This window comes from Haliotis asinina, chromosome 3 (genome assembly GCF_037392515.1).
Source record: "Haliotis asinina isolate JCU_RB_2024 chromosome 3, JCU_Hal_asi_v2, whole genome shotgun sequence".
Lineage (NCBI taxonomy): Eukaryota > Metazoa > Mollusca > Gastropoda > Lepetellida > Haliotidae > Haliotis > Haliotis asinina.
Genome location: NC_090282.1, coordinates 39,530,325 through 39,674,503, shown reverse-complemented (window position 1 = coordinate 39,674,503; position 144,179 = coordinate 39,530,325). Strand labels below are relative to the sequence as shown.

The 144,179-nt window shown below is 39.8% G+C and overlaps 4 protein-coding genes across 4 annotated transcripts in view; 3 read left to right on the top strand and 1 right to left on the bottom strand.

Moving 5' to 3' along the window:
- LOC137276827 (uncharacterized) overlaps nucleotides 1-12,605 on the top strand; it is a 13,479-nt gene extending 874 nt beyond the window's left edge. The window contains exons 2-10 of the mRNA XM_067808474.1: nucleotides 1,402-2,416; nucleotides 3,176-3,482; nucleotides 5,292-5,402; nucleotides 6,571-6,765; nucleotides 6,943-7,212; nucleotides 8,899-9,131; nucleotides 10,349-10,473; nucleotides 11,694-11,754; nucleotides 12,504-12,605. Coding sequence (XP_067664575.1) covers nucleotides 1,436-2,416; nucleotides 3,176-3,482; nucleotides 5,292-5,402; nucleotides 6,571-6,765; nucleotides 6,943-7,212; nucleotides 8,899-9,131; nucleotides 10,349-10,473; nucleotides 11,694-11,754; nucleotides 12,504-12,605 — 2,385 coding nt within the window. The 5' untranslated portion in view covers nucleotides 1,402-1,435. The remainder of the gene's footprint in view (nucleotides 1-1,401; nucleotides 2,417-3,175; nucleotides 3,483-5,291; nucleotides 5,403-6,570; nucleotides 6,766-6,942; nucleotides 7,213-8,898; nucleotides 9,132-10,348; nucleotides 10,474-11,693; nucleotides 11,755-12,503) is intronic.
- A 9,073-nt stretch (nucleotides 12,606-21,678) lies between these two features.
- On the top strand, nucleotides 21,679-33,123 carry LOC137276828 (uncharacterized). The gene is made up of 11 exons (XM_067808475.1): nucleotides 21,679-21,758; nucleotides 23,242-23,495; nucleotides 23,553-24,200; nucleotides 24,952-25,258; nucleotides 26,801-26,911; nucleotides 28,402-28,596; nucleotides 29,655-29,921; nucleotides 30,146-30,369; nucleotides 31,429-31,553; nucleotides 32,146-32,206; nucleotides 32,771-33,123. The coding sequence occupies exons 2-11, from the start codon at nucleotides 23,277-23,279 to the stop codon at nucleotides 32,870-32,872; spliced, it is 2,259 nt and encodes a 752-aa protein (XP_067664576.1). The 5' UTR covers nucleotides 21,679-21,758; nucleotides 23,242-23,276; the 3' UTR covers nucleotides 32,873-33,123.
- Nucleotides 33,124-42,537: 9,414 nt separating this feature from the next.
- LOC137277983 (sigma intracellular receptor 2-like) lies at nucleotides 42,538-58,719 on the bottom strand. The gene is made up of 3 exons (XM_067810007.1): nucleotides 58,359-58,719; nucleotides 46,544-46,694; nucleotides 42,538-44,579 (listed from the first exon to the last, which is right to left on the bottom strand). Exons 1-3 carry the CDS (start codon nucleotides 58,476-58,478, stop codon nucleotides 44,329-44,331), a joined length of 522 nt encoding a protein of 173 aa, XP_067666108.1. The 5' UTR covers nucleotides 58,479-58,719; the 3' UTR covers nucleotides 42,538-44,328.
- A 15,411-nt stretch (nucleotides 58,720-74,130) lies between these two features.
- LOC137277982 (transcription factor HIVEP3-like) lies at nucleotides 74,131-110,682 on the top strand. Its single transcript, XM_067810006.1, has 11 exons — nucleotides 74,131-74,387; nucleotides 92,798-92,854; nucleotides 94,154-94,255; nucleotides 94,879-99,964; nucleotides 100,407-100,544; nucleotides 102,468-102,529; nucleotides 103,509-103,646; nucleotides 104,017-104,201; nucleotides 106,822-108,540; nucleotides 109,165-109,272; nucleotides 110,018-110,682. Exons 1-11 carry the CDS (start codon nucleotides 74,342-74,344, stop codon nucleotides 110,585-110,587), a joined length of 8,211 nt encoding a protein of 2,736 aa, XP_067666107.1. The 5' UTR covers nucleotides 74,131-74,341; the 3' UTR covers nucleotides 110,588-110,682.
- Nucleotides 110,683-144,179: the final 33,497 nt, after the last annotated feature.

The window sequence follows — 144,179 nt, the reverse complement described above, 5'->3', positions numbered from 1 at the left end:
ATGTTGCTTTCTGTTTGTATGTTGTCAGTCACTAGAGGCCGACAGATTTTGCTGAATTTTTGCTTGTTACTTTTAGTCATGTGGGCATCTGATTTTGCATCGAAAGTGTGATTAACCATCACTGGTCATAGATCTGGTTATATTGTAAAAAATATCATGTGTGGTTTTGCAACTGTAGCTGAAAAATATCCATTTTGTATACATTGAAATGGTGTAAACCAAGTTAACAGACTTACCACTACATAAGCATAATAACTGTAATAAGTATGGTGTCCAAGTCAAAATGGCCAAACATCAAAATGGCCACAAAATGGCCAAGTCAAAATGGCCACAGAAAAGCCTAAATGGCCACAAACCACTAGTCAAAATGGCCATACTAAAAAGTTGAAATGGCCACTCAAAATAGTCAAAATGGCCCTACATTTATATTATTCTGTTTTAACACTCGTAGGATTTGTATGTAATCTTGAATGAGATGTGAAAAACAATTTCACTTAATCTTCAATGCAGAGGAAGAAAATACCCGATACTTACAACTACCCTGATTTCACACGTCAGTTATTCGTCAGGGAATATTGGGATCATGTGGCTGTTTATAAGAATGACTTATAAGCAAAGTCTTAGATCAAAACCAGGTAATATCAGTAATATATTTCAGACTGTTTTATTTACTCCTTTATGATGCTGTATTGAGCTCAGTTAATTCATGTTCACATTCCCAATTAGGAGAGATATAATCTGCTACCAGGATACCAGTCAGAGTAGAATTTTGAGAACATGATTTGCCTTCCAGTTTAGTCAGATAGCGACAGGTGCCACTGGCAAATAACCACCCCATTTACCAGAGCTCCAGATAAGATCCAGCTCATGTAGGTACTGGACCCACTGTATTTGTTTTGGGGTGGGCATTGTGAATATTGAGTGGGTATTTCATTTTCGATTACCCACTTCTTTCAAATATGTGGGTATTTCAGTGATATTACTCACCTAGGTATATGTCATTGAGAAAGTTGAAACAGGTATTTGCTGCCTTCTGTCTTACCAAATCAAAACCAACTTGAATATAATGGAAATGATTTCATACAAAATCACTCATCCGATACTGACAGTACAACACAATTGTAGTTGATGTTTTTTTATTATATGAACAATTTTTTTTTATAAATGTATTCTGTATGAATATGTTTTAAACCTTTTCTGTATCTAACATTATAAACTTGTAATTGGTACACAACATTTATTTTTCAATGTGTAATTGAAAATTTTCTATGGGTATTTTTGCCCGGATATCCAGCTTATCTTGGCCTTTGATTTGCCTTTACATAATTGTCTGATTGCATCTATGTCAGACTGATGTCTGATTCTATACTAGTGAAATAAACTCATCTGTTGCATTTGCAGATGATCAGACAAAGGACTCAGAATCTGTTTTGGCATGGGGTGCGGAACTTCCAAAACTTCCATTCATCAGTTCGCAAGGCAAATGTCAACCATTTCCAGCGACAAACAAGTTAATGGAAATGGTAGTTCACAGAGGATCACAGAGCAAGTACCCAGAGAGAAGAGCACAGAGGTGACAAATCAAATATTACATCCTCAAGAGGAAACTTCCCCCGTGGATACTAACATTGATCTGCCCGGAAAGAATTCATCACAATCTGCAAAAAACATGGATCAAAATCAAGAGGCTGTAGGGGTAGTTTTGAATACTCCAGGTCAAAGTGAAAATATTTCAGACCAAAACACAAAAGATGCCAGTCAAGGTCAAAATTCTGTAGATCAAGAGAAGAAAGTTGGAGGTCAAGGTCAAAATGCTGCAGGTCAAGATGCAAGCAGTCAAGGTCAAAGTAGTGCAGGACAAGATGCAAGCAGTCAAGGTCAAGATACAAGCAGTCAAGGTCAAAGCGTTGCAACCAAGATTGCTAAGAAGGAACTGACACTAGAAGTGATAAAAAAACTATATGAACGAATGATTGAAAAAACTAAAGAATCAGTTTCCATGATTATGAACAATGACATATACACTGATGAAAACATTCCAACAGACACTTTCAGATCTCACCTGTTGTTTTTGGGAAGGGTCTACTACTCCATGAAATTAGCATCAAGACAAGATATTGTTCAGTTTAGGCAAGAAGTGGCACAAATATTAGTTGATACAAATTTTATTGATTGCTTGTGCAAGTTTATGTTGTGGGCTTTGGCAGAGGAGAAATTTAAAGACTCTGATGGCAAAATGGTCTTGGCTATATTCAATCCCTTGAAAACAGGCCTCAGTACTGTGCTCAACTTCACGGATGCTGTGCCACCTTTATGTGAGAACATTTGTAAAGTGGATGGTTTTCTGAAAGGTTTTCGCTCAAGTCTGGAAGACATGCATCCCGCCCATCAAGAACGAGATCAAGACCAGGAAATTGTAATTTGAACATCATTTGGTACCATTTGTATTAAATTGGTAATGTTTCTTCATAGTAATAATATACTAATATAATTTTTTATATCAGGATCAAGGTTTCAAAATTACTTTTTATAGGTTCTGTTTTGATAGAGGTAATATTTTGAATACGTGTGTGAGTGAGCTTGGTTTCATGTCACTTTGGGCAATATTTCATCAATTGTATCCATGTGGGGAATTGAACATGGACCTTTGATGAGCAAATGCTTTAACCACATTTTTGCCCCATGAGTTCCCTGAGTATATGACATACAGATCTGTACAGCTTGATGTCATGCCAAGGACTATGTACATATGTTCACACACCCTATAGGAGAGAGCCTATACTTCTGTTAGAGGCTGTCTTTTGCTAACATTTGTTTAGTGTCCTTTTTATGAAGTCCAAGAATGTGTCTGTAAACAGTCTATAAAGGTGGAAGTATATTTGTGCAGCAGGGTGGTGGGCTGGGAATATTTTTAAAAATAATTTTAAAAAATGTTTTTTGTCCTCATAATTTATCACAAACTGTTTAATGGACATGTTGGACTTTGCATAAAGACTGAAAATTGATTCATTCTTCATTTGAGTTACAAAAGCGTTTTTGTTTTGTGGAACTGACTGAAAAGTATTCTGTCAAAAAATGTCCATTAAAGACCGTCTGCCTCCACGCTAATGTTAAGTGACTGGTTCCTTAAATGTGACATTTGTAAGCACATGATCACGAACTTAATTCTTTTCAGACAAACGATGATCGCCTGATAAAAACCATGCTTGGTATTATACATAACATTGGGATGTATGATCCCTGCGTGCCATACCTACAGAGTCACAACTACACCCCAGTGCTTTTATTGTACATGGACTCGAATTTGGACTTGTGCCGCCTGTCGACCATAGCTGCTCTCGCTGACATCCTGGATGAGAAAGAAAGTGACCTGCTACAGTCTCACAAGGAGGGAATCAAATTCCTCATAGAGATTTTTAGAAAATCTTTAAAGAATAAAGAACATAAAGAAAAAGGCTGGTCGTCCAAAGAGCTGGGAAGAAGTAAGGTCTTAAAACTATTCATTTCCTGCTTCAAGCATTGTCCTACATTTAACATCCTGCTTCAAGCATTGTCCTACATTTGATATCCTGCTTCAAGCATTGTCCTACATTTAATATCCTGCTTCAAGCATTGTCCTACATTTGATATCCTGCTTCAAGCATTGTCCTACATTTAATATCCTGCTTCAAGCATTGTCCTACATTTAATATCCTGCTTCAAGCATTGTGCTACATTTGATATCCTGCGTCAAGCATTGTGCTACATTTAATATCCTGCTTCAAGCATTGTGCTACATTTAATATCCTGATTCAAGCATTGTCCTACATTTGATATCCTGCTTCAAGCATTGTCCTACATTTAATATCCTGCTTCAAGCATTGTCCTACATTTAATATCCTGCTTCAAGCATTGTGCTACATTTGATATCCTGCGTCAAGCATTGTGCTACATTTAATATCCTGCTTCAAGCATTGTCCTACATTTAATATCCTGATTCAAGCATTGTCCTACATTTAATACCCTGCTTCAAGCATTGTCCTACATTTAATATCCTGCTTCAAGCATTGTCCTACATTTGATATCCTGCTTCAAGCATTGTCCTACATTTCATATCCTGCTTCAAGCATTGTGCTACATTTAATATCCTGCTTCAAGCATTGTCCTACATTTGATATCCTGCTTCAAGCATTGTCCTACATTGTCCTACACATCTTGCTTCTAGCATTGTCATACATTTAATATCCTGCATTACCTCACACATAAATGTTGATTCCTGATTGGCTAATCGCTCTTCTATTATTTTCAATGTACCTCACATACAAGCATGGTACATTTCAGTGTACCCCATTGCCAGTGGCAACTTATTCGGTACTTCATGGTAGTATTTCTTAATCTTGACTAACAATGAATCACACATGATGCATGGAAATTAGCGATGTTTTGCGAATGCAAATCATTTGAAGGGAGATAACTCTAAACTTGTTTTTCTTGTGTTGTCTGCAAAATCTAGCCATGGCTACAGAAAGGTTTGCCTCGTATTCCAATAAATGAATTTTGACAAAATGTTCAAATGTAGTCCCTGTGAATACGAAGAAGGGGGATTACACCATCATGATTTCATAGAGACAATACCTGCAGGAAAAACAGCAAGATGCAAGATTTGAATCATTTGATTCACATAGGTGGACTGAAGTGTACAATGCGATACCCATGCTTCAAACAGTTCAAAATTAAGATTGAGGTGTTCGGTAAGATAAATACGTTGTTCACTGGTCCCTCGGGGTCCATGGGTTGATGTACCCATGATGTTACGTATGTTTAATTTTGTTCTGCTTTCAGCAAATGTTTCATTATCCAACCTGATGTAAGAACGTCCAAATGTAATTGGTTCACATAACCTCGAACAAATTACCATCTATGCCCTATGCCCGTTATAAACCACCCAAGTCTAGTATAAATCTTTGCAAGTCAGCATTAATCATATATAACCTACCCCATGGAAAAAAACATGGATCCATGGCAGTCCAGGAGCTGCAAACCAGTGGTTTGGATGTTTTAGTCAGTGAAATGTACGACTGAATTTCAGTTTGTTATAATGTTTTTACACACTGAGTTATGTAACATTTGGTAAGACAACTTCATTGCAGCGATATGAATCAGGGTTTCCAGGGTTTTATGTGTCGCTTTTTAAGTTTCATAAAACTAGCCTCCAGGTTTGTGGATTAAACCAAAGAGAGGACACATAAACCCTGTATACCTCTCATCACAATGCTCAACTATTAGATGGCTACAAGTCTTATATATTTTAGCTGTGGGAAGACTGGCCAGGAATGACGCCAACAAGAAAATGCTGGTAGAGGAGGGGGCTCTCCCTCTCTTATTGGAGCTCTTCAAATCAGATGATGAGGAGGAAGAGAGAGGTATGTATTCACAAACTGTTGCATGCTGGCTAGAATGTTGGAAAATACAGTTGTACAAACATAAAGTATGCATTTGACCACTTTCTAAATGACATTGTAATTATAGCTTTCAGCCATGAGAGCTGTGACAATTTACAATTATCAGATGGGCACAAAACATCTGCAGTCTGGACTACCAATTGTCTGACTTCCATTTTTAGTCCAGTTTTTTAAATACCCTGCCCAACCACCCAGGACGGGTTATTTTCAACAGGGGCTGGCAGATTCTCAGTTCACCATTCCAATAATGGTCGGGGTAAAAATTAGACGTGTACTAGTATTAGCACTACTAGATGTAAGTTTTACATTTCACCAGTCCTGTGGTCTGGCTGAAATATTTTTTGAGTTTCATACCCTGGGAAGTCGTAGCGGCTGAGCGTGTTTAAAAGTGGCTGACTTTGAGTGCTGATGGTGCAATCCTTGATGGTGCTCAACCCCAAAAGTACTAGAATCTGTACTTTGTTAAGAAAGTGTATTCCCAAATTTAACGTGATACATTTGACCACTTTCTATATGCTATTGTCTATTCATAGTTACTTTTCTTTACAGCTATTTCAAACCTTTAATTCAATGCATTTTGATGCATGTGTAATTTGTACTGTTAAAACTAAATGGTCCATTTTCGAATTTAGTCCTGGTCTGAGCTTCAACAATTCTTGTGAGGACATTACTGCAATTTTCCATCAAAAGGTGATACCTTTGCCTGTAGTTTGGCCCCACTTGTATAGTCTCTTCTCATTTTGATATTTTATATTTTAACCTAAATTTTCCCTTTATACTTCTCTCAAAGTGTATTTCGCCCCAATGGACACATAATCTTCTCAGAAACAACTGTTCTAAAATGTAACTTCTGATGTATCATCCAGGAAGTTTTTGATGGTTGCTGAAAGAATTCAGTGCATTTATCATAATTGAATTAATTAAGTAATGGAAAGCAAAGATCAATTTGAAACTGACAGTTGGATTCAGAATATAGTTTGTGCAGTTTGAGTGAATGTCAGTAGGCTGTGCAGTCAACATAATTTTAGCTCTACGTGTGAAGCATGCAAGCAGTGGAGCCTGAAACAGACAAACCAGGGACTAATGTTTTCTGTCTGAACTTGTTGATATTCTCCTTTGTACATATCAGAGGCGATCGAGTCCATGTGGGTCCTGGCGTTTGATGAAGACAATAAACAGAAGGTGATGGACGAGCCGGGTCTGATGAAGGCTGTGGTGGACAAATATCATAGTTCTACCGACAAAAACATTCGAAAGCCTTGTCAGGGGTTACTGTGGAACCTTCGTGAGATTCTCCTGCAGTCTGAGGAGTATGCAGACATAGGTGAGATCAATTCCTATAAACAGGTTCCATGCAACAAAAGTTTGGTGTATGCAAAAATTCTTTGATTCCTATAAATTGAATCCATGTGACAGAGCTTTGGTTCATGGAAACATTCTGTCATTTGTTCAGCTTTTGTGAGGTTTGTACCAATCATGGTGTCTTTTCTCTTTAAATTAGGCAAAGAACTCTCAGAATCTTCCTCGAAGAGCAAATCAACTGGAGGTAAGAAGGCCAAAGGTCACCTGATGATCAGCTACCAATGGGCCAATCAGGAGGTGCTGATCCAGGTGAAGGACTGTCTGAAACAAAATGGCTACGACGTGTGGATGGACATTGACAACATGGGAGGCTCCACACTACAAGCAATGGCAGAGGCCATCGAGAATGCATCTGTGGTGTTGATAGCAATGTCACGGAGGTACAAGGACAGCCCCAACTGTAGAGCAGGTGCACTATGTTTTATTGACTAATGTTTCTCTATTTAATTCTGAAATCCGTTAGAAATGCATCACTGGAAAACTTTATCATCCTGATAAATGAAGAAAAAGTACTTCTTCTTACTGACATTGAAACTGTCAATCAAGATGGAAACACAAGGAACAGAAGAAGCAGTCAGTTATCAGTTAGTACCACCATAAATTGTTACAAAAAAATTGATGGGGGCCCAAATGAAATTTTAGGCATGTTCAAAAGCCTCACAATCAATGTCGGTAATATGTTGGCCAAGATTTATGTTGAGTACTGCTACACATCTCCCTCTTGCTTGCACCTATTCCTTGACTGATTAAGAACAATATGATGACCTTGGGCACTTAGAATCGTGGTTTATGTGGGAGTGGTTTATTATGTGTCTTACCAGTTTCTTGTAGGTGCTTTGATAAAGTGACAATTTTATATTTTTGACAATTAAACCTTACGTCCACTTGACATGTAGACAAACAACCTCTTGAAACCAAACAGCTCTTGTCTCTCAACAGCTGATAAACTTGGTTTTGTGATAAGTTAACAAGTTGGTGCTGTTCAAAATTTGGGTGTGAGTTTTGTACACTGCTGACTTATCTGTCAATGTTGTGGAACTGCCATGTTTCACTCGATTTGCAGATTAAAATTGATGTACTGCAAATGGTGGGTCACATGATCACAAAAATAGCAAAAGCTTATTGTAATGCACCACAGTTGTCTGTGATAGTCAAAGTACTTCAAGCACAGTTTGTGTAACCATGGTAACAGACTGTTGTTTGTGAATACAGTGGAAGCTGTCTAAACAGGCACTCGATATGAAGAAATAATCCAGTTGTGACAGTGTGCCTGATTGTAGAGCAGACACAATTACCTACAACTAGAACTGAACCAGTTTTATCACTCTATTGTTGTATCACATGATTCTCCAGCCCTTTGATATTTAAAGCAAGTTCTTTTTGAGATGGTCGCAGAAAACTACAGGAGCCAGTAGAAATAGGATGGCACAAACCGGCAATGAATCGTGACCAAGGTGTCTACCTGCCATGCACATGGACCTAACTCTTGATGAACTTTTTTATGAACCTTTGATACATGTGAAGTCTCCTGTCTGTTCATTCTGAGAAGTAACAGGTCAAGTTTTTAACTGCAGTTATACTGTACCCTTCCCTGCGATTGTTATGCATTTTGGCGTCATGGCACAGTTATGACATCATAGAGCTGATTTCATAGTATCAGAGCTCCAGATAATTTTTCAAGCAACTGAGTATTTACTCCCATGTCTGTTTGTGCATGAGTAATTGCATTTTCATGAGGACTAACGAGCATTTTGTATACTCCCACTAGTAAAAAGAATTGAGTGCTTTTACACAGAGTTTCTTATCCTTATTGGATACTCAACTCTTCTAGATATGTAAATTGGGTACTTCACAGTTGCATAGATTGGTGCTCATGCTGTTGATCACTAGATGGTCTGGTTCAGCCTTATAGCTGGAATATTGCTGAGTTCTGTGTTCAACAACAGACCAAACAGACCATTAGATAGGGTAATGTTTTCAGGTTTGAGATAAGGGTTCTGGCATCCTAATATTGCTACTCATTAAAAGTGGTAGCATTAAATACATTATAGGGTTTGATCACAATATGATTTCTGTTTACTAATGTTTATTACAGAGGCAGAGTATGCGTTTTCACAGAGGAAGTCCATCGTCCCCCTTGTCATGGAACTGGGGTACCGCCCTGATGGCTGGCTGGGGATGATCCTCGGCTCCAAGCTGTTCTTTGACTTCAGCGGCAAATACAGCTTTGATTCCAGGGTAGATGGCCTGAAGAAGGAGGTTGAAAGGAGCCTCACAGATGGAGAACCTGGTTTGGCAGACGATGTTGTGGACGCTGGAGTCATTAAGGTACAATGATGAATATTACCTTGTTCCCAGGGGAACCTGTGATAAACTGTTCTAAGTATCCATGCTCAAATTCTTGTTCCTCACAAAGTAATAAAGGACTTAACATGCATGACTCATGGAGGAAAGGATAATTTTTAGCTGCTGTGTGAGTAAATTTTGAATCTTTGTAAAACCTTCAGGGGGTTGATGTACCATAGGTATAATTTGGGAAGTGCAGTTAACTTGTAGATTATGGGGCAGTTGTACAATCTTAGTGCTAAGATTATCATAATTCTCATAATTAACATAGACTTCCAACAATCATAGTGCTAAGATGATCATAATTCTGATACCTTAACATAGACTTATGACCATCTTAGTGCTAAGATTATCGTAATTCTCATACCTTAACACAGATGTATGACAACCTTAGCGCTAAGATGATCGTAATTCTCATACTTTAACATAGACTCACGACAATCATAGTGCAAAGCCCCGACTAAAATCTGATTTTGTCTTAACTGTCGTAAAACACAAGTATGTTCAGCTAAACATTATATTGTGGGAGGATTGGGGTTAATACATCATAAGGTAAAGAATGAATGTAGCACCATAGGGGAGAGGTCTGTGTTCAGCTGTATTGTAGCATGCAGTAAATATATTGAATATTGACCAGGCAAAACAGTGACTTACATCATGAGCAACACATATTAAATAAGTTCATGGTCTTGTCAGCCATGTCACTGAGCTTGACCACCACAGCCTTGTTAGTGGACATTTTCAGCTAGCATTGCTCAGGGAGCAGTTCTATCACAGAATCCCAAGAGGTACCCTGCACAACATCATATGGATAAATATATGCAAGCTAACAATAAGTTTAATGTTTGAATCTTGAAATTTATTTAAGGAAACATATTTTTTTTCTTTTTGTCAGTGTTTTGTGAACCGAATCCCAATTATCAGCTGTTGGTTTAATTTCTGACCCATGAACATATATTTAACAAAACGTCCACCTCTTATTTCAGACTCTCTCAACACTGGCAGACATATTGTCAGCAATTTTTCAGTTCTGTGAGAAAGTAGACAGTGTTTTATTTGGCAGGGTCTCCTTTATTAAACTGTTGTATTAAAAGTCATCCAAACCTTTATTTTACAGACATTTTGTTGTCTATTAAGTTGCCTGCAGTCTGTATTTGGTACAGACAGTTATTCAATCATTTTGTTCTGTGTTGGTACAGCCAGTGGCAGCTACCAAGACAACTGCTGCCTTCCGCTCTCCAGCAATGAAACCAGCTACGGACTTTGTCAAACAGTGGACAAGTGCTGATGTGGCTAAATGGCTGACTAAGCATGATTTAAAGGGGTAGGTGTCCAGAATATGCAGCATTTCTAGTGGATCTTATGTTTTTGAATTAAAATATCAGGATATATGTTGTTATCACAAAATATCCTGCCCGTGCTGGGATTCCAGCCTTCTGATCCAAAGTTGGATACCTTGCATAAATGACTGAAGTGGTTAATCCCATCCTCATGCTGACAAGGTAAGGATGCCCAGCTACATAGTCCCCTATCAACAGAAGGCACACCCTAGGCTGCATAGCAGGGTGCTGAAACTTATTTTTCTCAGGTTTACCGGTACTCATCCCCATGTGCGGTGCCAATTGTGACTGCTACATAAGTATATGAGACTAATGTACAGTGGAAACTGCGACATATGTCATATTTGGGATTTGACTTTCTTAGTAAAGTACAAATTCTAGTACTTTTTTGGGTTGAGTCTCATCTGGGATTCGAACCCGCACCCTCAAAGTCAGGCACCTAATCGCCCGCACACAAAGTCAGCCATCTAGCCCACTAGCCCGTCTAGACTGCGTAGTTTGTGTACCCTTCTGAGAAGTGTAAATTTGCACTACTCTGAGGGTGCTGGTTCGATTCCCGGATGGGGCTCGACCAACAAAAGTACTAGACTAAGTAAATGAAATCCCAAATATGACATTTGACCCTTTTCTAAATGGCATCGTGTAATCATAGCTTTCGGCCATGGGAGTCGTGCCAATTTACACATATCAGAGGGGTACACAAATTATGCAGTCTAGACTACCAGTTGTCCGACTTTCATTCCATGGAAGTCGCGGTGGCTGAGCGGGCTAGACGGCTGACTTTGTGTGCAGGCGATTAGGTGCCTGACTCTGAGGGTGCTTGTTCGAATCCAAGATGAGACTCAACCAAAAAAAGTACTAGAATTTGTACTTTACTAAGAAAGAGAAATCCCAAATATGACATATGTTGCATTTGACCACTTTCTAAATGGCATCGTGTAATCACAGTGGAAGCTGTCTAAACCGGCACTCATTGGGACTGAAGAAATAATCCGGTTTATACAAGGTGTCGGATGGTAGAGCTGATGATAAATGTACAAGTCATGAATGGGACTTTATCTTTATGCCAGTGTTGACAACTTGCTGGATTGGAAAGATGACAGTTTTGACAGCTTCCACTGTATATCTTCATGGTATTATTGAGTACTCCAGAAATTTACTTTTAGCTTTGGGGAGTATTGAATATCTTTTAACCTTCTTTCAGTGCAAAACTGATGACATTAACAGGCCGAGAAGTTGCATTTCTACAAAGCCTAAGATATGAGGTGAGTGAACGGGATCAAGCTTTGAACAATGTATACATCTACTACCACTACAACCACTACTGCTACAACCACTACCACTGCCACTACCTGTGACTACCACAATCCCCACCACCACCACTACCACCACCACCACCACTACCACTACCACCACCACCACTATCACACCTACAACCACTACCACTACCTGTGACTACCACCACCACTACCACAGTATTACTACTACCACCACCACTACCACCATTACTACCACTACCTGTGATTACCACTACCACTAACTGTGACTACCACTACCTGTGACTACCAATACCAATACCACCACCGCCACCACCACTACTACCACTACCTGTGGCTTCTTCTACCACTATCAGTACCACACCCACTGCTACTAAACTTCTATTACCGCCAGCAGTTTTCCTTTGAAACCTTGGAAGTTACGACGTTGAGAGGGTCTCATGGCAGTTGCAACATCCACTCTACAGTTCTAAGTTGCTTGAATGATTCAAACAGCCATACTTTCTTGTGTCCAAGACCCTCACCATATTAAGATCCATTCTCAATATTTTTTGTCTTGTAAAGCCTTGAAGTTAAACGACAATCTCCGGTGTTTTCATGTTCAAATATAGATAACATGAAGCCCTGAAAGGTAATTAACTTGCGCTTCAAAAATACATAACAAACTGTTTTAAACAATTTTGCACCTAAAATGATTGTATGATAAAGTTGTCATGATGATCAATTTCTGTTATCAGGCACCAGAGTTTTTCTACCACACCGTGGAGACCAAACTTGGCATCACAGATCTCATTGGTCTTGTCAACTTCAAAGAGGCAATGGATGATCTCGTCTCTTGACTCATGAACAAATCACTGGAAATAACTTAAACTGCTATGCCTCACATCTGAGGTGCCTCAAAGACACTTTATGTCAAGTAGTTGAGTCTATAGACCTTGTCCACCTGACTGCTAGTGTACTAATATACACTTGGTTTGAAAGTAGAGTAGATAGACAATGTTTGTTAGCAGTATCATGCATATACTTTGCAAATGGGAGGTTTTATAGAATTTGTCTGACAACATTATTTGTTTACAGACTTTATCAGGAGGATTAGATTATTGAGAGACCCTGGTTGCCCTTTGGATCATTAGTTATGTATCGTTAATGAGTATCCCTGATGAAGAAGAATCATTACTGCTTTTATTGCCTTGTGACAGTTGTTCAGTGTGTCAGACATCATGTATCATATGGTCTTCTCTGAGAGCACAGCTTGTATATTCAGGATTGTAAAAATTGCACTGGAACTGCTGATAAATGGACAGTTAAGGGTAAATGTGCCATGTTGTTTGATACAGTTGTTGGCCATTATTCAGCTGAATCACACTGGTTCATGCTAGTTGTATCATGCTTTAGGATTTGGACATTCTTTGCAGTCACTTCTTTTGCATATAATACTTGGTTAAGGTATTGAAAAACTCAAAATGTTGGCCTCCATGCTAAAGAATATATTGCCATTTCTTGCAAATTTGATGTAAGGAATTAGCATAACAGGTATCCAGATAGGGTAATATGGGGTGGAGTACCCGGGCAAACATTTGGACCCATCCCAGCTCTACCTGTAGGTAATAAGTCCTAAGAGAAACTTGTCCAGTGTATAAACAAGGGAGATATTTCTATGGATATAAAACGTTGTTGTGATGAAGGTGATGTTTCATCATAGATAATAACAATGTTAGTAATTTTCAACGTTACCTTGATATCATATCTGGTGTCAAAGTACTGCATCTGTCGTAAAAAAAGATGTTGCTATTCACAGGATTATCTCCCCTGGTAATCATACTACCTACTGCTCGACACATATTGGATGATCCTGCGCACTAAACACATTTGTGACAAGAGAGGCGGTACAACGAACTGGGCGAGTACACTTGGCTGCTACAGGTAGCTTGACGATTATGCATGTGCAATACATGCTAACCGTGACATGAAATCAACACCGCATATTCCTTCGAATGATAAGACTGCAATTTCAGGCAAAAGATACTGATATTCCACGCTAACCTTTAGTTAAGACGAAGACAAATAGATGATTGGGGCATTGACAAGCATTTTAGATATTCAACAATTTTGTAAAAAAAAAATCCAGGAAAATGCCATTTGCTCCGTGAAATGGATCGGTGGTCCTAAACATATTTGCTCAGTATATTGTGTTGATTCAATTCGTTGGGATTGTACCTGTTCCCAAATCGAGTGTGCTATAACAATTCATGCGTGAAACGCACGGGGAAAATGAACTTCTCAATATTTATCAGACAACCTGTCTCCCTCTTGTTTCAAGTGGATCGTTCTGTGGGCTTCCCAAGTATGCAAATTGGGGTCATTTGTCAGGTCGTGGATCATCTTATATGTGTTTACCAGTATCAAATGCCATTTGTTGAAGATCAGAAAATGGTTTTTAATCAGTCTGACCACTCATCATTTTTATGTAGTTTTAATAGAGAATATATTCATGACACAAAGTTCTTTAAACAGTCATGTGTATTGTACTGATATTTATACAACTTGTATCATAGTTTATATAACAATACAATAATATTCTTGACCTATCAGCTGCACATCATCATCATCATCATCATCATCATCATCATCATCATCATCCCTAATAATCTTCCTATATTGACTCAGTCAACAAATATTGAATAACATGCCAGTTATCAAATCTCAGGTTTTTATTCATGAGTTTACAACATAATCTATGTATATATATGTTAGATATGGGAGATAAACCTCATGTGTCGGCCAATTTTGGGTGTTTTTAAGTATTTGAAACACGGGAATTTATGTGAAAATAATGACAATAGCCAGTGGTTTCAAAAGAAATATTACTGGGCTGCAAATAGTCAGTGATCTCCAGAAAATGGCCAACATGTGATGTTTATCGACATTGTAAACACAAAAGTAAACCCATGGATCTACATGGCTTTTACCGTATGCACTCCTTTATATCCACTTTTTTGTATACCTGGTTCCCATGGTAGCATCTGGAGTTGCTCATTTGTGACATCATTCCGACTCTACGTCACTATATGATTTTAATATCATCATCACTGCTGACGACATAACAGTACCACTATGCATGATATTAGTATGTGTCAATCCACAGTGAATAGTCTTGGAATTTGGGGGACTTTTAGTTTACAATGTTTTGTGATACATTGTGTTTGCTCAAGTGTCATAATTTACAGGGTGGATAATGAGTTGTTGACATTGTTTCCTATAACAGCAGATACGGCTTTTTGAGAAATGGTGGGTGGGGGGTGCACACTTCATTTTCACCTGTTTCACCTGAGATTCAATGTTTATTTATTAAACACTTAGGAAAACAGTGTGGATGTGTACCCTTGCACTCCCGTCTTGAACCACCTATGATGGTAGGTGTTTTACAATATATTTTCTTACCACAAGGAGTCAATAACGTGCATTGGTTTTACAAGAGTAAGGAACTATTTACATCAAGTTCATTCCATGGCACTGTTCTTGTATGCATTGTTAGAAAAAATATATTTGTTTCCAATTTGTAACATTGTTATTGTTCATATCTGTACATAACATGTGTTGTTTCATATGTAGAATAGCTGCTTCTGTGATACCTTCTTTACAACTGTTTTCATATATGTCACATGCAAATGTTATTAATGAAACGGTATGTCTGTGCAGTGATTTGTTTAAAGAGTGTTGGTTTATTTATGAACAATTATTAGTGTCATGGTTTTTGGTACCAATATATAGAATTTGGAGATTGTCTTAAATCACAAAAAACATCTCGCACAGTGACTGTGGGTTAAATTGTCAGTGATGAATATGACACCCCTGCACACCCCTGCGCACAAAAAAGTTGCAGATGTTGGATTTACAAGATTGATAAAAGCAAATGACAATGCCAAGGAGGAAACAGATGAAGAGAAATTAAGGGAAAATGTGACAATTTATTCCATTTCTCTGGAAATGTTTCATCTGTATGGATATATATTACTTTTTCTCAAATGTATTTTCATTGGCTAGTGACATGCTTCGACATGAAAATGGAATATCCCCTACTTTTTTTTAATGGTATATGTTAAGTTACACATTAACTGACACTCTTATCATCCTTAATTATGTGATATATTTTGTCAACATATTCATATAGTGATGGCAGGCTTCATCCATGACTCGAACTCTGCCATGCACTTCTGAACAGTGACAATGGAATGCCATTATCATGACCCAGTGATTGCCCATTTACAGCAACAGTGAATGCACTGATGTGTGATGTTTAATGGTTGAATTCTTGTAAGCATGGCAAGTGTTTATTTAATACATTGCAGTTGTTTAGGATGTACTTGTAGAAGTGATCCTTTGTATACATAGTTACCAGGAGCTGCAGCTATTTTAACTCGGGGACTGGATGGGTCGGATGAAGGGCAATGTGAACCAGTGCCAGAGATAGGGCCCTGGTATACAAAGCTGACAATCCCAGCTTGCAATGGTCCATAGCGATTCAGAGACTTACCAGTTGCAAATAAACCTCATTTGGCACTCAGTTGCATAGACTACTAAGTCATGAGGTTACATATGCAGAAGATACACCTGCTTGGAACATGGTTAATGTGTGGGTTATTTTCTGTATTACTTTGTGCAGGCGCTTAGCAAGCCAAGTTTTTGTGCAAGTCCATAGGCAGCAAACCTTTATATTTAGATGGTATCAAGGACTTGTCCAAACGTTTTATAAACAATCATGTGTAAGCCCCTTTTTTACCTTTTTTCTGTAATGGTAGCTATGCCCCTGTGGTTATGCCGATTGTCGAGGTCATGTTTTTTCTTTATTACATCAACTAATTCCTTCCTCAAATTGTTACAGCAGCAATAATCTGTGTCTATAGTCTCCCAGATAATTTTAGTTTTGAGGAGTACACCAGTACATGCAGTTTGTGTATCTAGACTTCTAGACTGTTAATATATAGAATTAAAAAGAATTAGATGTGATTTGCTTACATACCAGTATGAAATGAAGCTGGGTTGCATATTGTACCCCAAAGGTTGAAATGTACAAATACTGTATGCCCTCCATCGAATTATTCCCAAACCCAGCACAATGAAAAGTGTCTTTTTGACATCTGCCTACAGTCTCCCATTTAATAGCTACGTTTCTTAGCTACATGTGGTATCACTGGGCACTAATCATGCACTGAAAGTAATGTGCTGATTAAAACGTTAATCATTTATCATTTATAAGTATATTTAAAGACAGTTCTGTGTGAGCATGACTCTGATTGTATGAATAAAGTATCCGAAAGGTTGTTGTGTCCTTATTTATTCACGACTTCTAGATTAACAGTCGGCACATGATTAACATTCGTGATGTACTTATATCAGCAAGTGCATATTTTGCATCAAAATTAATAAAGCTAGGTCAATGTACCACATTACCAAGGCCAACATCATTCAAGGTTACCATTTTTCCTGAATATCTCTAATGCTACAACCTATGTCACGAGTGGCCAGGTCGTCTATGGCTTTGCGACATGTGGCAGTATTTGATGATCCTGGTGTCATATCTGGTATTTTGTAATGTTTTTTTTCAAGGAATATAACCAACTCACACACTCACTCCGACCGACAGATGAACGATTACAGGAGCGTTGCAAGCCCAAAAGCCTTTTTATTTTAACAGTACTGAGAACTTTCCCAACCTTTTTAGCAACAAGTATATGTATGCTCTGGCTTTTTATCATAATGGTCACAGGCGGACCGACGAATTTTTTTCAGGGACGGGGGGAGGGGCTGTTGAAATGCCAGTACTGCCAAAACATGTTCTTGTATCGGAATGCATGTGTGTACCGATGTCTGGTATACTACTGTAGCAGAGATGCCAACCTTTACGACTTTTATCGTAGTCGCTACGAATTTTAACGTCAAGCTAAGCAAATACGATTCCACTAGAAATCCTACAAAATTGGAATAAAATTCATGATAATTTGGATATATAGACAAAAACATATATTTCCAACGATGAAATACATTTTCGGAGTTCACGTACCTTCCATTCATCAAATTTAATGGCATATTTTAACTGCAATGATTGCAAGTAACAAATGTAATTTTAGCGAAGCTGATTTCAATACCTTTGCGACTTGACACATTTAGTTCTGGCTCAAATAATTTAACCACGTGACCATAATATCATAATTTTTTCTCAGAATCCATCATGATTGTGTTTATTTAGTTGACTACTAATTTTATGATCAAACCACTAATTTTGAAAGTCGAAACTACTATTTGCAACACTTTGGGCTTGGCATCTCTGTACCACTGCTTGACAAGTATTAGATGAGCCAGCGCAGTGAATGCGTTTGTGACAAGCAGGCGGGGCAAGTAATTTGGACGAATACATTTGGTTGCTACAAGTAAATTGGCGATTAAGCACGTGCAATACATGCTTACCCGCGGCGTGAAATCAATACCGCTACTGTTTAACACGTGTCTCTTAGAGCAGGGATACTCTACAACCTCTATATAGGCTCCCTGCTGAGCGTGATTTACTTCAGCAAAACACCACCACGACACGATTCGCACGATGAAATTGAACTTTTCAGTATTTAGACGACAAACCGTTTCCCTCTTTTTTTCCAAATGGAATGTTCTGGAAGGCGTTCCCATATATGCAAGTTGGGGTCATTGTCAGGTCGTGCCTCATCTAATAAACTTATCAAGCAGAACAAAAGCAGCCCACCCCACGTTTCAAAATATACAATCAAGATATCTCGGATATTTCACCGGATCTGGCTTAGAACTGACATTCAGTAACCCATGTTGTAAGAGACGACTAAAGGGATCGGGTGGCCGGGCTCACTGACTTGGTTGATGCAAATGATCTGATCGATGCTCATGATGCCAATCACTGGATTGTCTGGCTCAGACTCCATTATTTACTGACCGCCGTCATATAGCTGGAATACTGCTGGGTGGGATGTTTAACAGCAAACAAAACAGTTCAAAAACTTTAATTCTGCCCCTGCGACACTTTAAGACCTTGTTAAGAAACACATATCGATAACAAATAGAACATTTGTCACGTTGAAACGTTTGCTCGATAGTTATACGATATGGATGACAGTCACAAATCAGTGAGGTGGGTGTCCAGTAAATTTTATCTATTGTGATACGTTGTGAATACTATGCTATTTTTAACTGAGTACAATGAAGACTGTATAATGGCCCCCTGGCTTGATGTGTAGTGTATTTAACAATGACATTACGTTGCATACTTTTGAATGTGTATCGTGATTAGTGAGGTAGTATGTATAACGAATCTACGTATGATGCTTCTGTTCTTTGAGAGCTGATTGATAACGATAGTTGGAACACATACTATCATCGAATGATGATGTAAAAAGATGATCCTGTGTGTCGAATAATAGAGTCCTTGTTTATTTTGCTCAGATGTTGTGTTGTGTGGGGGGTTGGTATAGTCATACCTCCATGCCAGGCGATCTAATTCCCCGACCTCGCGATTTAATATATTCGTAACGTCGTCCATGCTAACAGGAAGAAATTCAAGTTAAGACAATATATACATTCAACTTTTTCTGCATTGATATTATTTAATTCAGACCATTAGTAGGGTATAACGTTTCATAACACTAAGTACTGCACCCTCAGACCCTCACATCCAGGCGACTCACAGAATGATTCTTCCTTTGCTCCGCCTATACGTATCTACAAACCCAACTCGGAACGTGCAGAGGTAAGGATGGTGAATATGTACATGCTTCATGTGGTTTGACAAAGCGAATGCGCAATCCGTCACCGTCGAGGGAGCAGGTACCGACCAGCTTGCAGCTAGGGTTTGTAATTATATCTTTACGTAAACATTAATCGCTCTGCTTCAGCGCCCTTTAAATTAAATCAGGGATACTCTACAGCCTCTATATAGGCTCCCACAATCTACCAACCAATCAAAAGCCTAAGATCTCCTAAGTTACTTCCTATACTGGGCTAGATTTTCAAAGTTCTCTTAGCGCTAAGATTGACGTAAGTGCCATGCATTAACATTAGCTTACGACTATCTTAGCGCTAAGAGAGCTTCGTAAATCTAGGCCTTGTAACACAGGAGCTACGAGAATAGACTATCAGGTGAAATGTATTTGCAAGTAATAGTGATAGTTTCATAATCTGAGAAAGAATGTTAGGTGTATTAGAGGTGTGTGAAAAATATGACGTAACACCAATGTTTTCTGATCCGCCATTAAAATGCTATACGCCATTGTTTGAGTATTCCTGGTTACTTCCTCAAAACATCTTTCACATACACCTTTAATTCATATGAGGGGAATATACTATCGGGTGAACTGTGTTTGCATGTAATAGTGATAGTTTCATAATCTAAAAAAGAACGTTAGGGTGTATTTTAGGTGTGTGAAAAATGTGACATATCGCCGATCTGTTCTGATCTGCCTTTGAAATACTACACGCCATTGTTTGAGTGTTTCTAGTTATTACTTCAAAAACATCTTTCACATATACCTTTCATTCTTATGAGGGGAATATACTATCAGGTGAAATGTGTTTGCAAGTAATAGTGATAGTTTCATAATCTAAAACAAAATGTTAGGGTGTATTTGAGGTGTGTGAAAAATGTGACATATTGCCGATCAAATCTGATTTGATTCGCCATTGATGCTTGAGGGTTATAGTTCCATAACTTCTTTCTTTTTTGTTGATGTTATTATTTGACAAAACTGGAACGCTTTGTGACAGTTTTGCACTTTATTTTTGAGGGCAGTGTGACAGTGTCAGTTAACATTTTGTTAATGTCCATTCCATTCCCCACATGTAATAAGATATCTGAATTAATTATTAATGTAAACAAAAATGTCTCAAAGTAGATTTTTTTAAAAAACCCAGCTGATGTTAACACGTGTTCTTGTGATGGTTTTGCCTTCTTTAATATGTTTTGGGAGGGAAGGCCGCGGTGTATCATTTTTTCTTTCATTCATTCACATATGCACTGCTTTCTTTGGTTCTTTTTCTTTATTTCTTTCATTCATTCACATAATTCTTGCTCTTAATTCTTACTATAATTCATTCATTCATTGCAAAATTCCGACTGATACAATCAACTGGCTGAAGTTCTGTTAAACACAACTGAATTTGCGCTGCGAACGAGCCAAGTCACTGTGTTCGTTGGAGCATGACGAGGCACACTTTAATTAGTACAAATGGTAAAGAAAGCAAGCGAGTGACCTATCCCTGTTGTAGAGTATCCCTAGTAGATTGTCCAAAGCCGCACTCGGTAATATTCCAGCTTTATGGCGTCGGTTATACCAGTGAGACTATGTACAGATTATCCCAGATTATGCCATACTTGAAAATAATTATCACTACATCACTTGAAACAATACCAGATCAGTGCTATACGGAGTCAATGGTGCATCTAAGGAAAACAGCACATTTGTCAAGAACTATATATTTACCAAGTATTTTACATGAATGTGTTAACAGTCCAGCCACCATAGTGATTCGCGCCCATTATAAACAAAGACAAGTCATGCATGTACAGAAAAAAATCCCCAGTATCTGATGGTCGCTTATCGGACTTTAATAGAAATTGTTTAGTGGTTACTCGTTTAGGCGGCACCCCAAGGCACGTGCCATATTTGTCATAGCTTGCAAGGAGATGAGACAACATCTCACAGTCTAAGTAAACTTCTCAGTGATGGAGTGTAACGAAATACACTGAGACTAAGTTTACCTAGACTGCTACATCTCAGAGCTTGAAACAAAACTGACGTTTCCTCTTTTCAGGCGCATAATAGAGTTACCTCCCTTGGTATACTTCCGTATGGTGGTTTCCATTGTAAACAAAGCTGTTGTCCCGTTAGAGTACAGCTAGACTCGAGAACCATGAAAAGCAAACATATTCAAGATCTCTAAAACGGCTGTAGGAAAGTGAACGTTGGGCTGCTTGTGTAAGCATATCTTAAGTCGGTATACACATACAACCACTGAAGGCTTCAGTTCCGAGATCGATAAGTTGGTGCGCTGCTTTCAACGCGTGCACAAGAACTTGTTTTGGGCGCTTCACTGTTTGAATCCCATACCGGAAAGGTTTGACTGGACGCACTTATAAAATGTCAAGTGAGAAAAATGTAACCATGACATTGGACTAAGTAGCATATGAAAAAGTATTATGTTGTTTATAAATACATCGTTCATAATAAATTACCACAGATGTTATTTAATAGTTACAAACTATTTTATAAGTGTTTCTTATCTCTCATTGTTTTGTCAACTTGTTTCATTGTTCTTTGTCCTACATCTGTCAGACAGGCATGTCTTTCTCAGGGTACAACCATTGTATATAGTTAGCACATGCATATAGCAGTACAACTTCTATTTAGATATACAGTTGCAGTTCTTTCTGGTTAATATTGCAATTAAAGGATTAAATTATGGGGCAAATATAGATGCTTGAATTGGGTCATCAGCTGATTAAATCAATAAACAAAAGTAATTATGAACTGTGTCCTATGTTTTGGATTATTGTTTATTATACATGCACTGATATGTATTAACTAACATGAATGAGAATGGGCCTTGAAGAGGGTTCATATATGTTTATTAAACAGTTACGATGTGCATATCTATGATGCATGAAATACTGATAATCCATGTATGCTCAGAGCATTTTTACAGTACCTGCAATATTTCCTGGTCCATTACGGGGCGGTGGGGTAGCCTAGTGGTTAAAGCGTTTGCTCGTCACGCTGAAGACCCGGGTTCGATTCCCCACATGGGTGCAGTGTGTGAAGCCCATTTTCTGGTGCCCCCCGCTGTGATATCACTGGAATATTGCTAAAAGGAGCGTAAAACCAAACTCACTCACTCCTGGTCCATTACAATATTCTCTGCAACACTGCTTAACTTACATCATTTGTAACAATGTTGACCAGACTTCTAATTATGTTGCAATGTGTACTTGTCTTGATTGTCTTGCACCTCATTAACTGTATGAAGAGAGTTCATATGAAACTTAAACATATTATCAGATCAAAACAATGAGAGATATATTAACCCACCTTCATGACATTGTTTCAGGGACAGATACAGGACAAAGGGATAGGGGGTGGGGATGCACACACCCTTGTAAACTTTAATGTAAACACCAACTGTCTGTAAGGTCTATCACCTGAATATATTAATCATTAGATTTTATTGAAAATGTGTGAAAAAATTTAGGCTTTTTACTTTACAGCTAAAATTTTAAACAAAATGTTGGCATCTCTGTCAACTGTGATTTGCTTGTATCATGAGTGTTCTGTCGGCTACATATGAGATATAATTTGGAAGAAATTGTACAGACATTGTAATTTCTGTAGTATAATAGATTGATAAATGATGCAATATTACTATAGACACTGCTAGAAATGAACCAATTCCTTGATTTTTCAGGGTGGAGCGGTTCATCCTACAGAAAGTCTTTTGGCATGGGATGTGGAATATCAAAGACATCCATTCAACAGTTCAGGTCTGGAAGTGAAATTTCAACTGAAAGCCTTGTGATTATTCGGACCACATCACAAGAAAATAACAAACAACAAGTATCGCCTGAGAAGACCACACATATGGCGGCAAGTGCAGACTCACAGTCACAGACGAAACCTTCCAACATGGACGCTAAGAATGTAGAGCACAGCGAAGAACTTGCTGAAGATGACGGACATGCTCAAGGAAGTGACAGTTCTTCTGATGTTGAGACAGAGGCAGCGAAAGACACCAGACACAAAACAGGAAGTGACAGTTCATCTGATGGTGATGATGTTGATGACGATAATAACCAAGAACAAGACGATGGAGATGAAAATGGTACAGGTCAAGGTCAAGGTGAAGAAGTTCAAGGACAGAAGAAGCCCTGCAAAAAACTAACACCAGAAGAAATAACAGAGCGATATCAGAAAAAGATTGCAAGGACAAGAAAATTAACTTCCAACATTATGGACAATGACTTATATACTGACGACAACATTCCCACTGAAAGTTTTAGATCTAACCTTCTGTCAGCGGGAAAATTATACTATTCATTGCGAGGTGCACCAAAATCAGATATTAACAAGTTAAGGCAGGAGATAGGACAAATATTTATTGATACAAATTTTCTGAATTGTTTGGGCAAGTTTGTGATAACAACACTGACCGAAAAGAAATATAAAAACTTGGAAGGTTCGGTGATTAGTGACTTCTACAATCCTCTGAAGAATGGACTTAAAGCTCTGATCAACTTCACCAATGCTGTGCCACCTGTTTGTGAATGTCTTTGTAAGCTGGATGGCTTTCTGGATGGTTTTCGTTCAAGTCTTGAAGATATGGTTCCAGCTGATGGAGGAAAGTCAGAGGCAAAAGTCCCAAAAATTGTATTTATAATTTGTAATTTATGGTAAAGCACTAGAAATGATAATTTTAGATGAATACTTCATTTATTCATCATTGCCTGTAGTGAATTGGAACAAAATGTAAATCTTGTAACTCAGTATGACAGCTTTGATGATGGCTGAAAATTATATTTGTTGAATGTAAAGTAAATGCAGAGGACCTCATTTTAGTCGTATAGCTAATATTTGTGTGAATGTTTAATCTTTGCAACAGGAAAACTGCCATAGAATGCACAATATACAACTGACAGTGATCTTGACCATTCTGTGTGTGGATGCCATGGTTTTCAGTAACATGAGGATGTATGAATTATTTAAATTGGGATATTGATGCTTTCGTTTTGCTTCCAAATTTCCATTTTTGAGATACAGAAAAAGTTGTGCATGTCAGAATCTTTCACTCACACCAAGAATCTATTGGATTTGATGGGGAATGGCTGAAAATTCACTCATTGACCTCCTTTTGAGGTGTCCCCAGATCTTTCAACAGAAAGTTAGCATGCCACAGAGATGTATCAGATTTAAAGACCTGATTTGATGAGATTGTCATTATGTTACAAAACCTGGTACAAATAAGTCCCATTATTTAACCTGTGAAGATCCAGTGTAAGGATGAATGACCCAATTTTTTCAAACAATTTAAATCTCAGCCCACTGTAAGTTTTGTCATTTTTGTGAATTCCGTGTCATGACAAACTCCTTTGTTCAAAATCATTGATCATTTTGTTTTCAGAAAGGTGAAACTCTCCTAGTGAAGACCATGCTGGGTATCACACATAACATTGGTATGCATGACCCCTGTGTTCCATACCTACAGAGTCACAACTATACTCCAGTCCTTTTGTCATACATGGACTCAAAACTAGGTATGACCAGGATGTCTGCCATAGCTGCTCTTGCAGACATCCTGGATGAGAAGGAGTGTTACCTGCTTCAGGCCCGGAGAGAGGGAATCAAGTTCTTGATAACAATTTTTGAAAGGTCTTTGAAAAAACGCCAACACATCAATAGAGGGTGGTCGTCCAAAGAGTTGGCAAGGAGTAAGTACCTTTATTATTCTTTAGGCATCAAAATCATTGTTAGTGTCTTTGTTGCCTATGCTGCCCTCGTCATCATCAGCACCAGCACCAGCATCAGCATCAGCATCGGGTCTGATTAAATGGCCTAGATGTAGAAAAATAGACTCTATCTGTGTTTTTGTCTGAGAAAATATTGCTCAGGCCTATAGTGCGAATGAAAGTATTGAGAAAATTTCAGTTTGTCTTTATGTTTTTATATTTTTTTACTGGCAAACTGGATATACATGTCTGTGACTTCTGATACAATTATCAGATAATTTTTCTCCATCCCTGACATCTTCTGAAGATTCCCTGTAATTTTCTAAATCTTACAAAATCTTACAGTCCTTTTCTGTTAGCAACTGTTTTCAAAACATTTTCATATAAATGAAGACAATATGGATATCACGTACAGTAAGACGGCTCAGATCTGTTATGGCTGACACGAAGAGGAGGTTCAGATTGGTTAAAGCCATAACTAAGTCAGGTGACATCCATGGGTTGATTCATCTAATCAGTAGTTAAGTATAAACTTCACATAATTTGGTCAAATCCATAATCTGTTGAAACAATACAGCTATCAGCCTAGGTATTTTTGTGTGAGAATTTGTTGAAAGAGATTCCTGGTTAAAAGTAAATCTAAGAAGTTTGGATAGTGTCAAAAATTTACTGAAACACAGCAATGATGTTCATTTCCTGTTGAAGCCGGCCCAATTTTATTTCTTTTTTTACAGATCCACCTATCATTTTTTTCACAGAACAAATAAACATTATTTTTACTTGCTCAAAAAATATAATTCTAATGTTTTTATTGAACAAAATGTAAACTTACACAAAAAAATTTGTTTTAGATTGATTTTTCCCCCATATACACATCATAAATTGCCAAAAGTAAAATATGTTTAGACTTTAATAGGAATATTACTTTTACTGGTTATTTTTTAATATATATTTTCCCCTCCTGCCTTTAGGTTTTCTGAGGACAAAAAATGTGAAAGAGGGAAAAAAATTGATCTGGCCTAAGGCACAAAATCTATGAAGCAGAAATATAATGCATGGACAGTATAGCAATACTCCAGAGTCCATGCGGCTTGGGAACATTGTGACACTGTCAGTCTCTGTGTGATTGTACAGACCCATCACATAACTGAAGCTTGGATCCAGCATTCAAATTACATGCAGCTAGGAGCCCACTACCTAATTGTGAGGCCAGTAATATATTGTTGAAGCTATTCTGACTGGCTGGATGGGTGAAAATCTCAGATAATTTATTCTTATTTAATGCATATGAATATGATAAAGAAATGTGTTTGTTTGATTAATTATTTTTCCAAGGGGCAACAATAACTTTACCATCTTCAATTATCACACATCACACTAATTCTGACCGATGCACATTTTGATATGTATATCTTGCGAGACCGGTGAAGTATGATGTGGGCTAGCAACATATTTACTGAACTATTACCCTCCTGGCCAGTCACTTTTCAAAATTAATTCATACACTGCTTTGATATATTTCAGCTGTGGGAAGACTGGCCAGGAATGATGCCAATAAGAAAATGCTGGTGGAAGAGGGGGCTCTCCCTTTCTTGTTGAAACTCTTCAAATCTCGCAACATTGAGGAACGGAAAGGTATTTATACATGTACTAGTACTTGCAAATGAATGGTGACTATTAATGAATGGTGGATTATCGCCCCTTTGACAATTATGTTAGTGACACAGTATTACACAGTATACTCCCCAACAAAAGTTGAGACTCTCTGAAAGCACATCACTATATGATATGAACATGTACTGTAAACAGCCACATTTTCGCGTCCGTTTAATTTTCACGAACTTTGCCTCAAACTTCATAACGCAAGAATAAAAACACGTGATAATATAGATATATCATACACTCAATTCAGGTAAGTGATCAACACAAAAACAATACAGGTGTCATTGCTCAATCACGTGTCACCACTGGGCTAATCTGGATTAACACGGCTCAGTCATGTTTTATTTTCATTGCTCTAACACCTAATCAAAAAGGATTAATTCTGAAATCAATTACATTACTTTGTTGTTAGATCACTTCGCAAATCTGTTTATTTTATAACAGCTCAATGGTCTTGCACATGCGTGTCGTGTAAAAACATTCAGAGACGCCCCTGTAACAAGATCACCTCGCGAAAATAAGAAAGCATGAAAAGATTTAGTGACCATCACTCGCGAAAATTTAAAGGCGCGGAAATAAGACAGTTTACAGTATATATATACTTACATCGAACATTAATTTGGGGGAATTAACTGCAAACTTTATACAGATGAATTGCACCAGGATCATGCATTAAATTGCTGAAAAGCTTGTGTAAATATCATTCTTGTGAAAATCTGTGTTTTTGTCAAGAATTTTGTCTAAAAATTGATTTTTATCACTGAATTTCACTAGTTTATGTAAGTTATAAGAGCGCAGCAGCGGATTTGTTGATGAGCTATTTTCGATTTCATGTCTATAATTGGCTATATGTACTTTAGTGAGTCTAAACGTTTGATGGGACATGTATGTAGGTATAGATATGGATAGATATGTGTATGTAAACAGTACTGCAGCTGCATCACAGAGTGTTTGTTGATGTTGAGGTACACTGCAAAGTGACAAAGGTCTTCATCGTTCATAGTCATGATAAAGAAGCTGCAGAAACTCACTAATGGCAGATCTTGGATATGAATCGTTTATCCTCAGATACAGACTTAAGCCTGCTTGTCATGAGTTCATATATAGGGACACAAGAATGTGAAATGCTGCACAGTTAGATACCATCCAATACCCAACACAAATAGGATGTAGACAGTAGCTGCAACTATGAAGGATAGTTGGATATTTGGTTTCAGCTTATGACGGTAGTGTCCTTTGTCGGTTTTGAATGGTGAACATCCTGTTGGTCCACAGTCCTAAAAGGTTGTAGCTGATGTTTGTTTGTTTGTCTGAAAACAAGGTGTTTAGCAAATGTTTAGTCTGCACACAAAAACCCAGTGACATCATGACCAGCTGTCTTGTGGAGATGATGATGGCAGCTACTGTCAGATCGCTGGATGCTAAGATAACTGGTTAATATATTTCTCCATGCACCTCATCAGAGGCGATTGAGTCCATGTGGGTCCTTGCGTTTGATGAAGACAACAAACAGAAGATGATGGAAGAGCCGGGTCTGATGGAGGCTGTAGTGGAAGAATACCGCAGCTCTACCGACAAAAACATCAAAAAGCCTTGTCAGGGTTTGCTGTGGAACCTTCGTGAGATTCTCCTGCAGTCTGAGGAATATGCAGACTTAGGTGAGGTGGATTAGTTTTAGATTAGTTCCATAGAACATGAGACAGTTGTGTACATCCTGGTTTGGTGGTTGAGTGGTTGAGTGGTTGAGCGAGTGGTTGAGCAAGTGGTTGAGTGAGTGTGTGGTTCAGCGAGTGGTTGAGTGAGTCGTTGAGCAGGGAGATGGATAGTCAGGCTGGTGGGTGGGCATTAGGATAGCTTGTGTGAGTGAATGTTGCCTGGTTGGTTTCTTGGTTTGGAAACTACTGACAACAGTATTCCAGTCATATCGGCATGTCCACTTACTAGGACTGGGATGGGTCCAAACTTTCTGCCCGGGTACCCCATCCCCTACCACCCTACTGTACCCAGATACCCAGTATGTTTATAATTCCTGACATCAAATTTGTAAGAAATGGCCACACATTCTTCAGTTCAAAGGATAAAATTTTCTGTTTATCAATGTCTTAACCATACATTATATTCAACAGAAGTGACTGTAGTTATGTCTTAATCTTTAAAAACAATACAACTTTTTGATCATGAAAGAATAGCTTACTGCATTGTTTAATCTAGTACTCACATTGATCATAATGTGTCCAGGTATTGACAGTGTATGAAATAGGTCAAATACCCAGACAGACATCAAGGCTCGTAACTTCAAAATGTTATGGGCTCAAAATGGATTTAACCAGACCTGATACCTGGTGAATTTTCTCAGATGCATGAAACATGTTATCTAAAATCTGTACCATTTAGACTGTCTGTCAGAAATCTACTCTGTCTTGGGAGGTCAGATGGGCTTTATTTCATACAGTAGTACTGACATGGGTACCTAGGTCCAACTCATTGCCCACCTGTCCTGGGTTACGCAGCCCAGCCTTATACCACCTACTGTGGCAGGAAAGCCTGAAGTGATGCAGATTTGAGGCATGATGAACCCAACAAGCATGATGCTCACAAACATATTATTGGGAAGTGAAGACCTAAACCCAGGACTATAGGTTTCTTTCATGCCAAAGTATCACAACTCACTCACTAACTTTTTGTTCTTGCATATTTCTTTCTTTTTTTGAATTAGGCAAAGAGCTCTCAGGGTCTTCTACTAAAAGCAAAGAAATTGGTGGGAAGGCCAAAGGTCATGTGATGATCAGCTACCAATGGGCCAATCAGGAGGTGCTGATCAAGGTGAAGGACTGTCTGAAACAAAATGGCTATGACGTGTGGATGGACATTGACAATATGGGAGGCTCCACACTACAAGCTATGGCGGAGGCCATCGAGAATGCATCTGTGGTGTTGATAGCAATGTCCCGGCGGTACAAGGACAGCCCCAATTGTAGAGCAGGTCTGTTGGTCAGTTGTCTGGGACTGTAGTTTGTGGCATATGGCTCAACTTGACCATGAAAACATAGCCCAAGTGATGTCATGTGTATATATACCATTTAGAAAAGTAGTAGATATTGGATTTACAAGATTGGTAAAATGCAAATGATGAAGTGTATCACTTCTAGGTGTCATTCAAAGACCTGAATATTTTTTTTTTCTATTCTACCATACTCTTTATTACAGAGGCAGAGTATGCATTTTCACAGAGGAAGTCCATCGTCCCCCTGGTCATGGAACTGAAGTACCGCCCTGATGGCTGGCTGGGGATGATCCTCGGCTCCAAGCTGTTCTTTGACTTCAGCGGCAAATACAGCTTTGATTCTAAGATAGACGGTCTCAAGAAGGAGCTACAAAGGAGCTTGTTGGATGCGGAACCTGGTTTGTCAGAGGATGCTGGAGTAATGAAGGTACAGAGTTATGTTTGTCAGCAATATTCCTGTCTGGTTTATAAATGAACCTTATCAGAAAAATACAGTGTTTGATATTGCCTTCTGTTGTAAGAATAGGATAACTTGCAAATGATTTGACACAACAGTTTCAGTGTGTTTCATGGAACAAACATAAGGAGCATCCTTTTCAAGAACATCATGTAAAGCAAGTTATTTATGCACATGTAAGGATGTCTGTGGGCAACGTCAAGAAATACTGGTGGGGTAGTCTAGTGGTTAAAGCTTTAACCCACCAGGCTAAAAAACAGGGCTTGATTTCCCACATGGGCACTATTTATGAAGCTCATTTCTGGCGTCTGCCTCTGTGATACTACTGAAATGTTAATCAGTGTAAAACTTGACTCACTCATGTATTCACGCAATTCTCTCTTACTCCATTATGGTCTCTGTGCTTTTAATACCTGTGCTTTAATACCTGTGCTTTAATACTTGTGCTTTAATCAACTATATAAACCTAAAGTTTGCTTCTCACCATATATATTAGGTCATCTCTTTTTTTCCCAGAATAACCGCATTTGAGGTTTTTGTTTTGGAGGGACAGGTTTTACTTTTTGCTAGAAAGACCTCTTCCCAGGTTTTAACTTTCATTAGTAAGTCCACTTCTCAGGTTTCACTTTTCCTAAATCCCTCCCCCTCCGGTTTTACATTGTCTACCAAAACCTCGGAGCCATATTTTCTCCTATGCTTACATCCTTAGACATGAATACATTCAACATCATGTGCAGATGTAAATTGGTGTTCTCATGACTCATGATTTTTGAGTTTTTTCATTCATGTTCAAGGAATTATCTTCCCGAATCCTTTGTCTAATGAAGCAAACATTTGTCTTTTTGTAAGATTTTCATTTTTAACAGTCAAATGATTTTCCATGTGAGTTGTGAAGATTCTCTTCCACCAAGTACACACACATCCACACACTATATATTACTATGGGTAGCATTTTGACAGCCTGCAGATTTTTGGTGAACCCAGTAAACATGTTCATTCACTTGTTCACCTGTTTCCGTGTTGGTACAGCCAGTAGCAGTTTCCAAGACAACCCCTGCCTTCCACTCTCCAGCAGTGAAACCAGATACAGACTTTGTCAAACAGTGGACAAGTGCTGATGTGGCTAAATGGCTGACTAAGCATGATCTAAAGGGGTAGGTGTCTGTCTTGGGTGTTCAGCATGTCATCTCTCTGTATAATGGGCCTCTACTGTATACCACGTCACTCTCCTCATCACTGTATATAATGTCTCTCCACTCTATACAGTGTCTGTCTTGGGTGTTCAGCATGTCGTCTCCTTGCAGGATGTATCTCTACTGTATACAATGTCACTCTCCTCATCACTGTATACACTGTCTCTCCACTCTTCAGTGTTTCATCATCACAGTATACAATGTCTCTCTTCTCTATACACTGTCTCTCCTCTCTATACACTGTCTCTCCTCTCTATACAGTGTTTCATCATCACAGTATACAATGTCTCTCTTCTCTGTACACTGTCTCTCCTCTCTATACAGTGTTTCATCATCGTCTGTCCTCTCTATACAGAGTTTCATCATCACAGTATACAATGTCTCTCTTCTCTGTACACTGTCTCTCCTCTCTATACAGTGTTTCATCATCGTCTCTCCTCTCTATACAGTGTTTCACAGTACACAATGCCTCTCCCCTTTATATCATTTAAGTACAATAACATAATCAAACAAATTTCAGCTATCACAAAAATACCTTACCCTTTTATTATAGGACAAAACTGGAAAAGTTAACAGGCCATGAGGTTGCATTTCTTAGACGGCTGAGAAATGAGGTGAGTGACTGAGTGCATTTAAAGTCATTTGGGGATATATATCACAGAGTAATATAGAATGTATTCAACATGTATCAGTAAATTACGCATCCCAACTGTTTTACAAATGGTTACATGATTAAAGGGAAATAACTTGTGTCCTGCTGTCCACTCATTTAGTCATTAAAATACATGAAGCTTCAGTAAAATCCATAAAGCTTAAATTGTCTGAAGAATGTCTGATAGCCACTGATTTATCAGGGCACTAGTGCAAAAGTGAATGAAAGACCTGAAGGTATAGTAGCACATCAGTTACTAGTCTGGTTTGAAGATTGAAAGAGTAGGATTTGACTTTTTCCTCTGTCCAGATGATGATGTCACTTTGGCTAGCATTTCATCAATATCCGTTATCAATATCTTGTGGCTTGTGTTTTTATGTCTGAATATGGATAACATACATCAGATGGTAAAAGCCAAGAAAGTTAAATAAACTCCCTCCCCAGATATGTTTGTCATGATCTCTTTCATAGACTGATTTTCTGGAGATAGAAAATAGTTCTCATTATGATCAAAATCTGTTATCAGGCACCCGAGTATTTCTACCACACAGTGGAGACCAAACTAGACATCACAGATCTCTTTGGTCTTGCAAACTTCTCAGAGGCAATGGATGATCTCACATCTTGATGCAGTTAAGGAATCATTGGAGCTAATTGATGTCACAATGCCCAAACTGCCAAAAAAGAATATGATACACCCCTGTCCATGACTTCTGGAGTTGGTCAGTATGAACTGTGAACATCTTGCCAATAGGAGTTGTCAGTGCAATCCTTATATGATACACCCCTGTCCACGACTTCTGGAGTTGGTCAGTATGAACTGTGAACATCTTGCCAATAGGAGTTGTCAGTGCAATCCTTATATGTGAATATCTAAATGCACTCTAAACAGTTGTTTCAAAGGCATTTAGAAGTGGGTGGAGTCAAACTAAGTATGCTTTATGGCATATATTATATTATACAAGGTCACAACGTTTTGAGACAGTTCCTAGTCTCTTCTTCAGGTGAAGACTTCTCAAAACGTTGTGACCTTGTATAATAAAGAAGCTGAACCATAAAGCATATTTAGTTTGCATTCTAAACAGCTGTTACATCTACAGTGCTAATGATTTGAGGATTAATTTTATGTTTGATGCCATCTTCAAATTTTTTAGGGTGTAAATGAATATGCACTATTCAGCATGACTGAAACATTTACATGTGTTTTATATACCAGGGATTTCACGATACTTAAGTTTCATGAATTGATACGTATCACAATAACCATGTCACAATTCAATGTGTGTCATAATACCTATTTTCGTGGCCTTATTGTGTAATTTAGTTACATTTTGAATATTAATATTTCATTATTTATAATTGTCCATGAAATAATCAACATTTTGATTCTCAGAGATTAAAAACCTCAAATTTCTCATCTTTTCTTGAAAAATAATCATTTATAGCGCTCATAGCATCAAAACACTTGATACAGTTGCAAAATGTAAAGGATGCATACACAGATTTATAACTGATACTTTCAAAAACTAAATATCACTACTGCTTTGAATGTATCAGTAACTGTATTGTCGCAGAAAGGTACACCTGTTACATACACATATGAAATGAGCTGAGTATTATGATAATGCCAGTTATATTACTAGAGCATCAGTTCAAACCTACTGTCTTCCCTTTGTTCATAATGCTTGCACTCTATTGACTTGTACTGCCAGACTGACCTAGAGGCAACGTCTTCCAAGTGACATCACAGTACATGTTGAGTTGCACTGGCGCTATTTTAACATACATAACCAGGGTGAGAAATAGCTACTGGCCCACTACCCTGTGGCTAGTAAAAATCCAATCAGACCAGGAAATCCCAACAATCCCTGGCCTGACCATCTTCGATATCTCCAGGGTATACGTTCCGTTAAGTCTCCACTATACCCTGGATGCATCTACGGCTCTGCCAGGTAAATTTATTACCTCCCTTGACTGTCTTTTCATCCAGTCAGGTGTTTACGCTGGGAAGTTGAGTGAACCAATCACAACTCACTTTCGTTTTTTGAATTATCTAACCAATTATACTTGGCAACAGAAACAATGCGGAGGTTGTCTGGAAGAGGTAGAAGGTGTTCTTGCATATGTTGTATTAAAGTTTTGGACCTGTCAATTTGTTTGTATGATTTCCCTAAAATCTGAGTCGCACTGTGGGCAAACCTTCGCAGCTGCGACCGCTACCTTTGTTGACACTGGCAAGCTCTGTTATAACGGCAGCCTAGCTGATTGGCTAGTGTGAGAAGGCGGAGCCAGCAAAGGGAGGTAATAAATTTATCTGTAGATGCGTCCAGGGTATAGTGGAGACTTATCGGAGCATATACCCTGGAGATATCGAGGATGTGGCCTGACTGGCTAATGAATTTTCATGAGGTCATTTTTTAAAATATATTACTCGTTCAAACTTTTTAAGTCATAATACACTTTTATTTTACGGTTTGGTAAGGTTTTGCTAAGTTTCTACATTTTAAATTTTGCATGTGTTATTTTGTGGACAAGTAACATTCAGGCATAGCTAGCTCGACTGGTTAGTAAAATTTGGACACTATTTCACACCCAGATATCGATACTAACCATATTCCATGTAGAAAATTAGCAGTGTATCCTAAAAAAGACAGATAGCCCAAGGGGCTGCCAACTTGAATATGTTGCCAGCCCTGTTAGAATGTAACCAGCCTTGTATTAAAAGTAGGAAACTGATGTAAGATGTTAAAATAGCATAATTAATCAATTACTTGTAGAGAGGTAAACTTAAACACGTGGTAAAGCCACTTGTAAAAACATAACTTGGTGGTTTGATTCATTTAGTGTCACTGCCATCTGCATCAGAAAAACAGGCAATGCCAGAATCAGTTTTAGTATCTTTGGCCAGAATGTTTTCTACATGCTCTTCATGTAATGAGCACAGGGGCTTTGTAACTTGCCATGTGAAAAGTAAACATGCGCAACAGATTAACAGATTTAACATGGTCACTGAAAACTTTCTCTTGACCAATCATATTTAGTGTTAGGTGGGTAGCCTGATCTTTGGAAGTTAGATCATAAACTATGCAGACATTGTCTAGTTACCACAATGGTAAATTATTTTCGAAATATTCCCTGTAGTCAATGACATGGTCAAATATGTATCCTTGGAAAATGTATTGGCCCACAGGTCTGGCTATAAAATAAAGCTGTATGCCCGCCATATAATTATAACTAGCAGGCTGCAGGCTGGCGGGAAGATGCTATTTCATACACAGAAATTAGTCACATATTTCTATGGTTACTTGGTGAATTGTTATAAAATGGTGTAGAAAGACCTTGATAGGATTTGAATATGTTATATTTACATTTTTCTATTGTTACTTTGTGATATTGTTATAAAACGGTGTAGAAAGACCTTGATGAGATTTGAATATGTCATATTTACATATTACTGTTGTTACTTGGTGATATTGTTATAAAAAGGGGTAGAAAGACCTTGATGAGATTTGAATATGTCTACCCTCATGTAATGAGAATGACAAGGCAAGCAATCAAAATATGAAAGGATGTGAGGAGAAACAGTGTTTTGTTTTGCGAGACTGTCAGGAGTCAGACTGTTATTATTTATTTATTTTTACTATATCTCTGATATTTATCATCTTCAAACATTTGAACTGACTGCATGGACAGTCTTGCATTTGTGTAAAGTTTATGTATAGAAAGAGCCCTTTTTGGCAAAATAAACAATAAATTAAGAATCCTTTGTGTGTTTTTGTAAGCGTACAAAGTATATATGTACAGGAAGATCCCTTTTTGCATTTAGGCTGAATAAACTTTAAGTGAAGATATCCTTTTCAAGTTTGTAAGTGAAATTTCTATGCTGAAATTAAGTGACTGCCGGTCTCTGCCATCACTGTCACTGACCACATCCCTCTCCCCATCTCCAGGGGTCTGCCACTTGTTATCGTAAGCATATTTAAGTGTTGGTGACATTCAGGAGTGGCAACCATCAAAACAATCTGTCAACTTTATAGTACACATTTTATTAATCATTACAGGCAAGCCATTATGTGTGGTAGGCTTACATGTATGTAACCTTAAATTTGGGCAAACTATTCCCAGAGGAAAGATGTTTACTACTGCTTCCAGGAGCACTATTTTTGCAACCATTTCATAAACAGTTAGTGGTTTGAACCTTCAGATTACCAGATGTCTATGAATTCTGACCTTGACCTCTAACAGATCTTAACCTAATCTATTCTTAAAAGGGCAATGTGAATAGAGAAGGTATCTGACCAGGTTAATGTGAATGGACTTTTACTTTTTGAGAAGGAAAGCAGCTCATTTGTGAGGCTGATCTTTGACCTTTGATGACCTGTAGCCAATGGCACCTTGGCAGGAAAATATCTACTGTCAACATTCACCAGCAGATTATGTTAGGTGCCTTAGAAATATCACAAATGGTCCTGGCAGCTGTCAAATTCCCAGTAAACATTAAAGTTGTCAAATTTGGTGGGAGTGTGAAATGGGATGAAACAGTTACTCTCCACTGGTACTACAAGTTAGCAGGCACGTGATGAGCAGGCACGTGATGGGCAGTCACGTTTTGAGACAAGAGTAAGTGACAGAGTATTGTTTTAGGCGACTTCTAGCACTGTTCCAGCAATATCATGGTGGGGCACCAGAAATGGGCTTTACACATTGGACCCATGTTGGGACACACACAAGCGCACACACACAGACATGTGCACACACACACGCACACACACACATGCGCACACACACCCTTTGATGTTTGGTATCATATTTAATTGCATCAATTTAATGGCACTTTAACATTGCCAATGGTGTACCTGGTTTGGGGGTAAGATGGGTGGGTATGAGTGTGTGACTGGTGGGTATGAGTGTGTGATGGGTGGGTGTAGCTGAAGTGGATTTTCAGATGGATCACACAATGAGTGTTGAGAATGAGTATGTTACACTGCTTTCAGCAATATTTCAGCACAGTATCACACTGGGGGGATACCAAAAATGTGCTTTACACTTTGTACTTATGTGGGGAATAGAACCTGGGTTTTCCGCATCAGGAGTGGATGTTTTAACCAAGAAGTTACCCCACTACCCCCAGTGAGTTGTGGCTGTGAGATATATGGGAGTGAGCTAGGTCTGTTGTTTCACTGAATTTTAATTTTCTTTGGTCTTTTTCTGGTAAGATTATATACATGCTAATTACATATTCTCAAATGAAAAGAGCCCAGATAATCTCTCCCACCATTTCTCAGATACTGACTGATATCTACTGTTAACTAGTGCAGAGATTCTGCTAGTTAGTGCAAGAGGAAAGTTCAATGATCTGATTTGCAGTACAATGGGTGCAGTTTAATTTTCCGGCCTAATCAACTCTTTTGAAGCTTTTTTATGTTGTCTCATCATCGATAATTGCTGCTGAACTGATGATGAAACTTGGGGACTTCAGTCAACCTATCGACCAAGCTTAAGTAAATACATGTGATAAACGTCAATCACAGCAAGAGACTGATATTCTTCCGATCGGTTAATTTTTGCCCAGTGAGCTAAAAAAGTATAAACCAGGTTTTCGCAAAAACAGTAAGCAGTTCATGCTTATTCGTGTTTAAGTATGTGGAAAACACGACTTCAAAATGGCTTGTGTATACTGCAGTAAGGCCTCAATGACTCAATCCGCTACTGACTGGGACTTTTTTATTTTAAGGAAGTGGCAGCCCAGAGTAGAGTTTGAGTTACGGATAGGGAATATATAGCCTGTCTCACTGTCTATGACCCACATTCTGTCCTCACAACAGGGATAGGTTACTCGCGTGCTTTCTTTACCATTTGTACTAATTAACGTGTGCCTCGTCATGATCCAACGCACACAGTCAGTTGGCTCGTTTCCAGCGCAACTTCAACTGTGGTTAACAGAAGTTAGTTTATTGTATCAGTCGAAACTTTACGATGAATGAATGAATGAATGAATGAATGAATGATTTAAAGTATGAATTAAGAGCTAGAATTATGTGAATGAATGAAAGAAAGAAAGAAAAAATGAAAGAAAGTACATGTGTGCATGAATGAAAGAATAAATGGTACACCGCGGCCTTCCCTCCCAAAACATGTTAAGGAACGCGAGACCACATGTGTTAACATCAACTGCTCTTTTTAAAAAAATCTACTTTGAGACATTTTTGTTTACATTAATAATTAATTCATATATCTTATTGCATTATTGCATGTGGGGAACGGACATTAACAAAATGTTAACTGACACAGTCACGCATCCCATAAAAACAGAAAGTGTAAAACAGTTACAAAGCGTTATAAACGCTTTTCCATTTTTGTCAAATAATAAGACCAACAAGAAAGAAAGAAGTTATGGAACTATAACCCCCAAACATCACAAGCATCAATGGCGGATCAGATCAGATCGGCTACATGTCATATTTTTCACACATCTCAAATACACCTTAACATTTATAGAACAGGTAGATTTATGAAACTACTGAAACACTGTTACTTGCAAACACATTTCACCTGATAATATATTCCCCTCATATGAATTCAAAGTGCATGTGAAAGATGTCTTTGAGGAAATAACTAGGAACACTCAAACAAGGGCGTATACAATGGCGGATCAGAACAGATCAGCGATATGTCATATTTTTCACACGGCTCAAATACACCACATTAGTTTTTATATTATGAAATTATCACTATTACTTGCAAACACATTTCACCTGATAGTATATTCCCCTCATAAGAATTAAAGGTGTATGTGAAAGATGTTTTTGAAGAAATAACTAGAAACACTCAAACAACGGCGTGTAGCATTTCAATGGCGGATCAGAACAGATCAGCGGTATGTCATTTTTTCACACACCTCAATTACACCCTAACATTTTTTTAAGTCATAAAACTATCACTATTACTTGCAAATACCTTTCAACTAAAGGTATGTTTTCCTTCTAAAAATTAAACGAAAGTGGGAGAGAGGTTTACATCGGCACAATTTAGTCTATCTTCCTGGTGAATCGAGAATAGAAGCCAGTGAGCTATAACATACCGAAATGAAACTTTACTACAAATCTGCGCTGTACTGATTCGGACACTAATACCAATTATTTGACTTAAACTGAAGTGACAAAATAGTTAACTTATCTTCTACATGTAGGATTTCAGTTGTTTACAACACTCAGCGAATTTAACCTGCTCATACAACCAAGCCTTTCTATCATTCAAAATCTCTACATGAAGGTAATCTACATTTCCCCAGTTCCAAATATCTGAGCTCTCGGGGGTTCCTTTTCGCGCAGCAATCAGTTTGTATCAGAATATACAAAAATATGTATTGCGAGACTCAGCGTTAATTTAGCTGATTTAAAGTGACGAAGAGCAGATATACCAAATGAAAAAGAACCATTTTGGTTACTGAAATGTATTATGAACCCAATGTGAGCTACACTGGTTAGCTCCGTCTGGTAGGCTGAAGGTCATTCCACGACTAAAAATAATACAAACAATGGAGTCACCTTGTTTGTATTTGGTCTCAAATAGAATTGTACTTCCGTTGAAATAAAACCCAACTGTCTGTGCAAATATTTCCTTTATCCTTCCTCTGAATAGTGAATACCACTGCCTGTCCTCTAAACCCTGCTTGTTAACTACTTTGAATTCAGCGATGTGCATCTCTCTGTGTGTATTCCCTCGGAAAAAGTAACGGGGTATTTTGTTTGAGATGAAAATACAGGAACATAAAGAAATGTTTGGTAATAAGTGTAGGTGACAAGAACAATTTCGTAGAAATCAAACTTCCAAACGCAAATTTGTGACAATTTCGAAACTACTCGCCTCTTTCCGTGACGCCGCTCTGCTTGCCGGAATGAAACCAGCAGTTACGAACGATTGGGGCATGAATCACGTGACAGCACGTGCCGGTGGTAGCATGTCGGATTTACCATTCTCACTCTGATTTGCACATTGTTTTCTTAGAACCAAATGCATAAAGGCTTTTAATCGTTAGGGTCATAAGCACCGAACTGCGCAATTGAGATCATGATGTCGAGTCCACCATTTAAGTCAGCAAATCTGACCACGGGATCCCGGTAGTCACCTCTTAAGATAAGCATGAGTAGCTGAAGACCAATTCTAATCAAGATCTTCACGGGCCTAGCAACTAGTCCAACCAAGAACATATTAGTCATACGGTTGTTACTTAGAGTGAGTGAGCTTAGTTTAGCAATACTCCTGCGGGGGACATTAGAAATGGTTTTCACACATTGTACCCACGTGAGAATCGAACTCGGATTCTCAACGTGACGAACGAACAGTTTCACCTCTAGGCTACCCATCGCCCCGACCATGTAGAAGTCGGTGGCGACAGACAACCTTTTTAACAGTACATTTACTCAAACAATCATTTTACATGACTGCTTTAAATAATACAGCAGACTATCAAACAGAAAAATCAGAATCTTTATGATAATATTTTTGTCGCAGAGTACATTTCATGAGAAAACAGATTTGTCGATACAGTCACAGACTTGTCGATACAGTCACAGACTGTAAAAAGTCGCTTTATCAGTGCAATAATCACGTCGGATTTGCCTTTTCATTCCACCACCACACCTCTCAACTGTAAGCAGACATGTGATTTCTCATGGGGTCCAGTTCCAGAACATTGAGGCACTATGGCGTTCTCAACTTGTAGAGGGAAACGACACTGAAATAACCAAACTGGTCGCGTCACGACCTTGCAAGAGCGGATCAACATTAGCTCAATAATTTCTTTTTCACATCCGTAGGGGAAGACTGCAGGCATGATCTGCAGAGAGGGGCGTCTTCTGGCGCCATTTGTAAGCGTTACCTCTATAATGACGCCATTTTCAGACATTCCCATGTGTTTCGAATATTAGATGTAGAGTACATGAATCATTCCAGTCCTTAGGCAGCCTATGAGAACGCATGTTTTACCCGGACGGATGGAATCGTAACATAAACCGTATCTTGTTTCCATAATTTACTGCTTTTCCCGTTTCACTACGCATACCTACCGATTGACCCCAAGCTTTTCAAGCTGGGTTACAGCTGGTAACAGACACATCAAGTCCCCACACTATAATATCATAATGTGGGTACAGTGATCGAAGCCGTGATATTGTCGGAATAATGCTAAATGTGATCTAAATCCACACTCACTCACTCACTCAGTAACATAACGGCCTGACTTTCGTTGTTGGCTATCGGTAGCCTGATTTTAGTTTGGTTTTGTAAATATCCCCTTTTAATGTTCCAAATATAGTTTGATAAATAAATGTGATACATTGCTACTTATTGTACTGCTCTCCGTTACAAGAGAGAGTATGGTTTTACGCCGCTTTTAGCAATATTCCTGCAATATGACGGCGGAGGGCACCAGATATGAGCTTTGATGTGAACACTTATTGTACCCATGTGGTGGACCGAATCTGGATATTCGGCGTGACGAGCGGATGCTTTGACCACTTGAGAAGCCTTTATTTACATGAAAATTCCGTTCCCTCCAGGAAATGTTAACATGTTATTCATAAGAGGAAACTGCATGGCAAATAGCAAGGGTGAGACGAAAGATCACCGAACAATGACGCGTTCGGTAGTTTAAGGCTGCTTGCTTTGTTGGTTAAAGACACACTCAGCTATATTCAAGCTATATGGTGGCGGTCTTTAAACAATCGGGTCTGGACCAGACAGTCCAGTGATCCACATCATGGGCATCGATCTACACAGCTGGGATATGATGACGCGTCAACCAAGTCAGCGAGCCTGACCACCCGATGCCGTTAGTCGCCTCTTACGACCGATATGTGTTTTTGGAGGCCAGTTCTAACTCAGATCGTCAAGGGTTTGAAAATGACAACAAAGAATATTTGTAAAGTAATTCCTTTCAATGAGTTATGACTAATAAGATCAAATAAATCTGGTACAAATAAGTACTATCGGTTTAACGTATTCTAGTCATGTAATAGCATGTCATCTTGCAGACAATTCAACGTGATGCAGATCTTGGACGTTTATCATGCACTCTGGAGAAACCCACGCGCTGGGCAATGGTGCTGATAATACCAAGGATCATAACCGGGCGATCCCGGAATGAAATCTACAACCTTTGGCTTCTAGCGGGTCAAAGAGACACAACTCTGAAGAACGAAATGCGTCGCAACAGAGGGTTTTGCCACCTGTGGTCCCTTAAGACGTATTGTAGGTATAATTCCGGAAGCAGTAACAAGTCAAACTGACAACGCCACTTAATAATACTGTTTAATTCAAAACGTTTTCACACATAACAATAAGACGAGTTTGATAAATATTGCATAAAATATGAAAATACTGCTACACAACGTGAACCTGTTCATGACATGCATATATGTATATGTATCCATACCACCTCATGCAATTATGTCGGTTTTCCAGCATATAATATCTCCTTTCCATCCCAATAGATACCATGTACCAAATCGCCATCATGCTTTCGTCTTGAGCCCTGTCCGAATGACACTCATAAGAAGTTTGAAAATACCTTAACTTTAGGGTTCTCAACTCAAAATTGAAACTGCACTGAAAAAACCCAAAACAACCGGAATATATCATAGAAGATTGATATTTCCTCGAGGACTTCCAGTTGTATATGCCTTCCGCTGAAATGCTCATACCATTTAACCGTAACATGGAAGTCAGGTGTTTTGGACGTATTCAGTTGTTGTGCCGGTAACTGTCGTTCGGGTACCTTTCCGAGGTTTAATGATATGTAAGAAAACATTCTCTCAGTCTCTTTCCTTATTTGAAATCGATGCCCTGATTTTTCGAATGAAAGATCATCCTGACGTGACCTATATAAATATATACAGGCATTTAGTTGGTCGTAAAGAGAAGGTACTGTTATTATGTCACTAAGTTCTATTAACCAGTGGGTGTAATGCATTAACACGCTGTAAAATCAAACATGGCAAATAAGGTCCTGTTACAACCACTGAAAAAACAAACAAACAAAAATACAATCATATACATAACAACGAGGTTCTACATCCGGACAATTCAATAAAACTTCCTGGATTTCAAGATAACGTGGCACAGCGAGCTGCGCGATGCAATGATGCTTTGACCAGTACTTCAGTTTCACTTGAATTAAGACAAAAGCCGCGACTAGACAAGGTTCTAAATCAAAGCTACAAGGATTTAGTGTTCCATGGACGTGCAATGCTTGAAGAACAGTTGCATGTCGCCATATTATTGCTGGGATACTGTCAGAATGACTCCCGTATGAACCGACTCGACAATGAGCTTTAAGCAGTTGCGTGCTGAAGATGTTTCTTGTAAAGAAGCAGGGTATAAAGGACTAGCATTAAACATTTGATTGGTGGATCAATCTCTGGTCCACAACATAGCCTGTTCGTTTCTTTCATGACACCCCCGCTTCCCTCCCCCTCCACTCTAGTCTCACCAACTACATGTAATACGCAGCAATAGCGCAACATCTGTTGTCTGCAACAAATAACTTCCTAAATGATACCATCTTAAAAACATATATTTAAAAATACATCAAAGTATGAAATTAACTCTGTTGTGTTATAATGTGACGGCAACTCCCATTAAGTTCATCTGATCCTTAGATATTATTCATTAAAGCGGTGTAAACCTAAACTCACACATTGCTCTAAACTCACTCTTTTTGTCCATTTGCAGTGATAAATGAGAACAGATTTTACACAGGTCGAATCTCGAACTACTGACTAAGCTGAAGACAAATATTTCTTATACCCGCAAATGTCGAGTTAACAAATATCTTTTGCAGATGTGAATTTTACACACTCAACAAAAAAAACATTAACATTAAAAAAAGACCCAAAACAGTGTGATTTTCTTTTGTAAAAAAGGGCATCACTTTACGCATTGCATCACGACATAAACGACCTCATAATGCGGCTTTGCATGTGTAGTAATTCATCCATCTGTGCCCTTTTGCATCCCGGTCTGCACAACACGTGAATTCAGCGATAACCTCCCTGAAGAATACAACACACACCATTGCCCTTATCATGCAGTCTTCGCCTTGGGTGTATAGGCACTGCTGAATAGTGCATCTAGTAGATTAGTTAGAGGCACAAAAAAGAACAGGCTGTAATTAGTTCCCAACCTAAGCCTTTCACCAAAGTTTCTTGGTGCAAGCAGCTTGGTCTTTGAGAAGTCGTCAAAGAAGACTCCAGCTTCAACTGCCGTCACGAAGGTGATGATCTGGACACAGTACATGATGACTGGGATACGGATCCAGGGACACTTTGACGGACCTGTGGAATACAAGTGATCATTGTGAATACAAGAATCGAGGGTCTGTGAGTGAGTTTAGTTTAGTTTGACTCCGCATCAGCAATATTGTTGCTACAGGCCTGCAGGAGTGGCCCTAAAAAGGGCTTATTCAGTGGTGAGCTTAATGTTGGTTGGTTTGTTGTTTAACATCACACACGCCAATATTCCCACTAAATGGCGGTGGCCTGTACATAATTGAGTCAGGGCCATTGGAGTGATCAAGAGCAAGTGCAATGCTCTACGCAAATGGGAACCAATGACATGTGTCAACCAAGTCAGCGATCCTGACCACCCGATCCCGTTAGTCGCCTCTTACGATAAATACACATTGGTTAATGAAGATCAGTTCTAACCGGGATCTTCACGGTTTATAAGGAAGTGTGTGCCTTTACCTTAAGAGGGCGTGTACGATTATCTTCTTGTGGGATTTGTTTTGTTTGTTTGTCGTTTACTCAGTAGTTCCTCTGCTACATGACGTCTGTCTATAAATACTTGAGTCTCGACAAGACATGATATGATCGATGATATGAGGATCGATCTGCGCAGATGGAATACAATAACAACTAAGAGGGTCTGAACCTCTGATCCCGTCAGTCGCAACAAATACTCATGGACACAAACAAGGAACATGTGAACGCACCAGTATTCCTTTATTTGTTTCCGGATTTCTTCACTGTAGGTGAAATTCTTGAAATAAATAAAGGAACACTTGCACTTTCCTAGTAGTTTCCATGAGTATATATAACTGGGACTGAATGAGTTAGGTCTGACGCAGCTAACTCTTTCCACACAAGCTTTATTGAGGGTAAAGTCACGGATGCAGGCCTCGAACGTTTATCAAACTGAAACTCGCCTGTAAGGGTCTAATACTGACAAATCTAGACACAGTCAGAGCGAATAGTAACCGGCACCCATAATCATAGGTTTCTGTTCATTCGTAACTGATCGTGCCATTCCGGCAAGGCAGGTCACGGAGAGAGGCGAGGAATCACGAATGTTTCTGGTGTACCAAAATGGCGAACTCTTCGATTTTCGATTTTAACGTTTATCAGAGAATTCTTGTGGCAATGGAAATAGTTTTGTCGCTTTTACTCAGGCATGGTAACTTTGATTAAGTGTTCTCCACTCAGGGGTGTGTCTGGTGTATTTTTCTACAGTTTGTGATTGTGGTAGAATCAGGGTGTCTAGGTGATCGAATCTGGACCATTGTTGGCATTAATAGCGACCCATTGCGTCTAGTGGGATGACACACACTTGCACAACCAACAGATTGCAGTGTTTGTACAGTGTTCCTCGTTATCCTCTCAAGAGCTCTTTAGGTCAGTTAATATGCAAACCATATACACGCCACGTGTTGCAAGACGGTGGGTGGCAGACAGACGGTGTCGTGCAGACAGACGGTTTGCCCGCTAAGTGAGCTAACACATGGGATTTGTTGTTACTCCGCCAGATAACATGGAAGGTCCATGTTAAACTGCGGCACAGTATCAAAGTAGGTTAGCTCCAAGACCTCTTCCGTACAAGTGCAATAAGCCACGTGCGCATGCATGCACGTGCATACACACGAAAGCCTTAGTCCTTATTAGCATAGCAGTTCGTGTTTGTAATGACCACAGGATCGGGTGGTCAGACTCGCTGAGTTGGTTGACACATGTCATCGTATCCCAAATGCATAGATCGAGGTTCATGCTGATGATCACTCGATTGTTTGGTCCAGACTCAACTATACATTGCTGAATGCTGCGTACACTCATCCAATACAACAGGAATCTGTGATAAAGAATGTTATACATATTATTACTACCTGAAACGTTTTATGTTCATTCCGAAAATACCTCGTGTTCATCCATGATGTATAGATAGGATAGGTAACCATTGTATGTCAACCAACTCTAGAAACATCTGAGACGATTAAAGAAATAGTATAAATAGTATAAAGAAATACCTTTATAATATGCATAGATGGCAAAGAAGAAGAAAGGGATGTGTGTGATGAATTCCACGATGCAGAAACTGGCGAACCAGGGCATGTTCCGAGCATTCGCCATGTACGGGTCCCTGAAGTGTTGGGTGTACCACTGGAACAGATCAGTCAGCTGAAACACACGGGATTCTTGAAAAGATCAGTTAGCTGAAACAAAGGATTCTTGAACAGACCTGTCAGCTGAAACAAAGGATTCTTGAACCGGCCAGTCAGCTGAAATAGAGGATTCTTGAACAGATCACTCAGCTGAAACAGACAGGATTCTTCAACAGATCTGTCAGCTGAAACAGACAAGATTCTTGAAAAGATCAGTCAGCTGAAACAGAGGATTCTTGAACAGATCTGTGAGCTAATACAGACGACTCTTGAACAGACCCGTCAGCTGAAACAAAGGATTCTTGAAACGGCCGGTCAGCTGAAATAGAGGATTCTTCAACAGATCACTCAGCTGAAACAGACAGGATTCTTCAACAGATCCGTCAGCTGAAACAGAGGATCCTTGAACAGATCAGTCAGCTGTAACAAGAGGATTCTTAAGCAGATCTAACTCACTGAGTATGGTTTTACACCTTTTAGCAACATTCCAGCGATGGCACGGCCGGGGACATCAGAAAAGGGCTTCACACATAGTACCCATGTGGAGACTCGAACCCGGGCCTTAGACACGACGTCACGAACGAACGCCTTAACCACTAGTCTACCAAACCACACCAATTCTTAAACAGATCAGACAGGTGAAACAAACACGACTAGGTGTTTGGGGAGAGAGCTTCAAGGTTCTGACTTCATCACAAAGGCATGTGTTTGCATACGACCTGCAGCGAGTCTCCAGCTCATTAGTCACGGGCTACCATAAACTGCACAGACGATATCCACAACAGCACAATTATTGTTTTTTATCGCAAACCCAGTCTATGCTTATTACAGCAGGAAATAAACATCATTTATGTGTCATCCCAATGTAAGGGATGTATGCCCAATTACAAATGCCAGTGCCAAACTAACTTCCTGGCCCACCGTGCTGAAGGTCGCTCTACATATCTCACAGTCCCAGCAACGGGGAAATTTGGACGGGATGTAATGATATGTTTGCATTCGCTGGCAAAATAATTGGTTATTTAGAAAGGATGTATTGCGCCTGACCTAACCCGCCTAAGATAATTACGGATGTCTCCTCACGACCTAACAATCATCCAATTTTCTGAAACTGGCACATATATTTTGTTCATTATTTTCATCGTTAAGATGATAAAAACTATTGGACACGAAAGAATACTGTTGACCGACTTTCGGCTGTAGTTCTCCGGGTAGTCTGTCTCATAGTCCCTGAACCACATCATTTTCACTACTGCCAAGCCCTTGTTTTAAGGCGAAAGCTCTCAATGAAGCAAGTCACCGGGCTCTCGCATCTGACTTGGGCTCCCTTTCGATTTAAATGGGTTTGTTAGTTACTATCAGAATAATAGATATTCAGAGACAAGATGCCAGTCTATTCTCCAGGGGACGTGCTTGTAAAGTGAACGCCAGATGTGAATGATTAGACAGGGCAAGAGGAAGCAAGATTACTTTTCTATTAATAGCTGTATGTGTGTCAAATTCCAACAGTAAAACACCGCGCAGAGTAAGTCATGTTCTTGGCGTGTTTTAAGTGTCCATCCGGTGATAGACGAAACATCTGGAAAACTTTCCGAAATGGATATAGTCCTTGGCCAAATGTAGAGATATCATGAAAATCAGGTAATATGATACACCCAGCCTTATCACCCATACTGCATATCTTGACCATGTTGAACACCAGTGCTTGTCACCACACATTAGACAATGTGATCAATTCTCAAGCAGTTTGTTTATGAACATGTGGACACTGTTTCAACAGTTAGTTGAACCCAGTTAGTTTTTAGTAACCTAAAACCTCCCGTAGCTAGTTAGTTTTTAGTAACCTAAAACCTCCTGTAGCTAGTTCCACATCCATCAACAAGAATTTTTGGAGGGTGGGAGGTGTCATACTAATTACTGAATAACACGTTTACTGCTGCTGAGAGATCCTAAAAGATAGGGACTTTTCTAACATTTGGCCTAGGACGTATTCTGGGTACGCATTAGACTAACAGCTAGTCTCTGAAATGAACATATTTTACTGAAAAAACGTTCATTGTGAAAAAAAATAATATAATGAAATGGAGCCCTGAGACTTTCTTCAGGAAATCTAGACTTGTCACATTTTCTAGACTTGCGTGGGCTTTCTTGGATATTTATACATCAGGTTCCGTACGACAGACTAGGTAGGCATGTGTAGTACTAGTGCCCACCACGATCCCATCAACTTTAGTAGCTAGGACAGCACGTTATTAGTGGTATAACGGTATATCGCAATATTTTTTTCTGAGAACAGGTATATTGGGTAATGACCATATATGAAGTTTTTTTTTTATTGCCTTCATTGTATAAAATAAAATGTGCTGACTTTTACCCACAACAGATGTTTTCCTTCGTTTTGCAATAACAAATTGCAAGCTGAATTGTGTAAGAAAGAAAATAGAATCCGTGACTGTGTAACTTAATTTTGAGACTGCTGTTGTCATGGCCATAGCATATATGTCTGGGACTTAGAATACAAAAAACAGGATTGGCATACCCAATTAGCGGCACTTACTGTCAAACACTTAAGTTCCCTATAATTCGCAACAGCGGTACCTGAATCGCAATAAAACTGAAATAAAATTATTTGCCAATACAGGGCCCTGTTATTAACACATCCAATGTTTTTTGCCTGGATGACTTTGTTCCAAGGCTGCATTGAATGATAAGTCCATGGGTTTATCAGTAAGTCTTTTCTTATATGCCAGTTTTTGTTGCTGTTTCTTTTGGAGTGTAATCCAGAGCGCCAGATAATTTTTCAAGCATTGTCTGTTTATGTACGAGTTGTTTCATTTTTTTGCGGAGTAACTAACATTTTGTATACTCCCACTAGTTAAAAGAATTGTGTACTTTTACACAGAGTATTTTTTTATCCTTCTTGGGTAAATAATTATACAGATAAATATAAATGCGTCTCAACAGACTAAAACATTTCAGTACTTGTCACATTGCCAAACAGTTGGCAGCCATTTCTCAATACTGAACATGGAATTCATGTCACTGTTAGAGTAGACTCCGGGCAATGGCTATGGCTATAATAGCACATGTATATATAGGCATCGTCTACCATTAGCTAATGCTGTTGTAGAGTTTCGGCGCCACGACGAATCATACACAAGCCAATTTAGTTAACTGAGTAAAGTACACACGGTATTATAGACCTGTTGGGTTTTGAGTGATTCTTATGAGTTTTTTGTGCTCCCAGATTTGTAATAAATTGAGTAAATGTGATATTAAAATAGGTAAATACGCGCCTTATGTGGAGCTCTGAGTAATCTTGGAATGACACTTTAAACTCATAATCGCTTCCGTACGTAGTCCTGTGACAGTCTACCTTTGAAATATGATACAGTGACACGACGACCCTCTGCCTCCTACGTTGCAGTTCATTTGTATGGCGTGAGACTCTCGGACCAATCAACCGCTCCGTCAGGGTGACCCTAGACTAAGAATATATTTTACAGAAAAAGAGCTCATGTTACAAAAGAAAATTAAAATGCAATGAAAAGGAGCCCTGAGAGTTTCTACGTTTTAGACTTACGACATTTTCCAGAATTACGAGGAACATGTGCTTGGACATATTTGTTTCTGAGTCTGTATGGCAGACTAAGGTGACCCAATCGATCACATATGTGTATAGGCATGGAGTGAAATCGTTAATAACTGCATAAGGTCAACCTGTCAGGACCCGTGCGAGAATGGATCGTAGTAGCCCTTAGTTAGCGTAAGAGGTGGCTCGGGGTCTGGGGGACAGATTATAATATAACCATAACCTTTGTCTTATTAAACCAAAGTCACGTAGGGTTCAGACATTATATTGAAATCACATGAATTTAAGGAGTGGACAAAAATACAAATTTTGCGGACTGCTGTAAGGCCATAGATTTTATTGAAACTCCAGAAGAAACAATTCGTCTTAGGAGTTGTATTCGTCCATAGGACGGAATCCTTATACAACTGACACTGGCATAACCCGTAGATACGTGAAGTGGAGAAACAACATTCGAACGGGAATCTGAAATATACAGAGCTCTGACAGGGCGACAATACATAGGACTCTGGCCTATCTTAAAACGGTTTGTTCTATTCAATTCCTGTATTCGTCTCCTGTCTGCTAGCAATTCTGTCTTTCCAAGAGGCAAGTCTAGATAAGCGGACAGTACCCCAGTGCACTATTTATTGATATTTAAAAACATATCATGTAAACAATTGCTTATTTACCTAACAGATCTCTAACAGGTCTCTTCCAGCCCCTAGTATAACGAAAGGTTATATAATGCTAACGCAGTGTAAAGAGAACTTGCAATCAGCATTGACATTTACCACATGGAAACTTGAGAGCACGTCAATTAATGTAGTAACATATTTTTTGGGGGAAATGTTTCAAGCATTCCTAACAAGTGAGAGGTTAAATGGATTCAGAACCAGAGGGAATCTGGACTTGCTTCATTCGGGTCTTTAGAACTGCAGGGAGGGTTTGGCAGCAGGGAAAATAACGGATGTCTTGGATACTCTTAAAAAAGTAGGGGAACCTTAATTTTGAAGTCTGGTAGAAAGAAAACCCATTGAGGAACGTTACAATGACATTTATCTTGTGTATGCGGCAGCATTTCACGTCATCATCACACGCAAACACAATGCATGGGAAGCACGTGCACAATGTGAGAGCCTCCTGCGTGTCCATGGGGTGTCATTATGAATCTTGATGTTTTTTCAGACAGGTCCATAAATCACTATAGACCATTTTTTATGATAATTTTCTTGCATCTGCGCATGGTCAGGGTTGTCAGCGTCAAATCAAACACTACCGACTGAAAATTGTAAACCTGAAATGTTCATGTCATCCTCCAGCCACCTAACAAGGGGGATAACTGAACGAACAGCTTTGATTTGAATGAAATCCATGTGGTGATGCATTCTCAAAACATCCATTATTATTGTATCAACATTGATTCAATCCCATGTATCTCCCAATTTCGACAATCGTACATTGAAAGTTCAGTTCCCCTACTTTTTTAAAGAGCATATGTGTTACAGGGTCTGCCTGGCAGACTGCGTCTATAGAAGTCTGTCTCAACAGTCTCTGAACCATATTATTTATCCTACTGCCTAGCCCTCTCTGCAATTCTAAAGAAAAATATAATTCTTCGTGAAATACAATTGTTAAGTTACTGAGAAGCCGAAGTTAGCAAGTCATGATAATTACTCCACAATAAAATTTAGCACGTCCTATAACAATTCTTCGGATGAAATCCTTAATTGGATGAGCTTTGTGAAAAGAAGCCATGCTTCAAACTGGTCTCAAGTGGCGCTTTGTGGATGAGTGTGTCAGCATGTTTTTACGCGGATTTTACTAATATTCCAGTAACATCACAGCGGGGAACACCAGAAATGGGCTTCACAATTCTACCAATGCATGGAATCAAACTCGAGTCTTCGACATGAGGAACGGTTGCTTTAACCACTAAGCTACCCCACCTCCCCCTTTGTGAAAATCTCTGCATTTTCAATGTAAATTTATAACGACTAAACCAGAGGGAAACAATTCTCGATGAACTGAAACATTGGGGCATAAAATATAGCAGGGATATTATCTTAATAGGTGATTATGTGAAAACACCAGGTATCTGCTGAAAAGGTAAGCATGACCTGCCCTCCATGATACAATACGTTGTTCTTCCCCGTAACGGTAAGTGCAGAGTTATACTGGACACCGTTATGATGAACCTTCTCTTTTCTTGGACATCGACAAGGAGGTGATGATAATCACTTCAGTGAGTGAGTTTAGTTTTACGTTTTACGATTTTCAAGCTGTATGGTGGCGTCCTGTAAATAATCGAGTCTGGACCAGACAATACTGTGATCAATAAACATCGATCGACACAAATGGGATACGATGACATGTGTCAGCCAAGCCCAATACACAAGCATGGAGTGTCATCGTCGAGTCATGGGACATCGTCATGGGAGTTTTCAGTTAAGATGGATAAATCACTGCAAGCCATAATTATTTTATCAAGTTTGACAATCATTTTGCAGCACAGAGTTGTTAGTGTTTGTTTCTAACCGTTTTTTGTTTTTGTTGTTGTTTTTGTTTGTTTGGATATGAAAATCGCACACATGCAAATTTCATCTTTCAAGAGCGACTATTCTACAAACAACTATGTTCACAAGCAAATGCAAGTGGTAATGCACTCTCAATTGTTCATTATTATCATACAAGCATTGATTGATTCCGATATATAATCCAGTATTCTTAATCGTAAATCAACAATGATGTTCCTTACCTTTTCAAGAGTTTATAATGTTATTCGTGTCAAGGTAATGGCTAAGACGTAACGTCGCTCAGTGACGCTACACGTTGTATGAATACAAGGCTAAAGGGAAACGCCCCATGTGTCATACTGAGTCGAGAGATTCGCTCACGTGTTTGCTAACATGCCTCCACCTTTACACACCAGGGAAGCCCAATGACATCATATCGGTAAGACTTCCTGCCTGGTGATCTCACTCCACTACTTAGCAAATCGTCACACCAATGAAATCGAATTGATCTGCATCCTGCATATGACAAATCATATCAACAATATTGCAGCCATGATACCATAATGGCATGGGTCCCGATCCACAATGGGTTCGTAACGTTACGACCTGTCGTAACTCTATAGTGTATCGCAGACTTGGTGTCATGAGCAACACAAGTGACGAACCACAGACATTCCGCTCTCCATCCAGACGCTCGGTCCGCTATACCAGGCAGGACGATTCATCAGTGGGAACTTCTATTATATGCTTTAACAAATAGCTGACACTGTAACACATGCATATAAGTCATACGTGTTCCTTACTGTATGTATATGTGTGCGAGTGCGTGCGTGTGTATGAACTGAACATCTACATGTTACTTGCGTTTATGGAGCAAACTATGACGAGTCGATGATCACATAATAAAAGTATGTGAGTTGGGTCAAAACCTGAATACATATTTATGAATTGTGATCGCATGTAAGCCTTAAGAATTCAGGAAACAATCAATTGTATGAAACTGCAAGTCACTTCCGCATCTTACATGACAGCAGAGAAGTGACTGAAAGTGACAAGAAGAAATGTCAAACAGTGTGTACTACGGATTTTTCTAAAACGTTTCTTTCACAATTCCGAGTGTATTTATTTTATGGACTGTACCTCCTTTACATTGGTTTGCGATAAGTACCACCCTTGTCACACTTGCTTCTGTTTCAGGATGGATGATCTGTTATTTATTACACAATGTCATATAACTCTATATCACTTCTCTAAACTAAACGTTGGAGGTACGTGGAATCTGGGCGTGGTGGAGGGGATGTAGGCTTGTGTATCTCAAATTTGACAGTCATATTTATGGGAATAACTGACATGTATGTCTAAATCTGAAATCCATCATCACTGAGAAGACATCGACCAGCAGAAATACAATTTATGGTAAACGTTATTGTATATCGTAGGTCCTGAAGACGCACTGTAATCTTTTATTTTTATGCCTGAAAAATATCAAAATCTTGGTGGACACGTTATCGGTTCCCATTTGCGCAGAAAAATGTCAGTCATTTCGTGAAATGACTAAGGCGGTCAGCCATTTCAATATACTTCAGACATTTCATGAAAATTCATTTCATCTATATGTGGTGGACAGGAGCTTGTGAGGTGACTGAAATTTGCGGCCATTTCACGAAATGACTGATCTGACAATCTGTTACATATATATGACTTTAATAGAAACCAACAACTCCTTTAGATTGAAAAGGAGCCCCATGTAAGATAGAACATTCAGATCCTGAAGCTAATAAAATTCAGACTTGCTTTATTAACTAAGGTTTTAGCGGTAAAGAAATAGCTTGGCGGAATGGAATATGATGTGGTTCAGGGACGGTGAGACCGGCTGGAATGTTTACTGTCTCCTGACAGGCGGTTTGAATTTTGTTTCCTGCCTTCAAGTAATATCAAGAATTTTTTTAAAAGTTTTATACCACAGTGTGTGTGTGTGTGTGTGTGTGTGTGTGTGTGTGTGTGTGTGTGTGTGTGTGTTTTGTTGTTGTTTTAAAACAACTATCTATCTACTTAAAATAAAATTACAATTACAAGAATTATAATAAACTAAATATCGAACATGAATATCTTGAAGTCAGGATGAAATTTAAACATCAATAAAATCGAAATAACATGATTTAAAATTGAATAGAACTTACATAACGTAACGGTTTCTCATGTACATTCAGGAGAGGTGGGGTAGCCTAATGGTAACAGCTTCAACTCGTCACCCTGAACACCTAGGTTCGATTGTATCGATGAGTACATTATTTAAAGCCCATTTCTGGGGTCTTCCGCTGTGATGATGCTCGAATATTTCAAACTTGGCGTAAGACCACACTCACTAACTCGAATGGCGCGTAATTTGAAGAACTTCAAGAACGATCAAAAGAGCCTTTGGGAAGATTCTGAGTTGCCTGCGTACAATACGAAGAGTCAGTTTCCTTTCTCGCAAGTGTGACGCTACTTCAACAACGGATGAATGCATGTACAGTCAGTGCAATGATGAACATGCTGTGTGGCACTTAAAAACTAATCTTACGGAACCGACTGATCACATGGGACCGACTGATCACATGGAACCGACTGATCTCATGGAACCGACTGATCTCATGGAACCTACTGATCTCATGGAACCGACTGATCACATGGAACCTACTGATCTCATGGAACCGACTGATCTCATGGAACCTACTGATCTCATGGAACCGACTGATCTCATGGAACCTACTGATCTCATGGAACCGACTGATCACATGGAACCGACTGATCTCATGGAACCGACTGATCTCATGGAACCGACTGATCTCATGGAACCGACTGATCTCATGGAACGACTGATCTCATGGAACCGACTGATCTCATGGAACCGACTGATCACATGGAACCGACTGATCTCATGGAACCGACTGATCACATGGAACCTACTGATCTCATGGAACCGACTGATCACATGGAACCGACTGATCTCATGGAACCGACTGATCACATGGAACCGACTGATCACATGGAACCGACTGATCTCATGGAACCGACTGATCTCATGGAACCGACTGATCACATGGAACCGACTGATCACATGGAACCGACTGATCTCATGGAACCTACTGATCTCATGGAACCTACTGATCACATGGAACCGACTGATCACATGGAACCTACTGATCTCATGGAACCGACTGATCTCATGGAACCGACTGATCACATGGAACCGACTGATCTCATGGAACCGACTGATCACATGGAACCGACTGATCACATGGAACCGACTGATCTCATGGAACCGACTGATCACATGGAACCGACTGATCACATGGAACCTACTGATCTCATGGAACCGACTGATCTCATGGAACCGACTGATCACATGGAACCTACTGATCTCATGGAACCGACTGATCACATGGAACCTACTGATCTCATGGAACCTACTGATCTCATGGAACCTACTGATCTCATGGAACCGACTGATCTCATGGAACCGACTTATCTCATGGAACCTACTGATCTCATGGAACCGACTGATCTCATGGAACCGACTGATCTCATGGAACCGACTTATCTCATGGAACCTACTGATCTCATGGAACCGACTGATCTCATGGAACCGACTGATCTCATGGAACCTACTGATCTCATGGAACCGACTGATCTCATGGAACCGACTGATCTCATGGAACCTACTGATCTCATGGAACCGACTGATCTCATGGAACCTACTGATCGATAGCTTACAAGGTTCAGCAGAGATGCAAATGCCGCCATTAATTAATTTGTACATAATGACCCGAGGTATTAATTTGATTAATGTTCCGTAACCCCGGCTTTATTTAAGAAATACAGTTCGTTCTACCACCATGTATAGTGTAATAAAGCACACTTTCGCCCTGAACTATTATATTATAAACATTGCAAACATTACCGCGTCTCTGTAAAGTTTTGAGTCGAACTAAGAGGCATTTTATCCTTCGGAAAACATAAACATAATGTTTCCACCAGTGATGTTAGCTGTTTGATACAACTGCAAACCAAGAAACGGGATGCGACGAAGCAGTTTACTGTGGGAAGCTGTTACGATGCGATGGCAACTGACATCCGTCGTGACGTCGCTTACATTGTGACGTAATGCAAAAAAGTTCGACTACGAGGGGGCAAACTGGAATGGCGCACCGACGTCAACACATTGTGACGTAATGCAAAAAGTGCACATTATCGTCTGATGAAGTATTGTACCGAAGCATCTTAGAAAGATCCGTATTAAAGTCGAGATGAGTAACTGGATCGATGACACGACCATCTGATGAAAGATGTAAACCACCGCATCATCTTAACCGTGTAGATAAATGGTCATGTTGCCGTTCACGTGATTCACTAGACCCAGGCTTGATGGTGTTACAAAACTGCCGGAACATGGCAATGTTTGCCAGCATTAAAGAGAATTATTTCGATGATTAACAAATAAAAATAATAAATTGAAATTGAAAGGAACCCTTGGTAGAACACAGATACAGAAACCTAGACTTGCCTCATTCAGGATTTCAAAATTGCAGGGTCCTGAGACTCACGTCTCACTGAGGTTCTTTCTCAATTTAAATGACTATTTTGTATTTGTTACTATCAAAATTACATTCAGTAACTAAGTGTTAGTCTTACATACACAATTTCAAAAGACTAGGACTAAACACTGCGTTGGACAACCGCTACTTAAACACACTAAAACATATGTGCTAGGATCATCCAAATGTTCAAGCTAAGGCCCCACAACCTCATCAACATCAATACGCGGAGACCTTCGGTAGTGCTCTGGTCTGCCTCGTCGACGAAGCAAAATGTCTAGCCCCCCTCCTGAATCACAATAAAATGTTATCTGTGTCAGTAGGGTGCGAGTCGGCAACATATTCCGCCTCCAGCCATCACTTTGAAACCATCGGATAAACAGCAGATAATCGCCTTATTTATTCTCGCCAAAGGATATGCCCCTGGCATGAGCTCGAGCAACAATCGGGTCAACATATCCCCATCTTGAATAATGGAACCTTTTTGTTAAAGAAAAGAAATACGTGGAGGAGTCGTTCTTTTAAAGCTCGGCACAATTCTTCATTTACATCACCAACATTTACAATCCCATGCCCTTTGGCGTGTTAGTACACCACCTTATTGTATCTTCTTTTTTCCCCTCTAACACCTTCTCGTCTATGCACTGTTACTGACTCCCCGCAGAACCCCAATAAAGTCTGTGACGATCATATTGCAGCTACCACCTTGACCCCAGGCTTCTGGTATTTAAATACCGGGCTGTCATGTTTCAAAGGTGTATGTTTTCGCTGTAACAAGCGTGACCCAATACACCAAACAGTTCATGTTTATCGTTAACATGAGTTAATGTACGGACTAGCCATTTCAAAATACCTGTCTAAACGCTAAAACTCGAGCTCCATTATAATATTGTTAAAGTATTAAAATTCAGTCTCTTAAAATTGACATACAGTCTCCTAAAATTTTAAGTTCAATCTTTAAGTTAGTGTCACACTTTGCTCTACAAACAGTAAAACATGTTTCATTCACTACTTACCGGTTTCGGATAAATGTACGACGGTAGAAGTTGCTGAGTGTCGAAAAATATGGTAGACACTGCCTCAAACACGTAGAACGCGATAAAGAGGGTGTCAAGAGAGCGTCTTAGACCCGCCATTATGCTGCTGGAATGGTAAGTAGATGACAGGAATCAACCGTTTCGGAAGGCGGATATCATCTGAGTGTTCTATCCGTGGCTGTGAACACCGTGACCTCCTACACTGACCTAATCGTTGCTGTGGTATTGTGCACGCAAGCTATGATTGACAGCGGATTTGAGGATGCCCTCGCCTTGAATGTCGCCGGGAGCCTGGTGAATGGCTGGCCTGACCAAAGCTTCAAGTGGTGCGTGTCCTAATATGCAGTGAATGGAGATTTGCTGCCATGTGAGGAGAGATGAACTCTCAGCAGCGCCGCTCGGTGCTGTTTGGTCGGACTGTTTACATACAATAGGCGCCTGTCGAGGAAGCGCTACAGCGCTACGCGGACATAGTAATGCTAGTAGGTGTGATGATATCGGAAATAGTTGCATCAGAGACCATATTTCTTATGTGTATAATATTGTACGGTCATTTTATCATGAGCACACAATCATATTACGGGATTACGGCTGTGGGGGAGGGTGAGTAATTTCCCTCAAAATCTTGTTCAGTGTAAATGACCTCTCACATAGAGCAAACAGGTGAAATGGCGACGGCAAAAATTTCATGTACAAAATCAATGACCCTCCTTTTCCTCGCCTCCCTTCTCGACACAGCTTGGACTGTTTGTAAAATGAAAAGGCTCTGAGTCGACCCGATGGTGTAGTGTATGTAAATCAGTGATATTAATACCACGCCGGATTAACATTTGGTCTTTGAAAAGAACATTTTTGAAGAAACGAAGGTTTCAAGCAAGTAAAGCCACGATACAAGAATATGTATCGAAACGCCGCACTACGTTATTACTTATTATTTATTATCTTATTGGATATTTATATGGCGCACATATCCATGCAACTAGTGCTTGCTCAAGGCGCTGGTATTTGTTTCCCTGGATCATTTGATGTCAGTCTCAGTGTCACATCGTATCATCAGTCTCAACTCCATGGGGAGTATATAACTCTTGCTGCCCTAGGCGCACCGAGGTTATTGTGGCTCTCGTTTCTTATCGAGGTACCCACTTCACAGCTGGATGGACTGAGGCACATAGTCACAGTACTTTGTCCAAATTTGCTGCACGTTGCTATACCGGCAACTAGGTGTTTGCACATATTCATGTGGCCACACCATCAGGTCTTGTACCAACGGATTCGTGTGTTCTTTTAGTACGCAGGGTTGTGTACTGCACACTAGGGGTTGTGACAACACGCAGAAGAGTCACACAAAGCCGACTCGATGGCCTTTAAACCCCGTAACAGGTGGGCTCGATCCCGACACCTCAACCTCACCGGATCACTAGCCTGACGCTTTAGCCAGCTCGTCCACATTGTTGCGCCTGCCGGAATAAAGAAGCTATTCGTCCACGAGTAGAGTAGGGTTATGCGAGTGAGTGAGTGAGTGAGTTTAGTTTTACGTCCCATTCGGCAACATTCCAGCTATATGGCGGCGGTCTGTGAATAATCGAGTTGAGTCAGACAATCCAGTGATCAACAGCATGAGCATCGATCTGCGCAATGGAGAACCGATAACATGTGTCAACCAAGTCAGCGAGCCTGACCACCCGATCCCGTTAGACGCCTCTTGCGACAAGCATGTGTCTTTTATGGCAAGCATGGGTTGTTGAAGGCCTGTTGTACCCCAGAACCTTCTACCCCGGGCGGGTTATGCGAAGGTTGTGAAGAAATTTTGTAAGTAAACGTGTTTGTTTTATGGAATGGCATGGCCTAGACGTGACTAGAATAATATCGTAACATTAACAACGAAAGGGAGTTTAGGGATGCGTGTGGCCGTACATTAGATGATTACTAAACACTCGCGAAAATCATTTGAACAGGAGAATCCCCACACAACCGATGGGGATGATTTTAAGCTATTTCAAGAGACGTTTGTTGAACCCATGGGCCTTTACAACATAAATGAGGGATCACCTGTACCTGAACAAGCAGGGATAGTATAATATCTAGTCTCTGAAGTAAACATATTCAAAAGAAAAATCGTTTCATTAATAATAATAATTAAAAATAGTAAAACAATGAGATCACAGACTTTGTTCGATTCAGAAATTGTGGAAATCTAGACTTGCCACACTTTCTAGACGTGCAGGGGGTTTCTTGGATAGACGTTTTTCATGGTCTGGTGACAGACTAGGATGATTGGTCGGACTGTAGGAAAAGATGAGCAGTGAAACCTTTGAAGATTGTAGCTCACGGGATCGTGAGCAGTAGTGACTGCAGAATGTAATAAAACATAAGGTCATATGTTTGTCCAAATTACCAAAACTGTTCAAAGAAAATTGTACTATACTGAGTCAAAAATGAAACTTCACATTCTTTCTTCAGGGCACTGTAAAAGAACAAGAGATGGTAAGACGGTTAAATTATTATTATTTCATTGCTGAGATCTGTGTGATATACTCGATACACTGACAGTGCCACAAAAAGTTCTATTAGGCTACACCGCCGTTCCAAAACATGGGTATGCAGAATGTCATAAGAATATAAATTCGAAATTTCTCAGTTCAATATAGTGTGTGGCCACCGTGCGCATTCACCACTGCCAAAAACCGTCTCTTCATCGACTGCCTGATCCTTGTGAACACGTGGTTGGGGATTCTGCACCATTGCTCTTGCAAGGCAGCGCCAAGTTCCTGCAAATTCTGAGGTTGGTTCCTACGACCATGAAGCCCTCTCCCAAGAGCATCCCAAACGTGCTGTATTGGATTAAAGTCATGGGACCTCGATGGCCAGGCCATGATGTTGATTCGTTTTGAAGAAAATTTCGTGTCAACATCGCGGTATGCGGCCGAGCGTTATACTGGAACCTGGGCCAAGATCCGCCATGAAAGGAACGAGTTCATGGGTGAGCATCTGGTCGCGGTAAGCAGCAGCTGTGAGGTTCCCACGGATGACCAGAAGTCAGGAACTGTTGTTCCCACAGAAAGCACCCCACACCATGCAACTTCCACCCCCGAATCTATCTGTCGACTTCCTGCACACAACATTGGGCATACCGTTCACGTCGTTGTCTCCAGACTCTATGCCTGCCGACCGCGAATCTGAGGGTAAACCTGGATTCATCGCTAAAGACGACTTGATTCTAGTCTCTCTGGGTCCATCGGAGGTGACGCTGGGCCCACAGCAGACGCTGACGTTGTTGAAACGGCGTCAATATTGACCCACGATATGGACGTCGAGAATGGAGATTGGCAGCCCGCAACCGATTTCGAATGATCTGTGAGGACAGTCGACCTCTAAACATCTCAGTCCTGGTTCGTGTAGCCGGCAGAAATGTGTCACACGTGGACAACCCGACCTTTGGCGATCAGAAGTAGTGCCAGTTTGTTGTAGACGACCTCGCAAGTCATACACAGTGCGACGGTTGCATCCCATTGCTCTTGTGACATCAATAACTGATTTTCCCGCTTGCAATATGCCAACGGCACGTTCACGTTGCACATTTGACAATCATGACATTTAAAGTACCGTTAGAACTGTGGTTTAAAAGTGTTGGATTTTTTCAATTCTTGAGGCCAATGCAAACACGTACAAATGAAGAAAACGTGGGTATCACGTGATCGACTGCGCGTGCAAAACCTGATTTGTCACTAATCATTTGCATTTTTTTTTAAATAACATTTTGTGAAGTTTCTTTTTTGACTCAGTATACTTATGAAGTATTGCCCAATGAAAATGTGACCCAAGTGCCAGAAACATTCGGGTATTTTAGACTTTTAGAAAATTACTCGAATAAAAGGAAACGTTAATGTCAACCTAAAAATATTGTTGAAAATACAAGAAAGGGACTAGTCGCTAGCCACGTACAGTGACACTTCACAGAAAATAGTTAATGAATATAAATATCTTTTCACTTTGTAATAATACAAGAACCTGTATGTAAATCACGCATCAGCTCAAGGAAGATATTATATATAATGCTGTGGTGGTTCTGACGGTATCGACGATGTCGCAGATGTAACAGCAGTCCATGACGCTGGTGACAACCACTGCTTATGTCCACTACATGTTGTGTTGATGTGCAAACCGTTATGTTCTCAAATTGAGATTTTTGGTCAGATAAATAATGGTGGCCGTGTAGTCGGAATATGCTCAGTTTTGTCTCGCAGTCCCTGCGCCTGAGGTATTTCCCCATTGCCTATAGCTTTTCCCACAACGCTAAACCCCCAAGTGAAGACATCATTATAAAGAGAAAATCGTTACATAACAGTACATTTCTCATGAAACTGTAGGAGCAGTGTCCCAACTCCAAAGCAAGTTGATTTGGGCATAATCGAGTCTGTCCTTGCACGTGTATAAGTCAATCAAGAGGACAACATGGACTATATAATGCATGTATTTACCATTAATGCGTATTTACCAAATTAAAAATCTGCAATGGCATGGCAATATGAAATTAAATTGGATGCTGCTATTATTTATGTTCTGTGTGCTTGTTGAAGGAAAGGCTGCTTTGCGGTATTATTTGATTTTCACATGACTTATAAATGCAGTCAAGACGCTAAAGCAGCGCATCACAAATAGACCGTCAGCCTGCATTTAGTAAATATGTTTTTCCATCGATGGTACAGCCGTGAAGATTGCTGTTGGGTTGGCAGCTCTAGTAAACTATTCAGTGAAGTAGTACGAGCCCTGTGTATCCAGTTTTCATCTGAACTGTGTCACAGTCTCTGAAACATTATTCCGCTTCCGCTCAGCCTTTCTGCAATGCTAAAGTTCTGAATTAAGCATGTTAGATTTCTTCAGATAATCTATCTCGATTTCCTTTACAGTTTAAATGGAATGATCTCTTCATGAAAATGATATGCATGTATTCAGGAACTGAGCGTTAGTCTATGACTACCGAGTTCACTAGTCACGGAGAGTTCATAGCAGTCGAAACGGGGCTATTAAATCTAGCAAATGAGTGCACGAGGTCAGTCTGTCACCACCGCTACTGTTGAAGTTTACAATGGACAGATGCCAGCACTCTTTCAGCTGACAATATATACGTAGGTCATGGCGAAGGCCAGTTCAGTGAGTGAGTTTAATTTTACACCGCACACATGCATCAGTACTGGAGCTATACGGCGTAAAGTATTAAGTCCTGTGATCCAGTGATCAATATCATGAGCATCGATCTACGCAACTGGGATAACATGATGACATGATGACATGTGTCGACCAAGTCAGCGACCCTAAGCAACCGATCCTGTTAGTCGCCTCTTACGACCACCACTTCAGTGACTTTGTTGTATAATTTTATGAAAAAAGGTAATCGTCCAGAACAGACAGGCTCTCTGAAGGGGTCATTCCTAGCATTGATTCTGGGTAATGAACTGACTGACAGAATGACGCTATCGCAGCTCTTGGCGAATTCAGACTATCAGGACGTGTTGCAGGACGGGTAAGTTAAGTGAAAACCAGCTCACAGTCTAAGAAAACATAGTCTCAGTATTATTTTTTATACTCCTACGAGTCTAACAAACCCAGGAAGTAGGTCACGTCAGCTCGTACACCAGAATGCTTTTTTATTCCATTTGATACTGGGCAGATAGTAATGGTCGCTAGTTCTGTTCTATCTGGTTCAAAATATAAGTATACACGTTAACAGAACAGGATATACCCTGATTCATGGTTTGTCACACAGACCCTGATACGAACAAACCCAGTGCAGACCATGACACTAGAATATGTGACAAATCTATATCACCAGTTTCAGGGGGGGAAACGACAAAGTCTCTTGTATTATAACTTATTGATATAATTTAAAGTTTAGTTTCTTTCTGTAAAATATTCATTTCGGAAACTATACTAGTAGGGGAACTGTACTTGCAATGTACGATTGTCAAAATTGGGAGATATGTGGGATTGAATCAATCTTGATGCAATAATAATGGATGTTTTGAGAATGCATCACCACATGGATTTCATTCAAATCAAAGCTGTTCGTTCAATTACCCCCCTTGTTAGGGGACTGGAGTATGACATGAAAATTTCAGGTTTACAATTTTCAGTCAGTAGTGTTGACCCTGAAAACCCTGACCATGCACAGATGCAAAAACATTATCTGAAGAATGGTCTACAGTGATTTATGGACCTGTCTGAAAAACGTCAAGATTCATAATGACACCCCGTTGTGCACGTGCTTTCCATGCATTGTGTTTGCGTGTGGTGATAACCTGAAATGATACTGCATACACAAGATAAATGTCATTGTAACTTTCCTCAATGGGTTTTCTTTCTGTCAGACTTCAAAGTTAAGGTTCCCCTACTGTGTCTTGAGGAGTATATATTACTCAACTTCACTCACACACAGAGGATTTACCTTTTTGTTTACTATCACATTTCAGGTTGTTTATCGGCTTCTCCGGATGCTCTCATGCTTGATGGCTGACATCAGAACAAAACAAAACTGACATTTACAACGAAGATTTCGGGGTCGGCATGACAGCAGGTCACAGATACAATCACAGGTCACCGGGATGTTGTGACACTAGACTTCACAACAAAACACGGTACGAAGTGATAGCGCTGTCTCATATGTTTTTCTAGTCAGGTTCACAGTACCTGATCCATATATGGCCAGGTACCCTGTTGCTGTCATGCAGCAATAAATAGTGAGTCGAGTTTTACACCGCACTCAGCAATATTCCACCTATATGGCGGCGGTCTGTAAATAATCGAGTCCGGACCAGACAATCGAGTGATCAGCAGCATGAGCATCGATATGCGCAATTGGGAACCGATGACATGTGTCAACCAAGTCAGCAAACCTGACCACCCACTTCCGTTAGCCGCCTCTTACTGCAAACATGGGTTGCCGAAAGCCTATTCTATCCCGGACCATCACGGGTCAGTAATAATTTCCCAAATGAAGCAAGTCAAGATATCTAAATGAAGGAAGTCAAGATTTCTCAAGTGTGAATCTTCCATCTCGCTGGAGTTCATTTTCAGTTCAAATGAGATTGTTTATGACTGTCCAAATGATATATTTACACAGACTAAGCTTTAGTCTAATGCCTTACTTGTAGTTTTGTAAATATCCATCAAAGACTAGACTAATAGCTATATTCCTAGTCTCTGAAATGAAAATATTTCACAGAACAAAAGTATAAGTATAAACAATAAAATATATTGAAAAGGAGTCGTAAGACTTTCTTCTTTGTGAAAATCTAGACTTGCCACATTTTCTAGACTCGCGGGGACTTTCTTGGATATATTTGCTTCAGGCTCTGTATATCAGACTTAAAAACGCAGAATAGTTTGGAAACTCGAGTCTGATAGTGGTTTGTGTGGTAGCCTCCCTTCAAGGTTGTACTGAAGGCTAATTTTACGCCCATGTATGTATAGTAATTCTATCCTTTAAAGAGGCGGGTCTAGATGAACGGACCTCTAAGGACGCCAGTATAATTAGAGAGATACTTATATCTTAGAGATTGCCATTTAAACTATCAATTATTACCTTGTGCGAGTTTAGCTTCTTGGTCGTGGGGCTGTATTAGTGTGCCTCGACAGACATGTAAGGTATTCTTTTCTTTTCTTGGCCTACATCTGATTTATCAGTAGGCACTAGATACATGAAACCCATCTCTTTCACGCCAGATAATTGAGACAGATTAATCTCATCCATTGACGTTCACTATTTTCATGGCTTGGCTGCACTCTTTTTCTCTCTGAAACCATCTCGGAGCAAATTGCTGGGTTTGGAATTTCTTCAGAAATTTCAACTTTCCTATCAAAATACATCAGCGGTATATGAAAAATGTATTTATACACTTCTTTACTCCCTGAAATTCTGTTTAATTAATGAGGTCCCAAAAGGAGTCACTGCGTAGACGATATAATAATCTATAATATGGTCTCTGGTCACTGTCATCTCTCGGAGAGCGCCACTATTTATGGGTTGAGTAGATCTTTAATGCATGACACATAATGATGTACTCTCCACAGACGTCGCTGTTCGCTGAGGAATGCGATGGGGCAGTAGGATTGTAACATCCTTCTTAAAATGACAAAGAACCCTATACGTTGTTGACCTGTAGTAGAATCACGCGTTCTCCACACTGTGCTCTGTGACTCTATTAACAGGATAGGGAGTGGACGTCTTTAGAAGGTATGTGTGTGCAAGCTAGATACAACAATCACTCGAACCTCCTCTTTATGTTGCTTATTTTGTTTTCTTTGTGAAAATAAGCAATGCTATCAAGAAATCACAGTAGGAATCATGCCAAACTCGCCAAGTTTATACTACCCTGGTTTCTTGGCCAGGATGCACTAGCTGAAAAAACAGTCGCCCCATTGGTACTGCTGAACAATCATCATACTAGCCGGGGTCCCTTTGTCTGATGCGCAGGCGCTTCATTGACGCCCGAGACTAACCCTGAGTCTCTGAATATATACTTTTGATGGTAACAAACAATCTCACATAAACTGAAAAGCCTCAGGGAGAGCAGAGATTCAGAACCTTAGGAAATGTAGACTTGCTTTATTTAGGGATTTATCATTGCGGGGAGGCAGTTCTGTATGGTGCCGTTATTTGCCGTTATTTGGTTAGTCTTTCAGCGGAACCGGAAACGTAGAATTGTGGGTTCGAGTCGTAGTTTCGCCTTGATGATATTTCTAGGTTCGTCAGTACCATGATCATGGGTGTCAACAAACTGGTCACTGTTTAAGATCTGTCTCGTATCCCATGCACTCCAGTATCAAGCTGACACACTGTGACATTACTTAAACGTTGTTCAAAGCTGACCTATACCAACGAGATATATACTAAACGTCAAAAGAAACGTTACCCCCTACCTTTATGAATTACTTAAAAACGAGCCTAACAAAACAGCTTTCAGCTAATCACCCAAACTAAGTCTCAGATGCATTCATATTTAGATGAAATACTTCTTTTTCAAAAGATTTTCAAAAGAGTTAGAATGTCCTGTTTTCGACCATGAATGAATGAAATAATGAATGTTGTTTAACGCCGAATATTGCAGCTATTCGCGGCGAGTTTTCGACCATGCCGAAATAAACCAGTAATAGCGATTTAGAGGTCCTGAAGAACAGTTGATATAAAATTCTGCGTTGAGACAAAGATAAACCATGTAAAAGAATTATTCCTATGAGTTTAGTGTTTTAAAACATTTTCTACTGATTTGCATTTGTAAAAACAAGCAAAACGTGCCTTTATATTGTGAAATGAGTGAGTGAGTGAGTTAAGTTTTACGCCGCACTCGGCAATTACCAGCTATATGGCGGCGGGATGTAGATAATCGAGTCTGGACCTGACAACCCAGTGATCAACAACATGAGCATCTATCTTCGCAATAGGGAACCGATGACATGTGTCAACCAAGTCAGCGAGCCTGATCACCCGATCCCGTTAGTCGCCTCTTACGACAAGCGAAGTCGTCTTTTATGGCAAGCATGGGTTCCTGAAGGCTTATTCTACCCCGGGACCTTCACGGGTCATATTGTGAAATGAGTTAAGGAATATCGGAAAGTTTTGCCTGCAAAGCAACATTTTTCCGTTTTCTGTTTACACATGACAATAGCAGTCGACAAAACGTGGCCATATTCAAGCGGCATTTGTATCAGTTTCACATGTAGAATGCTTCTATAGGGAGCAAAGAGATATTGGAATGCGTGATATGATACACAATTACCAGTCAATATGCCACGATCAACAAAGAAAGAGCCACTGGGGTAGTGCAGGTGGGTCGATATACAATGCTCTTGTCATTGGAAGCCACCATATCACGGTTATGAGACTTATTCAGCTCCACAGACGGACGGGGTCACCGTGGGCAGACCAAGAAGTGGACGGCCACACATCACAACGCCAGCTGAAGATAGGTACCTCCGTCTTTCAAGGTTTCTCTTGGCGCTTAGTGTATTTAGTAACTAATTCATATTAATGCTTGCATTAATATATTCTAAATACGTTATACGTAACCTGTTCAAACAGGATCATTATTCGTTGTTGATCGAGTTGTCTTAATAAATAATAATGTCTGTAATAAACGAGTGTTTGTTGGCTTTTAAATTTTAACAAACACGAAATACCATTCATTGGTATTTGAAACATGTGTCCTACTTGTGAATTGCAGTGTTTGCGTTACATTTTAAACCTAGGTATGTTTAATAAGGTTGGTATTTTTTTTTATTGTTTATTTATTTATTTATTTATTTATTTATTTATTTATTTATTTATTTATTTATTTATTTATTTATTTATTTATTTATTTGCCAAATAAACCTCCGGTGCATACTATTACGACTACTTCACATAGAACCATATTATTCCAGGCAATAGGATGGTGAGGTAGCGGTTAATACCTTCGCCCGTCACTCCGAAGACCAGGGTTTGATTCCCCCAAGTGGAATGGTGTCCTCGACGGCGATGTTGCTGGAATATTGCTAATGAAGCATAAAACCGCACTCACTCACTCTCAAAAGCGGAAAAACCTGTGATGGTTCCGGGGTATAATAGGCATTCAGCAACCCAAGGTTGCCATAAAAGGTGACTTTGCTTGTCGAAAGAGGTGACTAACGGGATCGGGTGGTCAGGCTTGCTGACTTGGTTGACACATGTCATCGGTTCCCAATTGCGCAGATCGATGCTCATGTTGTTGATTACTCGATTGTCTGGTCCAGACTTGATTATTTACAGATCGCCGCCATATAGCTGGTAATTGCCGAGTGCGGCGTAAAACTTAACTCACTCACTCACTCAAAAGCGGAGCCCATACTCATTCAGTCGTTCCCTCACTTAATGTTGAATGAAAATGAAAGTCAAAGGGAGCATTTGTGAATCTTTTATGCCCGTTTCTAAATGTATGTCCTTTTATGATCCGTAGTACACAGAAATGCTCATTGACATTGCCTATACACCAACAGTGTTAAAAAACGGACTGATGGCCGATGGTGAAATGCAGATGTTGCCCTCGGTTGAAAAGATTAAGTGTAATTAACTTCCCCACACCACCCCCTCCAGCACCAACGTCCTTCACATTCACTTGATACTTACTTCGGGATTTTACTTTCTCTTCAGTTACTCACCAACTGTTTCACATTTACGCAGAAACTAGAGGTTATGAATATTCGTACACATCGATAATGAGACAACACGCCAACACCTGGCATGCATGATAGGGAGTGAAAATGTGAATGCTTGTCATATATTAATAGGGAGACAAAACGCGAATGCCTGGCATATATTGTCATGTAGATAAAATGTGAATGTCTGCCATATATTGAGGGACACAAAATGTGAATGCCTGACATATATTGGTAGGCAGATAAAATGTGAATGCCTGCCATGTATTGATTGGGAGACAAAATGTGAATGCCTAGCATATATTGATTGGCAGACAATATGAGAACATCTGGCATATATTGATAAGCAGACAAAATGTGAATACCTGATAGTTATTGATTGGGAGACAATATGGGAAGGATAGGCATATATAGACAGGGAGACAATGTGAGAACGCCAGGCATATACTGATAGGGAGCCAGCATGAGTACCTCTGGCATATACTGACAGGGAGACAATAATAAGACAAAGACGTGGTTGTCCTGGTAACACAACTGAGACATCTTATGTTTGAAATTCTGAACTGTGAGACAGTCAAATATTTGTCAGACCTATATTCTGCAGTAGTCTAAAGTACACCTTCAACTGACCGAGGGCCCTGAAAAAAATGCGTGAACAGTGTTATTGTAATAATGAAGAGAATTTGTTCTTTGCAAAATATTATTACACAAACCTAATGAAACAAAACCATACAGCAGTTGTTATTCATACTGTGAACACAACAGAGGTCAGCGTGACACTGGCTCCGAAACACGTCATCGGCAGTGGATTACGCTACAATGACCTGTCATCTTCATTAGCGTTTAACTGTATTATCGACAAAAAGGACAGCGATAACTTCACGTTACTAGAAAACCCCACCCGAGGCGAAAACGGCGACAGTCGCGGAAGCGTTGCAACCAGAAAAGACAGTCCTTGTTCCAAATGCAGAAATATTACTGAAAAAACGCGGTCTAAGCTCCGATCTGCGACGTGCAACCATATATAATGTATCCCTTTCTTTACTGTAGCGAGGTATCCGACTTAGTGACATGACATGTTTCGCATACAGACGAATGTATAAAACACATTGCGAGTTAAACAAAAACACTTTAAACGAAGAGGCAAAACATTCATTGCTCATTCGCTAACACATAAATGCTACTGAATGTTTCACAAAGCAGATTGAATTGTTTGAGGGGCTCATAAAATCCAAAGACTTCTTCTAAATCGGCAATGCCGTGAAGGTTATGAATGAGTTTAGTTTTACTCCACATCGGGCAATATTCCAGATATATGGAGGTCCGTGAATGTTGTGGTCAATGTCAATGAAAATCCATCAAAATAAACTCGGTCTGTATGTTTAACTTGATAGTCTCGTTGGATGTCGTTGTGCCTCGTTTCGCTGAGGTTGTCCCTCTTCGCTGATTCGTTGTGTATGAGTGACTTGCGTTTTACGCCACACACGGCAACATTCCAGCTATATATGGCGGCGGTCTGTAAATAACTGAGACTGGAACAGGCAATCCAGTGACCCGCATCACTGGATAGAATATTGGACTTCAGTAACTCTTGCTTGTCGTAAGCGGCGACTAACGGGATCGGGTGGTCAGGCTCGCTGACTTGGTTGATACATATCATCGGTTCTCATTTGCGCATATCGATGCTCATGCTGTTGATCACTGGATTATCTGGCCCAAACCCCATTGTGTACAGACCGCCACCATATAGCTGGAATATTGCTGAGTGCGGCGTAAGAATACACTCACTCACTACCCAAGTAAGAGACACACCGATATCACCCTAGTATAATTCGTTAATAGGTGAGAATAAATCAGTACAACTCGTTCCAAAAGTAAGATTGACCTTACAATCTGTACCACTCACAAAAGTCCGTCTGGCTCAAAAGCGGACTGATGAATTGCTATGTAACTCAAAAACATTTAAGCATAACATACTTAATGAAACGTTGATCGTAATCAAAACTTCATACGAACTGTGTGAGGTTTTTGCAGAATTTTGGTCTTAATAATAAAAGGTTTTTTGCAACAAACTATCATTAAAATATCGACGCGGTTCACAGGTGTACGAGAAGCACGTGCACAAGGGCCGAGAAAGTTATACTGTATATTCATTAACCTGTGCTGTCGCCATGCTTTCTCACACACCTGGCTATCCGTTTCTCTGCACTCCTCCCTCGTAACAAATAATGAACAGTGTCAATATTTTTAATGATAGTTTGTTGAGGAACTATTTTTATTTTAGGGAGAATTATTCTGCAAAAACCTCACAGAGTTGGTATGGTGTTCTGATTATGATCAGCGTTTCGATGAGTGTGTTATGTTTATTAGTTAGTTATTAGTTAGACTGCAATCCATCAGTCCGCTTTTCAGCCGAACGGATTGTAACTAGGCAGGAATAATCCTGTACCACGTTTAAAATGCAAGAATAGGACTTGCACCACAAACTAACCAAACAAGAATAAAACCTATTCCACGTATACTAGCAATCCAAGAATAAAACATAAACAAATCACTAACTAGGCAAGAATAAAACGTACCACCTCCTAACCGGCCAAGAATACAAACTGTTCCGATCATTAACTAGGCAAGAATACAATCTGTACCACTCACAAATTAAGCATGAATAAAACCTGTACCACCAGTAATCAGACAATAACAAAACCTGTATAACTAACTAACTAGGCAAGAACAAAACCTGTAAAACCTAGGCATGAATAAAATTTATACCACCTTCTAATCTAGCGACCTCTGAAGGTCCGGGTAGAATAGGCCCCCAGCAACCCATGCTTGCCTTAAATGGTGACTATGCTTGTCGTAAGTGGCGACTAACGGGAGCGAATGGTCAGGCTCGCTGACTTGGTTGACACATGTCAACGGTTCCCAGTTGCACAGATCGAAAAACTGATGCTGTTGATCACTCGATTGTCTGGTCCAGACTTGATTATTTACAGACCGCCGCCACATAGCTGGAATATTGTTGAGTGCGGCCTAAAACTCACTCACTGCTAATCTAGCAGGAATAAACCTGTATATAATAAACCAAGTACTAGCTAGGCTAGAATTACACCTGTGCCACCCACTAACTTCTTAAAACATACGAGAAGTCCCGGGTGAGCCAACAGAGACATGTGATTTGCGAGCAACAGAGTGAGTGAGGGTAAAAGTTGCAACGCTGTTGAATAGTGCTTACGTTTTATTTGCTCTATGTCGGTGCAAATCAGTCACTTGAAGTGATGGAAGGTGACAAGGTGACAAGAACGATGCTACTCACAAGAACGAATCCAGAACACAGCGCTTGCGTCAGAGTGTATCGATTTCTTTCAAATTGCAATTTTGACTAAGTCTCTCAAATATAAAATTAATAAGAAATTCCCACTTCGTATTGACCTATTTTTAGAAGTAATAGTTTCAATGGAATTGATTTTTCCACATAAACGTGTGTTGAGAAAGAGCCTGTGACAATTTCAGATTGGTTTTAGTTAACACAGATAGGGACAAAAACTGCAATGGGGGAGATATGAGGGCACAGTAACCGGGTCATCGCGAGACAAGAGAGCGATGGGTTCAGGGTCAGGGAGATCTACGATCCACAAAGCAGTCGTAGCTCTACGTCATTCGTAAGTTAGCTTCATTTTGGGATTTGCATTACGTTAGGACTGGATGGAAGGGAAAGACCATGGTTCGGGAAGTGAGACACAAACTTTCGGGCTGGGTTGAGCACCGAGACATCATTATTTAATAAAAGACAATTGAAGACAAGGGACACAGCAAAATGTCCATGAAATACAGTGAAAGACTTAGTCTGAGACAGCATCCATGAAACACGGTCTGAGAGACAACATCCATGAGACTAAGTCAGAAACAATATCCATGAACACGATCTGAGTGACAACATCCATGAGACTACGTCTGAGACAACATTCATGAGACAAGGTCTAAGAGACAACATCCATGAAACACAGTCGCAGACAACATCAGTGAAACACGGTCTCAGAGACAACCACGGAAACACAGTCGCAGACAACATGCGTGAGAGATTCCATGAGACACAGTCACGACTTGATGCAAGTGGTAGTATGTAGAGAGAATGTCAACAGAATGTTCCTTTAACAGAGCATAGACAGTTGTTCATGTAAATAGCGAAATATGTGCTTTGTACAGATCTTTTTCGAGTAGAATTACAATTGTTTTAGGCAGCATTCATTTACTCCAGGTTAAACGCATTAGACATAAAAATAGTATTTTATCAAAGGTGCGTAGTTGATATCAGTGGCTGTATTAATATACTGAAAGGTCGAGAATTAGAAGTTTGTATGTTCAGTCAAGTGCATAGTGTGTCTGGTTCCCTAAGCTATTCACGAAATGAGTTTCACTCCTCCGCCAAGTTCATCACATTTCATAAGAGTCAAGCACGCCAAATATGACGCTAAACGTAAACACATCATCGGTTGCCAGTCAAGCGTGACATGAGCAACAGAAAGGTCGCGATGACCACAAAATGCCAAGGTTCTGCTGGGATATCCACCAGCCTCGTTCTCATTTCACAGTGACGTCACACTTCGTCTTTGTCGGGAGAAATTCCCCACATATCGAGAGATTCCCCAGGCTGAAATGGTGTATATTTCACGAAAATCTTGTGTTTAGGACAAGATGTGGTAACGTACGATATTTAGACATTATAACCATGGTAACTACCTGACAGACAAGCTCGGCCAAGGCGGATTTAGCCCTGAGCTGAGTGGAAAATCTCGGGGATGCCACGTAGAAAATCAACAACTCTGTCCGCCTCGCCTCTCAAACGTAAGTAGGCCTAATGTTTTATGATAATTTTTGAAACCGAGCTTGGCAAATAACGTTGCTGTCATGCATGTGTCTATACATCCTTGCTTTTGAATTACATGTCGTCTGATATTACACACGAGGGGTAGGAGGGTTATCTTTTTCACCTCGTTTTGGGGAAACACCTCCAATATTCGACAGGGGTTACCCTTATTAGTTATGCATTCGCCCGCAACATCCGTTGGGTAATTCAGTAAAATGGCTTAACTAACAACTTTGAATCTTAACATGTGTGTAACGTTCGTATGTCTTTGAATGTAAACGTGTGTTCAGTGTCAACGAGGTTTAACTTATGACACATATTCAGCGAAAACATTGCTGTTGCGAGGTGGTAATGGCGTTCTAGATGGAAGAGTCGACATAGCAACGCCGAGGGTGAGCGGGTTTCATGTGGCTCGTGGATCTATAAATAGCAGAGACAAGCATTCCTGCACAGGTTGTCGCGGGGTGTTCCGCCGAGGTCGCAGCACGAAAACAACATATTTATAGACTGCTTAATGGGTAGTGGGTCCGCGTTTCGTACAGTCAGCTTAATGTAGGACGGTGATATCAAACCTGAAAGAAAGACATGAAACACTTACATGTTAATCATGACTTAACATTAATTAGCAGTTTCTAGTGATCAAAAGGGATAATCGCATGCTTTTAAGCCAGGAATGAGATTGAATATAATAACACACAACGCTGAGGGAATCAATACTTGTATGGAAAATAATGTAATAAGGAAGTTTCATGTGAGCTTTAATTTATGAAAAAAAAATATATATGCAGATATGGAAAACGACATAAAGCACTCTCAGCATTTAGGATAGGATATCTAAATTACATGCAAACGAGTGAGTGAGTGAGTGAGTGAGTTTAGTTTTACGTCGCACTTAGCAATATTCCAGCTATATGGCGACGGTCTGTAAATAATCGAGTCTGGACCAGACAATCCAGTGATCAACAACATGAGCATCGATCTGCGCAATGGGGAACCGATGACATGTGTCAACCAAGTCAGCTAGTCTGACCACCCGATCCCGTTAGTCGCCTCTTACGACAAGCATAGTCACCTTTTATGGCAAGCATGGGTTGCTGAAGGCCTATTCTACCCCGGGACCTTCACGGGTCACATGCAAACGAAGCGACATCAAACAATCTCATTTTAACCCTTTAAAGCTATTACGATAAGAGGGATGGCTTGGTTGACACATGTCATCTTATCCCAGTTGATCGATGTTCATGCTGTTGATCAGTGGATTGTCTGGTCCAGACTCTGTTAATTTCCGGACCTCCGCATGTCTACAGCTGGAATATTGCTGAGTGCGGCGTAAAACTACATTCACTCAAGTTGGCAATTACGCCAATTATTTATACTCCAATAATAACACAGCGGAGGCAACCCCGGAATGGGCTTCACTCATGTAACTACTCGGGGAAGCAAACTTGAGACTCTGGCATGGTTCTTTAATGAGCACCAAGGCCGTTTTATTTGCTGTTCAAGGCCGCACTCAGCAATATTCCAGCTGTATGGCTGCTGTCTGTAAATACTCATGTTAAGACCAGACAAAACAGTGGTGGACATCATGAACATCGATATGCGCACTTGGAAAAGGACGTGCCAACCAAGCGAGCCTGTCCACCTGATCCCACTGTTCCCCTCTTACGACAAGTAAGAGGATTGCTGGATCAGTTCTAACCGTATATGCACGAGTGCCCAAGACCGAAATGAAATTTAACTCTACGGTATACTGAAGTCCACACTCTATGCTATTTATCAACTTACTTGCTGACTGAATGTTTGCTGTTACGTAAACCCATCACTCATTGTCCAGATTATGATAGAAATCAAATTATATTGCATCTATTTATGAGCAGAGTGAACGGTTGTCTTGACCAGTTATAAGATTTGAGGATCTTAACAAGACGCATCCAAATATATAGTCAGTATAGCAGCTAGCTTACTTAAACACAAATAAGACCTTTCGAAGAGTGCACGAGCAAGTTTTATATTTTTAGAAATGTCGATTGAATAACATTTGTTGGTGGCGCAGTGCACAGTCATTAGAGCGCTCTCTCGTCACGTTGAAACATCGGGTTCCCTACCACGGGTTCAATTCCTCTCATGGGTACCATGTCTGAAACCTTTGTCGGGTTTCCCTCGTCGTTCCGTTTCTTAAAACGACAGAAGAATATTTTGGCACTCGCAGTTACGCCTATGTTACTCGACCATGCACTAGGTTGTGCCGTTTGAGTATGTTGGTGTGAAATTGGTTGGTTGGTTGTTTAACGCGGCTTGTCAGACAGCCCAGTGATAGACAGCATGATTATCTGTTTACGCATGCATTTGGGATACGAGGACACGTGTGAACCAAGGCAGCGAGCCTGACCACTCGATCCCGTTAGTCGCCTCTTGCACAAATATGGGGTACTGATGGCCATGGCGCTGACCCGGATCTTTATAGGTCGCTGGTGTAAAGGAACAGTCAAACATGCCTTAAACGGTCATTAAACAACAAACAAACAAAATGATAGCTGGCTAATGAGTATCGGGTGGCTGTTGATGGTCTGTCCTGAACGTTATTAGGAGACTGGATTTAGAATTCTTTATCGCGGACAGAGAAACGTACGTCATCAAGTCTAAATACCGTTACATACAATTAAAGTTTCCGGCAGCATATTTACGTAAAAGGAAACATTTGTGCTGTCATTATTTATGATTATTTGAAGATACTCTTCGGCTTGAACACATCAGGATTTACACCTGTAAATCGACATACATCAGCAAAATCATCCGAATGGTTCTCCTGCTTTTGTTTTCTTGCAGCATTGATAAATGGATTGTACGTCCTAGTCTTTAGGTTCATGTCGGAAAGAGGACAACTCATTCGAAATGAATTAGAGGACACGGCTGATGCAGCCGTCTTTGGGACCTCTAAAGCTGTGCAGAGTTATGTCCCTTTGGCTTACAAGGAACCTGTGATAGAGTGTTCAAGTCTGTCCGGTTTTATGTTCATTTGCAGGTTTATCAGAACCATGTCTCTTGTCGTACCCAAAGGGTAAAGGTCTGTGCGCATATGTGCATAACTTCGGGCTTCCCCCTCTGAGTTGACATTTTACATGCAGTGATGTAAGTGGAATAGTGTTCAGAATAGTAATAAACTCAGTCCACACACGTTGTTTTTGTTAGTAATTAATTATTTACAGTTATCCAGTAAATTGAAACAAAGTGAAACATGGACACTTAAATAAGATTGCGTTGATAAAAATCACCTGTATGTCATTCTAACGTTATATAATGTTTTGACAAGACGCATATCCAGCTGTTTGTCAGTGCACTGGAAAAACTACTCATATTTTAACCGTTTATTACATGGGTATTCTTCGTAGGTGAATTTGTTTTCACATCAGTGCCATATTGATAGTACCTAAGTAACTGTGCCTCGCAGGCAGCGATTGACGATTGCGAAATAGTTTGCAACAACTTTGCACCCCTGGTATACGAAATGAACTGGTCCGGCAAACTCCCACCTGGCAAGGACCCAAGTCTTCCAGTAGATTAACGTGACCTAAATTTGCGGGATTTCGATCGATTCCTTTGTCGAAACCGTGTTTGATGAATTTGCACAAACGTTACTGTTTTCAAACCACATATTTGATTAGACCAATGCAAAATTACATTGAATCGATGCGAATTAATGGCCGAATTTCATGAATCATAAAAACTGGGCAGTTGTTATTCATGATGTTTTCGCGGTGATCTCGGGACTGCCGGTTACGAGGTTCGAAAGGACACAGGTAAATGTGTCGTGGAATTAGAGGCGAATACTTTCAAATATTTACCGGCAAAACTACAAAGTGTCACCCTCTTTCACATGAGATTTGCTAATTAACGCACGGAGGAGCCCAACCGATTCGTATGTTTCATCGTTCCATCACAATCCAAGTGCAGTGTCTGCTGTAAATGAGACTGACCCCATTCGAGCGCTGGGAAACTCAAGTTGTGACGTCATTGTTGCCTTGGTAGCGGTGTCACATGGGTGTTTCCCCATAAAATGATTTACACGAGGAAGATGTCTCAAATCAATGGGCTTCAGTGTTAATTAACATATGTCGACTGTTAACACAAGCATAATTCCTAACACAAAGTTATGAAACAGCCTTTTATAAGTGATCTTGAACGTGCAACGATTTTCTTGTGTACAGTACAGTACTGTCAGTAGGCATGTAGTTTCATTCAAGTTAGGCCACAGAGAAACAATATTTTGTTTCCTGACTTTTTTTGAAAAGCCTGGAAATGGAGGAAAGAGATTATTCATTCTTTCTTTAATGAGTAAGACTCATCAACTTAATCTAACAATCTGACCAAATGTTGATGTGACCTTGTACTTTCAAGTTGCCTTATTTTTATATTTTCATAGCAGCATATGTCACAGAGTTACACATGAAGTATAATCTAGATGTGTTTGTAGCACAGTTTTTCTGCAGCAAATGTCAGTACAAGTTTCCAAATTGTTAACAGAAAATTAGTGTTAAGATTCAGCTCTTGTTGTAAAAATCATATTTTGTGAATTTCCCAGAGACTGGTGCGATATAATCTCGCCAATATAATCAGAATAGAACACTATTTGATTCAACAAGATAGGTTTTAAAAATAAATTGAATACAGAAAGAACTAGTTCTTTATTTGCTTGACGATATTTGGGATGCCTAGATAAATCCCTGACAAGGTGCTTATGTCAAAGTCTGGAATTATCTGCTCATCAGTGTCAGTCCCTATCGAAAGTAACAGAATCAAAGCATTTGCTCATCACGCTGAACACCCGAGTTCAGTTCCCCCTAAGTATAATGGTGGACACCCATTGCTAGTGTCCGCTTGTAGTCATGTTAGTAGAAATTTGCTAAAAGTGATGTAAAACCGAACTTACTCAATCACAGACTCACTTGCTCAAATAGACACATTTGTCACAAACCTATATATCAGGTGTCCCCCCAAAAGTGAACCGGTTTTTGACTGATGTTTTCTCTAAACTAAATTTATTAAAAAAATTTCACAGTGAAACCCTAGGGTATCATCAACAAGCAAACAAAATATCTAAGAGATTGCATGCAAATCATGCAAGTATTGTCAAACTCAAAACAGCATGTCCAAAAATGCAACGCCGTAAGGGACTCCCAAAAGGAGATAGTTTGCCAAGGAGTGACAGACAAACTGACCGTGCAGGCATCAAGAGGATAGGATAATTATGTCATGGAAGGAGATACCGGAGGAAGAAATACTTAAAAGTATTTCTGTTTGAAAGAAACATATGGTTTCGTTCAGTTGTGGAGGAAGATGGAGGCCGCATTGAACTTAATGAAATAAGTGAATTTCCCGTTGATATTACTTTTTTTGACATGCTGTTTTGAATTCGACAGTGCTTGCATAATTTGCAGCAAGTCTCTTATGTATTTTGTGGACTCGTTGATGATACCCTACGGTTATTCTGTGAAACTTTTAATAAGTTCGGTTTATCTATCAATGAGAAAATACCAGTCAAAAACCGGTTCACTTTGCGGGGAGCGGGGAACACCAAATATTTACCTTTTTAAAGTAACAACAATTGTAGGAAGGACAACAATTACTTGCAAACAAATCCATTCATCAAGTCTGGCTTCAGATTAAAGGGTGTCAACAAACAGATATGTAGTTGCTGTAATTTTCAATCCATAACATTCCTTTTTCATCTCTGCAGATTTGAATTATAGCCATGTGGGGAAATCATACCGGCCTTCAGCGTGACAAACAAATGGTTTAAACACTAGGCAACACTACGGTCCTATACTCAGAGGTAAAACTAAACTGTCTCTGATTGATTTGTCTAAACATTCTCATTAACTTTGTTGGGAGATAGATAAGGATAGTAAGTTGAACCAGCTGATGTACCAAGTACTGATTTGAGGGACCTAATGATAGTCGCTGGGGCTGCCAGTTAGCCAGTCAAGAGCTTCTTTAAGCATGGCATCAATCATGAATGACACAGTGATATAAAAATCAAATTCTAAATTAGTCTTAATACCTAATTGAAAATGCTGTACCTGCGTGAAGGCAGTATTGATTGGCATTTGCCTCATGATCAGTACAATATAAAGGTTAGAAGTACCTTGGTTACCATGGTTACAGTGTCATGAAAAGAATCACAATCACTTATTGCCTGATATTCTTGTTTTGCAAAAATCACATATGACCAGTTGATGATCTTTGATGTGACTACATATTTCAGTACTACATACTATAATTAGGAAATGTTAACTTTTTTTGTGCCATTATAATCTACCAGCAAGCCAACTTGTCATACCACATTAGGTCATCGTGACTCATGACCTCATACTTGGGCCCTTGTTAACCCTTGCAGTTGGATTTCGAGGCGGACTATGCCCCCAGTAACCCATGTTTGTTTTATTTTTTATTTTAGTCTGCTCTGATTCATAACAACTACTAGTATTTAATGGATCTTTTGGATAATGTAGATATTTTGATGGGTACAGTATGTGTCATGCCCTAGCACCTGAGAGGGATCAGGACTGGGCTAATTGACAAACACAGTACCTTTGAGTTTTGTCCTTCAGACAACTTTGTAATTTTACATTTGTTTAAAGGATTGCCCACTTTTAACAGATTTATTGAGATTCTACACAAAGTGGTTGTGCCACACTAATGGGGAAGAAAACATAATTTTGTTATAAAATGCAGCTTTCATTACAGTTTTCTTTTTTATGAATATTTGAATACTTTATTTCCTTCATGTAAAACTAAACAGAAAGGCCTCGGTTTGTTTATTTTTGCTTTTGTCAGTCAAATTCATATCAGCTGTACAAAGCCACAAGTACTAAGACTTAGCATTTTCAGTGTACAGCAGCTTCTTTTTTCAAAGTATTGGTCAGATAGATATCTGTTGCTGATAAAATCCAAAACATCTGAGCATTAATACCCATAATACACAGATTCGCTGTATTGAGTATGGGGCCCATTGGATGCTGTCTGGCCCACTCCAACATCAAGTAATCTTTTTGAATATGCTTGTTGCATACTGAAAATGTAAATCATACTAAATGACGGTGTACATTTCCTTGAGTATGCTACACATTTATGACAGAAGCAGTGACAAAGGTGTATGATTTATGGCTCAGAGGTCTTTTGTGAGTTTTAATGCTTCTTTTAACAATATTCCATTTGTATCACAGTGTGACATTTTGATGGGGGTGGCCAGCCTGAAGTGACATAGGTCTCCCGTGTTCCGTACTCATTAAAGCCTATGGACGTTGGTATGGTTTTAAGAAATTGAGGTTAAACCTTTGGGCTTGTGGTGCATCCAAGGATGCAGCTTTGTGCCGTAAACTGTGCACCTATGATATCTAGGGCAACCATATCACCTAACTATTGATACTGTACCATTCAGTTAGGGTGTGGTGGGCGAGCTGTCTAAAGTGCCAAGCTAGGGATCCAGCAAGTTTGAGGTGCTGGGATCAAGCCCATCTGGAAGTGAAACTGGGTGTCAAAAACCTTGTAGTCAACTTTGTGTGCAGACTCTCTCATTGTTGTCACAACCCTGTGCACCCTCGAGTCCTTTGATGTATGACCACGTGAATGTGATGGCCACAAGAATATGTGCTCACACCTAGTAGCGGGTACAGCAACTTGTAGTAAAGTTTGGTCAAAGAACTGTGACTACTTGTCCTAGTCCACCCAGCTGTGAATGGGTACCTCATTAGGTACAGAAGCTAAGTTAGTACGGAGGCTGCAAGAGTGACTGCAAGTGTGGGATGATCCCCAGGGAGTTGAGATTGGTAACATGTTGTGCCACTGAGAACGACATCCAGTGATTGAGGGAAAAACGAAGAGGCGCTTTGAGCATGCATGCATCAATGGGTTTCTATTTCATCAACTGTTCATATGTGTTGACAACTGCTGGCTCTGACAGGCTGGTTTTAATCCCCCTTTTTGAGTCTGTTCATGTAGGCAGCAATTGAGATAGTTTTAGTTTTTTCTTATACAGCTTTTACAAGATTATGAAGCAGTAGGCAGCTTTGAATACACAATGGTATGGAGAAGGTGGTCAGATGTAACAGTTCTTATATTTGGGATTACAGTTTCTAGTACAGATTCAAGAACTTTTGTTGGGTTGAGTTCCATCGAACCCACACCCTCCGAGCCAGGCACCTATTCACAAGCACACAAAGTCAGCGGGTTAGGCTGTTCAAGTTTGTTAACAACTGCTTGATACGTCAAAACATTGTAACCTCTTGTGCTGGTTTTAATCACCCCTTGCACAGGCAAAGTGTAGAGCAAATAGACTTGCGCAACAGAGAGAAAATGACCAGTCTTGTTATCTGCAAGCAAAGCAAGCAAAGGGTGGCAACATACTTCTCTTGCTTTGGTTTGAAAAATATGTTTCATGTCAAAATAGGATACAGTCACCATCAAAGGTACATGTCCATTCCTCAGTGGGTTGTATTGACAGATTTCCAATTCACTATTTGATAATTAGTCACGTAAAATATGTTTTATACAGCAATTTTTTATCCCAAATAGAACAACTGTTTCTGTACTAGAAAATGTAATCCCAAATAGAACAACTGTTTCTGTACTAGAAAATGTAATCCCATATAGGCGAAATGAAGCGATAGAAGTATGTTGTCAACTTTGCTTGCTTTGTTTCAATGTTTGCATACAAGAAGACTAGTCATTTTCTCTCTGTTGCTCAATTCTGTTTGTGCTACAGTTTGTCAGTGCCCCTTGTGAACCTGTTCATTTGGGTTGCAAGAGATATACTTTTAGTTTTTCATATACCTTTTTAAATACTATGAAGCAAGAAGCTGTGTATTGTTTATATTTCTGGTTTGTTTTCAAGACTGTTTAAGGACCAGCCTACAGATGAACCCTAACCAACATGACTACTTACAAAATATCAATCAATACTTGAATAATTTGTTAGTGAGATGACCAAAATAATGAAGTAAAGAATGATTTTCTTTGTCAGTCAGGCCCGTTAAGTGTACAAGGGTCAACAACGTACACATTTCAATCTACACAACTGTTGTCAATTACTTTCTGTTTGCCTACAATGGATACAAGAGGGTTCAGCTCAGGAATTAGTCTTGTAATGTTGTATATAGCCCAGGCCATATAACCATTGATTAGGTGACGCTCATGTATATGGCCAGCTCGACAGGTTGTGCTCTGCGTCCTGTTTCAGGAATGACTCATAGTGTAAAAATATACACAGTGATGTCATGAGATGTCGTTGATATCAGTTATAAGGGAAATTGATCATGGTAAGTCCTCTGTGTATCTGTATCTTGTAGCTCTCTGTACAGGATATTTGGCTACGTGTATGGTTTGTACAGAAAATTCATCAATATCATAGCTGTGTCCATGTTTACAGTTCAGTGCAAAGAGGCATACATGATGTGTGGGGTGCTAGTGTTCTGATATTAATGAAAGGATTTGCATGCATCATTAAGTCACAGTGCCTGCGTACTTTTGTAAAAGTATGACACATCTTTAATCGTTGACTTAAATGTATGCATGAAGTGCATCTTAATAGAACTTTTGTCACTCTAAGAGATGGATGTTACAATTTCTTCAGTTTTATATAGGATTTTGTTTGCTGCAGTGAATTCATTTAACTGTAGTTACTGAATCATGTAATTTTTATCCTGATAGAGCAAGTTATTCACATACCCATACTGTGTAAGGAGATGTTATTCATGAGTTTATTAAATTTTTAAGTTGTGGAATTAAATTGTTTACATGATGCAATACATTTAATCACAAGCAAATGGATGCAAAATGTCATGATATTATAGTTTTTGAGATATGCATGTGTGAGATTTCCTTTTCGAGGTGTGTATGAGTAGATAAAATTTTGCCTTTTTGTTTTGAAAAGAAATTGTCATTTTCTGCACTGCCCAAGTTAGATTGTCTTCAGTCAGTTTGGCTGCATGCAGACCCTTGAACAGTAGTTTTGAATAATGGGTCCTTAGGACCCGTGCAGGTTGTTAGAACCAGTTAATGGCATAGAGTGGTCAGGCTTGCTAACTTGGTTAATGCATGTCATCGTATCTTTTGTCATAGATTGAAGTGATGTCAGTCACTGAATTGAGTGATCTAAGCTCAATTACTTACAGACTACTTCTTAGCTTAAATATTGCTAAACTGTGACAGCTAAAACACAAACATAATTCAAACCATGGACACGTGAATTTCCAGGGTTTAGAAGATGCCTTCAGCATCCTATGCTTGCCACAAAAGGCAGCTGTACTTGTCGTAAGAAGCGAACATAGCGGGGTGAGGTGGTCAGACTTGCTGACTTTTATGATACATGTCATCGGTTCCCCATTGCGCAGATCGATGCTTCATGTTGTTGATCACTGGATTGTCTGGTCCAGACTTGATTATTTACAGACTGCCGCCATATAGCTGGAATATTGCTGAGTGCGACGTAAAACTAAAATCACTCACCAGTTCAAACCATGTATCGTGCCAATAGTCATAATAATAGGCAAAAAGGCACCACAAACACTTTGTATTTTATTTTTGGTGTTGGTAGAGTAGGCAGCCACTTATTTCAGGATAAGATGTATTGCAGGATAAGATGTGTTGCAGGATAAGATAGGTTGCCGGATAAGATGTACGGAAGTACTAACTGCTGGTATTTATTAGAATTGTGAACAATTGCACATGTGTTTAGCTGATGGAAAAATAAATGAGGGTTGCGTTCTAAGTGCTGTTAGGAACCTTTTTTTGAGTGCTCTAGAAGGCCAAACTTTATAGCGTTAAAAAGCATCCTGGTCCAACACACAGTTTCCCTGGAATGTAATGAGCAGCAGTCATTTAAAAATTTGGATGTTTAACCCCCTGGATGCCACAGGGACATATATGTCCTTCCTCTACATACGTCACTTGGAAGTCCAATAAAATTCTAAATATACCACGCATATATAAATACTTCACAGTTTTGAATTCTGCGGAAAATTCCCAGTTTCTTGATACCATCCACTATTACCTCAGACCAAGCTAAAGTGCTTAAACTCGCCTTTCAAAATAGGCTTCATCGTAAATGTCGCCATTTTTCAAACTGTACAAAATCGAGATTCACAGCGTTATTAGCAGTATGTTTTGAAATGTGAAAATCGGATAATTACTGGAAGTAATGAATTTCAAAAATAGCATATTAATGATCACTGATATCAAGTTTTCATGTAACCAGGAATGATAATTCTGAAACGTCACCGATGTACCCAGAATCGGTTGGGATGTTTTCGAAAATACACTTACACGAACGCCGAAGTGCGCTTTCCGCCATATTGGATAGTGTTTACAAAATCACGTTTCGAGAAGGCCGGTATTGAGAAGCCTATTATATCATGTATACTTCATAGTTAGCTACGACAAATGTATCACTGAACTCCCCATGCATCTTAGAATCAAATTACAAATGGTCTTTGTCACCAGTACCAACTGTCTAGACAAAACGAAACGAAATATGCTTTGTTTGAAAACGAACGCTGTGCTCGAAAGACAGCGCTTGACTGAAATGTAAACAAAGAAAAATTCCAATTTTACACTGCGTAGCATTTTCGGAAATTTTCCAACATCCAGCTCTCTAATCATTGCTTACAATGGCTCAATACGCTTAGTATATTCAGGGGAAGAGTATCGTGGCAAAAAAATAGCAAATTGAAAATAGAAACAATGAAATAATTTGGTAATTCATAAGAAACTGTCAAACTTTTAGTGCAGCGTGACGCCATGACTGACGCAAAATCACGCAGAACGACAACAGTACTTATAGGCATTTCTGGCTTCTTCCGTCATTTACAATGTAAACGATAAGAACATATAACAATACACAGATAGTCAGAATAATTCTGATTACTTACATCTCACATTTATATACAAAAGATCCCTGAATCAAGCAAAAAGTCGTCGCAAAATCCTGTGTACCCTTCTCAGCGAAGCCGCCATTTTGAAAGAAATCGGTCATCGGTAGTGATGTCACACGTCAACATTGTTGCACATATTAGGCAATTTCTTTGAGGTGAAGGTCGGTTGAACAAGAGTAAACACAATGCCCATACCATTCCGATTGCACTTTTAGTATTGTGATGTATATTTTGCGCATCGTTCAGATATTTTTTCATGAAATTGATTTCAGTATCTACATATATCCATGTTCAACACCATATCATGTGTGGATATAAGGTATCCGTTTTTATTCTTTGAAAGCTTTGGATTGTTTGAATAATATTTACATGGGAAATTGACTCAGTAAGTGTATTACACCACATTTTAAGCCTCTACACAAGTGTTGGAAGATCACACGTAGCCATTACTGCAACATATGCTTTAGTTCCCGTCATGTGCAATATTCAATACGTTGGGACAAATATTGCAGTTTCATATGAACAGGTTAATAAACAGCGATTTACTTCCAACTTATAAGTAAAACGGATAATATTAATGAAAATGATTTGTACATTTTATCAAATGTAGGGCCACACATACTACTATTTAAAGGAATTGTCTTGTTCATTGTGTTGGTTTGTGTCGTTTTTATAGACAAAACTAATGTGAATATTAATTGACCAGGTGCGAGTTTGTCAAAACGTTTCATGATTCATTATCATTGTTTTTCGATAATAAAGTCAATTCAAATGCGATTAAAATATATCTGATGGCAGAATGTCTAACTCAAACTCGGAAATTGTTAAAAATATATAAATCAGGTCAAGTCTTAATTTGGACAAGCCTTACGTCCATTTTCTAATACTTCTTTACTGAAAAAGCGGTCTCTTTGTACTTTTCATTGCATACTTATGAAGGGAATTGATTTCATAATCATGAGAAGAAAAGTCTTTTTCCTAAATGAATACTCAATGAATATTCAGGTGTTGTGAAATTTTCATTTACGTTAAATTGATGCTAGACAGGTGCGCGTGTTGCTCACAATAAGATATGTAGTAAAACCGTGTAATTGTTGATATAATCAGGACACTATTTCAGTGATAAAACCATTCATTTCATATTTTGGCTAAAAAGTGTTGAATTCTGACACAGAAGCCGAGATCTTTTACACATTGAGTAGAAATTAGGTTAGATATATAATAATCAGCAACCAGGGTAGTCTTTTTCCGACGTCACAAAATGCACAAAACATGCCGTGACGTCAACTAAAATGTCGCATTATCTTCAGTTATTTCATTACGTTTGAATATGTGGCTGTTACTCCGTTAATAATGATGGAAAATTAATAAAAATACATATACACAAACAGGAGAATATGGGAATCTAAGAACTAAAATATGTATCGGATAGGGACATCCAAATCGCTATTGCCTGCTTTTTTATGTAGTACACTTGCATCTTTTCTTACAAATTGTGAAACTACCAAAAGGTATCCTCTCACATTGGGAAAATTTGTATTGGAATAGTTTGGTTCACTGTGAACAAAACATAACGAAAATATACTGTCCATATCCACAGCAAATTCTCTCCATGTGATCGGAGTTACATTGACCTAATGTAAACCATAGCTGAGTTATGCCCCCTTACCTTTATACGTGCATGACCTCTCTGTCGACGTTTGACGTCATAGTAGAAAATCGATTTTTGACATTTATTGCAGGTCATTTTTGATTTTGTGAGTAGGACGTTATGCATTGGCACATACATCCATTTCATATACACTTATGTCGTTCAGATATCAAGCTGTATTTTCTTCGCTCACACTTTGGGTAAAGATGCCAAATTAAAAAAATCGTAGCAGAGTGCTTTTATTGGTGTACGATAAAAAACTGAGAAATTTACTGTTTTTGAACACACACAAAAGTTTTGAACAACTTTTAGCAGTGTCTATTTCTCAAACCCCTGAGGTAGTCGCAATTATATTTATACCAACGGATAGGAAATTAAATATTCTACATGTCTGTGCAATTTCATAGCCGTACGCAAATCCAGGACCACGCGAGCGCAAATCTCGCACAACGTTCACTTTTCAAACCTTATGAAAATGTGCGCCTGAAAAAAAACTCGGCATCCAGGGGGTTAAGTGTTCAGTCTTCTGGAAAACGTGAAACAAAATTAGATCCCTTTATTTATTTATCCATAATAGAATGATACAAAACACAATTGATATAAATAATGGCAATTTCAAAGAAAAATGTTTTGTTTAGAGATTTTGAATGGTTTCCCTTAATGTTCCATTTTTCAGCTAATTATGTCTAGAACTCAAGGCTGCTTCATTAATGCACCAGTCAGAATCTGTACTTGTGTTTTATCTTTCCTGTATGTAAAAATTTGTATGAAGTTTTGTCTTGCACACACATTAACAACACCAGTTTGAACAAACATGAGCTAAAAGAGGATGGGGAGACATTATCTTTAGAACAGACAAAATTCTGTTTCTTTGTTCATTACATGAAAAATGGCACTGTGTAATCATTCATAACACAACATGAAGTTTAATCATTGGTCAGATTTCAAAATCCTCATTGCAAATTATTGAAAAAGATAAGTTATTTTTCAATTAAAATACTGAAATTTGACCTTCAATCTTGGAAAGTTTGAAAAATGCTGAGTTATGATTAATTACAGGAAAAAAAATCATTCTAAGAGTATTAAATACTTTAGAAGATGATCATTAAAATAGTTTTCATTTTTAACACTATAGTAAAACTATTTCCCTCCCTCTCAAGTTTTACATTGTCTACCAAAACCTCGGAGGCGTGTTTTCTCCTATACATCGTGAGTAATAAAACTATGCTAGGATTGTATGTTTGTGTATTTGCTGACCTCAAAGTTTGAAAAGACATTGATGATTAGCTGATTACATCATAAGAGATAATAACAGTGAAGACATGCTTTAATGCACTTTCTCAAACAAACCAAGTGTGCCAAAAGGGCATGCTGGTAAGTATTTAGCTGTGTCATTTCAATTTTAGCCATGTCATCTGTACAGTGGCACTAATAATTTTGATCCCTGTATGATGAAGCAGGAAAGCAGTCTAAACTTTCCCTTAAGCCTGGTGGCGGGGTAGCCGAGTGGTTAAAGTGTTCGCTCCTTATCTCAAAGACCCGGGTTCAATTCCCCACATGGGAACTTTGTGTGAAGACCATTTCTGGTGTCCCTTACCTTGTTATTGCTGGATATTGCCGGTGTAAAACCATGCTCAGTAGGGCTGCAACAAATACACTACTTGGCTCCAGCTGTATTTTCAACGTCAGGAGTATGTACTCCTTATTTTTTCAGTACAGGAGTACTGGAAAACCTTGAGAGTACATTTAGAGTATTGAATGAAATTCAAAGGTGTACCAGTAATCTTGTGTGTCAATTCCTATACGCACCACAATGTTGCTACTCTTGTGCAAACAGGTCAATAAACAATAAAACAATACTTTTTCAGATAAATACACATATGTAAATGATTCTAAGACTGTACACCTGTGTGTATCTTCCACGTTTTCTAAAATTATTGCCTACCGTATCTTGCATGTTTTCTATCCGCACATATGCCGATTCAGCCCTTATCGGCAGCCCTGCACTATGTGGCGAATATGATATTTATTACAATATTTTCGTAACAAATACTAATATATAATCATGAATACAATATTGTAGTTAAGTGACTGATGCACAATATGGAACCTCCATGTTGACATGATCATTTGTCAAGGTAATAACCTGTGATTTGACATTACACTCAAATTTGGTAGTAATAGACTATGGGGCTGTTACGATACACTCACATATTCAGTGAATTGAACCGTAGCTCTTCATGAATACAATTTGTAATTCGTGGTCACCATAACTGAATATGAATGAATATATACAATTTTTTTGTCTCAGCATGTTTTACTTGAGCCGTTATGAAAGTGAGATATGCAAGAATGGAATATCTACTAGCATTGCAGCAGTGTAAGTCATGCTGGTTTGTAATGGCTGTATATGGTACTGTGGACCAAATCTATTAGTCTATTTTATACCAATTTTGAGTGTCAGCCATTGCAAGGTAACATTTCTTGCACTACTGCAAGGCTAGTGCATCTTCCATTCTTGCATACCTCGCTTTGTAAAAGGTCTCAAGTAGAACATGCTTCATAAAAAAATGAAAATATTCATTCATATGTGGTGCTGGTGACCACGAATAACAAATTGAATTCCTGAAGGGCTATGGTTCAATTCACCGAATATGCGAGTGTCTTGTAATAGCCGTAAGACTCAGTCAGTTACCTGTGAAAATGTAGCCTTGCATACAGGGCTGCAACAAGTATTGAATTAAATTTTTCCACTCAAGGAGAATTGACACCATGTTGACATGGGGAAGTAAATGTGCATAAACAAACCATTTTGTGTCACCTGATATGTAATTGGGTGTATAGATCATCTGTCACAAATGTTAAGAGCATGGCTTGCAGCTTTTGATGACTTGTAGGTACAACAGACGATCAATACTATGGTGGGACAGACTCGTGTGGAACTGTAACCAGGGGAGACGACTTCCTGTATCCTTGTACAAGGGCACAATGGAACACTACATTCTTGAATGTCATAAGATGTCACATATTTCTGTACCAAAGTTAACCTGCTAAGTTGTTGCGAACAAATAACAGCCTTGTCTTCTGCCTCGTTTCACAAAATATATTTCTGTAATGGATTGTGAGCATGTGAATTTTATAGAAAGGTAAATCGGCAGCTTTCTCTGTTCACTGACAGGGATGGATTGAGAGGGTAGGGGTGGGCATCCCGCCCACCATACACCCCTCCCTCCCCCCCAAAAAATTTCCCTGACGAGCATTCAACATGTAACTTTTGACTTCATGATTTCTATGCACTCCCCCTTCTCCAAAATCCTGGATCCACCTGACGGATGACATTTGGGATGTTTGGTGTAAACTCTCTCACTGTTGATTTAAAAAAAGGAACTGAGTGCTTTTGTGGATGATCATGCTGTCTTATAGTAATTGTCGTTGGAAGTGTAAACACCTAACGTGAATATATTCAAATATGGCAACATATTGTTCACATTATATGGCTACATGTCAGCATTACTCACAGACATTTTGTCATGCTTCATGCTTTCCCTCAGCTTGCATATTTTCATTGTAAACCCATCATTCAAATGTTCAAATATTTATGACAGCGTATTGTTCACAGATATATGGCTTCATGTCAGTATTACTCATAGCTATTTTGCCATTTGATTTGATAATTTATGTTAGGGGACTATGTCACCTTAGTGACAACACTTGTTTTTCAAGTGATGGCATTGTCGTGTTAACAGCATCCTATATATATGCTTCTGTTGATTGAATGAAAGCTAAAACCAAGATTCATTCAGTTTGTCTTCACTTTTAACTAGCAGCAGAGAAAGTTCACCTTCCAAGGTATTGTCAGTGGTGAGAATGTTTTGCTTCTAATTCCTGCCCATTGACTGGCTGCTACTGGTCAGTTATTTCCAAATAAGGAAATGGGAAGTTTTTTCAGAGCATTTGATTGGTCAACCAAATTAGCTTTTTGTCCATTCATGTTTTCACTAATTTGATAAGCATCATGCAAAACACATCAATGGAATACTGTTTCTGAACAGGCTGACAACCTAATGAGAATGTTTTTTGTTGTATTATTGTGCCAAGTTTGTATTGTGGTTTACAGATTTTTATGATAAGTGGAACTGATATGTATATTATAACATTCTGACTTGTTATAGCATGCACTGCACAGATTTACATAGTCTGCAAAGCACTGTTCACATCGTCACACAAATAATGTCAAAGTCAATTCTAACAAAAGAACCATACAGGGTTTTAACATGATGTGAGGAATCCAGCATCTTTGCCAGTATTTTCATCAAAGTTGTCCTCATGCTGTTTTTTATCACTTATATATGATGCAGCATTGATTTCAGTCATTACTAGTTAAAAAGGACTGTAACCATGGTAACAAAAATTGTATATGTATCAGTTAAACATTGTTTCAATCAACAGAATGGTTTTATATGAGATCAAAGAGATCCAGTGTCAGTGTCAGGATGTCAAGAGATCCAGTGCTCTCATTCTGAATAATTTGCTAGCACATGAGGAGCAGTATGGTTTAAATGGAGTTTCTGACATTTAATTAGTTGACTGAGAAGGTCAGGATCATTGATATAGGGCATGATACTGAGTAATCAGCTTTACCAGATATGACATTAAGATGAGTAATACTAGTGGATTGTTTGTCATATAATGAGTATTGAAATGTGCGTTTTATTGATCAGTGTTAAATTTGCCACTATTCAGTGTAACATTGATGATTATTTGTTATAAGAGGATATGTTATGAACTTGCTACTTGTATCTTACTGCAGGTCCCTTAGATGAAGAGTTCACCTTTGAAACACCTGGAAAGAGAAGAAAGAGTACAGGTGAGCATATGGAAACCTATGTCTCTTTATTACTTGCCCATTGAAGATACTGCAGTGTAATATTTTACAGCAATATGACACAAGTGTAATACCGCTTGACCAGTGTCGTCAAAATGGTTCAAAGTTGTGACGTCACAATGCTAATATTGCTATCTCAATTTTACTAGGCCTTGTTTGACTTGCAGAAAGCTGAAAGTCCTGACATTGTAGGCAGTTTGGCCGCAGTTTCTGTCAATTTATGTTGGCGTGTAATAAACAGAATACTAAACTCGCTTCAGTGAAATACCATTTTTATTTAGCTTGTTAAAGACTTAGTATCAAACTCGCCTTTGCTCATTTGATACCAAATCATTAACTTGTTTAATAAAACTGGAATTAGACGGAAGGTCCTTTAGTATCCTCTATATAACAACTTTGTGGCAATTAATATGAGATTAGTGCCTTGACATTTTCAATATCTTGTCTTTGTTGTGTCCCTGTTGTTGGTTGACTTGTTCAGATTTGATGTATTGGGTCCATCACATAGCTGGTGTAGATTTCAGACTGACCCAGACTTCATATGTAGTGTCTACATCACATACATGGTCCAAACTGGTCCACACTTGATATGTACTCTCTACACTGCACAACCAGTCCACACTGGTCCAGACTTGATTAAATCCTTACTAATTTGCATAACTGGTCCAAACAGACCCAGACTTGATATGTACTGTCTGCATCGCATAGCTGGTTCAAACTGGTCTAAACTGGATGATATCCTTACTAATTTGCATAACTGGTCAAACTGACTCAGACTTGATGATGTCCTTATTACTTCACATAACCGGTCCAAATTTGTCCAGATTTGATGATATCCTTACTGCATCACATATCTGGTCCGAACTGGTTGAGGCTTGATGAACTTACGTCATCATGGATATTGTATACATTGATTGCTGTCAGTGTCAGAGCTACAGTTATTGGTCAAAATGGATTGTGCGAGTGAGTGAGGCTTGTTTAATACCATGTTAAACAGTACTCTAGTTAAATGACGTTTCAACTTGGTGCAGGAGGAAAGCAAGAAATGTTATAGTGTGTTCCACTTCTGCTAGTTTGCTAAAGTCCACTCGCATGGATGACAAGCCTACTCACATAATCGGTATAAACTGAGATTTGAATCAATTAAAGGTTACTGGCATAGCCAAGTGATACTACTCTGCACAGCGAAGTCGCCATCAACAACAGATCCCACCCGTGCACCCCCCTCCCATGCCCCCTGAACCTGGGAATGGTGTTATATGTGTTTAATATTTGTCATAGATTCATCTGACTCACAGTCATCTACAAAGAAAGATGGGTTGTCAAGATCTCCAAAATCTCCACGATCACCTCGTGCTGCAGCTAAGCAGAGCCCGGAGACAGGTTGGTTTCCATGTGTTTTTTTTTATATTTAGGGGACACTGAACTTTAAAATCTGACCCGTGAATATGGGGTAGAATAGGTCTTCAGTAACCAATGCTTGTTGTAAGAGGTGACTAACAGGATCAGAGGGTCAGGCTTGCTGGACTTGGTTGAATCATGTCATCATATCCCAGATGTGTGGATCGATGCTTATGTTGTTGATCACTGGATGGTCTGGTCCAGACTTGATTATGTACAGACTGCACACTTATAGCTGGAATATTGCTGAGTGCAATGTTACACAACAAACCAACTACCCATCACCAACATTATCAGGACTGATGACTCATGAGCACATCATCTTGACTGAACCTTAATTAACAAGTGTAATAATGCACTGACTTTGTAACAAAGAAAACCTCATGAAACATGGAAACTTACAAGCAGAAACAGTGCAAGATACTCATTCCATATATGTATCGTCTCATGGATATTACTCAGTATGTTAAAATATGTGTAATGGATATTGTTACACCCTTAATTGTCATGCTGTTTTGTGTTCTTACTCAGAGCATAGAATGTGTTTGCAATATGTTTTGTTCACATGCGTATGCATTTAATAATCACAGTGTTATTTATTGCAGGAGGGAAAGGTTCTGGTACCAAAAAGGGAAAGGGGAAAGGAAGTCAGAGGGATGAGGATGATCTTGATCCATCCAAACCTCAGTCACCTGGATCTTCAGGATCTGAGAAACGCAACTTGTCCTTGGAGGCTCTGTTCCAGGTGACAGACTCAGAGCTGCAGAACATGACGCGACAAGTCCCAGAGGCAGAGGCAGAGGCTGTTGGTGAGAGAGTTATCATTCTCACACCAGAGAACATGGGGAACATACATTACATCATATCTGAAACACCAGAACCTGTACAGAATATGGTTAAAATCCCTGTGTCTGAGAAAGGGATTGAAAAATATCATTTGAAATCTGACTCCCTGGAGGAACAAGGCCTTAAGCTTGTGTACACAAAGCCAGCTTTTAATCAGATTGGTTCAGAGGAAGGAAGTTCCAATTCCAGTTCTGGAGAAGTTAAGATCAGGCCTCTGAAGGAGAAACCTGCAACTGTTCTCGGGGAACAGCAGACGGCGCCATCTGTGGGTCGTAAAAGAAAACATCCTCAGAAACCAGGAAGACATATCTGTTCCTATTGTGGTCGTGGTTGTGCCAAGCCAAGTGTCTTACAGAAACATATCCGTGCTCATACCGGTGAACGTCCATATCCATGTGTCACCTGTGGCTTCTCGTTTAAGACTAAAAGTAACTTGTATAAGCACTGCAAGTCCAGAGCTCATGCTTTAAAGGTTGGCTTAAGCAGTGCTGGTCCTGAGGACAAGCTCAAGGACAAAGAAGAAGGTGATGTGACTGTTTCTGAGGTCATAGAGGATGTGGTTGAAGATGAATCAGAAGACTCAGAAGGGACCGAAACAGATGAAGAAGTTATTGAAGAAAAAGTGGAGGAGCCTACTCTTGTTATGGAGTGTCCAGAAGATAAGGACCTACAGCCATCAGGTTCTGAAGAAATACCTTGGAGGAAACAAGCCATTCTTGCTGACATCCGACAGAAAATAGACAGGAATAAACTTATGGAGTGGAGTAAAAATTTAGAGAAACAGAAGAAACAAGAAAGTGATGCAATGCTTCAAGTGCATAGTCAGTTCCCAGTCAGAATAGCACCAAAGGATTTACCAAACCAATCTGATGGTTCCACAGGGGTGCACATATCAAGTTCAGTGATTGGAATTAAACCACTTGTTGCTACACCAGTTTCAAACCAGACTGACGTGAAACCAAAGCCATCATCCCTTTCATCATCTTCTGTGGTGGCGGATAAAACTACCAGTGATGTTATAAAAGTAGAGAAAGCTCAAATGGATGAGAAACCTGTTGTCAGTGTACAAGAACCAGTGCCTGCTCAACCAAGACACTCAGTAGATCCTTCCCTTGTTCTCTCAGCAGAAATGGTTAGCCTGCCACACCCATGTACAGAACCAGAAGCAGCAACTAAAGCTCTGAGAGATTTGGAGAACCTTAGTGAGAGATTCCAGAATGCTGCCCATGAAGGCATTGCTTTGTCAACAGCTGTTAACAGCTTACCTGATAAGTCAGTGCAGGTGACGATCCATCTGCCAAAGTATCAACAAGGAAAGGTGAAATCTTTCCCCAAACTTCAAAGAGGCAGTACTCTGCCACAGTCAGTGTCACCATCCTCCTCAGGAGGACCATCTGTTGGTAGATCTACATCAGTTGATTCTCGTACACTGACACCAGAGATGCTCAAGGAAAGGATCCAGCAACTTATTCAAGCAAATGCAGCTATTGTAGACATGCCCATGGCTGATCCTCCTCGAGCAAAGTCCAAAGGTCTCACAAGGCAGTACAGTGACTTTCTGATCCATAGCTGGAAACTCAATGAACCAAATACAGCAGTGACAGGTGATACCACTTCAAAGATCCAAATTCCAAGCATTTCATCAGTTCCATTGCAGCCCATTCAAGGTGAGGAGGGTCTTGTGCGACAAGCTTCCATTGAAAAAGGATCAGGAGATGCAGCTAGATTGATACTTGAACAAGCAGAAGAACATTCCAAGAATCGTCAGATTCAAAATCTGAGAGATGCAGTAAGGAGAAACAGTTCATCCTCCTCTGATGGAGATGTGGTCCGAGTTCTGCCATCAACCTCGTCAGGACAGGAGATAAAGATTCAGATCAATCTGGCCAAGATGCAGAGTGAGGCAGCGCTGAAAAGCCAGAAGGAGGAGAAAACAGCTGGAATAAATGCCCAAGAGATTGATCCAACTCTTCTTCAAGGTTCATTAGGGTTATCTAAGCTTGACACGAGTCAGGAAAGTAGTGTGATTAAGGACTTACTTCTTAAAGGAAAGACCTTTATGAATGCAGTAAGTGCTGATCAGAAGTCTACTCTGATGTTGACTCAGGCTGAAAAGGTGAATACAGATGACTATGGACCCTATCTTTGCAAGGATTGTAATGTTTCTTTCAAAAAGGATCAGACCCTTCAAATACACAAGAAACTTTACTGTCCATGCAGCAAGCTTCAAGAAAACACAAGGATGTCAAATCCTTTTGGGGCAGGGGCTTCAGACATAAAAGCAGAGGAATTTGCTGCCATTGGCAAAGAAATCATTTCAAAGTATTTCCCCAAAACAGGCCCTGTGCTAATGAGATCACAGTCAGCACCAGCACCAGACATGATGACAGGAGTTGACTTCAAACATGTAAAAGCAATTCCTGAAGGGTGGTATCCTAGGAAAAAGGGAAGACCCAAAGGCTCTAAAAACCGACCTAAAGACTTACAAATGCTTGCTACAACACAAGCTTCAAAACTGCTAGCACCTGCTAATCAATTAACACCCACAACCCCGCTCATTCCAACATCTCCTAGAGTTCCAGGTACTCCTGTGGTCACCCATAAGCCTCCAAGTATATCAGCGACTTCAAGTGTAGCTACAAGCCAAGCGGCTCCGTTATTACTGGCGAGTCTCCAGGCAGGTCCTCTCATTGTTCCGGGAAGCACTATACTAACCAACCAAACAACTACATCAACCATCAGTTCATTAATGATTGGACAGCCAATGGTGTCAGTTCAAGCAGGTGCATCTTCCATGCATGAGTCATGTTCTAGTAAGACCACATCATCATCGTCGTCATCATCTCAGGCTCAGACTCCCCAGACTCCCCAAACTCCTCAAACCCCCCAGACTCCCGGGACACCTCAGACACCACAAACACCAACATCTACTGATCCTCAAGCTTTGTGGAAGCTGAAGCTGAAGGGCAAGTTGCTGATGAAAAGATCCATGAGTGTTGAGAGAATGCTGTCTCAAGAAAAAGAAGTCACAACACCAACTACTACTGGAACTGTTCCTTTAAAAATCAAAATAAAACAGGGATCTGTGTGCATAGAGCCTGAGCATTCAGTTAGCAAGATTTCCAAACTGTCTGACAGTGAACATACAGGACTCTTCACATGGCAACCTCCAGTGGTCAGCCCAAATGCTCCAAAATCTCTGACAGGTCAAACTCTGCCCAAATTCTTTAACATGCCTAATTTGAAATTGTTAACAGAGGATACTAACAGTGTTTCACATGACGTATTTAGAGTGGAACCAATAGGAGTGATGTCGGCATCGTCTGGTAATGTGATGGTACCTGTAGCTATGCCTCAGCCTTTCTTTGTTAATGCTGAAATCCCAAGTGCAGTGTATGCCCAGTCCTTGGCTAGTGTCAATCTCCTTACTGGGGGTCTAGTTCAGCATGGCAGCATCAACATCCCAGGATTCCACATGACATTACCAGCTGCTCAGCCAAGAAATGTATCCTGTACCCAAACCACTGCTCATCCTAGAACACCAATAGCTTCAACACCAACCATCATCATCTCCTCAGATGAAGTGAAGAGTGATGCTACACCTCCCCATGAGAAAGGCATCAACACATCCACAACTCAACAGCTGAAGGCCAAACTGGAAAAACAGATCTCCATCTCAAAGTCTGGATCTCCATCCCCAGTGAAGACCCCCATCACTGATGTGAAACCTTTCTTGACAAGCCGTCAGCTTTCAGTGCTGACTGTGCCAGAAAGCCCCAAAGTTGGTGGTGGAATTTCACCAACAACACCAACCAAACCCACAACACCAACACTGAGAGAGCTACATTCACCATCATCCAAAGCAGTTCCTCTGTACCTGTATGGCCACTCCTACCCTTCTCTCCGAGGTTCCACTCATGTAACTTTCTGTTGTGTTCAGAAGCTCCAGCCCATATATGTCCCTGTTAGCAAGAATAGGAAGATTTCTATGTATTCCAACTGGAGGGTGGCCAAACATAATCCAAATCCACCAAACCTCTCCTCCAAGATGTTACTGTCTCTCTATAAGTCCCGATACACCAGCAACCCAGTTTACAGTGAGAGCAACTTAGCTCCACCCAATGGGGGCATCCTCACTCACAGTTCATATTGGACGTACAAGAAGAAGAAACAGGATGCCTCCAGTTTGCATGTCAAAGAAAGCCCTGAACCCAAAGGCAACAAATCTGACAACTTAACTGAAATTATCACAAACACAGAGGAACTGAAGGAACCAGTATATCGACTTCAGAATGAGAAGCTGATGGTCAAAAAGGATCACAAGGGTCTGAGAAGGATTCAGGTATGTAAAGGAGGCTTTAAGACAAATGAAGAGTATGTTTATGTCCGGGGTCGAGGGCGAGGCAAGTATGTTTGTGAAATTTGTGGAATACGATGCAAGAAACCAAGCATGTTGAAGAAGCATATTCGCACTCACACGGACTTTAGACCGTATCATTGTCGGCATTGTCGATTTTCATTCAAGACAAAAGGAAATCTGACAAAGCATATGAAATCTAAGGCTCATCAGAAGAAATGTCTGGAGATAGGAGTTGTTCCTGTGCCTATCACTGTGGATGAGTCTCAGATAGACTCGGAGGCCCTGGCTGCACAATCTGCTGTAGCTAAAGAGGCCAGGATACGAGATGCTGCCGATATCAAGACCTATCCTCCTGGTCAGGAGGATGACGACGATGATGATGAGGATGATGATGAGGAAGAAGACATGGAAGACGATGATGATGGTGATGATGAAGTTGATGATTTACAGAATCAGATGGTTGTTGAAGAAGAAATGGAAATCAGGTTGGTAATCACAAGCTAATATTTTGAGACTCTAGAAAATGTTGGAATTTTAACTAAACAGTATTCTGGTTTGCCAAGACAGATTCAGGTATATGGCTGCTTTCCATCTAGCTATTTCATATCCTCAGCCAGTGGTACCACATTTTTACACAGAAAACATCCTATCTGCATGGTTGATGTTTTAACCAGTGTTTCTCCATAATGTTTATCAGTTGTATCTGAGGAAAATACTTTCAGGGATTCAAGGATAGAACAAGTCTCACAATATATATTGTGTATTATATCACTGTGTCATAGACGTACATTCACTAACTCTTTGTTGATAATTGAATGAAACACCATCAGGAAGACATTTTTCCTGCTTCTAATCACCTCCATGATATCTCCAATATCTGTATCTTGGAATAGAAGAGATATAAAATGTACATATGTCTATTTGTAGCACACTCGAAGATAGTTCCGAACAGATCAGAGAAGGAGACAAGGAGTCATCTCCCCCTGTTTTTGTGGCCATTCAGGTATCAGACAGCGACCAACCAGCCCTCATTCAGATAACTCCTGGAGCCATTACTAGCAGCAGGTAGGATGACAGACCATTATCATTCAACTGATGCTTTTTCAATGATGTCTCCATTCAGTGCATCACAAATTTATCCTGACTTCCTATTCCAAAAATTGTCTGCTTATGCTTAGTTTTCTCAGTGTGAATTGATATGTAAGGTAAGCATATTTCCCCCGCTGCAACACAGAACAGGGGACAATGATTTTAGCAGCATCTGTCCATCATTTGGGGATTAGGCAGACATGAGTCAATAAGGGTGACCTTGACCTTATTTTCACGGTCACTACAACTCTTGTTAACTTGATATCTCATGAACTGTTGTACCCGGTGTCTTCAAATTTGGTGACTGCCTACATTGGGGGATTAAGCAGACACCAGTTGATCAGGGTGACCGTGACCTTATTTTCAAGGTCACCATAACTCTTTGACCACTTTTCAAACTCTTGTTAACACGAGGCCTGTGAAGGTACGGGGTAGAATAGGCCTTCAGCAACCCATGCTTGACATGAAAGACAACTGTGCTTGTCGCAAGAGGCGACTAATGGGATCGGGTGGTCAGGCTCGCTGACTTGGTTGACGCATGTCATCGGTTCCCAGTTGCCCAGATCAATGTTCATGTTGTTGATCCCTGGATTGTCTGTTCCAGACTTAATTATTTACAGACCACCGCCATATAGCTGGAATATTGCTGAGTGCGGCGTAAAACTAAACTCACTCACCCACTCACTTGTTAACACGATATCTCATGAACTGTTGTACCCAATGTCTCCAAATTTACTTTGGGGGATTACGCAGACACCAGTTCATATGGGTGATCTTTACCTTGACCTTATTTTCAATGTCACCCCTTCCCTTTGACCACTTTTCAAACTCTTGTTAACCTCATGCACTGTACCCAGTGTCTTCAAATTTGGTGACAGCCTACATTGGGGTATTACACAGACATCAGGTGATTTTGGTGACCTTGATCACATTTTCAATGTGACCACGACACTTCGTTCACTTTTAATGCAACCAATGTTTTCAGTTTTGTCAACAGCCTACATTGGGTGATAATGCAGAGCCCAGTCATTTCATGCATGTTGTGTGTGACCAAAAGGTAGTGAATATGTAATAAATATTACAGTCTTCTTTAGCAGGTGGGGGAAATTGCTACATTAGTGGCAAACACTTGTTGGTTCAGTACCCAGTCTGGGTTTGGTGTTATGAAAGGTCCCTGGGCCCCTGTTCCACAGAATGGTCATAGCTCTGTAACTGTAAGTCTGTGATAAGTATGGCACTTACAAGTAACATGCTGTTGTGGGACAGGGTGCTGTGACCTGTGCTGACTGTAAGAGGTGAGCAGCTGATCCACCTTGATGAATTGGGTGTCCTCGGATCCCGAAGCTATGGATCAGTGCCCTTGTGATGCAACTCAGTTATTTAGGGTCAGATAGTAGCCACTTACTGTAGAAGCTGTCTAAACCGGCACTCATTGGGACTGGAGAAAAATGTGGTTTAGACAAAGTGCTGGATTGTAGAGCTGATGTTAAATGTTCAAGCCATGGATGGGGCTGATATGGTATGCCGGTGTTGACAACTTGCCGGATTGGACAGATCCCGGTTTTGACAGCTTCCACTGTATTAATAAATATTTGATGTCATCTGCTCTGATATTGCTGGAATATTGTTGAAAGCAAGGTAAAACTAAACTGACCCTCTCAGTCATGACCACATACAGTCAAGCTTTGTTAATCTGATCATCATTTTTTGGGACAATTGACTTTTTATCTGACACTTTTGTTGCTAACAAATTGAATAAATGTAACTTAGTCTCATGTATACAGTCCAACATCCTCATTAATCCGACAGTATGCTGTGCAACAGACAATATCGGATTATCAACACTTGACTGTACATGTCTGAGCATGTGTAGTAATGCTGCCTCTCCCTGTGTTTTAGCCTGCCAACAGTGATGAGTCTTGCAAACAACGTCACAGTCCAGACCACCACCTCCTCACAGTGTAAGTCATAGTCACTTATGCATGGTTGCGCAAAGTAAACTTTTTGTTATTTTAAGCTAATTAGAAGAGTGCCAATTTGTTTGTTCATTTGTTTGTTCATTTGTTCGTTCGTTCGTTCATTCATTGTAAAAAGTATTTGCCAAAACATGAACAGGTTTTAGTTACACCCAAGTGGAATTCCAGTATTGATCCGAGCAAGTGTTACAATTTTGGGTCAGTTGGACAGGCACCATGACTAGACTGGTAGTGCCTTGCTATGAATTACTGTACTATCTGGTGCAGACCTGAATATTTAAAATATGTTTAAGGTGACAAGGTGATCAGTGTTGTTTGAAACACATTTCACTTGCCATAGCTAGGGAGTTTCACTCAGGGTTTACACTGACCTTTAAAACCTTGGGTCAAGTTGACCCGCACTTACACTTTTCAAGGGTCCTTACAGGAAGTATGAAGGTCCTGTAAAGTAATGATATGTGTACTGAACCATCAGATCTGAAAACCATTTTGTATACCGGAACTCTATATTCCGTGTCCAGGATTTGGTACAGTGAATGTTATTGTGAAACCTGATACATATCTGCATAGTGGGTGCACAGCCCTGGCACTGTTATTTGGTGAATTATCTTACTCTTAAGAATAATTGAGAATAAATGAGCTTTTTCTTGCTCCTTAGACATCGATCAGCCGGAGGTGTTTTGCGTAATCATTTCTGGAGTTTTCTCAGAATAAATAGCCAGCTACTGCATTGCTTATGTAGCCATGTGCAAAACTCGCTCGCTCACTCACTCACTCACTCACTCACTCACTCACTCACTCACTCACTCACTCACTCACTGAGATTCACACAGAAAATCATGTAAAACTGAAAGTACTGTTCCAAACTATAAGGCTGTAAAATCCTATCTGATGAAAACATGACCAAGAAGCCTTTGTGAAACATGGATTCTTAGTGCAGCCTTATGTTCTGTCTTGCTGACAGTGAAGGAGCTGAGTACTTCGCAAAAGATTGATGCTGAGATTGCACGGAGTCTGCTGGATCTATCGAAGAAGGCTGAAGCAGACAGCAGTGGACTAGATGGGCAGACGTCTGGCATCCTAACTACAGACTCACAGAAAGGTAATCCTCCATCATTGAATCCAGTGAGTTTGATGAATGAATTACTGACTGACTGATGCTTTCAGATGATGAATGAGTGATTCCAGTGAGTTTGATGAATGAATTACTGACTGACTGAGGCTTTCAGATGATGAAGGGTTGTGATTGATATCTTTATTGAGTTGTTTGCCTTTTAAAGTTTTGTCCTGTAGTGTCACAGAACCCAGGATCTTTTCATTGTCCAGTGTCTTCTTTATTTTACTAGTGTCATGTGTATCATGTTTATTTTGTAAAACAAATATGTGTGCTGTGAGGTGCTTCGAAGAATGTTTATATTTATCATAATATTAAAACATTACTGGGACGGTTTTCATATGCTTTCTTGATGTAGGTGTTACAAGATTAAACTCACTTATTGGAGCCTTGATGTCAAGGACAAAGCCTCTGTCTGGTCTCAAACCAGGAGGAGACAACTCTCCACTGACCATAGAGGTTGCTCAAGGGGGAGAAGCTGTCTTGTCAGTCACCAAATCCAGTGTTGTTTCCCTTACTCCGACAACACCGAAAGGAATTGAGGTAAACTGAATTAAAGACATCATGTCACACAAAACTTGCTAATGACATGGGTCAGACTATAGTCCATTTGGCTCCAAAGCGGACTGATGAATGGCTATGTAACTCGAAAACTAATAAACATAACATACTCAGTGAAACGCTGATCATAATCAAAATATCATACCAGCTATGTGAGGTTTTTCCAGAATTTTTGTCCTAATAATAAAAAAGTTGTTTAACAAGCTATCATTCTAAAAATGCTTTATGGTTTAACTTCTTTGTTATAAGTTGTTTCAAAGGCATTTAGAAGTTGGAGGAATCAAACTAAATGTGCTTTATGGTTCAACTTCTTTATTATACAAGGTCACAACGTTTCGAGACAGATTCTAGTCTCTTCTTCAAGTGAGGTGAAGTGTTGTGACCTTGTATAATAAAGAAGTTGAACCATAAAGCACTTTTAGTTTGATTCTTTGTTATAGAAGGTCACAACATTTCAAGACAGTTCCTAGTCTCTCCTTCAGGGGAAGTGAGGGTAAAACTAAAGTGATGTAGTATATGTACACATAACAGTAGACAGATAACAATGGGTAACAAGATATACAGGGTTCTATTAATTGATGTACAGGCATTAGTCTCGAAACTTTGTGACCTTGTATAATAAAGAAGTTGAACCATAAAGCATTTTTAGTTTGATTCCACCAACTTCTAAATGCCTTTGAAACAACTTAAGCTATCATTAAAATATTGACACAGTTCAGCATTTATTACAAGGAAGGAGTACAAAGAAAGGCACAGCCAGGTGTTCGAGAAGCACATGCACAAGTGCCGAGAAAGTTATTTATTGGCTTTCTCACACACCTGGCTGTTGCTTTCTCTGCACTCTTCCTTTGCAACAAATAGTGAACTGTGTCAGTATCTTAATGACAGTTTGTTAAAGAACTTTTTTATTGTTAGGACAAAAATTCTGCAAAAACCTCACAGAGTTGGTATGATGTTGTGATTATGATCAGCATTTCATTAAGTGTATTATGCTTATTAGTTTTCGAGTTACACAGCAGTTCATCAGTCCGCTTTGGAGCCAAACCGACTGTAGCTGCAAGTTTTGATTATGTGTCATTATACCATGATACTGCTGATCATGATATTCCCAGTCACTTGTTTCTCTGGTCCAGATGTGGTTACACATTGATGCAATATGATTGAATTATAGTTGACTGCAGCTTAAAGGCACCATATAACATCACACTTCTCTAACAGTAGACATTTCTCTCAACAACACTATCAACCCTCAAGGAAGCTACAATATAATTTATTAGAAAAGAAATTAGCTATTTAGTTTATAGTATTAAATTTTAAAAAAAGTGAATTAATTAATGCAACATTGCATTAAAGCGGTACTCGCACAATCTGCCTGATAAACAGTATTTCCAGCGAGCCTCATAGAGTTATGCACTGTTTACAACTCCTTTGGAGACAACTGTCCTAGACAAAACATTGGATTGAAACCAGTTCGGGAAAGACTGACAACACCGTACAACATTTTTTTCAATGTACGGAGCAGTTGTTTAGTTTCCATATATGGCAAGTGTGCTCTGTTTGTTTGCTGTTTCCCTTGATGTTTCAGTTGTTAATTTCAGACAAGTCTTAAGGGATAATAAGTTTTTAATGCATCATTAGGAAGCTATATGCCCCAGCATGCATAATACAGACAAAAATATTGTCAAAACAGTGTGACATTATGCCTTTAAAACAGATGACTGCCACCTGCTGACAAGTCACGGTAACATATGTGCAGTGGACCTGTTATGACATCATATCACCTGTCACTGTCAATTACAGGCCTATGGCTGTTTTATCAGAATGTAAACATTTAAGTACATTTGAGGACACAGGTTGTAATGGAATATTATTTCTCATGTAGTTCTATGAAATCTGGAGAGAGATTACATTTTTTGTGCAAATTTTTAATTGTTTCATGTTAAGAAACGCTTTCATTTTTTTTTCTTTTTCTTTGAGAGTGTTTTAACTTCTTCAGTTCAGTATGGTTCTTCCTGTTCGCTTGGTCAGACATGTTTCATTATCTCAGGAAGTATCTGGGAAAACACCCATTTTACTTGAATTGTTTGTTTCAAAACAATCACAGAGAATCTGAGCTAACCACAATTGCTCTTTAAACAAAGGTTATGCTCACTTTCTTCTGATCTGCAACCCATGAAGATCCAGGTTAGAATTGATCTTTAGTAAAACATGCTCTTCGTAAGAGATGTGGTGGTCAGACTCACTGACTTGGTTGACACATGTCATTGATTCCCAGTTGCATAGGTTGATGCTCATACTGTTGATCACTGCATTGTCTGGTCCACACTCAGTTATTTACAGATTGCCACCATATAGCTGTAATATTGCTGAGTATAGCAAACAACTCAACTGACTGACTCTCTCTGATTTGCAATAGTCAACATCATGTGGACAAATAGATCAAAGATCTGTTTTCCCATATTTCTGTCCTTCATGATTATCACACCAAGTACCTTTTACATAAATTGTTTTTTTTTGTATTTATGCACACATATGTTAGCAATTCCATGTGGGAAAAGAATTCCCTTTAGAGTAGTTAATATTGACACTGTCATTGTTCCAGGCAAGCCTTCAAGCTGCAAGAGGCCTACCTTTTCCTGTGACATCGTTTGAGAAGGTTATGCCTTTGAAAATGGACTTTTCGAAGACCTCACCTAAAGACTCTCCCAGGACTCCAAGTATGGATATGAGCATCAAGGCATTGCCAGCCATGCAGATGAATATACCAGTCATCACCAAGCCATCGCTACTGGCCTTTCTCCCTGCATATGCAGCAGTGACTAAAGACATGGCCACAAGGACCAGCACTGGACCAATTGTGGGTCAGTTCATTCGTCAAGAACCAATTGTCCTGCCGAACTACAGCCACTCCTGGGGTTACAAGCTGCCCAAGACAACAGAATCTTTTCAGTTCAGTCATCCCTTCCCTGGTGTTATGATTGGGGAGGGTGCGGTTCCATCAATATCGACTGATCCTGAAGATCAGAAAAATAAGAGTGTTGTCAGTGCTGGGAATGGTAGTGCTTCAATTGCTGATGCATTGAAGATTCCAGTGGTAATTCCTGTGACAGACACCTCAACGGTTCCTATAGTTGTTAGTGAGAGCTCTGATGAGTCAACAAATCAGGACCTCGAGCCAAACAGTTTGGATAAGGTTCCAAAAGTAACTGTATCAGAAGATGATGCAGAAGGTGCATCAGCTTCAGAAGGTGTTGAAAAGCCTGGGGTGACTCTAGTTCCGGTTCAGGAGCTCCTCAGCCCGGTGCTTCATTCCCCATCGGTCATCAAGGAAGGAGCAATCATTCTCTGCCCTCCTGAGACAGGAGGAGCCACTACTCCCCAGCAACAGATTGTGTACTTCATTGGGGACTCACAGGTTCAGGTGCTTGGGATGGAGAAAGAAGGACCTCATGCTTGTGATGTCTGCAACAAATCCTTCCCTCAACAGCATCAACTCACCCTGCATCGGAACATTCATTTCATGGACAAGCCATTCCGGTGTTCTGTTTGTTCCATGTACTTCAAGAACCAGGGTATGTTGGAGAGGCATGAGAAATCAGAAAGTCACATAGCCAAACATGAACTAAGATCACAACAGGAAGCTGCTATTAAGGACGACCCTCGACCATACAAATGCTCATTTTGCAATGTTGCTTTCCGAATCCGAGGACATTTGTCAAAACATCTCCGGTCTAAACTACATGTAACCACCTTAGAGAAGATGGAAATGTTACCAGCGGGAACATTTGATAGACTGGACAAGAGTGGTGAGATTGCTCGAGTGGATACCTCAGACCCTCAGAGTGTGTTGAAAATCCTTCAAGGGAAGGGTGTAGGAGATGGGCCAGATTATCTACATTCACCAAGACCATCCACATCCAAGGATACAGAGGATGAAGATGAGGATGTTGAAGATGAAGGAGAGCTGATGATAGATGAGTCTCTTGTGGAAGAAGGGAATCGAGAACGAAGGGACAGCATGGCTAGCCCTATCAAGGACCACTTTCATCTTAATAAGGTGGCAGACTATGAGAAACATGACCAAGCCTCCAACGAGCGAGTGACTGTTGAAATCAAGCAGGAACCTCTGGACATCTTTGAAATTGGTCAAGGGAATTCAGATGCTCAGCGTTACGGGACAGAAACAGATTCAGAGAAATTTGCAAACGTTGAGTCTGTTAACGTGGTGGCTAAAGATGGACAAACGTCCCCCAGTGTTTCAGAGGCAGCTCACAAGTGTGGTATCTGCAGGCAGAACTTCAGATCACTTGACCAACTGAGGGTAAGTTGTCAATACCTAATAGCTTTAAGCACTTCCAAGCTCACTGACATTTCTTTAGTGCTTCCCTATTCAGGCTTATAATGGAGAGGTAGCAGATATTCTCCAGACAATATATAGTTGGGATTGATAAATTGGATGGCTCATATGACATGCTTGTATTTCATAGTAATTTGACAAAAGTATATCTTCTTCATATCTTGTTCATTGTGAGGATCAAAACTAACAGTTCTTTTGTCAAACTCAGTGTTAATTAATATGTCACCATGACTACATATCTTCCAGCAACTGGGATGCTGTTTCTCTTTTAAGTAGTGAATTCCAGTTCAGGCTTAGATTCAGAGTGTTTTTTCTTCTGTGTATATCTATGTTTGTCCATTTCACACATTTAACAGCTGAATTCTTTAACAGCAAAATATTGTTCTCTAAGAGTTATCTCCCTTAACTGATTAACAGTAAGAATACCTGATCTGTGATTGGATTTTGAAATTGCTGAGTTAAACTGTATGGCAAGGGACAGGATCTCAAATATATATATATTTGTGTCATTACCCTTCTTGTATTTATTCACATTCTCACTCACTCACTCACTCACTCACTGTTGATGTGGTATTGTTTGTGTTACAGTCACATCTAATCACTCATGCTGAGCTTCGCCCCTATGTGTGTGAGTACTGTGATGCTGGCTTCACCAATGCCATGGCCCTGCAGAAACACCTTCAGACTCACAGAATGGTCAGTAGTCATCATATTGGCATCAGGGTCTCATAGTAGTTCTGTGCTATGTAAGTTAGGCACAGGAGATATATCCTGTACATCATGCTTGTTGCAGGAGCCAAATGTGTTGGGATTTTATGTTAGAATAGTTGCCCAGCAACCCTAGGTAATAGGCAACTAATGGCATGGGCAGACAGGCTCAATCTTGCCACAACAGTGTGTTCATGTTAGCAGTCTGTGAATTGCCTGGTCCAGAATGTTATTTTGATGATTATATATAAGCCTCTCTCATCAAGTTGGAATATTCTGGGTGCATGCTCAACCATCATAAGCATCATAAGATGAGGTTTTAGAGTCTCAGATTACCCATTTGGCAACAAGTAGAAGGAGTGTATGGTATAAGGATTTAAATTCTGCATTGGGACATGGAGCAGTGTATAGTATAATGGATTTTAATTCTGTGGTAAGATTTGGTGGAGACTATGGTATATGGATGTTAATTCTGCAGTAAGATTTAGGGGAGAGTATGATATATGGATTTAAATTCTGCAGTAAGAATTTGGGTAGACTGGTATATGGATCTTGATTCTGCATTACGAGTTGGAGGCATCTGTGGAGACACTGATTCTCCTTTTAGCTGACTTGCATCCACAATTCCTTCACTCATATTAAAATAATAGAAATGTTCTGACAACTGTGTGTGTGGGTGAAAGAGAGAGAGAGAGATGCAAACACTTAGTTTGAGCATGTTTTTGTGTTGCAGTTTGAATCCTTCACCCTGTCCCAGTCACGCCCATATATATGTGGGTTATGTGGGGATACTTTCGCAAAGTCAGAGGAATTGAAGACTCATCATGCAACACATTCACGGACAACATTGTTGCGACCATCGCTGCGGGACAGTTTCATCCAGTCCCAGAAGGATACCGCTTCCTCCAATGGATCTCAGATAGATGAAAACAGTGATGCCAATACTTGTGTAGAGGACACAGAGAATCATTCAAAGGGAGATAACTCTGACTCACCTTCACCCAAGGGAAGTAACTCATTCCAGGCAAGTGTTTCTAAAGGTGAGCACTCTGCTGAAGTTGACATGACAGAACAGTCTATTCCTTATAAAATGGAGTTTGAGGTTAAAGGAAATAGTGACTGTGCATCCGACATGGTTATAGACGAAATAAAGGTTCAGAGGAAGCAGATCCAGAGACAGTTTTCAGTGGACGAAAGTGACAAATCCATATCCTCAGACCAGGAAACGAAGGAACAAACGGACTTCTTAAAAGATGATTCTGTTTCTCAAAGTATCTTGTCAGAGAAAAGAGAAAACAGATGATAGCAGTTGTATTATTTGCAGCAAATATTTATCATATCAAAACTGAGATCTAACCAGATACGCGGTATTCATAGAGGAGCAGTAAGTAAACACTTACTGGCAGAGTAAGGAAAGACATACATGGTTTCTGAAATAATCATGATGACTGACACATAGGGTAATATAACTGATTGTGCCATTTTTTGTGTGAGTATTTTCATGTTTGTATTAACAGGATAGATTGACAGAGTGTTTCCAGTGCTTTAGCCAGGCCTTTTGGAAGTTGGCGCTAAAAGTATATACAAATGTTTGTACATATTCACTCATCTTCATTTCCAGTGGTGATGATGATGATGATGATGATGATGATGATGATGATGATGATGATGATCTTGACCCAAAAATTATGAACCAGTCTTTCAAAATATTGAAACACTGTTTTATTTTAAGAGTTTATTTCATTTCTGGTCTTCTGACCATAAAAATGTCATCAGCTATAAATATTCCTATGTGGGTACCATATATGGGTACCATATATATATATTGAGTGTAACATTGTTTCGAGACAAAATTGACAATAAACACTATCATGGGATTTGGAAACTGATTCGCATGACACGGCAGACATAAAATGTGAAGTCATTCTGTGTTACTATCAGTAGGAATACCTTCAAAAAGCAATGTGCCAAAACACATTAATCCTGGCTGAAGCACTGAATTTCAGCTGTCAAAGTTGAAGGATTGAATTATCTTTAGATAAAGTCAAGCATCTTTAAATTTGTAAACACCCTGAAAACAGTTTATCAATAATTTCATTGTTCATTTTTAAAGGGTTAGAATTAGAACTGGTCTTCAGCAACCCCTGCTTGTCGTAAGAGGTGGCTTGCAGGACTTTGTGGTCAGGCTCAATGACTTGGTTGACGCTTGTCATCGTTCCCAATTGAGTAGATGGATGCTCATGCTGTTGAACATTGGATTGTCTGGTGTCAGTTTACAGACAACCGCCATTTACCTTGAATATCGCTGAGTGTGGCATTTACAACAAACCAAACAACCAGAAATAATTTTTTAAATAGATTCTTGATTGCAACTGCATTGACATTACAACTACTGATCACCATTGTTTGCATAGTTCAAACCAGATTTTAATTTTGATTTTGCAAAGGCAAGTATCTACAAATGCTGTGTTTGATTTATATTTTGATATTTTCATGTGTCTAGGAACATGGAACTATTCCAAACATGTGATATTTCTCGGCTGCTGTCCCAAAGGTTGGGCACGAAATCTGACAAGAAATTCAATTACTCTGGCCTAACTGAAATATTCAAACATTCCATGGATATAGCTCTCTTGTTGGTTGGTGCTCAGGCCCAGATATATGTGTGTTTCATATTTCAGCCCATCAAAATCGTCTCAGGGCTCTTTCATTTCATATTTGGAAACGATAATTTTAAGTGTAGCAGAGAAGTGTTGCTATTTTGAAGATAATGACTGTTCATTTAATTAATGCTTGCAGCATAGAAACTGAAAATGCTATGGTGCACCTTGGAAATATTTACAGATTGGGATTAAAGTGTGGGTTTGATGGAAGCAAGAAACACAAACAGATATTTGTTTTTGCCTGATGCATAGTATGACAGAAAAAGGTTCAGTCGTCATTTCTGTACTATTGTTTGGTTTCTGTGTCTGACACAGGGATTAGTCACCGAGGTATTTATCATATTGTGGACTAACCAGCACTCACTAGTGTCATGCTGCATGGATTGGTCAAATGTTCATGTTGTCCACCTCTGCTTCAAGGCTTACTCATTGTGTGAGTGACCGTCAGTTGCAGTGTTTCAGTGGGCATTGTTGGGGAGCCGCTTGGTTAAAACACCATCTTCTGTTGATGAAGATGATGTTATTTCTTCACATAGATGCAGTGTATGGCTCCCATATGGGTGTCCACTGTGACATGGCTGGAATATTGTTGAAAAAATGTCACTGGCCCATTAAGAATGATGTTGCTGTTGATAATGATTCTGTTTAATGTAAGAGGCAACTAAAGGATTTAGGTGGTTAGGCTCGCTGACTTGCTTGTCACATCATCATGTCCCAGTTGCATAGATTAATGCTCATGCTGTTGATCACTGGATTGTCTGTTCCAGACTCAACTATTTACAGACTGCCACCATATAGCTGGAATATTGCTGAGTGTGGCATAAAACTAACTCACTGTTCAGCTGGGCTAATTTCTTTTCTATCATCAATTTTACCTTTTAAACATTTGTCAGAACTGTCTGACACAGACTACATTTGTTTGTAACATATTTAACCTTGCAGTTTCACATGATTATGACTAGATTAATTCACAAAGAGCTCTTAACAGGTAATTTATAAGTGTCTCTCAATACAACTGTATAAATGTATGATGTTTATAATTATGTTTTCGAACTTGGCTGTATCAGTCAGATGTTGAAGATATTTATATCTTTGTGTACAAATTTGTTAAAGGAAGCATGTTGACTCATGAGTCAGATGTACAATTTATCATATTGTTAACGTTCTTGTTTTGTGGGTGAGTGTGGTCGTGAATGAACTCAACAGAGTGTTTATGTATATGTGGTTGAGCTGGTATGTCTGAATTGTCTCAGTGTGGTCTAGAAACATTGTTGGTTTCCATGGTGAGAATTAACTGCAACTTTCCACAGCACAAAGTAGAACCAATTTCATTCTCTCTCTCTCTCTCACTTTCCAGCTTGTCATAGCAGTTTTGAAAATGTGATCTGGAACGACTATGCTGATCAGTTTGATTTGGGAAATGATGTTTCTGTATTTTGATAGCATTCTACTGGATATAGTCACATTAGCAAATAATGGAACACCAAATAGATACAGCGCCAGATACTCCTGGTGATTTTGGCATCAAAGTAAGCAATTTTGTAGAGGGAGGTTGAAACAAAGAGTGTATTAAATACACTGTTCCTGATTTATTCTTGTCCCAAGTATTTGTTTTCTTGTGAAAAAGAAAATCGTATCGTGTGTAGGTGTTCTGGTCCAGAAATGTGGTGTCAGTGAAATTAGGTCATTTAAAATTCTGACCTACATCATAAAACAAGACCAGAAAACGTGAATGAGCCAATCACTCTTAAAACATAGTACGGACACTTCACTCTGAGAATGTCTAGACAAGATGGACAACCAGACTAAAGTGTTCATATTATATTCAGGTCGTGATTTTCTGGTTTATGACATTTAGCATTTGAAAATCCACATGGAGTTTGACATAATAACAGCGATTTGCCAAGAATTTGGAACTAAATGCCCTTGACGCTAAGTTGACAGTCAAAATCAGATTTATTTTCACATTGCAGTGTGTAATTATTGATTAAAGTCTCTATATATATATGTCCCTTTGTCAGTGAAACAGGTGGTCTTTACATCTATAAACTTAATCATAGGTTTAACAGCATATGAAGTGGAAATTGTTTAAAATAGGGAATATCAGCTGATGCAACTGTAAATCAAATGACAACATGATGCAGACTTTGGAGCTGAATCAAGCTCTGAGTAAGTCCAGATAAATCTAAACATATCTGGTGATTTGTCATAAAGAAAAAGGATGGAAATTAAAAAAAAAAAAGACCCAACAACACTCTAATGTTTTTCACATGTCAGTAAATATTTAAGTACCAGTATACTTGACTTGAAGTTTGACTTATTTCTTTAACTGATTTAGTTGTCATTTTAGGTTTTAGGAAGGCAAGGTGATATGTGAGAAAAGCCACATTTTATTCCAGAGATTAGGAATTATGTCCAGAAAAGTTTATTGCTATTTCTGACAACCAGTTCTGTGTCATGCTGAGAACTTTTCATGTTGTGGAACATGGGCTTTTAACCTATAGTTGTGTCTCATTTCCCTTGTATTTCAAATACAACCCCATCCTACCCCACCCCACCCCATCCCCCGTTTTACTTTATCCCAGGATACACAATAGCTCCAGTTATTAGGTGTGTGCTTATATATAATGGTTACAATAGATAGTAGACAACAAATTGATGAGGTGGCATTTTCTCTGGTATAATGCTTTTTTTTCCTTATGAAAGGATGTCTCTTTAATAGCAATGTCAAAATATGGATAGCAAACATTTTGGGACAAATGAAAATTAGGATTATTTAATCCACACCGCCATTTTTTCTAAACTTAAAACTCTAAATAGACACAATAGTCAACGTTGTCATGACAACAGCTCGTCTCACATCTGCATAATGTTAAATTCAGATTCAAATCGAGAATCACTAAATTCATTTTAATTTTGATGTGGCTAAAACAACTTATTGATTACTTTGTTCTTACAACACATGACAAATGGTCGTTTGATTTCGCACTGATTTACGAAGATTTTCGATGCGATGAAATTCGAATGATTTTACAACGTTTCAGATACTGTGAGAGTTATGTCCCTTAGACCAAGCCAGACTTATCTGAAGTCCATGCCGCAGGTTTTATAGGGTAACGTAATTGGTACTTGTATCTATATAATTTACTGTTCTTAGACGTTTTTGGTGACTAAGAGAACATAAGCAATTTGCTTTCGATTAATGTTTTGTTTCAGACGTCAGTAAATCTTGACAGTTGTTGTCTACCAATGGAAATATTGTCACTAGGTTGTTTTTGAACGGGAGTACCATATTTGCCAAATAGATGTAACGATGTAAGGGCAATAGATTTGTTTTGTTATTACAGTCATGGTTTGTTTAACATATACTTTTGTCTCAAATTAAATAACCATTTCAAGTTAAAATAGGGACAGCCACCTGTTTAAACACATCGCCAGACAAGCAATTGTCACTGTTTCTTGGTTAAATAAAATGTGGCATTTTAATGTGGTTATAATTTACATATTTTGTAAAGACAATACCATTTATGTCAAATATCATTACAGAGGAGATGCGCACCTACAGACAAGCATTCCAGTGTCGCATTTTCTTCACCATGTTGTATCTAGATACGTTACAGAAATCATGTTATAATATTGACACGTCACTGTACCTTGACAAGTACCGTACAAGGCAAATATAAGTGCCATTCTGTTTCAGTTGTTTGAGGCTGACTACCCCACGTGATCAGTTGAATTGTAAATATTGTTTCATGTTCCGTGATTTTACCATTGTTGTGAGAAATAAAGTGCTATTGATGAAACGTTATTTCTGTTTTGTTTTGTGTGTTTTGAATTTGTTGATGTCGTTTTTACATGAGAGTGTATCGTGACTCCCCTTCGTGAATATTCCATTTTTTACACAATGGCGAGTTCCAATATTTTGGTACCAGTAGTTGCCAGGTCGTCTATGGCACCGCAATTCTCCTTAAACAATTTTGGACCCCTGACGATCCGGGTTAGAATTGATTGTCAGTAACCCATGCTGACTGATTGACACATGCGATCATATCCCAATTGCGTAAATCCATGTTCATGCTGTTGATCACTTGATTATCTGGCCAGCTATTCTCGAAACGTTCGTAGCCCTACGAACTTCTCAAACCAATTCTTAACACACTGGCTACGATCAAAGTTAAGAATTCTTAGGGCTACGAACGTTTCGAGAATAAGGGCCCTGGTTCGGACAATTATTTACAGATCGCCACCATGTAGCAGGAATATCGTCGAGTGCGGGACACACTCTCGAGCTCACTCTCTTGAAGTATGTGATTCATGATAGAAAATAGAGTTGTCAATACTATTTTCACATTTAGTGACGTGAAGATCCGGGTAAGAATTTATCTTGAGTAGTTCATTCTTATCTTAGAGGCGACTAACAGGATCATAACAGACTTGTTGTCTTATATCATCATATTCCAAATCATGCTTTTGACTACTCGATTGCCTGGTCCAGACTCCATTATATACAGACCGCCACCATATAGTGCGAACTATGAATTGAACATGGTGCTGGTGTGTTTCAACACCCTTGTTTTTCGCTGTTTTTGATAATGTTTCATTTCACTCAGACTCAACGAATATTGAATCAGTTGCTTCACTGCATGTTCCAACATGTCCCGTTAAGCACACAAAAGGTTGGATTTATCTTAGAGAATAGATTACCTCATCACATTTAAGTTTAAGTTTATGACTATCAAATTGTAGGGTGTTCCCATTCTTTTTGTTTGTAGAAAATATTACAGTGCTTTAGCAATGAAATCTAAGGAAAAAAGAATGCCATTATCTAGCCCTCGGACCTCTTGGGTATCCTCAAGAAAAGCAGACCTCCCAAAACTCAAACCCATTAAGACAACACTTGTGGTAGGTCGCACCCGTGATTGGTAGGCCATACCCTTGACTAAGAAAAATGGTATCAGCCATGTACAAGTCTCGACAATGCAGCAAGTGATCCTTTATTTCATCAATACTCTACTTTCATGGATTTCAAGAAAGCTGTTAATAAATTACTTTATCTTCTTTCAAGAAATGATATCCTTGGAAAAATATTTCGTGTTCTTCAACGTTTATATGACGACATAAAGTCTGCTGTAGTTGTCGGAGAAGGCAGAAAACTACCTGATTTTTTTGTTCCGCTGGTTTTACACAGATTTATCAGTGGACCAGTTCATTCGTTAATTAGGGGTGACCGGTTTCACTTGTCCTCTACCTGCAGCTATCGTCCCAGTTGGCAGTAGTCCGGATTTGGAGGCGGAAATTACACAATGCTTTAAATTTATTGTTTCGGCAATTAATGAAAACACGGCAATGAAAATAATTTTAAAAAGATGAAATATTGCCCTGTTAAAGTATTGTATTTACTATTGTCATGGCGATGAGATTCCGTTATGCACAAACAAGAATCGTTCGTTCATCCATGATGCTGAAGGCCCGGATTCGGTTTCCCGCCTAGGAACACTGTGTGAAGCCCATTTCTGGTGTTCCCTGCGGTGACTGCTGGAATATTGTTAACAACGGCGTAAAACTAAACTCACTCGGTGATCCTTTGTGCACGAAGCTCCTGGACAATAGGTTTGAATCCCAGATTGACATGAGTATGTTTCTAGGTTTGTCACCGCCATAAACATGCTGGTGGATTTGGTTAAAATAATATATAAGACATGCATCACTTCTGTCTTTCTCTTCTCATCATGCTGTTACACAATGATGTAGCCGAACGCGGCCTGAAACCAAACTCACTCTCTCTGTGAGCCACATGAGAAGCGGCTGAATCAGCTACAGCTTTGTGTATGTGTGCCTTGGTCTCGGGTTTCGCCAGCTCCGTAATTCTGAAAACCTCCACGAAGCATTAATGTCCTATATGCAATTGAGTGGCTCAAAATTCGTTTAAGTGGGGTTGCATCGATGTCCGGGGCGGCTCGTGAAAATCCGGGTTAGAATTGGTCTTCAGGAACTCAGTGTCTCAAGAGACTACTAACGGGATCGGGTTGTCAGGCTCGCTGACTTGGTTGACACATGCCATCATATCCCACTTGCGTAGATTGTTGCTCATTTGGTTGATCACCGGATTGTTTGGCTCAGATACGATTATTAACTGACCGCCGCCATGTAACTGAAATATTGTTAAACACACACACACGCACGCACACACACACGCTCTCACACTCAATGTTCATTATCTCGATAAAACGTGATTTGTATGTTTGTATTCACTAGAGCAATCAAGTATGAAATGTTAAAGAAAAATCAATCGGCTGGCACAGAGATCAAAACTTCCAACAAGGCATGAACACTAATGTTAAATGTCAGCAGAGTGATTTCCCTTCATGAAATGTGGTCCATTCAACTAATATCAGTCCAGCATGAAGGTTAATGATGCTATTACAGAAATATTTCACATGGGCGCCATAAAGTTATTCCCATGTAACATTTTGCATTTAAGACATCATTTTACCACTCACAAATTAGCAGTCCAAAATCTTGTTCATGCCGTACGACATCTAAGCCATTTTAATTTGTGTAGCTAGCTGTAAAACCAGCGTGTGGTTTGTTTCCCTGTTAAGTGAGTATAATCTTATGCCGCACTCAGCAGTATTCCAGCTGTGTGGCGGCGGTCTGTAAATAATATCGTCTGGACCAGACAATCCAGTGGTCAACATCATGAGCAACGATCTGCGCAAATGTGATACGGTGACAACCAGGTCAGTGAGCCTGACCACCGATCCTGTTAGTCACCTCTTACCACAACATGAAAGACCGTATTTGATGTCTGGTTCGTCCCTGTTTTAAATATATACTCTTCAAAAAGTAGGGGAACTGTACTTTCAATGTACGATTGTTGAAATTGGGAGATATATGGGATTGAATCAATGTTGATACAAAAATAATGGATGTTTTGAGAATGCATCACCACATGGATTTCATGATTCAAATCAAAGCTGTTCGTTCAGTTATCCCCCTTGTTAGATGACCGGAGTATGACATGAACATTTCAGGTTCACAATTTTCAGTCAGTAGTGTGTGATTTGACCCTGAAAACCCTGACCAAGCACAGATGCAAGAACATTATCGGGATAAAATGGTCTACAGTGATTTGTGGACCTGCCTGAAAAAACGTCAAGATTCATAATGTCACCCCATACACGGGTAGGAGGCTCCCACGTTGTGCACGTGTTTCCCGAGCATAGTGTTTGCGTGTGGTGATAACGTGAAATGATGCTGCATACACGTGATAAATGTAATTGTAACTTTCCTCATTAGGTCGTCTTTCTGTCGGACTTCAAAGTGCAGGTTCCCTTACTTTTTTGAAGATTATAATTAGTTTTTGCATGTTATTCTTTTAATTCAGTGCCATGTAAATTTGAATAAATATGTGAGTGTGCTTGATGTTATCAAAACCACATATCAATATCTATTGTCAGCAATTTAAAACTCACTTTTACACGTTGAGACGATGTTGTGAAATGTCTGTATTCAGGCAACTAATGTGGATATTACACACACAAAAAAAATCATATTCATTCATAAAAGATTTTACTAACATCACCAATTTCTGTCCCACGTCTATCAGAGGCTTAAAACGCTTTCTCTTCGAGTACGTTTCCAAAAAAAAAAAAAAAAAAAAAAAAAAACAGCGAGAAAGAAAAGCGATCTTTGTTATCTTCTTTAATATCGTGCTTAGAAATACCGATATGTAATAGGTCCCTTTGGCTAAAGAGAGAGCTAAAGAGCTTAAAGAAATGTTCAAATCTGGCGCTTACAAAGTTAAAGAGCGAATTCCTCGGCTTCAGCATTTCTTACATGTGGTCCCTTTACATCTGAGATGCCACATAACATCATCATCATCATCATCATCATCATCATCATCATCATCATCATCATCGTTATCATCATCCAGAACTCAGTGATGCTGGCGACGCTTTTCCTTAATGACTGCACCAAAGTTTTATATCGATTAGTTTTTCAATAACCAGTAATTTTTACAAGCAGTCATCCCCGTATTCCAATGACCATTAAAAGATTTTCAAATGGATTTATTCCAGATTTCTGTAGTCCCTTGTTAAAGAAATCAGAAGACTGATATTTTTTCCCCTTTCGCGTCTCATAATCAAGGAAAGCTCTCTGGCGCGTTGTGGGGTTAGCGTGACTCACTCGAGGACCGAGGTTGTCATGCCATATTGACCTATTCCGCTTGGTTTCCGTTGCGATTATATAACTCCTCGACCAGATTATTCAATATTGCTGTAAAACGGTAACGCGATATCGCCATGGTCCCGTGTGTATGATTAGTAAAGATGAGACGTTGCGATGGTTGCTTCCAAAACTGTTCAAATGAAGACGATGTTTTACTGATTTATAGCCGACTGCATGCAGAAATTTCTAACTTAAGCAATTTTGTTTTACGCAACAGGTTTAAGCACTCCTTTTAATTGATCGGTTTGAAACGTGTCATCGATTTTACCGTTGAAAGAAATCCGAGCCCCGCTTCCATGTTTTAAGTCAAGCCTTAAGACAAATTAAGCATGAAAAACGATAACTAACGAATCTGCCTGGTTACCTTAACATGGTTTTACGTTTAAACTGCGCATGTAATGTCTGAAGTTTGTGTCTTGAGGTAACAGTATCGTGGCTTTGTCTCGTGTACTTTGATATAGGCTAAAAGGACCCTCTGCACAGGCTGTATATTAGCGTCTCTCATAGTAAATAGTATTGATTCTTGTTCTGTGTTTTTGCTGTTTTGAGCTTTTGTTTCATGTGGAATATAAAAACATCTGATATTTTATCACCAGGAAATCCGATGGAACTATATAAACTAAACATTTTAATGAATGATGCAGTAGGGTGTATCTGAAATTTTCAATTTTATCGGACTTATAGTGTGGATGCGTGCGTGCGTGCACAAAGGGTATGCATGAGCGTGCGCTAAGCACGGTAAGAAATGCAATCTGAAAAAGCTTCTTGTGTGACACTGACGGGTGGTAGACTGGCACCAGAGACCACTCTGCTCAAGCCTACAATGATCGGAAAAGTCTAGATTACGTATTCTTTGAAATGTTTTCTTGGTTTGTTACAACCTTTACACAATATTTGTGCACTATTTCTGCTTTTTCGAGATACGTGTTTCTAGGAATAAATATAGAGTATAGACCTTCCTGTCTCTTTGTAGGCTTTCTATCCACTAAGGCATAGAGATTCCAACCCCGATAAACTCCAGGACATACTTCCCATAAATCTAGTACTAGTGGAGATTTGTCGGAACGTATGCTCCGGAGATTATCGGGGGTGCAGAAGCTCTCGGCTTACTTAAGCGTTGCATACGGACTTTTCAGAAAAGCTGCGATGCATTAGAAGTACAAAGATGATGAAGATTAGAAGATGGTACTCAAGTTCATCCCTCTACCTGGCCTTCCGTAGGTTTGAAGGGGTAGCCTAGTGGTTAAAGATTTCACTCGTCATGCCGAAGACCCGGGTTCGATTCCCTACATTGGAGATTGTGTCAAGCCCATTTCTAGTGTACCCCGCATCGGTATATTCTCTCACCTGCTCACTTGTTCTTAGTTTATTTCAATTTTACACCTCTTTGAGCATTAACTATGATACATCGGGGAATTTCTGTGAGTTTGAATCGCAAAGAGATTCTAACACAGAGTTTACTCATACATGAAAACCAAGACCAAAGATGTACATATGGTGCCGAATAGCATTGCTGCAAGTTGTTTCAGGCGCCGCGTATATACCGGAGACCATGCTCCAGCGTTTCCAAGTCATCTCACCCAGCTGTAGCGAAGAAGAGGTGCCAAGGCGGATCCGAATCCGGTGGTGACAACATTCACTCATTAAACTGTTTTCCTAGAGAGTCTGTGTTATTCCTATGATGAAAATAGGCGGTGCGCGTTATACCCCATTGTGAAAGGTCAAAGGTAGCCAGATGTTCTCCTTAGCTCTACCAGGTCCAGCTGATTGTAGGGTCGAATACCAGACTTAATTGCATGATCTACCTGCACACATGCCAGTGGTCTTTGGATTTGATATTTAAGTTGAAAATTAACGACCATGTGACGGTGAGGTAGTTCCGTGGTTAAAGCATTCTCCCTCCATGCCGAAAACTTGTTCGATTCCCCACATGGCTACAATGTGTAAAGCTTATTTCCTAAAGGCGGCGTAAAAATACAGTCACTCAGTAACGACAAAGCTTTGATGAGTTCAACGAGTGATGTACGTCACTGTTATATTCTTACTTTACAATGCTCAAATATCGCTATGGTGCGGCCTAAAACACTGTTCAGTCATTCTTTGAAACTTTCTACACAAATGGCAAACTCCCAAAGTTGTAACATTGTGTGTGCACATTGATATCTGTATTTTCAAGGGTAATTGAGAGGAAACTTTCGCTGTTTCCAAGATTGCATTGAACACCATTTATTATGCATGCCTTGGCTCAATAATATAATTATTCAATGCCATTAATTCTTTTCTTTTATCGTCAGTGTTTCAAATGAAATTGGTGTCGCCAAGAAAACACGTGATAAATGTCAGAGTACCTTGATAGAAGATGTAATTTATTTCCCCCTTGTTTGCTTTTTCAATTTCAGGGTGAAAATGGCGTGTTTCAAAACTCGGAAACTGGAGCCATATATCAACATTCGCCCGTTGATGATATATTGATGTACATTGTAATAATGTTTTGAAAACGCTATTTACAACTTGTCAGCGCCTGATCTTCACAAATCATTACATTCTTTAACCACTTTTCCACTTAAACATATACAGGCTCGTTTATTAGGCTCTTCAATAACAAATTATCGATCGGTGGCCATGACTCATCGTTTTGGCTAGTGGTTCTTGCCCATTTTCAAGAGACATTTGTCAGCAGAAGTGGCCGGTAGATGGCGCTGCGATCTGTTCGCGCAAATTGCACGTGCCCTAAGGCTATTAAGCAATCGATGGACTCCGGACTCGGAAAAAGCATGCAGTACATGATTCTTGGGATAATTACCCTCGGTTCTGTCTGTCTGGGAGTTGTGTATCGGAATGAAAAACACCAAGCGCATTTCTTGTCAAGGGGAGATAATAAAAAATCGAAGACCATTGAAAGGTCTTTTCAGTGAAGCCGAAATTTTGCTAAGTTTCTGAACAAATTTGTTCAAAGGACTCTCGATCACAACTGAAAGATGTAAGCCGACATTTCATCTCTGAGACGGCTCAAATGGAAGCTGCATGTTGGAAATAGAATCAGCGATGAGCGCGCAGATTGTTTTATGCTCGTGGCGAACAAGTGACATTTCTGGAGACAGCTGTTGATAGAGTGATGAAAGCAGCTTTTAAAATTTTGGTTCTGGATTCAGACCACGTGTCGACAATTTCTTGTCATTTGCAGACGTTTCTGATAATTTATTCATTGCTCTTGCCTTAGTCTCTGGCTACAAATCACATTCTGAAAATATAATTTTCTTTGTTCGTACCATCACAGATGAAGTTGATATCAGAAATGACGTATGAAAATTGAAGTCATTAAATTTTAACGAGGATATTAATCAGTTTTTAGTCAGTTTAGGAAACGTCAGTGTGTTTACAGCATTCAATACCTTTAGTCTGCACAACATGTCATTTCCCTTCCACAACCGCCATATAGCTGCAGTTTTGCTGAGTGCGGCGTCATGCAACAAACCAACCAGCAGCTTCCATAAAACATTGATCTGAACCATCATTCAACTGAAAGCGCCATTTATTGATACGAATCATATTGATAAAGTTATATGACTCTGTATTATGTGGAGACCTTAGTCAGGATGTCGTGAAAATGTGTGGAATCAGATGATGGATGAGACACACGATGCATTTAGGCCCCATGTTACTGGTTTCAGACAGTCTTTGAGTTGCGACACTTTTATGACGGTTATCGTTGAAACCCTATGAACATGTTGACGTACATACACGTTTTCTGTTATAGATGTTTGGGTGCACCAGTCTTCTCATCCCTTCTGATTACGCTCAGCACAGATGTGTCCCTTTGGCACGCCATAATCCTAATCGGTTTTGAATCTCAGCACGCCATGATTATGAATCTAGTTGTTCCAGCATCACTATGATCCAGTGTTCCGTTGCTCTTTGCAATGATTTGCAGTCATGTGAATACGTGATATCTGCATCACATCGGGCTTCAGTCACTCTTCATACGCATCTGATCATGGTTAACTGATGTTACCCATGTGATCACGTAGGTGTCTTTTTGCCGTTGTGTGTTTGTTGTTATGCGTCCTAGTCAGCAATATGTCAGCTGTAAGATGGATTTCTGTAACAACAAGGGTCCAGGGCCAAATCGCGCAGTTCGATATACCCATCAGTGTATTACAGTGTGTAAGTTCAGTGCTAACCATGATCCTCATGCATTTTAAAGAGATGTTGAATAAAAGAGGTTTTTGAGAGTACACGGGTTAAATAATATTCTAAATAAACATGAACAGTTAACGGAACAATATTTTTATCTTACAGCGGTTTGGTAAAAACGCGTTTACCAAATAGGGACGACTGGCAATGTTTCTCGTCTTTCTCTGCATTACTGGACCAAGTTTTTCCATTTTCACTTAATCCTTTTCCACTTGCTGAAGCCCTAAATGAAGCAAAGTAAAGATTTTCCCTCCCTTGAGCCTCTCTGTAACATACACGATGCTTGTAATCCCATAATATATTTTCAGTGACTATTTGTCGACACTGGTTCCTGCATTGTCAACACAACATTCTTCGGGTTACGGAAAGAGCCGAGATGGGCCGATTGTTGAATAGGCGCAATGATGAATGCTGAAAGTTAATATGTGTTAATTAGCCATACAAGCGCCTCGCACTTGTGTGAATGTGAAAATTGATCTTTAATATACAGAATTGATGCCTTTTAGGTCTTTCCTATTACAAACATTATCTCTGAACTGCTGCACTGGTTTTGTACGTTGACCGTTCTAGTGGGACCCTCTTTCATCAAGTCTGTATGGCATTACCAACAGCCGAGATGGTTAAAAATATATGACATTTCAAACGTGCATTCTAATTTAATAAACTGGAACTCGTGTCTCAAATTGTTTCATCAATCACACTTTCTGCAGTTCTTTGCAGTATTATGGGAGTTGAAAGAACCTCTATAATGGAAATAAGCACTGCGGGGAGCTTTCATCGTGTCAATTTACCTACAATTCCTTTGCTTACTTACAAAGCCTATAATCTCCTCAGCATCACATTCAGCAGCACTCCTCTAGTTCCGTAAAGTGCACGGTGCACTCCCTTGACCCCCGGTCTCGCCAGATAAAAATAAGAACGGTTTTTGAATGAATATATTAATTAGGACACCGGTTTAGCAATCAGACATAGACATGTGTTTTCTTCGAATGACTTTTTTTTGGTCATTTTATCATTACCAATTGTAGTGATGAGTGAGTTTAGGTTTACGCTGCTTTTAGCATTACTTCAGAATATCACAGTGGCGGACACCGGTAACAGACTTTACAGACTGTATCCCTGTGGAGAATCGATCTCAGATCTTCGGCGTGACGAGCGAACGCATTAACCACTAGGCCACCCCCAGCCCCTTGTAGTGATGAAGGGAAACCTGTGTTTGCTCAGAGCAAACGAGAATAGCTGTGCAGACAACTGGTGAACTGTTTTGTAATGTAATGCACGTTTTATTAACGTGAACAATAAAGTGTTTTACAGTGTTGTTACACCATGGTCATTGATATGTGATGATGTTATCAATCGAGTGACCTTTCGTCAGTAAAACAGACTCACAGATTCAGGAAACAGTGCTCCGAAAAAGTGACCCAATACCCGATGATTTGTGCAATATTACGACTAGGCTAATAAAAGCGTGCGTGCGCGTGCGTGCGTGAGTGCGTATTGTTGTGAGTGTGTCAGGCGTGGTGATGGTCGCGGCAGTAAATGTTGGCAACTGAAGCACAACCGAACCTCCTCAAAGTGCAGGATCGGCTCCAGCGAGATTCAATGTGCTGAAGACACATCCTTCAAGTACCAGTCGCGTTTTGAGATGCACCGAGCTGATGGATGGTCCAACTTGTCTTGAACGATTTGTCGCGATCTGCACAAGGGAGGTTTGATCATCATATAGATTAATGGCGAGACAGAGTAATGGTGTGGGCAGGACCCTCCCACACTGTTAGAATAAACTTGTGGCCATAGTTTTGAATCCGTCGGGCACCTTGGCGGACCTTAGGTCCTACAAGACCTTTGAATCATAAGCTTTGGACAGATATTAAAACTAGCTATGGAAGACAATGGATCGCCAGCTGCGACGGCGTCACCCCTATCTACATCTTGAAAGTGAACTACAGTCCATCTGATGTAATGTATGATTTTCATATCGACCACGAATAGAATCTTGGTAATTTCCATGTTATGCTTTCTTGGTAAGAAAGCCTGACCGTACCACATTGGCAACACTACTTAGTTTTTATTTATTTGCTTATTGTTTCGAAAGTTTAATATATTTTCTCTCACTTTACTTAAATGTTTGTAAATTCTATAACATTCTACTTTTTCCAGTTCCTATCGTTACTTTTTCTCGCTTTTCACTTCCACCCGGAATTGTTTTTAGCTCTGTTTTCGAGCTGATATTTCACAACGTGAAAATATTCAGTCCACAGCAACTATTTGTCGTGTGTGTGTGTGTGTGTGTGTGTGTGTGTGAGAGAGAGAGAGAGAGAGAGAGAGAGAGAGAAAGAGAGAGTAATCCTACCAATACGGGGGCATTACAGTAGCTCTGTAGACTGATTAGCGACACAAACATCGCAAGTTCGATGCCCAACAATTCGGTCAGGCTTGTTTCTTGAATACAAGCGTTATTGTGTAACGTCGTGAAGAAACATTGGAAAACCTAATTATTCTGTATTTTCTTCCGAGCTGTTTTAAATTAATCTGCCCTGCCTCTCGAATGCATCAATGTATTACAGTTCCTCTTTGAAATGAAAGGTTCTCCCCTGGGGTAATACCTGCCGGCGGGGGTATCCTCGGGGGTGTAATTCTTCATTGTAACCACCCATCAGTCACCCAGCTTCCAGCCAGTATTGTATAACGCAGCCGAGTTAGATGGTCTAAAATAGCCGGCATTTCAAACCTTCATTCTAATTCAATAAAGCGAGCTTAGCGTGTTCCAAATTGTTTTCATCAATCATACTTTTTGCTTAACACTTTGTCGTGTTGTGGAAGGAACTTTTCGAAAGATACCAGCACTGTGGGGAGCTTGAAGTGTCAATTTTGCCACCCTTCATTGGCTTCCTCCCCATCGGTTGTAATCCCACATGCATCACCCCCGTCACCTGTGCGTCGTTTAGAATTTGTCTTAAGCAACTGATGCTTGCCTTAGGAGGCGAGTAACGGGATCGAGAGGTCGGGCTTGCAGACTTGGTTGACACATGTTATCGTATCCAATTTCGTATCGATGTTCATGCTGTCGATCACTGGACTGTCTCCTCCATGCTCGATTACTTACAGACCAACGCCGTATTGCTGGAATATTGCTGAGTGTGTCACTCATATTGCGACGAACATGCATGCGTGCATGTTGCTGCTTGTGGTTCGACGTCGTCTGGGTCATTGTTGCTGAGATTACACTATGCCAGACATGTATACCGATTCCCGGGCGAGCGGTCTTTTCCTTATCCCAATAATGTCGTTCGCGAGGCAGGGTAACAACAAGTACCTGATTTTTTGTGTTTCGGGTGCCCACGCGCTCTAAAGGAACGCATATGTGGCGTACATTACTTCACAGAGTGGGGTAGCTGGTGTGGGTAGCCCAAACAGAATGATGCGTTGAATGCTTGAAAGCGAGTAAGACCCAAATGTGAGCTAAATGAATGTCCACCAAGCATCTTCCTCGCATATTAAGATGATCTGTTACTATATGAAAATGAGGTCTGCACGCTAATAAACATATACTCTAATTTTGAAACAATTCCTTCAGTAAGCTAACTAAAGAAAGGTAGGATATGAACTTGTTTGATTATATACTGTGGTATAGATTATACTGTGATTATTATACTGTCGTTTAGATTCTTGTATCGATGTCAAGCTTCATCTAAACTTGCTGCACGTATGTTGTCCCCTTAAACGCACTGGACCACTCATGTATATTTATGATATCTGTGCACTTAAAACCATTGTGCGTTTAAGGGCACAACACACGTATCGTTGAGTGATGTGTCTCGTAAAATGGAACATTTCAGATACTATAAATATATATATGTTCTGATGAATGTTTTTCTTAAAGCATCTCGCTCCAACTTCTTCTCACATTACTTAAAACTTTAATGAAACAAGAAACATAGTTTAAACTGGATTTTCGACCTACATACCTTAGCTGTTGGGTTCGAAATCAGTAAAGCAAAATGAGACGTGGCCTTACGCCACTTTTCACATAAATTCCCGAAAAGACGTAAGGCATTATCTAGTAAATATAGCATTTACACTTTGCCGCTGATCGATAAATGTGACGTGTTTGAAAAACAATGGCTTTTACCACACGTAATATAACACGAGTCATCTCAAAGTGACGTGAAACCCGACAGACTCACTCACTCATACCTAAATCGGGTTAAGTGTCCGTGCCTAATAGACACAGTACCATAAGGACGTGTTTGACAGATGCTGTTTGTACACGGCATCAATAAGACAGTTCTGGTTATGTGTCTCGTTTTACAACAGAGTGTGTTTTCGTGTAGTTTAAGGCGCCCTTCCAACGGAGTCCAGCAGTGGGAGGGACAGTAATCAGCATGTCACCCACAAGTCCGTCACGTACAATACAACACTGTCCGGCAAGGGATGTATCTGTCTGAAGATCAAAGAGGCCCATGACTCAGGACACAACCATACACGTGACTCTGATACTTGTCCATGACCAGACCTGCATATACACACGCAGGGCCAGGAACAAGGAGAGTTTAGTATGGTTATCCTATTCATGTTAAATCTACAACGTTAAGCAAGCCACTAAGACATATTGTGACATTAGAAGAACAGAACTGACTTTATCTATAATGCTGATGTAACTGATTATGAATTATATAATGATTCAGGACACCTCTGTCTCCATATTTTGATGTAAAGAGATTCATCAAAGGTAAGACCTGTTCTACTTTGAATAATTATACACCAGGATATGTTAATAAGAGTCCCACTGCATGTTTGTAAAGAAAAGGAAGGGTTCATTTCATGAAGCAACTTTTACTAAGGTCAACCTTAAATCCCATTCGTAACATTGCACTAAGGTTACCTCAACGACTTACGATCACCTAAGTGCTTTGTGAAAGGAGGCCCTAGTATTGTTGGCGATTATTGCTCGACACAAATACTAGTTTCTATTTTTTTTCATATTTTTTTTAGGATTTTCAATGAACACGTTTTTTTGCGCTAGAAAGTGACGGCTGACTAATTAGTTTTCTCTTTTTTACTTCTGGAAACAATACTTTTTTCAAAATAGTCCGTCACACTGAATATCTAGCTATGTACTGTGGTCGACACAAGCAGATGTGTGTCTTATACATTATTCCCATCATTCCCCATAAAGTGAAGTGTTCACTCCCCTTTCTCAAAAGTGTGCTCACCCCATCCTACCTCACCCACTCTTCAAAGCGCTGTACCCACCCCTGTCATACCAATGTGTGTGAGTGTGAGTGTGAGTGTGTGTGTGTCTTCATCACATTTCACTTGTGTCCTTATCTATATGTGTTTTAATCACAATGTCCATGCAAGCCTTTATCGACATACAACATGTATACAAAATGCCCTCCCTATTACCATAATCGTTTTGGATATATTCATATGTGCGTCTTATTCACCATTCACGTATGTCTTGACAGACACATGGAATACACAAAATATTGACCATGTTGAAAGTAACATACTTACCAACGCTTCTGTTTTCGTGACAAACAAGCCATTTGCAAAACCATCCCAGTCCACAACCTTGATCAAGGCTGGCACACCATCAATCACATCCAGTTATCCCGAACCTACAGAGGACAATGAATACAAGCACGCACATCTGGCTAAGATATCACAAACACTGCAATGACTCCAGGATTACCGGCAGTGGTGTAGCCAAGTGGTTAAAGCGTTCGCTCGTCACGCCAAAGGTCCGAGTTCGATGAGTGAAGTCCAGTCATGTGTTCCCGCCGTGGTATTGCTGGAATATTGCTAAACACATTCACAAAAATATCCCACTTTATTACATCAATAATGTCAATGATACATACGTTGCAGTCATTGGTCGCAGATCCGAGATTTGATTATTTTACTGTTTATCGAAAGTATCCGGACAATTACAAAATAGGTCTAATGTTTAATGTTATAATAAGATTAGATTATCTTGATGAACAGGAAAGATGTTGTGCGTCAGGCGAGGATGTATCTCTATACCGCCTTTTGTCACATGTTGCAGCATGTTGCCGACTGGAATAAGTGAAGGAGAAGTTTACCCTCTTACGAGTGAAAATGTAACTATACTTGTAAATTTTTCTCTTTTACAAATTCCTCGTGACATATTAAAGACTTACCATCATCTCATAAATACAATCAAGCGATCGATTGATCAGTCAGCCAGGCAATCATAGAATGTTAGATTTTATGATAGTGAATACGTAACAGATTAAACAGTGAGTCCGTAACAAATTATAAAGTGAATATGGAACAGATTAAACAGTGAGTCCGTAACAAATTATAAAGTGAATATGGAACAGATTAAACAGTGAGTCCGTAACAAATTATAAAGTGAATATGGAACAGATTAAACAGTGAGTCCGTAACAAATTATAAAGTGAATATGGAACAGATTAAACAGTGAGTCCGTAACAAATTATAAAGTGAATATGGAACAGATTAAACAGTGAGTCCGTAACAAATTATAAAGTGAATATGGAACAGATTAAACAGTGAGTCCGTAACAAATTATAAAGTGAATATGGAACAGATTAAACAGTGAGTCCGTAACAAATTATAAAGTGAATATGGAACAGATTATAACTGATCTATTTTACCTACATATCACAAGGATCGATTCACCCTCTGTTTTGCCCCAAGTTTTTGCAATGCCAAGAATACCGGGTACAATACCGCATAGTTGTGGCTTCGCCTAAAGAAAGAACCTTTGATGAAGATACATATCGTATGATGATATGTATACATGTCAAACAAATCATCAACCACGATGGTGTCTGAAGGATGTTGAACTGAGCAACCTCCAGATGATGAGCTTCACATCGTGAATTGTTGTTTCAGTGGTAAGAGCCATTTTCACGGGAAATCTAAAAGTTTCATGTTTGTCTGCATGAAGATAGGTCTTGTGGTAAAGAAGGGAAAATATCCTTATTTATGTGGTTAATGGCACACCTGCAAATTACAAGCAGTCGGATTTCTGTCCATGAGTCCATCGGATAAGCGGATTAAAATAGGAATAAATTGTGGTCAGATATATGTGAATCGTGTTAAAGCTTATAATGAAATGGGAAGACGCTCTGATCTCCTTAGAAAGTTGACGATGTAAAACAAGAGTCATCAGAAGATGACATATCCCTCCGGCCCCTACTTATCTGAAAGGACAAATCATCTGACAGTTACTTATTGTGTTTTTAGATCAAGTCTGAATTGTTTCCATGGAATTCATGAAAAATATAAGTGCCATATATCTGTAATCAGAAAAAGCCACCATTTCAAAATCTGTCTCGTATATCTGCCAAGATCTTGTGAAATTTTTTTCGAGTTGTGCTCCGGAAACGAAGTCAGCAACGTGTTCATGGAACCGAGAAAATAATAAATCAGTAAAACCTGTAAATAGCAAAAGGCACCACTTTGGGGTCTGCCACACATATCTACCAAGTAACACTAACAGATATTAAGACGTTTTTGAGTTCTGCTCCGGAAACCAAACACACCTCTCACTTTTGAGACAAAAACGTGAAAGTAGCAAAAGGCACCACTTTAGGTTCCGATTGATATATCTACCACGTTTTGCAGAAGAATATTGAATGGTTTTTAAGTTCTGCTCTGGAAACGCAGCACATCGCTCCATTTTGAGAGCAAGTGGGGACCGTTTCCATGGAAACTGAGAAAATAATAAATCAAAACCTGTAAATACCACAAGGCACCACTTTGGGGCCTGCAACACATATCTACCAAGTTTTGCTGAAAAATATTGAACGGTTTTTGAGTTCTGCTGCGGAAACGAAGCCCGCCCCACCGTTAGACTAACACCAAAATGTTCCATGGAAAAACAAGAAAAATAAAAACGCCAAAAAGTCTGTAAATAGCAAAAGGCACAACTGTAGCTTGAGATTATTATATGTATCAAGTTTGGTCTAAAAATATTCAACGGTTTCAGAGTTATGCTCCGGAAACAAAACGATATGGACATATGAAAACATGCTTAAATTCATCAAACGAAACGTTTAAATACACGTTTAAATACAGCCTGGCACGGTTATTAACTGTGTTGATATATGAAACAAATGCTGTTTTTTTTTCAAAAGCAGAGACAGTTAATGATACGTTTACACAACAGTGGAGTCGGAATTTCGTTTCCTCACAGATTATCCCTACGCCCAGAGTGTATTTTGAGGCAGACATATTTCAAGGATAATGATGACCCCCGTGTTACTTTTACACAAACTCGACACTCCAAATATATTTACCAGGCGTGGTTGGTTTAAAAAGTTACAAACGAATCTGGATCAGATATCTCTCTCTTACGTAAATCGGTTTGAAACAAATCGTAAAATAGCTTCCCGGCAAATATCAGTGGCGTATTGTCACGTGATTTCCGCATGATGGTCTATTTTCCAGATGGTCCAACACGGACATTGTCCAGCGGAACTGGATATTAAGAAATGCCCCACGGGAGGCCAATGTTTAAACAAAATCAATTATCCCATGCCAGTGCGTCATTATCTACTCATCGGTATAAATCCGTATTCCGTTTCCTGGTTTAGTCCAAACTTTACAGCTGCCCCGGGGACTTCGTTTCAGTTAATTATCTCGCGTACATACGACAGTTTAGCAATCATCAAGGCGAAATAAAGAGTTCTGCTACTTGTCTAATCATTAAATACGATTAAAAAGCAGAATTATATGTTTTGTTACCGTGACTGAAGCTATGTTTTGCGCAGTTTTACTTCCACGGTGAATAAAAACAAACTCGGAAATTAGAAAAAAGACAGTATCGGTGGGAAAAAGTAATCAGTTTCTTCGTCGGAAAACGATTACGGTGTGTAATTGGTGTGCGCTCCCTTGCAGAATGCCATTAGGACATGGGAGAATTGATTAAAGGTTCCAGCTGGGTTTTTACCTAAGGTTTTCGAAACTCAACACGCGAATGATGCCATTTATTGGAATGCATGTCTTGTGCATTCTAAAACACAGGGCTTCGTTGTACAAAGAAGCCATAGCTACGACATTCGTAAGTCTATGTTAACATACGATCACCTTACAAATACACTGTACAACAGGACCCTGGCTAATTCAAACTTTTATTTTTTTCATTATATTTTTCATGGAATGGTTTCCCTACCCTTTGTTCGAATAAGAACAAACATGTACAAACAATCGCGCTCACGGTGCTTCAAATAGGTGTAGAGTATCTTGGCTAGAAAAGGTCAAGTGTTCATAGCGTTTCCCGCTGGTGGTCGGTTGGAGCAACGTTGGATATAGGCTTTCACGCTACGGTCCACTCTAGATAGTGGATGACACAATCACCCTGTGCACTGGGAATAATCCACTTGCCCAATGGTAGGTGTCAGATTATGGAAATACGAACGCGTTCTCACACAAGTGTCACAACGTGTGACGCAACCTGGGCTAATGACGTAGTTCAAATGTTCACCCAGTATAACAGGTGGACGGAAGATGTTACAGTCAACACGGTGTTATAATTTATCTACTGTGTTACATTTCACTCAAAATTGCACGATTGACGCGAAAATAACATTTACTCCCACACACCGTAGTTAATTTCTTTCAGTGAGTGATCATGGTTTTATGCCGCTTTTAGAAATATTCCAGCACCATCACGGCTAGAAACAAAAATGAGCTTCATGTATTGTAAGCTGGGTTTCGGCGTGCACACGCCACCTGTTACAAATATTGGCTAGCCCTATTAATTTTACTCAAACCTTTCTCCAAAACTGAACTAAAATTGAAAGCTAATATATATTATAGAAAAACCAGTATCATAACAGTTTGAACACTACAGCATGACGACAAAACATTAAGAACCTCCGGACTGAACCGTCATATCCACTAAGGATATCCACCTTGGACCTGCGAACGTTCAGGCTACGACTCAGTACATTAAGAACCTCCGGACTGAACCATCATATCCACTAAGGATATCCACCTTGGACCTGCGAACGTTCAGGCTACGACTCAGTACATTAAGAACCTCCGGACTGAACCGTCATATCCACTAAGGATATCCACCTTGGACCTGCGAACGTTCAGGTGACGACTCAGTACATTAAGAACCTCCGGACTGAACCGTCATATCCACTAAGGATATCCACCTTGGACCTGCGAACGTTCAGGCTACGACTCAGTACATTAAGAACCTCCGGACTGAACCGTCATATCCACTAAGGATATCCACCTTGGACCTGCGAACGTTCAGGCTACGACTCAGTACATTAAGAACCTCCGGACTGAACCACCATATCTACTAAGGATATCCGCCTTGGACCTGCGAACGTTCAGGCTACGACTCAGTACATTAAGAACCTCCGGACTGAACCGTCATATCCACTAAGGATATCCACCTTGGACCTGCGAACGTTCAGGCTACGACTCAGTACATTAAGAACCTCCGGACTGAACCATCATATCCACTAAGGATATCCACCTTGGACCTGCGAACGTTCAGGCTACGACTCAGTACATTAAGAACCTCCGGACTGAACCATCATATCCACTAAGGATATCCGCCTTGGACCTGCGAACGTTCAGGCTACGACTCAGTACATTAAGAACCTCCGGACTGAACCATCATATCCACTAAGGATATCCACCTTGGACCTGCGAACGTTCAGGCTACGACTCAGTACATTAAGAACCTCCGGACTGAACCATCATATCCACTAAGGATATCCACCTTGGACCTGCGAACGTTCAGGTGACGACTCAGTACATTAAGAACCTCCGGACTGAACCACCATATCTACTATAAGGATATCCACCTTGGACCTGCGAACGTTCAGGTTACGACTCATCCTCAGTACAGGGTGCTAGTCGTACGAGACGACTAATGGGATCGGGTGGGCAGGCCGCCGACTTGGTTGATACATGTCATCGGTTCCTAGTTTCATAGATCGTCGTTCATGTTATTGATCACTGAATTGTCTGTCTTATTTACAGACCCTGCCATATAGCAGTTATATTGCTGAGTGCGGCGTTAAACAACAAACATTCACCGCGAACTTCTAGCTTGACCACAGATTCGGGTAAAGAAAAATGGAAAAGTACAACACATCAAGGCTTTCTATATATATTTTTAATCAAACTTCGGCAGTCGGTTACCTGACACCTTCAGCAAACGACAAATGAGACAGACAATCTACTCTCGCGTAAATGTCAAATGTGATCCGTGGGCCAGACTGATAAACCGCACAACCGCTGATTTATCCGTCAAAAGTTTCCAAACTAATATATGCAAAGTGCAAACAGATCTATATACTTCGGAGAATATTTCCTAATAAACAAGCTCAAAAATCGAACGAGCACTGTGCGCTGTACAGTCAATATTTGCGGTTCCCGAAGAGAACGCGGAGGCCGTCAATCCTCAGACGAGTGGCGGTGTTTCCTTGTAGGAAGTCACCAGGGGAATCCTGGTGCTGGGGTAAGGTGTCATACTGCATGCTGAGGGGTTAAATATGTATAACTGGACATATGCTGCCGTCCACGTCTAACGCTATCTTTATAGCTGTGCCTGGAACCATTGGCAGACAAAATAATCTAGCGGGGATCGAGTGAGCTGATTTTGGGTTCGAATCGAATGGTAGTTAAGCAATTATATTCCACGAGAAAGACCACGAGGGTCCGAATGGGCTACAGTAGAATTCCGCGACTGCTCGAATCCTGAATTCGTACCATTTGTGAAGAATGATCTTTCAGTACCTCACCCCTGCTTCGCGTTTCACTTGAATGTATATGAATACTGTGATAAAATTCTCTATAGGCTAATATCCTCTTAGCTGACAACCAAGGGTATTACAAACCGAAAAATGAGTCTCATTTACCTATTGAGACAGTGACCTACTTTCAGCTGATCCCAATTTTCTCGTGTGAAAGTGGAAAAAGACATCACACACACCTCTGGTTACGCTGAATTGTAATATCCCGTTTCATAGGAAAATGGTATTTACAAATAAATTCTAGCTTTAAACTTTAATAACATCGTATTTCTATATTATATGGCGAGGTGTAGGCAGCATGACCTTAACTAAGACGTCACAGATTGCTCGTTTGATGAGGTCGTAAAATGATTCACAGTGTATCTGGTTCACTGGTTACACCTGTCGTGAGCTTTTTGTGCTTATTCAGTGTTGTTCTGTAAAGCACAATGAGATCGATATGATATCAGTTCCGTACAAGACCGCCATATTTGTTTTCTAGGACGTAGCCTCGTTTTCAGATTTCGACGATTTCCAGGCTTCCGTTTGTCAGAGCTCTGTGTACGACAGAGCACGCTGTACGACTTGTTTGTAAGGATTAGAAGCGCTTGGTATTGCACTATACAAGTGATTAGATATATCAAAGCATACTGATTAATATTTATGTATCAAGTTAAATGAAGTAGTCTAAATATACTGGACTGGTTATTGCACTAAGTTGCGCAAAAGGACGAAACCCGGTGAATAGGAAACGAGACAGTTGTGTAATCAATGTTTTGACTTTTTTAACGGTTAACTGCGGCATTAAATTCAGCTCACTCCTTCAGTTAATAGGAGTGGTTGGGGTAGCCTAGTGGTGAAAACGTTCGCTTACCAAGCCAAGACCCGAGTTCGATTCCCAAAATGGGTACAATGTGTGACGCCCATTTCTGGTGTCCCCAGTCGTATTATTGTTGAAACGTTGCTAAAGGCATCGAGATACTGAGATACATGGTTGGTTAACCTGACTATTCGACTCATACACGGAGCTCCAGAGTAAAGAAAATGCATCAAATGGAGCAGAATAAAAATACCGACAATGAATAAACAGACGAAATTCTTCAGCGAATTTCATCTTGTGATTAACACAACTCATCCACGTCTGTCGTTTACATCAATTTCATGATTCAGCAGAGTCAAGAAGATCTGAGTAATCTTCACAAAACAAAGACAATAAGTCAGATGATTCTCTTTATTGGGTTTCTAGATCTACAGGATTTCTGTTTGATTCATATCCACTGGACGAGTAGTGTACAGTCACATGATGTGTTTCAACTCCACTGAGGCTCGAGTGGTTTCCGGATCAGGAAACTATTGATCTTAATGTTGCTTTGAAACTGTTACTGACGCATCGCCAACTGGAGATATAAACGGGTTGGGGCGAATACTACTACGGCCCTTGAGACGCTTGACACAGACGAAAGTGAGTGTATTTTTTACGCCGCTTTTAGCAATATTCAAGCAATATCACCGCGGGGTGCACCAGAAATGGACTTCACACATTATCTTACCTCACATATGAATGTCGCTTTCCGATTGGCTAAGCGCTATTCTACTATTTTCAATGTACCCCGCTTACTGGCGATGCATTATTTTCAGTGTACACAGCTGGGAATTCCGAATTCTTCTGATGCTTCATGGTAGTACTTCTTTGTCTCGAATGACACTGAATCACGCACAAAGCACGGAAACTACCGATAGATATTTTGCGATTGAAAATCGATGGAAGGGAAATAACTCTAAATCTGTTTACCTTGTGCCGTCTGCAAATTGGCGATTCGCCTCGCGTTCAACAGAAGTGCTTCAAACAGTTCAAAATTACAATTCAGGAGTTCGGTAAGATAAATACGTTGTTCACTGATCCCTCGGGGTCCATGGGCTCATGTCGCCAGCGAACTCGGGGAACATAAACACACCTCGAGGGTACATGAGCCCATGGCCCCCTCGCGACCAGTTAACAACCCCCGTGTGGGGGGTCGAGGCCGGGTCTTCAGCGAAATCTTAAGCACTTGGCTACCCCACTGCGCCCACGCTGAAGGGAGGCCTGTGTACACAGGTATGGCGCTGACGAATTGAGAATGATTAAACTAACGTTTCTTTTGATTTGACAATGAATCGGTCTTAAACCTTTTATAAGGATTCACAAAAGTATTCGAATAGGCGAAAAAGTACAACCACCTCTGCCCTTATATCCGTTTCTGACACGCATAACATGACAATATGCAGCTCTACACGCAACATAGCGACTGTGCACCATGATTTCTTCACATGTTAGAAGTGAAGTGTGATCTGCGAACAGTACTAAAATATAAATCCACGAATGAAATCATTATGATTTCTTTGGTCATATAAACAATGTACAAAACACAGACCAATGGATTTCGGGTGATTCGAACATTAAAGATAAATGCTAAAATGTTGCAAAGAATTAATCGTAAAAACATGACAGGGCCAGAGGGAGTTTCTAAGACAATAATGTTTCAAATCCATTAATAAGATTGTCGTTCCCTCGCGGGTTAAATTACATCCGGATTTTGATAAAATTTTCTGGGGTTTTAGCATACAACAGCGGCACGCAACTTAATCTACCTCCGGGACACGACACCGTGCATATCGCTGCTCGTGATCGCTGCATTCAGTAAAATAAGAAACGGACAGACCGATAGCATATACAGTACATCCTGAATGTAATTATATCAGATATATTTAATCAAAGCTGTATGTACAACCAAATGTATAACCCCATACTAGTGGAGATTTATCGGAACGTATACCATGGAGATTATTGAGGAAGGTATTACTCTAACCACAACCGTTCTAATCCAACGTCCGTTTGTCATTGTGTAGTGTAGAAAATGAAAGTAGACACGCAAAAACTGGAATTGATCAAAACTTACAAATATTACAAAATGTTACTAAAAGCCGACAACAATCGCCATACCACTGTGAACTTACGATTCAGGACAGCTGTGGTACCTTCAAAATCATTAACACAGAATAACTACCATTTTTAGTTCATTTCAGCCACCATTAGACATGGGATAACGTGTATTCTTTCTTAGGTTGACGATACATGTGCCTCACCATACGACAGGTGTCTGACTACTGGTACTTTCGACAGTTTCTGCATAACAGGCAGCCTTCTCTTGATGGGAAGATGTTCACTGAAAAACTGTCAACAGCTAATCCAAGTCATAGGTTATAGGTAGAGATTAATGGAGAAAGGACAACTACCCATCAACCAAGTACCCAGCACTCACTCTAAACAAGTCATGTTTGCTGTTTTGTGTAAAGAAATGCATGAGGCAAACGTGTTAAGACTCGAAATAGTAACCCTTTTACACGTAAAAACAAAGCCCGAATAGATATAAAATCACACGAATCGTGCAACGGTGCATCGGTAAATCGTGGCATCCCCATTTTTTATGTTCCCCGGTAGTGTACCTGTTTCGTTTGATAGCTGAGTTAACACCCAGTGACGACACCGTTGTGCCGAGGATGAGGTCATCGCTGACCGGTGTTGTCCGGAGTGTGTTACTTACAGTAGAGATGACAAAATGGTATGGGTGCCACGCGAACAGATGCCACTTAAACAAATAACATATAGTAGGCCTGCTCTTGATCCTGGTCACGATGACCCCGATATACCGGAAGTCGTCTGCCAAAACACTACAAGCCACCAGATGGCGTCGTTCAGCAGACGATAAACATCTTCCTGGAGACGACTGAAATCGGGCATCTATGTAGACAAACAGACAGGGCGTGTCTCAAACTAGTCAGATGAGAAAACTATTCACATTGTCTGTTTTGCTTGTCGGATGCTGTTTTCATGGTGGTGAAGCGAGCAATACTATGTGGTGTGACCTCACGTCGAATAGATGTACTTGCTGATAGCACATGCCCCACAAAATATATGTATGTCGAAGCCACATCATATACGAAGGAAAACCACGTTCTATGGCTAGTCAACATTTGTACTGTAATACGACTGTGACGTTTCGTTTTTAGGTGAAAATTCCACCCCTAGTTTGCATGTGATAAAAAATGGAGACAGAACACAAGATTATATACCACTAATCTGCCTTTATATGCTGCTATTCTTTTAGCTTCATTCCCAAAAGATCATACAGATCCGAAACCAAAACAAAACAAACAAAAAAAGCGAAAAAGAACCCCCAAACAAACTGCTTAAGTACTTGGTGCCAAATTTCTACATTTGCCGAAAACATTAGGATGACATGGTCACATTTCGTTTCTGTAATTTCTAAATGATTTCAATTTAGGGTACAACCGTAATAGTTTGCTGATTAATTCAGCATATCATATGTCAAGCAGAATCACTCCTGTTACAGACTAGACTGAACAGCAAGGATCGTCCATCTGTGGAACCACTATTCACATGTTGAATAAGACCCAGCAATAAAATTCGCCCAGCGACAAACATACCACAACTTAACATTAAACGTTATTACATCGATATGATATCATTCGGATTTATTTCAACGACTGATCCGGAAGCTATTCATCATCGATTCATACAATGTCTTTCCAAAGTCAGTTCAGTCAGCTATAAGATATATCAGAAGATTTGTGGAGCGTTCGACGTATCCGTGTCCTCCACCCCACCATGTAGTGTATTGATTACTCTCATGCCCATAGCGCATGATGCTAATTCAGCGAAGTACTACTCGAGTGTCTATCTATGCCATGTTATATGATCGCTGTACGTCCTAATGTGATTTTGATCGGTCATTAACGTTAGTTGGTTGGGATGTCTCAGATATAGAATTATATAGGCTTAAGTTTGCAAGGAAGTGACATGTAATGCTGCAGTTTACGTCTGACTCTCTGATCTTGGGAGACCTAGCTAACGTTCACTTTATATTTGATAACGAAGAAAATACAACCGAGTTTGGTTTTACGCCGATCTTACCAACACCAGAAATGTGCTTCACTCATTGTACTCATGTGGAGATTCGATCCTAGGCCTTCAACGTGACGAGTCAACGCTTTAACCACTAGGCTACTCCACCGCCCTTAGAAAATACAATCTTTTAATCCAACTTACAATCAAACTCAAGCTTACTGTCTTCTCGAAGTAACAGGTATTCCTTCATATTTCAGTTGAGTCAAACTTACATATAGGATATCTCAAAGTGTCCACGTAGGTCAATTTCCATTCAAAGGTGTTCAATGTTATATGTGTATGCTCCTGAGTGTTGAGTGAGTTTGGTTCACCATTGTGTGAGTGGTATTTAAATTACAACATGGTGTACATAGTTGAAAGCGTTTGCTCATTCCGTCAGTCAATCTGAAGAGCTGTGTCTGGTGTGCGTGCGTGGGAGACGTGCCCAAAATGTAAATCCACACACAATCGCTCAGTGGTGAACGTGTAAACCCTCACAAACACTACCCCTGGGGAGATCCCTCCCCTCGGCGATGAACATGTAAACCCTCATAAGCCCCACTTCTGGAAAGATCCCTCCCCTCGGTAAACCCTTATAAGCAACACTTCTAGAGAGACCCCTCTTCTCGGCGGTGAATATATAAACCCTCACAAGCAGGTCCTGTGGAGAGATCCTGACCCCCATGGTGAACATGTAAACCCTCACAAGCGGCTCCTCTGGAGAGATCTCTCCCCTCGGTGGTGGACGTGTAAACTCTCACAAACAATATACTCCTTCAAAGATCCCTCCCCTCGATGGTGAACTTGCAAACAAGGTTTTCACTGGCAGCACCCTGGAGGTATCCCTCCCCTCGATTGTGGACCTGCACCCCTGGAGTGATCCCTCCCCTCTCCCCACCTTCGACATTCACATCCACAGATCTCACCTCATTCCATATTTTCTGAAACAGAAGAACAACAGCACTGGGGTTTAACTGAATTTGTAGCCACAAAAACCGCGGTTTTCACGTCAGTGGACAACGTCGCTACAAGCAGAGACGACTCCTGGGATGCAAGACGATACAGATCCTTGGACAGTGAACCTCTAAATCATGCAACGCGAAAGCTAAGCTCATCATTCTCCTTCCAGAACGAGATGTTTTTAGTCAGCAAAAAAGTTTTCCCAGCACCTGCTATGACGGTCTGCCTAATGGTGAATTGTCTTGATCAGAGATTCTTCAGTGCAAGTTTGGTTTGGCTTAAAAACATTTTGGTTCTTTTCATGATAAATGAGGGTGTCCTTTTACTTTGTCTTACTTAAACAAATCTATACGTTGATTAAGAGGTAATTTGTGCATGAAAATTACTGTTTTTTACTCGACTTGATTGCGGCGTTTTTGTCACCGTTCCCCTTTTTGAATCTCTTTCTCGTTTATCTATGTGAAGCTGGATGTGTTCATCGTTCCGTCACTTCATTACCTCTGAAGCATCCACAATTCAAATCTTCACGGCAAAATGAAACGTTCTTTCCTGGTCGAAAATACCACAAGTTATTTGCCATCTTGTTTACAATGCTATGTCTTTCTCAGAACAAGATTTCATACCCCAAAGGTTTCTGGTTATAATCTTACAATGGTTACTATTCCAATATTAATATTTGTCTGGGACGTCGTTGCCATTTTATTGATTAAAATATCATTTGTTCTGAAACTTTGCGGGGAAGGGGGCAGGGAAGGGCTACGCTCGTCACGCCGAAGACCCGGGTTCGATTCCCCACATGGCTGCAATGTAAGAAACCCTTTTGTGGTGTTCCCCTCCGTGATATTACAATTAGCCCAGTTATAGCATACTCACTCACTCTGAAAATTGGATAAATACTTGCAATAATGGATGTTTTAACAACGTCATTCCTGTTGTTTTCGCATTTTATCTCATCTCAAAATGGCAAACAAAGTAATATGGTGTTCATGATTATATCCTTTTGTCATTGTATCTTCTATACATGATATTATTGTGAGTAAGGTCTGGTTTTCACTTCACTGGTTTAAATGGCAATTTCTTTCTGCTACACGAAACCTTCATTATAACCAGAATGTAAGTACTTTCCCTCCGAACAGGAAGCTATCTCTATCTGTCTGTACTTCTTTATCTAAAGATAGTCACAGTTTTACCGCAACGTTACCTCAAAACATGCGCTTTGAATTGTTGTGCACATGTATGCGGAAATAGATCTACCGACAGGTATTAAACTTTTAACCTATGCCATAACTAACCGATTATCATTCTTCCCGACATAAACCCAACGTTCATCATAACCATTTTCTCATTAGCTTATTTCTCGGAACGAACGTGTAACCTATGGCCTGAGCGATCAGTGAATGTACTTATATCACTCACGGCTTAACACCGACGTCGATGCGTGACCCGTGAGAGGTGAAAATATATGATATTCCCTTCGTGTAAACAACAGTTGTGGCAAGAGTGGATGTACGCTATGAGCCTTGTCGAGCTATAAATTAGCAATGTACATGCTGAAATTGACATGTTTACTTCGGAAACGGCAGTTGCTGTCTATCTGGGCATGTAATGACCTGAGAATGCATATGCAGTAGGCACGTATCACTGGGATGGTCCGTCAGCAGTTAATGTTGAGCAAAAGCATGTTGATGATATGGCGATCAGTGGAAGCTGGAGTTTTACTCTTTATGTAAGATGAACTGCATTGACTGGGTTTTAATGTTTTCTTTTCTGGAAATATTCCAGAGGCTAAATGAAGATTCCAGGGATTGATAGGTTTCCAGAATCATTCGCCTGTGGACTAAAATGAGGAAGGAAGGCAGTGTCTAACGCATTGATTGGCGGGGACCAACGATTGGGTCGGTGCTCATGATATCAACCACTCATGATATCGGCCAGTTTATTATACGCCATGATATAACTGGATTGTTGCCCTGACGTAAAACACCATTGCCAAATTAGCTTGATCATCGTCGTCGTCGTCGTCATCATCATCATCATCATCATCATCATCATCATCATCATCATCATCATCATCCTACACACAAATAATGGACTTGTCGTGGCCTGAGTTGAATACCGACCATTACTTCCACAGGAAGG

Coding starts and splice junctions, on each gene's coding strand:
- LOC137276828 (XM_067808475.1), top strand. CDS start 23,277: ATGGGATGTGGAATATCAAAGACATCCATTCAACAGTTCAGGTCTGGA. Junction 25,259..26,800: donor GTCCAAAGAGTTGGCAAGGA/GTAAGTACCTTT, acceptor GATATATTTCAG/CTGTGGGAAGACTGGCCAGG. Junction 30,370..31,428: donor AGGATGCTGGAGTAATGAAG/GTACAGAGTTAT, acceptor GTGTTGGTACAG/CCAGTAGCAGTTTCCAAGAC.
- LOC137277982 (XM_067810006.1), top strand. CDS start 74,342: ATGCCACGTAGAAAATCAACAACTCTGTCCGCCTCGCCTCTCAAAC. Junction 99,965..100,406: donor GAAGAAGAAATGGAAATCAG/GTTGGTAATCAC, acceptor GTCTATTTGTAG/CACACTCGAAGATAGTTCCG. Junction 104,202..106,821: donor CAACACCGAAAGGAATTGAG/GTAAACTGAATT, acceptor TCATTGTTCCAG/GCAAGCCTTCAAGCTGCAAG.
- LOC137277983 (XM_067810007.1), bottom strand. CDS start 58,478: ATGGCGGGTCTAAGACGCTCTCTTGACACCCTCTTTATCGCGTTCTAC. Junction 46,695..58,358: donor CGTACATTTATCCGAAACCG/GTAAGTAGTGAA, acceptor CGTGTGTTTCAG/CTGACTGATCTGTTCCAGTG. Junction 44,580..46,543: donor CATCTATGCATATTATAAAG/GTATTTCTTTAT, acceptor TGTATTCCACAG/GTCCGTCAAAGTGTCCCTGG.